Source organism: Callionymus lyra, chromosome 4 (genome assembly GCF_982586985.1).
Source record: "Callionymus lyra chromosome 4, fCalLyr1.hap1.1, whole genome shotgun sequence".
NCBI classification, from domain to species: Eukaryota; Metazoa; Chordata; class Actinopteri; order Syngnathiformes; family Callionymidae; genus Callionymus; species Callionymus lyra.
The window spans coordinates 13,976,452-14,086,313 of record NC_141821.1 but is presented as its reverse complement, the minus strand read 5'-3'; the positions used below and the strand labels follow the sequence as shown (position 1 = coordinate 14,086,313).

Genomic DNA, 109,862 nt, shown 5'->3' with positions numbered 1-109,862 from the left:
CTGGTCATACGTGTGTGTGTGTGATGCATGTCATTTTTTCACAACCCTTTAGTTTTGTCCAGACTAATTTATGAAGCGTACCGTATTGAACAGCTATGTTTGTATTGGTTTTCACCCGCTCACACTATTGGTATCGGTCTAATTCGATCAAAGCCAGAATAGAGGAAGCTTTGAACGAGCGATTTATGAATTATAACAAATGCTTGAAGGCTATTAAAAGTTGTTTATCACTTCAGCATCATGTTAATGTTGACTATAAAAACGTTAACAAGTTTGTTTGATCTCTTCTCCTTCGCAGTCAATGGCGAGGCCGGTGACTCAAGTCTGCGGCCTGCTCCTGATTCTAGGGATGCTAACATGTCAAACCCACCAAGCGAACCAGAATACAGCCCACCAGCAGGGCTAAACCCACCAGAGGCTACAGGCACATCTGCGTCTTCATCAATATCACCACCGGCAACAGATGGGGCAAAGCCCAGACAACAGGCTCCAAACTCTGGAGCAGCAGATCCTTTACCACCAGGGTAACTGGAGGATTTTAGTTAATACGTTTTATATTGTTTTGTTCCACATAGAGTATTGTAGTTTTTTTTTTTTTTAATTGTCTCATTGCCAAGGTTTTCATGGAACCTTAAAAATTCTAAATAGGAATTAAATAGAATCTAACATAAGGCCGTAATTGGTATTAACTGTCATACATCAAACTTTCAAAAGTCATACAATTCTCAATATGTGATAAGCAGGATTTCATGTTAGTTTAAACTTTAACTCTTGCCTGTCTTCAAAATTGCTCATATCTTAAAGCAATTCTTGTATTTGTTTTTCTGTGTCATCTGTCATTTGATTGCTGGCATAATATTCTGGTTATTCTGTTGTCTGTTAGGTGGGAGCAGAGGAAAGACCCACATGGAAGAACATACTATGTCGACCACAATACAAGAACTACTACATGGGAAAGACCACAGCCACTCCCTCCAGGGTGAGACAATTTTCTTTTTGGTACCCATTTTTTATGAAGTCATTTTAGTAAATTCAATCATTTTTGAAGTATTTGAAATGCTGTTTCATAATGATGTCCATGTTTGAATGGAACTCAATAAGCATCCTTTACTTTGTAGGAGCTGTATTCTCCTTTTCCAGCTAACTGACTATGTCTATGTTGCTTGTGTAAATAACACGGCACAAGGTTATTGTGTATTTAAGATATAGTGGTCGCTTGTTATTGCAAGGGGTTATTTTCTGTAACCCCCAACAAATTGAAAAGTGCATATGAGGTACCATTCCTCCTAATAATATACTATATAGCCTCTTTGGGTTTTTGTTGAAGTCTCTTGCTACAATATATTAAAATATGCTATATTGTGTGCAAATCGAAATTTTGCAAGACTCTGGACCACTGTTTATTTGGTTTTATCTTTTGGAGCATTGTATTGCATGAGAATTATCTTATTCAAACATGTTCTAGCCACCACAGGTGTTGAGAAAGGCTAAGGGAGTTGTTTGCCCAACTTGCACGTTCTCTAGACCTCCAGAACTCCAGAAAGAAGAGAGCCGGAAGGATTATGTCAGATCACTCGTGCCAAGGACAAGAACCGTTTTAACCACTATCATCAGTAAAGCGGTACAGGATCATTAAAACATGCACTTCGGACTCAAGGACATTTTTATTCCCCAATTATTTTAACACCATTTTCACCCCTAAAATACAACTGTTTTCCTGGCCAAAGAAATTATAGATTTCTTCAGGAGTTACTGAGGGTCAGATTACTGCCCCCAAACATTTTTAAAAAATCTCCTCATTCCACTGCCAATCATTGAGATGCTGTTTGAGTAAATTGGGTTGGATATTGTAGGACCGCTTCCAAAAAGTGCCAGGGTACTAGTACATCCTTGTGTTGTAGATTATGCTACAAAGTATCAAAAACCTATAGTACGAAATGATCTTGCGGCTGCACACGTTTGTTTTTATTCATGCAGGCTTTTCCCTGATTTTCTGAGAGTCTTGTGTTTGTCTCAGTGTTGTGCTTGACTTTTAAGTATATATTTTATTGAGTATTGTTTAAGCACCTTGTGACCTGGTCTGGAAAAGCACTATACAAATATAAATGACTTACTGAATCATTCAAGAAGTATCTTAAGACCTTTTTTTTGTGCAGGCTTTTTCTCAAGTTTCTTTGGGCTGCTGTGTTTGTCTCTATGTTATTTTGGCCTTTTAAAGGCCTGGACACACCGCAGGGATTGTCGGGCGTCTGGAGAGACTCGGTCAAGCTGAGCAGTCTTCCTCCATCCCTACAAAAAATGGCTCAGAACACACCAAGGAGATTTTTGGCAAAAGTGTACGTTCTGCGCATTTGCGAGACGTAATTCTCGCCCATAACAGCGAGTGCCGATGCAGCTGCGCTCATCTGTGTTGACACCACAAAGAAGTGAAAACCGAAAATGCTTTGAGACTAGTCGAGAACGCTCGGTGTTTTCACCCGTTGAACGAAAGATCGTATAAGATACGATGGATAAAAATACGATGGGTTACGACACGAATATGAAGCGACTGGCATTGTCAGTCCTTGGTCTTCTTCTTGTGGAAGAAGGACGTCGTACAAAAAAGGCATTAAGTGGGTGAAGTCCTGGTTGTCACAGCGGCAGCTCGGTGGGCTTTCCTGTATTTGTGTCGAGCAAGATATAGGGAAATAATTTTGATTATTTAGAATGATCATTAAAGTCATGTCAACAATATTGGCCTTCTGTATCATGATTAGCACAAAATGACCATTAATCAGACACGGTGATAATGTACAAATGTTGAGATAAAGGTGACTCACATGAAAGGTTGCACGTGAATAGGACAACAATTCAAGACATTAACGTATATTAGTACATGGAGCAGGAGGTGATGAGATGTGTTCTAATGTGATGATAATATCCGCTGAATGCATGTGAAAGGAGGACGAGTTTACCATGTCTAGAGTGCGCAGCATTGAGCTTCTTCATTCACATGATAATATTGGTGTGAAGTTTTTGATGCAAGTGTGATTTCATCCATGCCATCGCTGCTTATCTAATGTTTACAATAGTCACTTCAGTTTCATTGTCCTGCACTGATTCGCTAGCTAAAGCTAGCACTCGACCAATCAGTTTGACCTTTGAGTCCGACTGAGACAAGAGGACTGAACGTGTGAACCGGCCTCCTTTGTCGTCCGACTAGGACGCCAACTTCAGACTGTGTTTGATTATTAAAGCGCTTTTCAACCCTGGTCTGAGAAAGACGCTTTACAAGTAATTACTTACTTTACAAAGAGGGGTTTCCTATTTAAATCTTCTCCCAAAGACCCACGATCTAGATGTTCAGCCGCCACGCTGTCACCAAGGCTAACGATAAGGGATGTCTTCGCAGCTAATGCTGTTTTCAAACCTTCAAGCAAAGACTCATTAGCTCAGAAGGACACTTGTCTTCACTGCCAGAGCATGTTTCTAACACTTTCTGAACCTTCTTCTGGCCGTTCGTCATCGTTCCAGCTCTTGTAGGTTGTTTTTATTGTCGAGGTGAGGTTGAAAACACAACCTACTACATACCTTCCACCAGCCACGCCACTTGCTGCTTCTGATGAAGAAATTGACTCTTTTGTTGTTAAGAGGTTGCCTTCTCTTTCTGGCAGGTGGGAACGACGAGTGGATGACCGAGGCCGGATCTATTATGTGGACCACAACACCCGCACCACGACATGGCAGCGTCCCACCATGGAGTCCGTGCGGAATTTTGAGCAGTGGCAGAGCCAGCGCAGCCAGCTGCAAGGAGCTATGCACCAGTTCAACCAGAGATACCTCTACTCTGTAAGACCGTCATAGTTCTCAACCTGAATCACACAACAGACAGAATGAGCTAGATGTGTTGAAACGGTTGCCCTGTACTGTATTTTGGTGTTTAAACCGTATTGAGAAGCATCCACTTTTCATTTAGAGCAAGGGTCTCAAACTCAAATTGCCACATGGCCAAGCTAGGTAAATTCTTGTTTAGGCTGTTGGTTATCAATGTTGTTGATCCTGATTTGATTCAACATTTAATTTTTTTTACCAAATGACATTTTTCCACATTATATTTGTCTTTTTTATTTATAAACCCATTATTTTTTTTAAAACATCGATCATTTGAGCTTGGTAAAACACAGATTTTCTATTCCTTGTGTCGTTTAAATATTCATTAATTTAATTAATCTAAAAAGTTAATTTGCAGACTGATAAACAGACTAGATTACAGTATGTTCTTGTCAGTCCTAAAAGTATTCAATTAAAAATAGACTGAATATCGATAGACAATATTATTGCACAGTTATTCCCCAAATGTATTTGAATAAAATTATATATTTATTTTTTTTGTCAAACAACTAACTACTAAAACATGTTAGATTGCAAAGTTGATATCTCTTGCTTATGTTAGACTAATTTTACAGATGAGATTTATGTTATATTTAAAACCTATGACAGCTTTTGTTCCACAATAGTTATTTAATTACATTATTCAGTCCTTGTCATGCCATGTCATTCTCATACGCTAATTAAATTTCAACTAGCTTTGATGTTAGACTTTAGCCCCATTCAAACTTGCATCAGATTTAGTAGTACAGTAAATGTGGTTTTAATCAAAGAGGGAATTCTTATAGTTTTCATAAAAAGTAAAAGGTGTCAAGTTAGTATTCATCATCAATAATTGTTATGGACCTGAGTAACCAAATCAATGATGTAAACATCGACACACAAATGTGTACATGTTTATAGAGATGGACCAGAATAAAGAATAACTGCTTCTTTCAACTTCTTATCATGTTTCATTCTTCCCCTAATTTTAGGCATCCATGCTGTCTGCAGAGAATGACCCCCTTGGTCCACTACCTCCTGGTTGGGGTGAGCATTTACTTATTTCTTTTAATCACAGGGCGCGTGTGTCAATTGCTCCTGCCATAGGAAACATTCTGGATCTTAAAAGTGTGTATTTCAATGTGTACCAAGGCCTTCTGGAAGGTTTGTTCTCATGACAAAAAAAGGTGTGGCAGTACTATCTGACATTCTGTGCGAGATAAAATGAGGTTAATCCTTTTTCTGTTGGCACGACAACTTCTCACCTTCTGATTCGTCTCTCGCCTTCAGAAAGGCGCGTGGACTCCAATGACAGGGTCTACTTTGTCAACCATAATACCAAGACAACTCAGTGGGAAGACCCTCGGACACAAGGGTGAGTTTTCGGGCGAGTTTTTTTTTTTTCTTTTTTTTTTTTTACCAGAAATGGTTCTGTTTAGCTGCCTATATATATATATATATATATATATATTAAAGCAATTAAACAACTTTTTGTGGACTAAAAGACCATCTTGTCTATTAAGATTAGCCCAAAAGTCATTGGTCAGTGACCAATTAAAAGTTCTTAGTACTACTGTGATGCAACTGTAGCCAAGGCTTCTAAAAAGTTCAGGCTGAATGTTTCAACTCTGGTATTGGGGTTTAGTCTCTGGAGAATAGTAGGCTGTGACTGACGTTTTGATTAATGGATCAAGTTTTGTAATGATAATAAATAAGTCAGAATGATTTTTATCGAGTATTTTCACAGTTTTTACAGCTGGACAAATGTTAGTAGAGTAGTACTAGTAGTAGTCCAGTGTCTCACTGGTGACAGTTGCTGAGAGGAGATCACTGAACAAACTACTGTCCATCATGGATGATGACAGTCATCCTCTGAACACTGTCATCAGTGAGCAGAGAAGCAGAATGAGTGCACGAATGCTCCTACCCAGGTGCAACACTAATAGACTCAGGGACTCATTCATTCCTCGGGCTATTAAATTGTACAATTCTGAGTTCGGGGGCAGGAGTGGAGTGAGAGTATCTGGATGTTCTGTTCTATGTTAGTCTTTGTATCCTTTGCCTTTGTTGTTTTTCTTTGACCTATGTTCTTTGTCTTTATCTTTAGACTTCGATTGTGTCATCTTGTTCTTTTTCTCTTTATGTTCTTCTTCTTATTTTATTTTTATTTATTATTTTGTATTGTTTATGGAAAATTGCTGGCTGTTGGAAAAAACAATTTCCTGAAGGAGACCTCCTGAGGGATCAATAAAGTTTTACCTTACCTTACCTTACCTTAGTATACGAATAAATGGTAGAAGTATAAGAGCGATGAATATTTCTGTGCATTTTCTCCCAGGTTGCAGAATGAGGACCCCCTGCCAGAGGGGTGGGAAATCCGATACACAAGGGAAGGCGTTCGATACTTTGTGGATCACAACACCAGGACCACCACTTTCAGTGATCCCCGCACCGGGAAGTCCTCAGTGTAATGACTCAACTCTTAATTTTTCATTGTCATATGATACAAATTTCACGAGTTATTTTAGTAACCGCATGACTCATGAATCAAACAGGACATTACTTTGACCAGATGTTCTTTTCATCCATCTCGTATATAATGTAAAGGGAGCTCAATGAAGTCCAGATGAATTTCCGACTAGAGTCACGTTTCAGGATATAGTGTTGAAAGGTTTTCTGGAACCGTTGAAAGCTAAAGAAAATGGGAAAAGAATGTTTCATTACATAATGCGTAATGTAAAAAAAATAAATGCCAAGTTCTAACTGTTGGTTTCTCATCCGTTTCAGCACCAAAGGTCCTCAGATCGCGTATGAGCGTAGCTTCAGGTGGAAGCTTGCTCATTTTCGCTATTTGTGTCAGGTAAGTGTAAACAATTAGCCTCTAAGACAACATCTGTTTTCCCCAAAATCTGTGTTGAATGGATTCACTTAAACATCTGATTATTGTCCCGAGTGGTCTTCATTACAATCTAGGCTTCATGTGTTAAATTTATTTTCTTAAATTGCATTTCTTTTTTCCACAACTGCATCGTCTGCTACCACCAATGCTACTGTTTCCTTCCCTTGTTTACAGTCCAATGCTCTCCCAAGCCATGTCAAGATCACAGTTTCCCGTCATACTTTGTTTGAAGACTCCTTTGAACAGGTAAAAAGTTGGTTTGGTTGTCGTTTCTAATATGTCGAGTTATTTCTTTGCTGGAATTTCTCAATCAAACTAATGCATTTCCACATTTTGCGCTGCTGTTACTTTTTTAAGATGTGTATTTAATATTTATATGTTTTCTTCTTCCCACAGATTATGGCCCTGAAGCCTTACGACTTGAGGAGAAGGCTGTATGTCATCTTCAGAGGGGAGGAGGGCCTTGACTACGGAGGAATAGCCAGGTTTTAAAAAATTCATCAACTACGAACCGAATTCCATTCAATTATAGATAATATTTCATTCAGTGTTTGTTTTTTCTTGCAGAGAGTGGTTCTTTTTGTTGTCACATGAGGTTCTGAACCCCATGTACTGTCTGTTTGAATATGCTGGCAAGAGCAACTACTGCTTGCAGATCAACCCGGCATCTGCCATCAACCCCGACCACCTCTCCTACTTCTGTTTCATCGGCAGATTTATTGCAATGGTACAGATATTAATTTATTGAATCGTAAATCTACTGTGGATGACAACGGAATAGTTGCTAATTTTCCTTAATTTCTCTCTGCAGGCACTTTTCCACGGCAAATTCATAGACACGGGCTTCTCTCTGCCTTTCTACAAACGCATGCTGAACAAAAAGCTCATTCTAAAGGACCTGGAATCCATTGATCCAGAGTTCTACAATTCTCTCATTTGGATCCGGTAATGTTTTTTTCTTATTGTCATGTTGTCTGTCTTTATGTTTCCCAGATTACTCAGAAACTATTATAGGTTTAGTTTAAAAAAACTTACAGCTGCCTCATCTATTCTTAGAGACAACAATATCGAGGAATGTGGCCTGGAGATGTACTTTTCCGTGGACATGGAGATACTGGGGAAGATCACCTCTCACGACCTCAAACCGGATGGTGCTGACCTCCTGGTCACTGAGGAGAATAAGGAAGAGTATATCGGGTAGATCTGAGTAGCATCAAAATGAACTATCACTGTCATTCATTGTATCATAACTTAAACTTTGCTTTCTGGCTAAAAGACTGATGGCAGAGTGGAGATTCTCCAGAGGGGTGGAAGGTCAAACCAAAGCTTTTCTGGATGGCTTCAATGAAGTAGTTCCACTTCAGTGGCTGCAGTATTTTGATGAAAAAGAGCTGGAGGTGAGTAGAATATGGTGTTGTATATGTGGTGCATTTTTACCTTTTCCAATATTAGTTTTTCAAATATAATATCTGGCATTAATTCAACATAAAAATGTATAGACATGTCGGAAAGTTGACACATTTGATCATACAAACTAACATGCGTACATTTAATCATTGAGTTGTATTACAACCTTTACTTCACTGTTTTTTTTTATTATTAGTCCTCACAGTGTTTTACTTTGTGGATGTACTGCATTCTACAAACATTGCGTCCTCCGTTACAAGACGAACAGTGGATAAATATCCTGAGTTTGGTTTTTTAAAGAAATATGTTTAGATTTTTAAAATCGAATCATTTCAGTTTATTTTTCTGTTCTGGGCATGAATTTGTTTGTTTCAGCTTTAAAGCAAAAATAGAGCTCAATATTTCTTCCTTATAAAAATGTAAGAACCTTTGTTTCAACTTGTTCTCCAGCTAGTTCTCCTGTTACATAATCAGTTTGTGTGCTTCACGAAGGATACAGACGGACATAAGTTTGCTGTTATATACAGTTGTAGTTTCACAAGCCGTTAATTATCCAACTCCAAATGTTTCCACCAAAAACGAATGATTTAGTGCTGTTCAGGCCCGCAGTCCAGACTCCTTTAGGATTTACAGTTCACTTGTGTATTCCACATGCTGTTTCCCCACACATGCAGGAATAACAAATTGCAATCAGAGAGAGAATAAAATGTTGTGAGGTAGGTCAATATGATAAGAATACTTTAGCTCATCGCTTTCCCATCAGTATCTCTCTAACATGTCCAGAACTTTAAGTCGCTGATGAAGCAAACTAACATAATAGTAACATTTACACTTTTAAACAACCTTTGACTTAGAACTTTTCTCCTCAGTTTTTTCTTACTTAACAATTTGCAGCTGAACTATTGCGTCCTCGAACAGACGGACTATCAGTGGTTGAACATAATTCAATCAATCTGAGAAAATATAGGTTTGGATTTTCAAATTGGATTACTTTCAAATATTTTCCTTCCTGTGACATGGATGTTTTGTTAATGTAAAATCAATTTTCCTTTCTTGTATTAAACATTGATAACCTTTTGCACAACATGTTCTCAAGGTACTTCTCCTATTATACATTATCAGATCTTGGAGTGGGTACTAGTCAATCGTTAAAATATTGCAGCGTTTCTATGACACATTCTCCTTTATTTACTTGCGTTTGTCCAGGTTATGCTGTGTGGCATGCAGGAGGTTGACCTGCAGGACTGGCAAAGGAACACCGTGTACCGTCATTACACCAGAAACAGCAAACAGATCATGTGGTTTTGGCAGGTACACCAAAAACAAAAATCGCCTTGTATTAGTTGTTCTTTACCTCAGAAGAACTTTCTTGGTGACCCTGGTCTGGAAATAACGCTAAACAAACAAAAAATGACTTACTAACTTACTTACTCACTTGTGTCACACATTAAACTGTAGACTTTGTTCAATAAATCAGAAACTATTTGAGATAAGATTTGCTTATTCTCGGAGCGTGAGGATGGTATTTTATAGCTTATCGATGATCTGCATGTATAATTCCAGCTTGTCAAAGAGGTTGACAATGAGGTGAGACTGCGGCTCATGCAGTTTGTCACGGGAACCTGCAGACTTCCTCTTGGGGGCTTTGCTGAGCTCATGGGTGAGTGAAAGACGCACCAGTTGCTCTCCACTTTCAGACATCTTTCCTGGTGAATCAATGCTTTCCATCCTTTTTCTTACTGTAGGAAGTAACGGGCCTCAGAAGTTCTGCATCGAGAAGGTGGGGAAGGACACATGGCTTCCGAGGAGCCACACATGGTGAGATATCAGTTTCCGTAAATATTATATTGTAAAATAAGTGAAACATTTGATTTGTAAGATCTACCTTCAAAGCAGTTATTTTCTCTGCCAGAACAGAGAGAGCCATAGCTGTGTTCACGATTTCAACAGCTTGAACGCAGAAGTTGATGCTTTAAAGAGTCATAGTACTGCAGGATTTATTGATACAGTATTATCATTTTTTATTTTAAAATTTTACTGGAATGTACTAAAATAAATTTCTAGTCTTTGTGTCCTTTGCCCACAATGGCAATTAAACAAATTCCGATTCCAAATAACCTGTGAAAAACTTGGGTAGTTATCCTTTATACTTCAGATTCTATTAATTTAAAGTACCTTTACCTGTTTATCTAAATCTGTAAAAGGTTTAACAACCTTGCATTAGAGAATAAATGGCAAAAAATGCACCGGAAATAACTCCTTAACCTTTAAAATTCCATAGAGAGCTATGTTTCTGTTACATTCTGTATTGGCTCAAAAAGAATAACAAGCACTCAAAATATAATAATAAATGGAATCTGTTTTTGCAGACAGAGGAATAATGAAAGGACTGAAGTTCATATCCAGGGTTTCTTAACTTGTTCCACATGGACGCTGGATATCAGGTGGCAAGTCTGAGGTAGATGTTGAAAGGGAGAAAAAAAATAATAATAACTGATACGAATAATTTGTTAGTCCCGAGAGAATCTGTTAACTCTGGTTGGTCAGATGTATATAGTCAGAGAAATGTGTTTAAAAGATTAAAGCTACTAATTTGGGTTGTGCCGTTTTTTAACGCCAAAGATTTAACAGAAAAGTTGTCAGTCCAGCCTAACATGAGGCAAACGTGGAACAAAGAAGTCGGCATACTTTAATGATGAAACATTTTAACTGCTCAAATTGCGAAACGCGCCAGACAGATTGATAGTTTAACACCATAATGAGGCAATGTTTTAATTTGCTAGTCTGTAATTAGGAGTCAGATTAACGACCATTTAACTACATCATCTGAACATGTCGGTTGGCTGGAGAATTGGAAAGAGAAAAAAAAAAGAAAGGCAAGTGTCGTTTGGAACTGAGAACAAATTGCTTGTGAACATCAGCTGGATTCCGTCTGAAACAACAGCAGTGTGACGAGCCAACGAATGTCGCTTCTTTTCAAAACAGCTTTTATTCCAAGTTTTCTTTTTCTTTTTTTTTTGTGTTCATGTGTTCTTCCTGCTGGTTATGCTGACAAAACGCAGACTCGCATTTTCAAGAAATTGTGTGGCCCGACCGCTCGGTGACGGCGATCTACCAAGATTGTCATATCAGCAGTTTTCTATCAGGAGTTCATTGGTTTATAAGTGCGAGCACACATTGAACGGATCGATTTTTCAAAAATTCTTGGTGAGAAATACTTTTCCAGCTGCTCTGGCGAGTCTGGTTTTGGTTCATGAATCGTTTTAGATGATTGTTATCCTGTGTGTAAAGTGATTTGTGGTGATGTTTTGATTGGGGAAAAAAGAAAGTCCAACATACTTTCAGACTTTGTGTACATGGACTTGAAAATATTCTCAAATAGCTTTGATCACATGTGTCAAATATGGTTCACCCAGTGCTTTAATTTGGCTCAAGTTGATTTAAATAATTGAAACTGCACTTATGGCCTGTTTTGAGTTTTGGTTTTATTTTTCCAAATAAATGTATTTTTCTAAAATACTTTCAACTAATGTGTAGATTTAAGTGTTTTAAATAGATCTTGGACTCTATTGTACTCATCTGTATTTGTCTGTTTGTACAAAACTTTATTTTTTGTTTAAATATTTACATTAGAAAATGTGCTTAAGCCCCACCAACTTAAAACACTGTCTTCCGGAGATTGAATCTTGTTTACTATAACCACGCCCACTCTGCTGTGAATGGCTAATCAATGAGGTTTGTCACCGCGTGTCATTGATCCTGGAAGTCTTCACCTCCAATGGACTTGTTGTATAAACAAAGCGGGCTTGGTTACAGCTGGCTAGAGGAGAAGTGAAGCCATTATTACGTCATTATGGAGCCCGCTCTCGTAACCTCTCGTTCGTTAAGATTTCAGACGGGGGTGGAGAAACTTTATAAAGTAATAAGTTAAAAACGTGGTCATGATGAGAGACTTACTGCATCTTGGAGAGGAAGATTCCTCATTTGAAACATGTGAGAGAGTCAAGAGAGTTGGTTCTTCACATTAGTTGCTCTTTAAGTATTCAGAATTAATCTTGAGGTGAAGTTGATGAATTCTCTCGGCGCCAGACTTTTGATCCTTGATGTGATTTGAACCCGTTTCTTCTCCTCGTCACAGTTTCAACCGCTTGGACTTGCCGCCCTACAAGAGCTTCGAGCAGCTCAAAGAAAAACTCCTCTTCGCCATCGAGGAGACCGAGGGGTTCGGCCAGGAGTAGAGGGGGTCCGCTCCTCACCCTCGACGTCGCCGAGTCCCACATTCGACTAACGAAACAAGAATTGCACAAAATCAAACCACCAATGTATATAAGCTATTTTGAACCAAACTGGGATCTGCAGCACCATCTTGTGTCCCTGATATGTTAACCCGACGAAAATATGCAAACAGAACTGTTACTAAACAGTCTTTCCTCTCATCGCGAATGGCTTTTAAAAAATAAAAAAAAGTGTTTTATCGGAAAAGATTTCATAGTCGAAGCACGACGTTGCTCAGAGGCTCTAGTTCTATAGAGCTTGTAATAGGTGCCTGAGAACCCCTTTGAGAAAAAATTAAATTGTGTGCTTGCATGGCTGCCTCAGAGAAACACAAGACCGCTGCTACCACACGTTAATAGAACACTGTGACTCTGAATCTATCTGTCTTCACAAGCTCAACTTTCCTCTTTTTTTTTTTCTTTTCAAACAAGGATCAAAATCTGCCCTGATTCATGCTTTACTGTCACAAGAGAAATGTTACGGGTCACGAGGCCCAAGTCTTTAACCCTTGTTTAAGTTTGGGTCGTCCACTTTTTTTTTTTTAACCATTTTAAACGTTCGCCGGCCTGCAGACTTTTTTTTTTTTTTTTCTTACCCTCATATGTTCGTTACAGTCTGGTCGTGTGTAAATATCTCGCATCCTGGGCAAAACTTCAATGTAGCAAAACAACCCGGCGTGTGGGTAAAAATGCAGAACTTTTGTGCTTCCTTCTGATCCTGTAATCCAAGATAATCAACTGTGTATGTGAATATTCATTGTATAGAGCTAACGAGAGAGAAAAATTATAATTAATTGCACAGAGCCGTCGCGCCATGAAATCTGTGATGCCTTCTGTTCATATCGGACGACTGGGAGGTTTCGGGGCGACCCAACGAACAGACCTGGTCTCGGTCGCCTCAAAGCTCTCGGTGAAACGTGTAACATATCGCGTGTAGATACACACTGTACTCGCAAACTACACTGTACAGAATGCTCCTTTAACCAAGACGTGTATAGAAGATTCCTTTTTAATCTGCTTTCAGCCATTTGAAATGAAGAGATGGATTTATGAGAAACGAATAAAGAGATGAAGATCCCCCAGTGTGACTCTGGCTGACTTCTGTCTTTGAGTGGGATTGGATACAATATATTCAACTCATAATATGATTGGATACAATATATTCAACTCATGATATGATTCCATACAATATATTCAACTCATGATATGATTCCATACAATATATTCAACTCATGATATGATTCGATACAATATATTCAACTCATGATATGATTCCATACAATATATTCAACTCATGATATGATTCCATACAATATATTCAACTCATGATATGATTCCATACAATATATTCAACTCATGATATGATTCCATACAATATATTCAACTCATGATATGATTCCATACAATATATTCAACTCATGATATGATTTGATACAATATATTCAACTCACGATATGATTCCATACAATATATTCAACTCATGATATGATTCCATACAATATATTCAACTCATGATATGATTTGATACAATATATTCAACTCATGATATGATTCCATACAATATATTCAACTCATGATATGATTTGATACAATATATTCAACTCATGATATGATTCCATACAATATATTCAACTCATGATATGATTGTGATTGCACTCTTTTGTTTAATTAATAGAACTGAAAGTCAAAATATGTCCAAACATCAGCTATAAAAACAGGTGGAATCGAATGTATCCTCTCGTCCTCATTCACCGCCGAGATCTCGCAAGATTTCATGGTTCCTTTAGCTGCGTAAGATGTGATGTCGGCTGTCATCTAGTTTAATTGCAACACCAAAATTAACAAACGCTGTGAATATTAGCATGTTCATTCTCAATTGAAAAGTCTAATATAATAATATATATTGATGTATCAATTTTTTGTGACACCATTATCAGTGATCTTTGATATGTCAAAACACAGGTGTTTAGTGTCATAGTTATTATGCTAGCCTGGTTATTAAAACTTACTTACCGGTGAGAAAAGAGTCAGGTTTGAATCCAGCTTGAGGCAACGATGAGTTTAAGGGGAACCTTAACTCCGTATATTTTCCCTTTCCTGTCTGATTTTCTTGCCTTCTCACACAAATCAAAAACATACTGAGGTTTGTAAATGACAGAATTGTTTGAATGAACCTCTTTCACTGTGCTCCCCCCTTGACCAACTCTAGTGCCACCACCCTAGAACCCTGGCATGCTGGGAACAAGCGGCAGTAAATGAATGAAGGGTGAAAGTAAAAAAGAGCGTTTGTGCAAAACGGTAACTCATAGAATTAGCATCTAAAATGATCATCCAAACTAAATTGACACTATAATATACACTTAAAATAAAAAATAAAAACATTTTCTCCAATATAATGCTCACAGGAAGTTTGTTTGCGTTGGTTTTCCACAGTCAGTTTAATGTTCCTAAGGGTCTTATTTAGTTTCACTGATCAGAAATACAACCGCAGTGAAAATTCAAAGTTTGAGGCACATGTTAATGAGCCTCTCAAACTATGTCACATCATTGAGGCGGAAATACTTTTAAAACTAAAGATAATAAGGTGGACTTTTACAACAAAGTAAGGGAGGATTGTGTGGCTAAGAGCAGGCACATGGACTTTATTTACAGATAAAATTAAGACCAGAAACTGTTTTAATTTCAATCGTATAAAAAGAAAAATACAATAGTATATATAAAAAAACTAAATTTTAGCCTTAAATAAAACATTATTTATTTTTCTCACGCTTATATTGACTCATTTAATACCCATAAATATTTGTCTTTTCACCATAATAAACATTGTTCCGGTTTGCGTAAATCTAGCCAATAACAGAAGGACTGACGCAGTATTAACCAATCAGAAGCAACAAAAGGCGGGCCTATCTGTCATTACGGCGCCGCTTGTCTAACACCATTGTGTTAAGTTGGAGTTCTGGCTAAACGTTACGGTCAATTCCTCAAACGCCATTGAAAAGGAGGAAATAAACGCTCGGCTTTCAAATTAAGAGCATTGAATCAGCTGCGTCTTCCTTGTAATCCTTTACTATCACGGTCATATTGTTTGAATCCACGTTTGCTAATCCTTTTTAAATGATTGATTAGTTCATTCATCTTTTTCTATATCCATGGATTGTTTAAAAACTCATCTAGATTTTCAGCCAATTGAAAGGTCTCGGATCATTACATTTGGCAGGTTAAAGATTTCGAATACATGACTTTGAATAAATTAATAATAAAAACACAATACTTTAGCTATGACTCTTATGTCATATATCAAAGATGATGGTTTATGAAGCTACGAATCAATATTTATCCACAATCCATGACTGCCTTAGATCTAGAGGATGTAGACTAATATCCCACAACATATCACAACAAATCATTATAGACTTGTTGAGAAATGATTCATTCAATTATATATTTTTTAAACAACATATGTGTGAAAAATGCTGATGAGATATAAAATAACCAGTAACCAATTGACTAAGTGACTCTTTTGTGTTTATATACTTGTAAATCTAACACTAAAGGAGTCAGTGCCTCACCAACCATGAACCTCACCGCACGTCTCTGGAAGTGAGTGAATAGAAAGGAAGCTTTAAAAAATAACCATCACTTACTTACTAAATATCTAGCAGGCAATGTTTGTTTGTAAGTAGAGATGACTGCGATGACGAGAACACATGAGCTCCTTGCTGTGCAGAGAGAACCTCACATCTTCATGGTCGTCTGCAGCTGCGACCATCACCTCCCTCTCCTCGTGTGGAAACTTTTATGGAAGACACAAAGATCCAAGAAAAACCGCCGAGGTGACTTCACAGTTTTTCATGAGAATACTGTTGGCTGGGGCGAGGTTGTCCGTGCTGACCTCTGCTCCATGTGGAAGTCGAACGTGGCCCGTGGGATTCTGAGAAGCCCTCGCAGCTTTTGTCTTTCATCTTAACGCCCGATGACGTGACGTGGTCTGCCACAGAAAAATAACTTCAAAGTGTTGACTTGACATCTAAATTCATCAAATCCACTCCAGTGCCAACATCTGATTCTAGGTGTCTGGCACAGGAAAGAAAGTGAGTCCGGCACATCTAGGCGCCGTGAAATATACGATCAAAATTGTTTTCTAATGTTTTGAGGGATACATTGAGTGTGTTTTATTTCATAAATATCAATCCTCTCTTTCCCCCCCTGCCTGACCTTTCTTGACATTTGTCTGAAGTGTCCACCAAGACGAGATCGTCCATGTGTTTTGTTTAAATCACTGACGGCTCTATTTCATAAGTCAGTTCACAGAGGTCACGCCGTGGAGTTAAACGGTCCCCGATTTAATTAGAAACAACAAAAGCTATATTTGTTTTTGCTATTTAAACCTATAAAGTATAATTAAAAAGGACCACCCGTTTTTATGCCTGAGTAGAAACTGGAAGTCAAGGAAAATATACTCGGCGTAAAGAGTTTGGATTTTTCGGTTGTAAATGTTTAAATCTCGTGGTGGGAATTTATGGAAAGGTCAGCAGGTTATTCGTGTCTATGACTTGGATGCGAGGTTGCCAGGTTTAAGAGGTTTCTGTCCAAGTAGGTTTCTCTTTAAAGGAAAGTCGGGTTTAAAAAGTAAATCTTATTTGTGTCTTATGTATAAATACAACAAAAATAAAGGAAGGTTGTAGTAAATTAGTTTGGTTTTAACAAGCATGTTAAATGTTGATTTTTACCCTGGATCTGGCAACCCAAGATCTAAAGGAAAGCTTCAAACTACGTTTTCAATATATTTATTGTATATTTAGTTGCAAATATACATATATTTATCGATCAGTGTTTATTTTCAAAAAGCAAACAAAAACGAGAGGCATTCATTATGACAATAAGTAAACTTAGGAAAATGTTTTCACAACATGATCTGGAGCTTGTAATCCATGTGTTTGTTTCTTCTCGTCTGGACTATTGTAACAGTTTGTTTTCATGTCTTAACAAGAAGGATCTGTCTCGTCTGCAGTTGATCCAAAATCTGCAGCGAGAATTCTGACCCGCTCTAGTAGAAGAACTCACATTTCTCCGATCCTTAAAACTCTTCACTGGCTTCCAGTTTCTTTCAGGATCAACTTTAAAATTCTGGTTCTTACTTTCAGATCTATTCATGGTCAGGCTCCTCCTTACATCACTGATCTGATCCAGCCTTACACCCCAGCTCGGGCTCTGAGGTCTGTTGATCAGAATCTACTGATGGTTCCTGAACACGGTTCAGGACCAGAGGAGAGAAATCCTTCCAGACTGTTGCTCCTAAGCTTTCGAACGATCTTCCTCTCCCTCTGTGTTTGATGATCTACTGACTCCTTCAAGAAACATCTTAAGACCTTTTTATTTCTTCAGGCTTTTCCTTGATTTTCTGGAACTCCTGTTGTGTTATCAGTATTATCTTGATCTTTAAAGTATATACTTTATTGAATATTGTTTTGATTGTTCAAGCGCTTTGTGACCCTGGTCTGGAAAAGCGCTATACAAATAAAAATCACTTACTTACTTACTTACAATGTAACCTTTTTTTGTCCTCCAAATATTTTTCTTAGCGTAAATGTAGCAAGGGGACACCGTTGTCATGCAGCAGATTAAAACATTCAATGTTTCAAAGTTCTGATTCAAACACAAATCAATCTCATCACAGGCAAATCTGTTCTTGAGGTAAAATGTCCAGAGAACCTGGTGGTTATTACAGTTAGCATCACTAGCAACTTAGCCAAAAGAAAGAATGTGGTCAAATCCTGTTTAAAGGTCTTGTTTTCACTCTAAACCTGTTTTTGCTAGCATGGACTACTTCTGTTTTTCCTCTTGAATCCAACTAATAAATGTTATAATTTCTGTTTCAAAATGTATTATTTGAAAATAATATCCTTTTGGAGATATCCTGTTCTAGCGTAAATGCTTTCAAAAACAATATAAATTGCTGTTATTTTATGATTTGTCAAGTGAGGAACAAAGTGTTTTTGATTAAAACAAAGATTGGCGAGACTCGAGTTCCTCGTAGGCCCGGTGACAGGATTTTTCACGATGGAACGGCGAGATCCTCATGAATCCACAGATCTGTGTGAAGCTCGGCTGCGGGAGATTGAGACCAGTTGGAGAAAACTGGTGAATGCAAGACAGCTGTAACTTGTTTGTCGTTAATGGTCCATTTATGCGGGGTTGTTTCGGTTTTAGGGCTCTTCAATTCTATCGCTTGCTCCCCGGCTGGACGTCTAATCGTAAAGACCATTGTTTAATCTGGCTTAGATCCTCCACAGGGCCTTCGGGGAGGACTTTGATGTCAGGATCCATGGTGAGGATCGGAACCCCTCGTGAGGCAGCGAGAGTGAAGAGAGTGTCAGACGGCAAATGTTTGTTGAGGTTTATTCAGTGTGCGTTTGCTTGAGTCTGGTATGAGGTCCCACGTCTTCCAGGATGGATCTCATCTTAAGTTCTTCAGCAGATCAACTGCTTCTTTGTGCACCTGCAGAAGAACAGAAGTCACACTCTGTCCAGCAGCACAAACACACAGGCTTGTGTTCAGGTACCATCTTGTCCTCGTGGGAGTTCGGGGAGAATTCTTTAGCTCGGGTCAGCCAGTGCAGCGCCTTCTCCCGGTCCTTCAGACCCAGGTACGTCTTCCCCAGCATCAGCAGGTTTTTGCTGTAGAAGTTGGGCTCAACTTTGACAAAGCAGAGGAAAAAAAGGTTTGTTGTTTAAAAATGACTCGTCAGGTGTCACCCTGACCCAGTCTTCAGTCTCGTGACTCACCTTCTTCAGCTCGCAGGAAGAAATCTAAAGCCTGGAAGAGAGAGAGAGAGAAGGACGTGATGTAGGACTTGCAGTATGCAGAGGTGAATGAACTTCTAACTAGAAGCAAGTACAAGAACAGAAGCAAGAACGAGTACCTCTTCGTAGGTCGACTCTGGGGGAGTGGCGAAAATGACGCTGGCCACTTTGCGTTGATACCACGGCAGCTCGGCGAAGGCAAAACACCTGTTGGATTGAGACGAGTGAGGTTCAATCTAACACGAAAGAATGTTGCAGCTGAAACCTTCAGGTCCTGTTTGTGTCACTTATTAAAAACAATAAACTCTCATAAATAAACCAACAAAAACACAACAACACATGACTATCACACTCTTGTGCACACACACATACACAGAAACAAAAACACACGATACAACACATTACTATCACACTCTTGTGCACACACACATACACAGAAACAAAAACACACGATACAACACATGACTATCACACTCTTGTGCACACAAACACACTCAGAGAAACAAAAACACACAATACCAACACATTACTATCACACTCTTGTGCACACACACACACTCAGAGAAACAAAAACACACGATACCAACACATTACTATCACATTCTCGTGCACACACATACACACAAAAAACACACCACCCCAACACATAACCATCACACTCTTGTGCATACAAACACACAACACAACAACTCACCACCCCAACACATAACCATCACACTCTTGTGCATACACACACACAACACAAAAACACACCACCCCAACACATAACCATCACACTCTTGTGCATACACACACACAACACAAAAAACACACAACCCCAACACATAACCATCACACTCTTGTGCATACACACACACACAACACAAAAACTCACCACCCCAACACATAACCATCACACTCTTGTGTATACACACACACACAACACAACAACTCACCACCCCAACACATAACCATCACACTCTTTTGAACCACCTCAACACAGAATATTATTCTCACACACTCACACCACAGAATAGAAATAAAATCAATTGCACACTTGTGCACACAACCCCAACATGGAACAATAACACACCACAACAAAACCAAATATCATTCTAACACACACAAACACACCACCTCCAACACAGAATCTTTTATTCACTCATGCATTCAAACATGAAACAAACACACACCATGAAATAACCATCCAAAAACAGAATAACACACTCCCTAACACAGGAACCAAAAGCCACTCCAACACAACACAGAAACACAAACAAACCCCTAACAAGCCACAGAAACACACATATAAACACCAACGCAGACACAGAACAAACACACATTTGGTCTCTGCTTGTTTTTTTAGACCACATGTTCATTTGATACGTTTGAGCAATGATGGGCCGATGGAGCGTCATGATGCACTTTCATTACAGCCCACTAGATGGCACCGCTCTGTATCCGTTTGCTGTGAAAAGCTTTTCTAATAACACACCAATAAATCACTGTTTGATGAAGCGTCATCGGCACATCCATTCCATTCAGAACAACTTGTCTCCTCTACAGTTCCCAGTTAAAATGTGTTGAAATAATTCAGTTGACACATCTTTTCTAAGTTCATCTAAGTGCAGCCCAGTCAAATTTGATGGGGAACACAAAATAAGGGGGTCGGGGGGGTCGTGGGGGGGGGGGTCTTTTTGTCACATGTGGTTTTCATTGAAACATCGTTAGAGCATGGAGAACACGCCGCACTATCATCACTGCCAGCTTGTCAAACGTCTTCTGCTCGGGACCACAGAACACCAATGGCACGGCCCACATCAAACCACCACCACCGCTGAGGAACATCTGAAGAAGAGCCGGCTCTGATACTTGTGAACCCACGATCACATTGTTCTCATTTAAGGTGTTCCAGCCGCGGCAGATGTGATGAATCGAGCGGTGCCGACTGAAGGAGGACGAGTGGAACTCACCAGTGGCCCAGAATGTATAGCGAAGTAGCGTCTTTAGGGTTTAGCTGAACGGCTACCTGTGAAGGAAGAGACGAGTTCAATGGGTTCCAACAGACTTGATATTAGATCCTTCCCACCTCGAGATGCTCTTTGATGATGTAGGCGTTTCCGACTTGCACTTTGACTCCTTCATATTCTCCCACGTCACTCAGACACACCCCGTACCACTGTGAGGGCGAAAAAATAGAGCTGAGCTCAAACTCTGCAAGTGTAGGTTTTTTTTCTAGGATCAATGAGTCTTTCACAAACAAAAAAATCCTGTAAATTCAAGGCTTGACATTTGTCTGCGTGACTTACTTTGTGTGCAGCGTAACACTTGTCGTCCATCTTCAGGGCCCTCTTCGCGTGCTCTAGAGACTCGTACACCAGCTCTTTCCTGCGCTTCGCCTCCGTGTCTGGGAGCAGGGCGAGGTCCCGGCACGTGCGGGCCAGCATCCACACGATCTCCACATTGTCGCTGGAGAAACACGGATGACACGGAGATATCAGGTAAGAACGAAAAGTATGGAAACCGACAGCTGTAGGTGCAGTGAAGAGAGGGGGATCCTGACCCCCCTGCATCCGTTGATGTCAGACTCTGTCGCCATCTAGTGGTCACGCACTTGTTTTCTCTTATTCCTCTATCTAAACGATGAAGTAATACTCAAGAGTATTCTTAACTGTTACCTGTCTTTGTGAAGCGAAAGCAGCTGGTAGAGTTTCTCTGTCTCAGCACAGCCGTAGAGGTATTCCGCTTGTTCCAAAACTCCTTCTTCTGCACGGTTGGAAGATTTTTTTTAAATAGAAAATATTTTTTACTTTATAAATACACAAAAAACACAGTTCTGTATTTACCTTTTTCCAAAGCATGTAGCACGGTTGAACTTTGAATTTGTTGATAAGCTCCAAAAGCAAAGCAGGAGCCAATAGGAATTCCCAGCAGCAGCGTCGCTCGTCTGCTCTGAAACACAAAAGATGTATGATTGTGAAACAAGAAAAGAAAAAATCTTTCTGATAAATAATAAATACACTTGTGGAAAAGCAACACAAGAAACAAAGACGGATATAATGTAGAGAGATTGACAATAAAAGGAACAAGCAGTACAATAACTAAGTCAACATATACATTATAATATTCAAGTACATTTTAAATTGTACATTTTGATTAAAACATGTTTCAATACATAATGATCAGAAGATAATTGTATTTTACGAGTCGACATAAAAAAATCCAAAACATTAATATGTTTAAACAAGTGAAAAAAAGAGAAATGAATATAATTTAATACGTGCATTTTTAAAATAGAGATAAATGTCTCACAGAAGTTTCGTGAGAGACAAAGAGATAGTAAAAGGGGCGGAGAGTCTCAGATGCACTTTAGTAACCTTTTGCCGGTTAGTGGGAGCCCTGAGCGTCTTGTTTAAAAAGCACCAGTTTTGCTGGATATTATCCTTCCCCTCAAATATTTATCTTTACTTTTTATGAATAAAAAATGTTGTCACATGGCAAAGAAAATGAGTGAATTAACCATGAGGATTGACACCTTCCAAGAAGTCAAAATACCAGTTGCATGGAAACACAAATGAAGGTAAAATGTTTCCATAATTGAATTGGAAAAGTCAGTTATATCAGATTAAAACCCAATTGTTTACACACCCACTGGGCAGAATAACGAAGTTATTCAGCAGTAATTATTTAATTATTTAAATTAAATAAAAACAATGTTTGCATAACAAGATGTTGTGCACATGAGTTGTTGACAGTACATTTTGCTTTATCTATTCTAACTAAAATTGTATTTACTTTATTTGAATATATCATTTCTAGGCAACCTTGTTTACATTTTTCTTTTAAACAAAAATGGGTTTCAATCGTAACTTAATTTCCCTTAATTAATATTATATGTCTTACTTTAGCCATGTCAAGTGACATGACAAACCATTCCCAGATTACACATGTTTTAATATAAAACATTTGACGCAAATAGTTTATTCCATCCAGGTCTAATATTAGTATTGAAAGCATAGAATCCTTGATATGATATTCAACTTTTCAGAAAAACCATTACCCCCTGCTTATTTGGTAGTCCAGGAAAATTGTATTGTCATTACACAGTTTTTATTTACACTACGACTCTTTATTTGGTTGTTTATTTTTCTCCCAGGTTAACATTAACCTTTTTCTCCCAGGTTAACATTGTTCTATTCATTCATTGTACTTAAAAATAAAAAATCACTAAAATTAATGAAAGTGTCAAACGCATGAATAAGAATATTAAGAATACAATTTGAAAATTGGTCTCAAACACTACAGTTAAAACACAAAATGTGCAAAGAATGCTCTCTCAAGTTCAATTATTTACATGACTGTTATTATTATTTTTCTCAGATAAACGTTAATCTAGTTGTTGCAAACCTTATACTCAATAACGTTTATATATCTATCTATCTTTGTATTTACTCTCACACTCTGTTTTCAAGATTGTTCCTTGACTTACCTGCACACAGGTAAGGAAGTGAGCAAGTAAACAAACAATGATCATGTTAGTGTATTGTTTGAAGTACATTTAATGAATCTATGTATTTATATTCACGATAAAATGCTGTCACAAGTTTGACAGCACAATGACAAATGTAGTTTGACAGCACAATGACAGATGTAGGTGACAGTTCATAGCAGGGTTCCCTTTGGTCTGCTTGAGTTAAGCTTCTCAAACATCGAGTCAATGTTGAAAACATTCTTCAAATCTGACAAACACTCTCGAGAAGGAACGCAGGAAATGAATGACACTTACTTTGTGAGCACTTCTGGTTCTGCTCACGGAGGTCCAGTAGCATCTAGTGGCCCCTTTAACTCTGACAGGTCCGGCGAGAGGCAGCGAAGCGCGGCTGATACTTCTCGTCAGAAACAGTCCCGCCATTGCGTCGAAAGGTTGATATTGCCCCTGGTTTTTGGCTTTATGAGCGCCAGAAAACAAATATTTACAACTATAAACCGCCCATTGGACGTTTTTAAATTTAGAAGAGAGGTTCTTCTTGTTGTTGTTTTAAATGCGGTTGGCAATCAACGTAAAGGTGCATTAGCGCCTCCTACTGGTATGGAGTGTGGATACTAATACATAAAGACTATGTAATAAGTGTGTAAGTAAAGGTTATTTGTAAAGCGCCTTTTCACGCCATAGTCACAAAGCTCTTTAACAATCAAAGACAATAAACTTAAAATATATACTGGAAAAGGCCAAGACACATAAGAGTTCCAGAAGATCAGGGAAAAGCCTGAACAAATAACAATGTCTTAAGATGTTTCTTGAAAGAGTCAGTAGACTCTATAAACTATATATATATATTAACCAAATGTATCTTCATCTACCTTAAATTAATGATTAATGTTTTTTCTCCTCATTTGTGACATTCGGTTAATACACATTATTTTGTTTTCTTCTCCATTCACTTCAATGTACTGTAACTGTTTCTTGTCTACAGATTATTTTTGTGTTTCTTATTTGTCCAATACGTTTTAGTATTTTTTATAGTCATCTTCATGTCCTATAATCTCCTTAACATTTTATACGATTTTCCTTTTGTTTTTATTTCTTCTCTACTATGTAGAACAATGGTGTTGACGGTACTTTTCATTGACTGATTCACTTCCCCTTAACCCTACATGCGCAGGTATCCAGAGAAATACTATTCCTAGGCTTGACACATCTTACTTTTTTTTTTCAGATTTTATTAGGATTTATTTTTTAGCTCTCTACAAATATAAATTACTTACTTACTATCCGATTGCCCATTAACCATAATTTCTCCTGTGTTTACCGACAGTTCATCAATATATCTTATGTAATCTTTAATTTTGTACCTTTGGACATTTTTGAATTTTTAATATATATATATATATATATATATATATATATATATATATATATATATATATATATATATATGTGTATATTTAAATATATTCACTATAACTATTTCTAGAAATTCTTGTAGAATTTCTGAATGTAAAATTATATATTTGTATGAGCACTTATGTCTGATCCCCAATCATTCCCATAAAATACACGTCTTGATGTCTTAAAGTTTCTTACATTTATTGGTTAATCTCTGGATATTTACCAACCATTTCTCTTCCATAATCCTAAACATGTATATAATATTGTTTCACTCTTTCCATCTTTTGACTATATAATTTCAGTTTTAGGCTACTGCCAATCATCTTGTTTTCCTTTTTAACTGAGAATTGTAACCCCCATTCAAATGACTATTTTTCTAAATTACCTATTTCCTCCAGTACCTTTGTAACAATATATTATACATTTCCTCCTCTCTTCCATATAGCTCCATTAACTACAAATAGTCAGCCCATACTGTTCTCCAAATTTAGAAAAAAACAGCATTAATCATGATATAAATAGGAGCCATTTTCCACAATAAAATCTATCGATTCTCTATTGGATTTTTCTGAACTTAATTTTTAATTAAGTATTTTACCAATTTATACATCCTGCCGTTCATTTCTGGAGATGTTTATGGTGATGCACCCTAGTCATAGAGCCGGTAAGAAACACGTGAAGCCCCTTTAGTTCCGTCGTTTAAATGACGCAAGCGGTTTCTAAATACATTATTATTTTATTTTAAAACAAACCAAAACTTAGCTTTAACTGACTTATGTATTAACTTGTAGTGGAAAAGTGTTTCTGACTTTAACACTTAACGAGTTTAATGTTAAAAAAGTTGAGTTGAACTTTTTTTTCTTCTAATTTTACATGCATTTATTTGATAGGAAATTTGATCGGTTTTCAGGTGTAAAATACCTCTAGTGTTTCACAAGGACTCCAAATAAAATAAATAAATAAAATAAAATGAAAACAATGACGTCATCAGTATGAGACCGCCCACCGGCCCGATCAGCTGCTGTTGTCAGATAAGCGCCACAGTTTAGCCCCGAAGGGAACCAGACCCAAGGTAAGTTAATTTAGTTTGTTTAGTTATTAACGTGGTACACCATTTTTTTTCTTTCTTGTAATAACCCGTTAAGGTCTTGACCTGAGGCCTATTGCACAGAAGTAGGATACGGGATTATTATTATTAATAATATTATTATTATTATTATTATATCGGGCTATCTTGGTTATCCTGGCTCAACTTATCTATGATCCCGTTGCACAAAGCGGGATAGAGGAACGTGGGATATGTTATGACATCAGTTATCATAGCGATTTATTTTGTGGCGCTACCCTGCTCAAGACCAGGCTTAGTTCCAGGATCTATATGATCTCATCCTTCATCTCAGTCAGAATCATTTATAGGTGAGGTAAGGTAAGGTAGAACTTTATTGATCCCTCAGGAGGTCTCCTTTGGGAAATAGTTTTCCAATTAGACACAGCAATACAGACGATTATTCATAAAAATAAAAATAAGAACAAGAACAAAGATAAAAAAACAAAAAAAACAAGATGACGCAATCTAAGTCTAAAGATAAAGAAGATAGCTCAAGGACAAATAACAGAAAAGGATGCAAAGATTAACATAGAATAGAATATCAAGATACTTTCACTCCACTCCTGCCCCCAAACTCAGAATTGCACAATCTAATAGCCCGAGGAATGAATGAGTCCTTGAGTCTATTAGTGTTGCATCATGGGAGGAGCATTCGTGCACTCATTCTGTTTCTCTGTTCACTGATGACAGTGTTCAGAGGATGACTGTCATCATCCATGATGGACAGTAGTTTGTTCAGTGATCTCCTCTCAGCAACTGTCACCAGTGAGTCCAGCTTCAACCACAGAACCAGCCTTTCTGATCAACCTGTCCAACCTGTTGACACTCCTCTTGGACACATTCCCACCCCAACATACCACAGCATAGAACAGGACACTGGCCACCACAGACTGGTAGACAGACTGCAGAGGAGCTTCTTGCAGATGTTAAATGATCGGAGCCTCCTCAGAAAGTACAGTCTACTCTAAACTTTCTTATATACATGGTCTGTGTTGCAGGACCAGTTTACTGTCCAGACACACACCGAGGTACTTATAGTTGTGAACTATCTCCACCTCGTCACCTCTGATGGACACTTAATACATGCATATTTGACAATAAAAAAAAAAGAACTTGGAAGTCCCCACAGATCAATCAATATTTATTACACTTCACACTCACAAACATTCAACTATTATAATTCTTCAAGGGCCACAATAAATTCTATGAATGTTGTTAGGGGCCGTCAAGCAAAAAAAAAAGGCGAGAAAATCCCTTAAAAAAAGGATTTGCATTCGTCATTAAGCCGTGACTTTTATTAAGCTAAATAAGATGCAATTTTAGTCTTGTATGTACGAGTTTTTTTCAAAACATTTCTTCAACTAACTTTAAAAAAATATTTTTAGGGATTAATATACGTATACTCAAAACATTACACACAAAAAGTAGAGAAAATGTAAATGAATAATAAATACAAAATACACTTTTTAATGCATTAGAACCATTTATACATGATCATACTTTGACATTACGAGGGCTGATAAATACAGTCAAAGGGCCCAGGTCTTAACTAGACCCTCATTATTAAAATATGTGTAATCATTAGTTTTCATCATTTTAGATAACTGATTATCTGAGATTATTTAGTCATTTACACTTTTCCACAGACTATACACAAACCATATAGATACATGAAAAGTAACGTGATGTTCCTTAATTGAATGAGGATGAACCAAAGCAAAAAAAAAGCAAACAGATTTGTGACAAACTGTTTGTAAAAAAGGGCTATACAAATACAATTCTCCTTGCTTTTCAAAACTGAAGTCCCACAGTGGCATAAGATATTAACGGATAAGGATGCAGGAGCCTCCATGTAGGCTGTATAAAATGAGTACCAACAACTTAATCAAATCAATGGAAAATAACACAAATTCATTACCAGTGCATATTTAACTTAAATTCTCAAGCATATTAACGAAAATAATTCAAAACGTACTGGTCTCTGATCAGCCGACCACTGTCATCATCCGGGAAGACGGCAGCATTGTCACTGTAGGGGGCGCTCTTCTTTCTCATGCAGGCCAAATATGAACATGGTTTGACTCAGAATTATACTAAGCAATGTTTCCTGTTTTTTTTATTATTTTGTCTTTGAGTTCTTCATAGGCTTCTAAAAGGATGTCTTGTTGCCCTGGTTGCCTCCACAATAACAACACAGCCAGATAATTATCCAACTGCACCTTTCTTGCTATTTTTGTAAATATGTGTATATAATATAGTGCAGATTTATTTTCTATTCTATTTAGATTCTTTCTTTTCTTTTTAATATTTTATTTCTGGGTGTTTTTATTTTTCTTCTGGTATATTGCTCTTGCTGTTTGTTAAAAAGAATTTCCCCTCGCGGGATAGTAAAGGGATTCTGATTCTGATTCTTGCCATAGTGCATCAGTGAATCTGTGATCGATCGCGGGGTCTAGTTGAGGAAGCTGTGTGTTGCATTTACCACCAACCAGGATTGGTTTCACCTGATGAATCTGTGTCTGCTCATCTTGGCTTGGCCTTTGTGCAAAAAATTAATCCTAGACGCTCTTGTTTTGGATTCATCGAACCCAGTTTACTTACGTATCCTGGATTCTCAATCCTACTTTTGTGCGATAGGCCTCTGCTCTAGAGGAGAATGTTTTGATACTAGTGCAAAGTTCTTTCAACTTACTTAGATCGAAGCAGAAAAACAAGTTGGGTACTTTTATTTATTGCACTCGTTTTGATCAGAATGATTTTTTGCATAAACACGTTTATCCAGTCCGGGTTTGAATTTGTATTATCCCTATCAAAGCTATCTTGATAACTGTTAAGTGAATAATTATTAATGAATTTTTAGGCAATCTGTTTAAAACGGGTATAATTTGAGTGTATTTGGTTAATTTAAGGTACAGCAATTGGAGTTTATGTAGTTTAGAAGTGGTATTAAAATTCTACGAAATATATTTTACACAAATTGCATTTATTTATGTTAGTTTTGTTTTCCTTTTGTCTTTTTTTCCATCATGCTATGCATAACATTTCAACCCCAGATTGAGCTTTGACTTCATTTTGTCTTTGCGTTGTACATTAACTTGATGTTCATGTTCATTACAAAGGAGCTGTGCATCTGTAAATAATAATGACAATACATTTTATTTAAAGATGCATTTCCAGTCACTAAACTGATTTTTGGGTGAGAGGAGAGCACAGGACAGACTCACTAATTCCTTAGGAAAATGCTGGTATGATGGTCTAGGCAGGATAGTTTTCCCTATTTGGATATTGAACCAGAGGGGGATAAGAGATACAGTCATTAAATAATTGTCTATTTGCATTCCGTCTCACTGCGTAGGATTTCTTTAGACTATACAAACATGATTCCTGTTTCCCTTATGGCTTTCTATGAATGTCTCATAGTAGATACACGTGAAATCTAACGTCAGATTTTAAAGCTTCCGGAGTTGACTGTATCCTCCTGTCCTGAGTCAACTCAGGGATCTTGCAGGATTTCATTGTTCCTGTAGCAGGGATGGATGTAATGAATGCTTCCAGCGTCCGGTAGTTTAATTGCAACACAAAAATGAAGACATAAATATTTGCATGTTAATTGTAAGTAATACAATCTAATTGTTTTATTTTAATCAAATCATTTTGAAGTTTGAACCATAAAAATAATATGAAAAAAAAGAAAAAAGAAATCCCAATATACTGGTATATCCATATGTATTTCCCACCCCTACTTGATCATACACGTTTTACTTATTTAGGTACATATGTTATTTGTAATAACCCTTAAATAAATACTAATCAAGCAGAAATATTTCCATTTATGTTAAACATGAACTAAATATGTTTCAATAAAGCCAACCCTGGCTGACAAATACGTTTGGTTGGAGAGAATAAGCATGATTTTTATTTTTCTTTATTTTCAAAAGCCCGATGATCACTGACAAAACAAAACAAAACGTTTCCTAGAAGCTGCAATGGCCTTGAGTGCTCCACCCAGGATGGCACCGACTCACCTGGCCACGAAGGTGGAACTGACGATCTCTTGCCAGAATCTCCTGGACATGGACATCCTGTCCAAGTCGGATCCACTGTGCGCGCTCTACATCAACTCCACTGGCTCTCAATGGTACGAGGTCAGTGTCTTCCGGCTCACTTTTTCCAAGTGTCATGTGCAACTGTGACTCACATCTGTGGTTTTGTTTCGAAATCAGTTTGGCCGAACAGAGATGATCCTAAACTGCTTAAATCCAAAGTTCTCCAAGAAGTTTGTCTTGGACTACTTTTTCGAAATGGTGCAGAGACTCAGGTTCTGCGTCTACGACATTGATAATGACACGCATGATCTTGGTGATGACGATTTCCTGGGTGAGCTGGAATGTACACTCGGTCAGGTGAGTTTGATTCAATGTAATGATATCAGTCCCATTTATATATCACTGTTACTTATGCAGCATTACATCCTTCTCCCTTGGTTTGTTCTCCCCTCAAAAAAACACTTTTACAATCCCATACATTAGGATTCTTTCATCACATGAATTTACTTATTGTTATTTTTTCATTATTTCTATATATTCTTTGTTTCCATCTTAGTTTAAAAGGAATAAAAGAATAAAAGAATAACTCTCAGATGTTTGTGCCCAGGTGGTCTCGAGTAAGAGGATGACTCGTTCATTGGTCTTAAAAAATGGGAGACCGGCAGGTCATGGAACGATCACCGTAAGTAATGACAGTTGACCTAAACGGTGATGTCATAGAACCTCTAAAACAACCCTTTTGTAGATATGTGCCGAAGAAATCACCGACACCAGAGTGGCGAACTTTGAGATGTCTGCCCGTCGCCTGGAAAAAATGGTATCGGACCATCTTTATAACCGAACAAACGAACATCAACCCTCTCCTCTAATCATTTCTGATGCTTGTGTCTAGTATTTGTGGTGGACTGACCCGTTTCTGGAAATCTACAAGCAAAGCGATGCAGGATGGCAGCTGGCTCACAGGACAGAGGTGATGTTTGTGACAACATTTGAAGGTCGATCATGAAATCATCATGCCGTCTGCAGGTGATCAAGAAGAACCTAAACCCCACATGGAGACCCTTCCGCGTCCCACTTCGTTCTCTCTGCGGAGGAGATGTGGAGAAGGCTATCAAGGTCAGTTCAGTTCTTCCCTCCCAATGTACAGCCTGTTCACTTTCTTTTATGTTTGAATAGGGGTTTCAATGTGATGTGATACGACCTGAAACTTTAAACATTTATCTGTTGATCCTAACCTGTTTTCTTTGAACTGAGAACAAGTGAGAAACTGATAACAAGTGAGGCTGTAGTAAAATATATATATGTATATGTAAATATAGTAATTTTATATGAAGTTGTACATTTGTTAAGTTTTCTCAGGTCATTGCAGCCGCTAGTTAAATCTGCTTGTTTTGCTTATGAAAAAATGACTGAGTTGCTCTCTGTCAACGATATGTTATTATTATATAATATGTCAGTTGTAAAAAAGAAAACCTCAATATTCTTATGATGTAATCTGAGCAATATCGTGTATGATTAATGCCTAAAATAAATCCACAGTTTGGGATATTAACCTTTTAAAAAACTATAATATCTTGGGGATGGATATATTGACGACACATGAAAAGAACATGATTCAAACTTGTGTCTCGGGGGCCAATTCCGGCCCGCCAAGTCATTTTGTGTGGCCTGCATGTGAGCATTAATGATGTCGGCATTCAGGATAAGATCAGGGACAGAGATTATTGATGTAAGCAAAAAAAAAGGAAAAATGATTTTGAAGGAAAGGAACTGTTTTGTTAAAGAGAGAATCAAGATAATTCAATTAAATTCAATTTTATTTCAAGTGTCTTATCAAAACAAAGTTATCTCAAGTACAGGAGGATACAGTGAGAGAAAAGAGGAGAGTAGAGTGGGGTAGAAGAATCCATGATAATGATGGGAAATATCAAAGTCTACATCCTGTTGAATGTAGATTTTGTTTGGCATGTGACTTGGACTGTTCATGAGATTTTGACCCCGTGTGTGATTGAGTTTGACCCCCACACTGTTGACATTGTAAAGCCATCACAGAGTGCGTAAAAATAAGCTTGTTTATGTCAACAGCCGCTCCAGCATGATGTTAAAAACATTAATCATCAGTGTTCTGTTTGTTTTGCTGCAAAAATTAACAGATTAACATGTTACTAACGATGACTCATCATTTAAAGGCATCTTCCCTCCATCTCACAATGCTGCCAAACTAAACAGCCGGACGGCTTTTTGACACGCCATGAACGATTGTGATGACATTAGCTAAAGGTGTGCATCATTTTCTTATTTCTAACCTGTTCTTTAATATTTACTATTTTTTATGTTTTAACTTAAATATTTAATTTCTTTTGTACCTAACTTGGATGTCACTTTTGTTGTAAGTAATACAGTTCATCTTCAGGTTGACTGTTTTGATTATCACGAAAATGGCTCTCACAAACACATCGGGAGTTTTCAAACCATGGTGGCTGAGCTGCAGACTGCGACCCACAGCTCCCCGGTGAGATCAGTTAAAACATCAATTTGTGTCTCACGTTTTTGTCCTATTCTTAATTTCTCTTTGGTTTTCGCCGGACTCTTTTTTTTCAGGTTGAGTTTCAGTGCATCAATCCCAAGAAGGTCAACAAGAAAGGCTATAAAAACTCTGGGATTATTTGTGTTAAGCGCTGCCAGGTACAAAACCTTTAAAAGCATCACGATCAAAGGTTTTAATTTGACCTCTTCATGAAATGTATGGTATAATTTGAAAGGCATTAACTGAGTGGTGATTAGATCTTGGTTATCGTGGTCTTTCAAATGATTAATCCTTTACATTTATGGCTTCTTTTTATTGTTTCATTGTTTGATAATTGCTTCGTAACCTTGGGTAAATGTTTAAGGCAGAAACAAGGAAAATTGTTACAGCGTAACTGCATTTGTGGATCCCTGTTGAGCTGTTGCCAAATGCCACTTGTGTATTTGTTAAAAATTTAAGATAAAGGCTCTTGTTGGTTTGGTTTCTCGTTTTATCTTCCTGGTTACTTCAAAAAGTCTCTCAGTACTTCAATGAAAACACCGATTTCACAACTCTCCAAAATGACTAAATGTTATGTACCTTCTTAAAAGTATCTGGGATTCAGAAGGCAGCGTATATAAAGTCATCTTAGAAAACTGTTTTTGTAAGAATATAAATAAAATGTCTATTCAACCTTTATTTTGCAAACAAACATGCTTTACATACATGTCTTTACATCATAGATCATGAATATAAACAGATCTTTTCTTCGATAAAATATAAATTCCCATTGAATAATTATTTTTCCATTTCAGATTGAGAAGGAGTTCACCTTCCTGGATTACATCATGGGTGGATGTCAAATGAACTTCTCCGTAAGTCTGTCTTCAATTAGATGAACTCATCTATTGGTGTTCAAGATGTAGTCTACACATGACTTCAGAGTTTAATTGATCTTAAGGCCGACCTGCGTCTCTGCACAAGAGCTACAGAATGATAAATGACTCTTACTTGAACAGTGATTCATCCCATCTTCAGTGCCCGAGGGCTCAGCTACACATTCACACGGACTAGTCTGCCAGCTCAACGATCAAGAGCAATCGGGATGTCTTTCTCTGGAACGCAACACCACAATCTCATCAGGGGGCTGGGATTAAACCCGCAACTTCTCAGGCAACAAGCCAACCACTCTACCACCTGACACCCCAGACCGATCCACTCGAGCAACTCAATGATCAAGTTCACACTGTGTTTAGTCTTCAGGGTCTTGAATCTGTTCATCATCCACACTTTTATCTTACGGTACATATTCTCCACAACCTTTTAGTCAAGAAATCAGGGATGATGATTAAACAGAGAAGCACTTTACTGACTTGAACCAATAGCAGAATAATAGATACATCTGTAAAAAAAAAGAAAATGCTATAGTGAGAGAGATTGACTGCAAGCCAGCACTGACTTAATTGAATTACCTTCCCCCACCCCCAACCCCACCACCATCTCTCCCCACAGATTGCAATAGACTTCACAGGCTCCAACTTGGATCCCAGACTGCCGCAGTCCCTCCACTACATCAACCCAGAGGGCTATAATGAGTATCTTACGGCCATCTGGGCGGTGGGCCACGTCATTCAAGACTATGACAGGTTGGATTCTATACAGTATTGCTGTGAAGCCGACATGAGGCTGTGTTGGTTTTTGTCTTCATACGGTGTTTGTTTATAATTCTGCAGAGGCCACTCCTTGAATAAACAAACACATTTTGTACAGAAGCCATGACGTGGCTCTGCTCAATGAACCCTATTTGTCAAAACACTTTTATCACAACAATCTCACACGTCTAAGGAACGATTGCACATGTGTCAAACTTGTGGGCTGGTGGCCAAATCTGCTATAAACAATAAAGACGGCAGTTTAAAAGATAAGATCAGGAACAGAGATTATTGATGTCAACAATAACTTTAAAAATGGTTTTGAAGGAATTAAAAATGCATAAGTGGACAGAAGACTTGAATTCCAAGACATTATATGTATGTGGTGCCTTTTCTTTCAGTACCAAGAAGTTTCCTGTCTTTGGATTCGGGGCACAGGTGCCACCAAGCTGGCAGGTAAGAAAGTGAAACAAGAGGTTTTGTTTCTTGACTATTGAGGCTGTATTTGCTTGGCTTTATCATCTTGTTGATTTGATCTTTTTGAAAGAATCTTGTTTTAGATTTTTTTTATCGTAGAAAAAAACTGCTTCAAACACTGAGGGACAAATCCGGTCATCCATATACATAGATATATATATATATCATCCAATTCTTACTTTTTATATTTTGGACTATGAAAAACAGAAGGATTGATACTTTGTTTGTCTTTTTTTAAGCGACTATTTGATTTTAGGATAAAGAGTATTTAGGGTTATTTATGATTAGAATATTGAAATACGTCAAATTACAAAGCAAATATTTGCCTGACCAGAGAGGGAAGGAAATGTGTTTCTTGGGAGATATCGTAATTGAGAACATAGTGTTTCTCTAAACTAGGAACAGCAATTTAATTCGGCAAGTGGTTAATGATTTAAATTTTTGTGGCTCTTGTGAAGGATTGTAAGTTAAAATATATAAAGTGAATCATCTGTATTAAGAAAATACAAGTGAGGATATTTTTTAGGTTTCTCTTGCTTTTTATTTTAAGGGACAAAATAACTGTAAAGGAGGAATGAAAAAGAAGACACACATTTCTACAAATATTCCACGTGTTCTAGAAAATGCATCCCAATACTTAAATGTAGGTGTACAAACATACTTCTGCTTAAATTTGGATTTCTCAGACCGTGTGTACATTTGAATGCAGTGTTGTTTGCTTTAGTAAATAACCGAACCTGAAATCAAATGTGAAAATGTTTGTTTTAAAAGCCCCTTGGATTAACCTTATTCATATGTTCACATCTCTATCGTATCCTCATGAAGCATTATGATTTTGATGCTCTGTTGTCTCATTTAAACTTTTACTTCATGCCTGTGTTAATTCTTCATTTACTTTTCACTCTATGTTACCTTTGGCTTAACCTTAGTAAATACAGGTGAGACTCTAACACATTTAGAATATTGTGCAAAGGTTCGTTATTCCAGCAATAAGATTTAGAGTTTAGTCTTATAACTTAAAAAGCTCAAATTAAAATTCTCATAAAATTAGAATATCACCAAAAATGAACAGAAAGTGGATTTTAAACAGCGAAATATTGACCCTTTGAAAGGTTTTAGTCTCCCATATGCACTTATTACTTGGTTTGGGCCCCTTGTGCATGAACTGCCCAAAGCGACCTGGCGTGGATGCTATCAGCCTGTGGAGCTGCTCAGGTGTTATGGGAGACCAGGATGTTTTGATAGCAGAGGCCATCAGCTCTGCTGCATTGTTGGGTCTCATGTCTCTCATCTTTCTCTTGGCAATGATCCATACATTCTCTATGGGTGTTCAGGTCTGGCACGTTTACTGGCCAATCAGGCACCGTCATCTGATGGTTTTTTAACCAGGTTTTGGTACTTTTGGCAACGTGGGCAGGTGCCGTATCCTGTTGGAAAATGAAGTCAGCATCTCCATAAACTTGTCCGCAGAAGGAACCAAGTGTTCTAAAATCTCTTGATAGTCGGCTGCGTTGACCCTTGATATCTCGTGTTTTAACCTTTGTTTGGTTCCGTTTCTCTTGTATTTATGTTGATGCTAGAACATTTTCAGCAATGACTTTAATATATTTTTCTAGAATCTTCCTTTAATGTCTGGAACTAAAAGAATAATGATGTCATGCCATGAATGTTGTTGCTTTTCCTTTTCTTTTTTTTTTTTTTATAGATTCTTTCATTCATTTATTCATTTTTTACCTCCTTATTCACAAACATTTGAGAGGCTCGTGGCGAGTAGTATTGGATACAAACTTTTTTTTTTTAAACAAACAGGTGAAAAAAGAAAGTCTAGTATTATACGTGTCTGTTGCTTTGGTGTGACACACAACTATTTTGGAACCATTCACAATGACATGACCTGTCTTAACTCTGACATAGTTTTCTGACACGGGGAAGCACAATTATTGATTAAGCAGGCAGATGTTAGCTAATGATCCCATCCCTGTCTGGTCCTCAACTACAGTCCACAACTGTACAATATAATTTTGACGTACTCCATACTGTTTTACCATATAGCAACAGTATGTTATTTTCTCTTGCTAATCCTAGTTTAAATTGCATATACATGTACTTCATTCTCACAGGTTTCTCACGAGTTCCCCATCAACTTTAATCCCTCAGACCCGTTCTGTGATGGTAAGTGTGTCTGAGACTAACGGGGGAAATGGAATCCTTTGCGTTCATGCAGGGTTTTTATGAATTTGTGTTTCAGGCATTGAGGGTGTGGTCGCTGCCTACCAGGCTTGTCTGCCTCAACTGAAGCTCTGGGGCCCGACAAACTTTGCGCCGATCATCAGGCATGTTTCCTGCTTTGCCAGACAAGCCTTGCGACAGAACATGGCCTCTGTAAGTCTTACACTCGAGTTGAACATGTACAAAAGTACACAATAAAACACTCACTCTGCTCTCCCGGCAGCAATACTACGTGCTGCTCATCCTCACCGACGGAGCCATCACCGACATGGACGAGACCCGCACGGCCATCGTGGAGGCGTCTCACCTGCCCATGTCCATCATCATCGTGGGCGTGGGCGGGGATAATTTCGACGCCATGGAGTTCCTGGATAGCGACGAACATTTGCTGCGGTCGCCGAGGGGCGACGCTGCCGCCCGAGACATCGTCCAGTTCGTGCCCTTCAGGATGTTCAACGTGAGTGAAATACACAACTTTCTTGGTCTCTGGGAGGAAACCCGAGTGCAGAGAAGCAACCCCACAAAAGCAAACAAACGCAGGAACTCTACGACTATAACTACAAACCACATTGTGGATTCTCACTTCTATTTCATACCGTTTCTGCTTCCTGTCATTGTGTGAATGCTGGGAAGCATTCACACAATGACAGGAAGCAGAAACCTATCCGCTTCTACTTTCACAAATTTCATCCGATTTGAACCGTTCAAACTTTTATCAATTCAGCTCAATCCCGTCATTCAGGCTATGTTCTAGCTCTCTTTTATCTCTTCCCCTCTTTCTTTTATTCCTCTTTTTCTACCCTTTTTTCCCCATTCATTTCAATGGGGAAACTCTTCAACTCAAGATTCAACTCCTTCCACTTCTATCACTACTTTCTACTAATAATTCCACTACTACTGCCTTATACTTATACTTATAGTTATACTTATACTTATATTTATACAAATAGTTATACTTATACTTGTACTTATACTTATACTTATACTCTTCCACTCTTCCACTCCTTCATTCCTTTACTACTTCACTCTTCCACTCTTCCATTCCTTCACTCTTCCACTCTTCCATTCCTTCACTCTTCCACTCCTTCCCTCTTCCACTCCTTCACTCTTCCATTCCTTCACTCTTCCACTCTTCCATTCCTTCACTCTTCCACTCCTTCACTCTTCCATTCCTTCACTCTTCCATTCCTTCACTCTTCCACTCTTCCATTCCTTCACTCTTCCACTCCTTCACTCTTCCACTCCTTCACTCTTCCATTCCTTCACTCTTCCACTCTTCCATTCCTTCACTCTTCCACTCCTTCCCTCTTCCACTCCTTCACTCTTCCATTAGTACGAGTACTACTAGTACTACGAGTACTACTACGAGTACTAGTACAACTACTTGTAGTACTATAGGTACTCATACTACCACGAGTACTCGTAGTAGTACAAGTACTAGAACAAAGAGTATTCCATTATAATTTAATTTAAAGTGTCTTATAACAGTAACAAGTTATCTGAAGACACTTTACAGTTGAAGTAATACTACAGTGGAGAAAGTAAAAACAGATCAATAATAAAGTACAGTGTGGATGGAGCAGGAAAAAGTTCCTTTTAGAAGAACCTGGAGCAGAAGTAAACAGTTGATGAATGAAAACAAGAGCGTCCAGATTTACTTGTTGATCAAAGACCAAGATGACACGATTGATCAGACTTCCTCAACCAGACCCTGCGATGGATCACAGATTCACTGATGCACTGAGACAACAATGTTTTTAGAACCTATGAAGAACTCAAAGACAAAATAAAAAAAACAGGAACCATTACTTAATACTGTAAAGGTATATCAAAAAAGAAATGTCTATGGTCTAGTGGTATGAACCTCGCTCTTGGTGACTGAGGTCCTGGGTTCAAAACCTGGAAGTGACATAAAACTTTAGTTTCTCTCTTCATTTAGATATGGTTTGTGTATAGTCTGTGGAAAAGTTCTCTTTTATCTCTTTTATTCCTCTTTTTCTACCCTTTTTCCCCCGTTCATTTCAATGGGGAAACTCTCTTCAACTCAACTTTCAACTCCTTCCACTGTAACCTACTACTTCTACTACTAATTCCACTACTACTTCTACTACTAATTCCACTACCACTTCTACTACTAATTCCACTACTACTACTAATTCCACTACTACTACTTCCAATTCTACCAATTCCACTACTACTTCCACTACTAATTCCACTACTACTTCTACTACTAATTCCACTACCACTTCTACTACTAATTCCACTACTACTACTAATTCCACTACTACTACTTCCAATTCTACCAATTCCACTACTACTTCCACTACTAATTCACCTACTGCCACTTCTGGTACTACCAATTGTGTGAATGCTGCTCAGCATTCACACTGCATTTTCGTCCGTAAATGCACTCTTTTCTAGTTTGGATATCATTTCTGACCCGCCAAGGACAAACAAGTCAGAGATGATACCAGTCTCAGAGTGATGAGTCAGCAGCCGAACAAGACAAGACGTCCACGAGAACGGCAGGTTCCGTGTGTACGACTCATGTACCGTCTTCTTATTGAACTTATGAAGTGGTGACAATTGAAAAACAATATTTAAAACCCTCGTTCACTACCAGAGGATGTTATGGAAGTCATTCATAATTAATTTGATTGCACTTCATAATACTGAAGAACAGTCGTGGTTCAATGTGGATTTAAAGGTTAAGGGATCCCTTAGAATCCAGGGGTGTCAAAGTGGTCCGGAAAAGGGCAGAGAGGGTGAAGGAATCAGGTGTCGGCTTAACAAGCAACACCTGACTGACAGTTAATTGATTACTGTCTTCAGACGCCTGATTGGTTCAACCATATGTGCTTGACTGGTTGGATCCAAAACCTGCAATGTCTTTGCCCTTTTTCTGGACCAGTTTGACACCACTTTAGAGTCTCACTAGCCAATGATTGAAGTTGGTGTTTAGAAAACTTGCAGTTGATTATCAAATCCAGAGCTAAACTCACTCTTTATATATTTCCCTATCTGTGGTAACGCCCATAAATGATAACATGACATACATAATCTCCATATGATGAAGATGATGTTCATATTACACATAAATGAACAAAGGACACAGATGCAGACCTAAGAGCCCCCCCTCAGATCAGTGATGTAAGGAGGAGTCTGACCCTGAATAGATCTGAAAGTAAGAACCAGAATTTTAAAGTTGATCCTGAAAGTAGAGTTTTAAGGATCAGGGAAATGGCAGTTCTTCTACTAGAGCGGGTCAGAATTCTCGCTGCAGAGTTTTGTATCAACTGCAGGCGAGACAGATCCTTCTTGTTTAGACATGAAAACAAACTGTTACAATAGTCCAGATGAGAAGAAACAAACACATGGATTACAAGCTCCAGATCATGTTGTGACCACATTGTTTGATTTCCAGCAAACAATTGACTGAGCTGTTCAGCCTCTGGGGCTCCGTTAGGAGGGAAGTGTCACATTTGACCCCGGCCCATGACACCTGCCATTGTCTTCGCAGGGGAATCACATGACCCTCACTCAGAGTGTCCTGGCCGAGCTGCCCGACCAAGTGACCTCCTTCTTCAACTCCTACAAGTTGAAGCCGCCGAAGACATTTGACACGCCGGAGCCGTCTTAGAAGGAGAACTTGTGTGAACATTCTGCCTCATCTACAACCTTTGTACTCGTCATATGGAAGCATGAATGAATGTAGCGTGTGTTCTGAGTGCTCGTGTTAATAACCTGAATGTTAAATAAATTAATATATAGAAGAAAGCTGCATGTGTAAATAAACAGTCTTAATAAATATAACTTCTCTGGATTATCTCATGTTGATCCATTTTGTCTTTGGGTTAAAGGAAGTTGAACAAAAAAAATGTCTGAAAGACGTTTTGCTTAAAAACAAGTCACTAGCGCCACCATGTGTGTAATAATAACAGTCATAAAGCAGGTTAAAATACCTGTATTTTCAGTCGAGTGATGTTGCTGCATAAGCCTAGAGGAGAGTTTAATTTTGTTTTAATGACAGATAATATATATTTATTATAATGTTTATGATTAAAATTATGAACTTAAAATCTCTATGTTTTGATGTGAAATATGAGAGCTTGTTTTTTAAATGGTAGAACTGGTTTCTAAAGGTGATAAACCTTGAACTCTCTTGACTTTCAAGACGTGTTTGGCCAAGTTTGGTGGAAACGATCTTCTGACTCACCTGGTGACATTTCTGAACGCTCTTCTCAAGTCTGACACATCTGGTTGTGGGCTGTGACAGAGAGCCACATCCTGGCGTCACAACAATAATTCGAATTGTATTTTAAACCGTTCTTTATATTCATTTCATTCACCGCCATCATTTGTATTAGAGATTATAGATTTAGAGCCTCCATTAAATCAGTGGGGCCCATCCCAGCTAGTAAGGGGAATAGGTGGTGAACACCCTGGACACTCATACCTATTTAAAAAAAGCAATTTATTTCAAAATGTAATCGCCTGAAGTGTATTTGAGTAGAGATGTTTATGGTAGGAAAATAAATTATATAGGTAAGTAATTTATATTTATAGAACGCTTTTCCAGACCAGGGTCACAAAGTGAATAAACAATCAAAACAATACTCAATAAAATAACAGCAATTTTATAATACATTTTCTATTATAAGGAAACAAAATAAAGCAGTTTTTCTATTTTTCGGATCGATTGTATGAAAGGCATTTAAAACAAGTGTATTTTTTATTTGAAAAAAAATATATATACGGAATATGAAAAGAAGAAAACAACCGGTCTAATTAAGTAAATTTAAAAAAAAAATACTATATGTGGATTTAAAGCTCTCCGACAACATCTGTTACAAATCAAGAAGGTAAACGCAACAAAAAAAAAAAAAAAAAAAAAAGAATTTTGACTTTAACAAGAAAATGTGCACCGCGCCGTCGCCCTACGCGCTACGGGTAAACGAGCGCACTCAGGCGCCGCCCACCCTTCTCTTGCGTTTCCTTCTCCACTGCGGACACGAGCGGAATCTCTTCTGGAGGGTGGGACTCAAAATAAAGTAAGAAAAGCCAGAACCCCGTTTATTGCGTCATTTTACCCTAAAGACATTTTTTAGCGATATCCACATGTCAATAAATGTCACGTCATTCTTTTTTTTTAAGCTATAAAGAACCGTTGGTTCGGAACTCGCGTTTACTTTCTACATGTTTATATCCAGGAATACACACAATTCATAATACACGTATTTTTTAAACATTAATACAACAGACGTGTGTTATTCACGGTGTTTTTTATTTTATATAGCTAGTTTATGATTTTGAGTGTGATCTGTTTTTTTAAAAAAGAAAACAATGTTTAACAAGTGACGTCACCTTAGAAGCTTGTAAAGTTTGTCTGACATGGAGTTTGTAACGTTCAAGCTTCTACTATCAGGGTGGAGTAGAGAGGGTGTGTTTTCTAACCCTCAACCCCCTCTTAAGTATCTACTCACGAGGTCTGCAGATCCATCGATTGTTTTGGATTTTAGAGGGTTTTTTTTGACTTGGTCGTCAATTGTTGATGTTAATGTTCTACTCCGAGTCTCCTGTGGACGTCAGAACGAGGTTCCGTTAAACCCCTTATTAAACAACCCGAACTGGGAGCTTTCTGCACAAATCCAGACTGTTTTAAAAGACAGTCTAGAGCTGTGTCAACTGAACATTAAATACACACACATTCCACCCTTTGTTTTTACGCAAAAATGACAGTTAAGATTGTGTTGTCATTGTGATGTAATACAAATATCGATACTTGTTGAGACTGCATTCGATTTCATTTTGGAATCTTTCAAATCATCATCTTATTTCTGTGTCTTTTATGGTTCATATTTCAATACATTGTGTGTAAAATATACAACAATAAAACATAAATAAATGACGATTAACATGAAAGTATTTGGGCCATATTTTTTATTTTTGCAAGGTAGAAGGTAGAACTTTATTGATCCCTCAGGAGGTCTCCTTCGGGAAATTGTTTTTTTTTCCAATAGCCACAGCAAATACAGCAATTTTTCATAAAAAATAAATCAAAATAAAATAAGAACAAGAACAAAGAGAAATAAAGAGAAAGAACAAGATGATACAACACAATTGTGTTGCAATTAAACATCTTGCAGCTAGACGGTAGCGGTTCTTCTCAGCTTAAGGAAAAATGATGACTGAGGATGAGAGGATACAGTAGACTCCGGCAGCTTTTTGAAGTTGATGTTGGGACGTAGGTTAAAGACGTAAATATAAACAGTTACGACTTCACGACCCCAAGAGTCATGTGGTCTGTCGGTTTCTGCAACACTCTACTCGGTACTCGGATGGTACTACAAGTATATAATTCCTCCTACGCTGTCACAATATATCGTATCGTCACCCCTGGATTGTTATACGTATCGTCACGACACTATCTGATATATTTTTGTTTCAAGTAATGTAAGTAAGTAAAGGGTATTTGTAAAGCGTCTTTCTAGACCAGGGTCACAAAGCACTTTAACAATCCAAACCGATACACGGTTAAAATATATACTTCTTGTTTAAACGATAATATGTGTTCGTTCATCAGCTCTCACCAGGGTTTTCTTCTGGCTAAGATGGCGGCGGTGGCGGCAAGTCCGGGACCACAGGTTAACCAATGTGTGACCAAGGTGTCGTTGAGTGTCTCATGTGAAAATCTACTGGACATGGATGTCTTCTCCAAGTCCGACCCGGTGTGTTTGCTTTACATGAACTCCTCAGGATCCAGCTGGTGGGAGGTCAGTGTGTCGGTCATTTACTAACCATCGCACATTCTATTTATTTATTTATTTTCAAATTAACTGTTGCGTCTCAAATGTTCGTTCCTCACAAATTATCTTTCTTAACATACTGTTTCCTTCTGATGAAGTCGCTTTTTATCCAGCCCTGTGCTGCCTCAGATAAAATCACGTGTTGAATCTTTTTTTTAAGGTCGGCCGCACGGAGATGATTAAGAACTGCCTCAGCCCCAAATTTTCCAAAACCTTTGTCATCGACTACTACTTCGAGATGGTGCAGAAGTTGAGGTTCGAACTTCACGACATCGACGACGAAGTAAGCTCAAGCATGCAGGGCGCCGACTTCTTGGGGGAACTTGAGTGCACGTTAGGACAGGTATGCGGTTTTTATTTCACATCCTTCACCACAAAATTCATAATTTCCTGTGAATAATTAAAAAAAAAAAAAACGTTGTTTCTTTTTTCCACCTCTAGATTGTATCCTCACAAAGAATCACAAAACCACTGGTCATGAAGGACAGAAGACCAGCAGGAAGAGGAACAATTACTGTAGGTCTTTTATAAGAAGGCGTAAACACACAATATAATGTTTTAAAAAAAAAAACAACTGTTATTCTCATAGTTTAAGGCATTAATTTACCATAAACCCTTCTAACTCAAATCCTTCTCCTACCAGAGATGAAATGTTCATGAGCAGTGACATTTGAATGTTGTGTTGCAGGTGAGCGCTGAGGAACAAACCGACAACAGGGTGGTTCAATTTGAGATGTTGGCGCGGAAACTGGATAAAAAGGTATTGACAACAACTCGAGTCACAAACTTGTTTTTTGGATTTTCAGTCTCACATTTACCTGGTGAAGGTATCTGGTCTTATCTCTAAGTAGTACTTCTACTAGCAAACGATCAAATCACAAAAATGTATGTGTATGTGTTACTGCGCCTTAACCTTTTATAAATAATTCATAAAACATATTTTATTTTATTGATTGCATTCTTTTTTAAAACCTTGGTGGATATATGTGCTGTTTCAGCGTTTTCTAAAGATTATTATTTAATAGCTCTTTCAACATTAGCGCAGAGAAATATCTCTTATGTGTCAAGAAGCATCTAAGGACCTTTTTATTTGCACAGGCTTTTTCTTAATTATCTTGGGGCTACTGTGTTTGTCACCGTGTTGTCTTGGCTTTGTACATTTTTTAAATTCATACATATATTTAACTGTGTTTTGTTTTGTTGCTTTACAAATATAACTTGCTTTAATAACTTACTTGCTAGCTATAGGGTGAAAGACGTTATCTATTATGATTGTTTTAAGCCATTTAAAATGCTAAAGTAATGTTTAATTATATATGAGGATTATGGGAGAGCTAATACACGTTAAATAAACAGTAAAATGTTTTTATTTAAATATATTCACAGTCACTTAGAATGTTTCCTCATTGAATGAGCTGAGTGTTGTGCGACATTCCAAGCATTAAATCAACCGTTAAGGCTAAGCAAACGTTAGAAAATCAGACAAAGGCCCATTGGATGTGTAGCCCACAGCATGGGATCATAATCTGTCGGGTCCTCGAAACTCATGTAATGCATTTTTGACTTAAACTTGCTGGGTCAACTCTGAGTCATTTCTTGTTTCTTTTTAGGACTTCTTTGGAAAGTCGGACCCTTTTCTGGAATTTTACAAGCAGACTGAAACTGGATGGAAGTTGGCCCACAGGACTGAGGTAGACACAGAAAACAATTTGATTATTTACTTAATATTTGGATTCAAGTATGTGCTGCCCTTCAATGTAGGCTTCAAACGCACTGTGAGTAACGTCGGAACCATCATCTGACTGGTTGCATGTCAGCATAAAGATGTGTTCGCATGAAGCTGGACTCACTGGTGACCGTTGCAGAGAGGAGGTCACTCGACAAACTACTGTCCATCATGGATGATGAAAGTCATCCTCTGAACTCTGTCATCAGTGAGCAGAGAAGCAGATGCGACAGATGCAACACTAATAGACTCAGGGACTCATTCATTCCTCGTGCTATTAGACTTTATAACTTTGAATTTAGGGACAAGAGCAGATAAAAAGGGATGATGTAGTTAATGTTAACCTTTGTATCCCTTTAAGATGTTTGCTTTACCTTCTAACCTCTGCTGTTTACTGGAAATCTTTTTCCCGAAGGATATCTCTAGAGTGATTAATAAAGTCAATCTAATCTAATCTAATCTAGTAAACGGAGACATTCTGTGTGAAACTAGTCGTGTTTGTAAGACAAGTGTTTTAAAAAATGTAATGATATGATTTTTCTAGCAGTTGTTGTCCTGGTCGTAATCACTATGTGATAATGTTTGAACAGGTGGTAAAATATAACCTCAATCCAGTGTGGAAGCCGTTCAAAATCCCGATCCAGGCCCTCTGTGGAGGAGATGTGGAGAAATCAATAAAGGTGGGTGTTGTATAAATAGTGTATATGTTAGTATGTTTTAATGCTAATTTACTTGGACACATTTTAAACACACTTCATCATATGTGAATTAAAGTAAGTAGCACAGTGTGTTGTAATTCTTTTTCGGATGCTTTTTTAAGATTGTGCTATTTTTCTCTTGAAAACTGATGCACCACATGTTATATATGAGATTACAACATCGTAAAAAACATTTTCTTCTAGGCCATGTTTCCTATGTATTTATTGTTTTAACTAAAAGTACTACCTTTCTATTTATGGTGGGTGTTTTTCCGGTGATAGAAATCATTTAGGAAGTTCTTAAATTTAACAATTTTGCGTCAAAATTGAAACATATATATATATATACATATATATATATTATGGGGTTGAAATAGTGTACAAATATGTGAACTATGTAACAACCCATTTTAAAATAACTACCGGCACTATTTGTGTGACTCAAAAAAAGAAAACATGTGTTTGCAATATTTTTATATTTATTTTTCTCGAACCCTGTTTGAAAGGATTCTTGTGAGGAAGACCGCGGTGCAAGTAAGTTGACAGCCATCATGTGTGTTCCTCATAGTGGAAAACTAAGGATATATAAGAACATCCTGCAAACATCTACATCTGGATTCAGGAGAAATTCTGACCTTGGACCCATATCACCCAACTTTTATTTATATAAAACAACACTATATAACATTATTTACGATTGTTTTCATTTTGACAGGCCATGATGCAGAACTAGATCATTTTAACAGTTCTCTTTTTTATGTTCCTTTTCCTGAACAACCCGCCTTAAGAGTCGGCTTAAACCGCTAAACCTGCTGGCTAGTTTTGCTTTGTTAAGTTAATCCAGCTACTATAGACAGATTAATTCAATTGATTTGTCTAAATTGTATTTACGTTGGCCCAGAAATGTTTCGATCCTTTCCTAACGGCATACAATCATGCTCATGATCGTCATCATTCTGTCCGTGTATAACATATTTAGAAGAAATTACCAGCAAATAAAACGATTAACGATCAAACACGACTATCAATATGTTACTAACTACGCTTAAAGAAATGTTTGTCTGTATATAGTTGATCAATATGAACTTTGATGCATTAATCGTATATAATGTCACTTTTCCTCAAACCAAAAAGTTTATTAAAACTTGACTTGATTAATGAAAATACTTCCTGGTGGATGTAGATGTTTTTTTGTTTTTTTTAGCAATGATGGTAGTGACTTGCAGTTTCATATTAGTCAAATTGTCTGCTCCACCCATTCTCTTCTCTACTGCTGCTTAGAATGTGTATACAAAACAAAGACTGTGTCCAGATTCTGAGCAGCGCGTGTGTCCGACTAGTTTCATTAGCTCCACTTCCAAAGCATGTTTTTGTGTGTCCCGCTATTAGACGTAACACTCGAGTGTGTCCTCATCAAAGATGGTGTGTTTGCAGGTGGATTGTTATGACTACAACAACAGCGGCTCTCATGAAATCATCGGAAGCTTTCAAGCTACACTCTGTCAAATCCAACAGGCGTGCACGACGTATGCAGTGAGTTACACTTTCTTTTTTTTTAATTGTTAGTTTCAAAGTTTTGAGGGTTGAATTTCTGCCTGCGATGATATCTAGTTTATTTTTTGTGGAAGTGATTGTAAAATAATTAAATGATTAAGTTCAATATCTCATTTTATTTTCACAATACCGCATCAATATTCAACAGTACTGAATAGAAAAACTATTCTTTACTTATTTATGTATTCATTTGGATTTTTTTTTGCCTTCAAAATTATAATTACAATTATTTAATTTCATTATTTACAATTAACATGCAAATACCTATTGAGGATGTTGGTTTGCAATGACTGGGGACGAGAGGATACAGTCAACTCCAGCATCCTCTAAAGCAGATGTTTGTGCTGTATTTAGGTTTAACAAATAAAAGCATTTACGACTTCATCAAGAGTCTGTAAATATTACTACACCAGAGTCAAGTTCTCGGACAATACTACAAATATATCATTGTTTCTACGGTATCACAATATAATCGCCATATATCGCAAATTCGCCCCTGTATCGTGACACGTGTCATATCGTTAACACCACTAATCTGCACTGAAATATTTATAATTTACAATTTTGTAATGATTTAAAAACATTTTTTTAAAACAACTTTCGCTTTATTATTGTATTACGGTATAATTGAGAATACATTGACATTTTATTTAAAAAAAAAAGTCAAATGTGTGTTTTGATCTGGCAGAACCCTCCCCCCCTAAAAAATCCACAAAATGTGTGAGTGTGATCTTGTCTATTCTTTCCATCACAGGCGGAGTTTGAATGCATCAACAGTAAGAAGAAACAAAAGAAGAAAGGATACAAGAACTCTGGAGTTATCACTGTTAAACAGTGTCAGGTATAAATCCAGTTTATCTTTCAATGTTGTTTCTGGGCCAGCATTGTAATTTAGTTGCTGTTATTTTGTAATGAGCAACTACTTAAGAATGAATCTCAGTCTCACATCAATTATTTAACTTTTTTTCATTCCTTTACCTACGACAGATTGTGAAAGAGTACACCTTCCTGGATTACATATTCGGTGGCTGTCAGATCAACTTCACCGTGAGTGTCAAGATTTCCCTTCCCTTCATTAATATAAACACTGACCGGATGTTATCTGGGGAACAGATCGCTATTGACTTCACAGGCTCCAACGGCAACCCCAGCAGCCCCCAGTCCCTCCACTACATCAACCCTCATGGATTCAACGAGTACCTGTCGGCTATCTGGGCAGTGGGAAATGTTATCCAGGACTACGACAGGTGTGGAGCTACAAATAATGGGTTAATCCTGTTCTTTTTGTCAGCTTTGATTTCATTTCTGCAGCGACAAGATGTTTCCAGTGTTTGGATTTGGAGCCCAGATCCCTCCGACATGGCATGTAGGAACCCATTACTCTTTTCATCAGCTGATCAACGAACATTTAAGTTGATGCTAATTTCTTTATGTTTTAATTTTAGGTCAGTCATGAGTTTCCTGTCAACTTCAACCCTGCAAATCCGTTCTGTGCAGGTAGATACGAACATTCTGTTATTCTGTTGTGTACTAAGATTCATAAAAAAATAAAAAAATAAAAAACTGAATAGCTGCTTGTATCAAAACAGTAATTACCATGATTCAATAAATGCGGAAACACAGTTGGAGTGTCAAACTTAATTACCGGCCAAAATATTTTCACAGATTTAGTTGCGGGACGAAAAAAAAAGAAGAAAATTCCAAAACAGTTCTGCTATGTTTGGGTTACATTGTTGACATAAAATATGGGTTCCGTGTCTTATCTTAAACACTGGCATTTCTGCAGGTCATAATATCAACATGAACATGAATATCCTTTGATTTAAGGCAACCAACCAGCGGGCCACATGAAGTGGGCGATGAGTTTGACGCGTGTCTGTTGAGGGCAGAGCATGCATGAAGTAGAATAGGTCAAGTTCAAGTTTCAAAATGAAAGTTCAAATTACTTCCCTTTTCCTTCTACAGTTGCAGGTCTTATGTCCACATCTATCAATCTCACTGTCTCTCTTCCTCTCTCTTCCTTTTTTTTTGCATCTATTTAAACCGTTCAACCATCATGTCCAACGTTTCCCTCAACCTATCATATGACAAGAAGAAAAAAGAAATCCTTATTTACAAGATTTAGACACGATTTAAGAAATATTCCAATTATGAACTTCAACTCAAGACCTGCCTGGTCATTTTATTTTTGGCTTAAATCAAAGTAGTTTCATGTTGATGTTGTGAATTGTAAAGGATGTCAGTGTTTAAGATAAGGTAAGGAACAGAGATGATGGATGTCAGCAATTTTACAACTCCAATCAAAGGAAAACAGATGTTGAAGCAAAGGAATTTGTGTTTTTTTAAGGGGAAAGAAACACGGAGATACTATATTTTGTTCTGCCCGCAACTTAGACAGCTGAAAGATTGTACTCATTTTACCCATTTTTGATAAAGACACGCCTGAATTATAATAGATGAATTATTCTAAACAATCAAAAAGACAATAGTATTTGTCACAACAGTGATGTTATAATGAGAGAAACAAACATCACAGCAAAACAACAAAGAAACGGCTGAAGGCTACTAGGTGAGTCACGATGCTTCATGCCCAAGAAATGTAGGCACATTCACGTGGAAACATTAATGTCACACAAGCTTTTATTGACAACATCATAAGTCAATGCAACACTGAACGTTTCTTCCTGTGTTTGTGTGAAACATTTCTCAATATGGTGTTGAACTAGGAGCTTTTATTTTGAAGTTCTTAAAGAGATAACCTTTCAGTTCAGGTTAAAACTATCCTACACAAGCGGTTTAAGTGGATGTGTGTTTGTTTCAGGCATTGAGGGAGTCGTCAAAGCCTACCAGAGCTGTCTGCCTCAGATCAAGCTCTATGGTCCAACCAACTTCTCTCCCATCATCAATCACGTCTCCCAGTTTGGCAGACAAGCCCTGCAGCAGCAGAACGCCGCCGTGAGTCCCGGATGATTGACGTTTACGGATCTGGCTTTTTTTCCCTCGACTTGAAATACTTGCTTGACTTTCTACAGCAATATTTTGTGCTGCTCATCATCACCGACGGGGTGATCACAGACATGGATCAGACTCGCAACGCCATCGTCGGCGCCTCAAGTCTGCCCATGTCCATCATCATCGTCGGCGTGGGCGCAGCTGACTTCAGCGCCATGGAGTTCCTGGACGCAGACGACGGCCTGCTCCGCTCAGCGACCGGGGTGCCTGCCATGCGGGACATTGTGCAGTTTGTGCCGTTCAGACAGTTCCAAAATGTAAGTGACGCGAAGAGAAGAAGCGTTTCTTGTTTTCGGTTTAGTCTACATTCTTGAGGTCATTTTTATTCATACTTTCCAAAGGCAACACCCAATTTTCCGGTTTTGACAGCTCAAATTTAGCAGGTCAACAAACACAAATTTTAAGGGGGAATCGTCATAAAACACAGAATCTAATGAAAGCATTATTAAGTTAAGTTTTTTTGAGAATAACTTATTATTAATCTGCTCAGGGAAAGGATTTATAAAAGTCATTAAGATCATCAGAAAGTCATTTCACAGCAGCTAAATCAAGCCACCTTTAATATCAAGAATAAAATCTCAGTTTAACTGTTAATATCTGCCAATCTAATTTCAGGCACCCTCCGCAGCCCTTGCCCAAAGTGTACTGGCCGAGTTGCCCGACCAAGTGTCGTCTTTCTTCAATTTATTTGGCCTGAAGCCCCCGAGTGACTCAACTCCGTCTTAGAAATGTAGGAACATTCACGTTGAATCCTCCTCCTTTCCTTGTCATTCGACATAACATCCCGCCGTCACTGTTGTTCATCCTTCTATGACTAAACCTAATTATTATCCCCCTTTTCCGCCCAAAAATAGTGGTTTATTCGTGAAAAGATGGAGTTAGCTAAAGTCCAGATGTTTTACACTTCATTTCCCAAAGGTGTGATCGACAGTCTTGGCCAAATGTTCAGGAACACGACCACAAACTGTGGATTTCCCTCATGTGCAACCAGAACTTTATTTTTTCACTCACTACATTCGGGGCAACTGTAACTGTAGCGAGGAGGCAAGAAGATAAATGAAAGATTTAAGTAAATAGCCCATTAGAAAGGAAATAAAGCCAAAGTAAATGCTGTAAGTAAAGTCACTACAAAGCTAGAGTAGTAATGCTGCTGATTATTATTTCATTTTATATACATTTAAATTTAAACACACAGTAAATCAATTGTGTCAAAACCCGAAAAATAAAAGTGTGAATTGTCGTGAAAGAGTAACATTTTCTTGCTTATTTAAACTTGTTTGGACTAAATTATAGGCAAATTCCGCCTCTATTAAAATTAATTAAGACTGACAACACATTCTGTTGGAAATTGTATTGACGGTTCGAGACGGTTCAACGTGTATAATTAAATATATTCTAAATTAATATAATATTTGTTTATTGTATAAAAAAATGCCTTGCCTGATTAACTTTGATGAACTGCGGTAAATCGTAAAGTAACGATGAACATTAATAGGATTTTAAGTGTTTTATTTAAAAATATTTATTTCAATTTTACCATTTTCTACAAGAAACATTCAGAAAAAACGTCAACTGAAAAAGTCTTTAGTCTTAAATATATAAAGAAATATAAATATATAAAGAAAGACTATATATATATATATATATATATATATACGTGTATATTGTGTTCCAGGAACAGGGTGTAGTCTTTCTTATATAATATATATATATATTGTCAAGTCAAGACTCAATTACATATATATATAAATATATATATATAATTCTCAGCTGGCTATACATGTAAACTACTCTTTTGAATGTTTGCTCATACACACCTGCTACTTCCCTTCTGTCGCTCGACCTGTCCTTTCACCCTCTCTAGTCACTGAACCACCTCTGCTGTGTTCTTCCTCATTGCAGGGTCCTCAGGAGCTGCTCGCTCAGAGTGTGTTGGCTGAAGTTCCAGGTCAGCTGGTGAGCTTCTTTAACATGAAGGGTTTGAAGCCGCCGGGGGCCGAAGCACCTGTCGCCGACATACCTTCAGCACCAGTCGCTCCTTTATGATCAAACTTCTTCTGCGCAGAACTGACTGACAAATGAAATTGCCTTGCTTTATTGTTTTTTTTACACAACAGTTGTGTATGTGCATGTTCATTTGTACATGGAAGAAAACATGAATACAAAGCCATTGCTAACCGCACACACTCGGTGAATAATGCCTTATTATTACTTACTATACTAGCATGACATGCATTTATAATATTAACTTGTACTTTTGGTATTATTTTATGACTTGTAACCCGGAATTGTATTTCAAAACATGACACTTTTGATATATTTCTACTCAATTTTTATGTTTTTATTGGACTAAATGACTGTTTACACAGATTAACCTTCAACATGTCTTATAAGTAGATGGAGATATTTAGACTTTTCTTATAATATAAATATATTTGACTGTTTTGCTGCAACTCTCTATTCAGTTAGAGTTTATCTGTGTTTAATGTAAATAAAATAAAGTTAGTTTTATGCAGGAAAATTCAATGTGCCAGCAGTAATTAACAGTGTAAGATGACTGGAATGACATTTTTGTTACTTCTGCTTTTCTGTTCTGACATGATACAATTTAATATATATGTACGTAGAGTTATACTTAACTTTAATTGTGATCACGTGTTAAAAGATGTAACAATAAATGATTTTGAAAGCAGTGTTTTTTTTTGTTTTTATACTGAAGAATAGTAAAAACAGTTCTTTAAATGTCTTCTCAAGGCGATTTGTTGGACGGATCTCTGTGATTGTCGGCAGAAGTTGAAAGAGGAGCCTGGATTATCTTCCCTGCAGGGAAAACTAATCTAGGCTACGTTGTCTCTTGCGTTCCAGGAGCAGTTCTGATATTAATGGAAACTATTTAACCTCAAAAACGAAATATGCTAAATACAGCATATAATAACTAAAATGGACACTTCAACGGTTACTTATTGAACAAGTATGAGTGACGAGTGATTATTGATTAGTTGTATTGAAATAGAAAAATATTATGTTTTTTGAAGCATTGTATTTTCTTTTAAAAAACAAAATTAAGTAATTTCTATATCAGAATCAGAAACTTTTATTTCCAGAACATAGGATTTTTTTTGTGGTGGCAGTACAGAATAAAATAACTAAATAAGATGACACACTAAATAAGCAATAGAAAAACAGAATAAAGTAAGTAAGTAAGTAAGTAATTTTTATTTATATAGCGCCTTTCCAGCCCAGGGTCACAAAACGCTTAACAATAAAAACAATATTCAATAAAGTATATACTTGTAAAGACATTATGCAGCACCTATTGATGTATTTACTGTATATTGAAAGGTTAAATTTTTGAATAGAAAAATAATTTAATTTTTTTTACACATAGATTTTGATATTCTCATTCCAATAATTAAAACATATATATATATATTTTTTAATAAATTATGTATTTATTTTGCAGCCTTAATGTGTCACCAAACAATATTGGATAATATAAAAGGGTAGGAAATTAAAAAAAAACAAAAAACTTTTTTTTAAATTGGATAATAATAAAACTAAAAAACGCAATCGTTGTTATACAGCAAACATGTATTTAATTGATTTTTTTTATTTAACAATTTATTGCATAAAAATGTTATTGTGGATGACGGTTGCCATGGCGACAGTCGGGCCTGGGGGCGGGGTTACGACATGGGCGGGAACAAATCTGGTTAAACGCTTTATGGCAAATTCAACTCAGTTGACAAGTCGCGCTTCTATCATTGCTGCTGGACTAACTCGCAAACTAACATCTCAACCCTTTTATTTCTCTCGACAAGAGTTTTCGCAACTAACCGGTAAGTGAACTCACTTATATTTTAAGCAAGTTTTTTTTATGTTTTTATTTACAGTGTCCAACAATACTACGATTAGCATACGGTTGCTAAGCTAGCTTATTCCTGGCTGTCGAAAAATACTTTCCACTTTCGCTTCCGAGCCGTATAGTGTCAGAAGTCTTGTCATATTTTCCAGCGTTTCTTCTCGTACCACACCCTCCGGGGCTCCAGCGTGTATGCGGAGATAACGTCACAACAACAGCTAGCATGAAGCTAGTCACTGGGTTGTTCACAGCAAGATCTAAAAATTAAAGTAAACATAGAAAAAAAACAATATGTCCTTTCAATTCCGAGCTTTTATTATTTTTTATATACGTATTGTTGTTTATAAACGTTTCATCTTAATCTATGGAACATGTTTTCATCATGTACTATTATTTAATCTGTCAGAATGTATAAACATTTTGGACGATAATTATTTTATTTACTTTCCTGAATCAAAAACGTAAAAGATACACTTCTCTACTACACTACTAATAATCATTTCAAACCAACTTAAAGTGTGGTGAACCCTACTTTAGTCTAGTGCAGTGGCCAGTACCCAGACAAACTCGGGGTGGGTCAAAGGTCATTCTAAACCATTCCGATTCTCTTTTCAATGAAGCGGTCTTGGGGCTCCATATGGAAAACATCATATACAGTTTCGATCCTTTGCCTTTACTGAGGTATTTGTAAACCAGGGCGTCAATTTGCCTAAAAAAAAAGGGGTGAAAATGATGTAATAAAATACGAGTGTATTCTTATTTTCATTAATAACTTGCATGGTAACACAAATATACTTCCATATTATGAGATATCACAAACAAACCAGGCTCATTTATCGACAACATCTATCGAATATGTTGTGTTGATCCATATCATATTATAAATTGCAGTGCTGAGAAGATACTAATTCTCATAATATTCTCATTTTGTTATAGTTGTTTAGTTCATGAAGGTAATTTAGGAAAAAAAATTAAACATTGTTCTGATATTTACCGGCTGAAACCTCTTCAATTTCATTCATTTTGTTGTCAAAGCTTCTCACTACACGTGTAGTTTATTCTCTCTGTGCTCATAGGCCATCATGGCAGCTCAGTGTGTGACCAAGGTGGAGCTGACCGTGTCCTGTGACAATCTTCTGGACCGGGATATCGGTTCCAAGTCGGATCCTCTATGTGTTCTGTTGATGAGCAGCTCAGACTCCAAGTGGTACGAGGTGAGAGGAGAACTATGAAATTAAAGTTTTATAGGATTATTTTAAATTTGATTTTTAATTTCAATGATTTATGTAAAATCATGTTCATTTTTGCTCATAAAAAGTAATAAAGTGTATCATTTCAAGTTGTACAAAACTCTCAAAAGATGAATGTCACATATGTTATGGTTCAGACATGTAGCGTTATACTGTTATTACATAGTTCTTACTATTATAATATTTAAAAAACAAAATCTCTAACATTTTCTCAAAGTTTTGTTTGTACTGCATCTTGATGACAGATAAATGCCATGATCGCAGCAGCTCTGAACACAGCATAAAGATTGTTATGTAGCAGTCGACGAACACGTTTTGTGAAAAGAAACTTGGTGACGTCTTTATTTCCAGGTGTGATTTTGTGTCACTGTTTCCAGAGCCCACTAAAACAAGTGTCAATAATTAACTCGCTGATGTAAAGTTGCCTAATCTGCGTGTGTGTTGAATTTACTTGTTAGATTGTTAGATACTTAGATACTTGATTGTTAGAATCATAAAAATGTGCTTTATTAGTAACTATCTAAACCATCAGGTGTGTTATTTGCCAGGTAATTGATTAACCAAAGTCCAGGTTAAATCCATTCGCTACTCTGACCTATTAAAGTAATGCATTGCTGTTATGATGGAACTCTGGGTGAGCTGACATTTGACCTCTTCCTGTAGGTCGGACGCACAGAGAAAGTACAGAATTGCCTCGCACCAAAGTTTGCCAAGAAGTTCGTCATTGATTACTACTTTGAAATTGTGCAAAAGCTTAAGTTTGGAATTTACGACATCGACAACCAGACGGTTGATCTGAGTGATGACGACTTCCTCGGGGAACTGGAGACTACACTTGGCCAGGTACTTTTTTTTTTTTTTTTTAAATGTTAAAAGAGATTCTTTAACCAAATAATATTCAAAGGTATACAAAGAACACTTGACTTGAAAAACCAAAGCAAGGGAAACCTGAGTGCCTGCTTGTTCTGAAACTTTACATACGTACATACATTACTCACATTTGTGTCGACAGCAGCCAACGTTCCCTTCTGTGCTCTGTCTCAGGTTGTGTCTTCTAAGAAACTGACCCGACCACTTGTCCTGAAGAACAAAAAACCAGCAGGGAAAGGAACCATCACCGTAAGTGTTAAACAGTTTTTAAATTATATCACAAATAAATACATGTCTTTTTCTAATATTGTGTAGGTAAGCGCTGAAGAAATAAAGGACAACAGGGTTGCCAACTTTGAAGTGGAGGCTAGAAAACTTGATAACAAGGTACGGTGATCACTGATTGGCAAAAGCATTGATTATTGTTGGAATTTTGAGGATTAAATGGATGTTTCTTCTCCAGGATTTCTTTGGCAAGTCTGATCCATTTCTGGAGTTTTACAAGCAGACAGCAACTGGATGGCAGTTGGCTCACCGGACAGAGGTGAGACCGGTTGACAGAATCGGCAGCTGCACTCACACTAAACAGCAACCTGGTGATCATTTGTAATTATTGCTGTAGGACATGTTGACCATGAGGAACTTGATGAGACCCTCAACAGATATGTGCTGTTAGTTCTTATGATGTCACAGGAAGACTGATTCAAATATGAAGGAACCAAAGATTTGTATAAACAAATGAATAAAAATAGTTACTTTACATGCAATGCATTTTCCTTTTAAGTTTTCATCATTTAATTGGAGAAGAGGAACTGTGTTCAGGATGTGTTGGAGCAATACTTTTGCATCACTACATCTGTTGGCGTAACCTCAGGCCGACCTCATCCACTGACTAATACTATTGCTTACAGCAGTGTCAACAGCAGATGCCCTTGGTGCCACTCCTCGTGAGCGACACGTTGCTCAGCGGACATTAATAATGCTGATGTGTAATTGCACAAATGATATCATGTTGGATGTGACGACGTGTCCGTGTCACTTGAAAGGACACATAAGTGGAACAGAACTTGGGAGTTTTGAAAGAGAAGAAAGTAGTCAAACAAGCAGGAGCTTCTAACAACTGAAAGAGTTTTGATAAATATGACATTGTTTTCAGGTGGTGAAGAACAACTTGAATCCAACATGGAGACCCTTCAGAATCCCCCTGCAGTCTCTGTGTGGAGGCGACCTGGACCAACCCATCAAGGTAAGCGCTTTTTTCTTCCTCCTTCAACATCCATCACTTGTTTGAGTGACATTAATCTTATACTGATATGGCTGCAAGTTTGTGATTATTATGTGTTCCTTATTTAGGGATTTTTGCGACATTTTAACCATGAAATTAACCTTTATCAATAGTAATTTTAAATAAATATAATAAATATGTTTTAGTCTTTCTGATTCAAGTTTTCCCCCTTTGGAAATCAAGAGGTCCTTAAGGTCTTTCCTCCATATGCAGTCCATCCAGACCCATTCAATTTGACCTTGACAGAAAAAGTGTTTGTGTTTATTCCAGTGATGGTTATTTATTTATTTAACCCTTGTATTGATATTTATTTTAAATGTCAAATTATAGCAGAGTTACCTGAAGACACTTTACAGTTTAAATTACATTTTATAAATATTGAAAAAAAAACCCAATGAAAAACGATGAAAGTGGCGGAAAATAACTGACCAATAGTAGCGGAGTATGTGATGACGGTGTCCATCAGAGTGGCTGATGGGTAACTTTTACACTAGGATGCATGACGTATAAAACAACTTTTGAATAGCTGTGAACTGTAGTTGTGCATTAAAAAGGTTAAAATGTAAAAAAAATGGCTGATCCACTTCTTGAATAAATGGTGGAACAATGCATGTCCATATGACTGATGGTCCTAAAGACTCTTCCACGTTGAGTAAACCTCCACCTGCTGCTCATTATTTGAAAAAAAAAGTGACTTGTTGAACCATTTACCTGTAGAAGATGGATTAAGGTTTGAAGCTGTGTAAAACATAGAGGATCTTCTGTAAGACGAGACATCCTTAGTAAAAAGAACAATTCCAATTATCTTCCTCTGGAACACATGGTTGATGTGAGACAAATGATGTGTTCAGAAACATTAAGTTCCCCATCAGAGTCTTTTCAAGTTTAGTGGTTTCTATTGTTCTAGCTCCCGAATCAGGCAGGATGAAAAAGCTGTTTCCAACCTGGAATGTGAGTCCCCCGGAACCTCAGTGTTTCTTATTGGTCATTTCACATCTCTTTCGGATTTCAAAGAAGGCGTTGAACAGAGTTCCATCTTCGCAGTGTTTCAGAACCTTCTACACTCAGATATTCACTTTTGCACCACGTTTTTTTTTTCGGTTTATTTCTTCATCTACTTCTGTTTTTTTCTGCATGAGTGTTTGTATTCTCAATGTTGGTTCACTCACTTTGGACAAATACAATTCCAAGAGAATCAGCAGGATAAGGGAAATATTTTGAGTGAACCCAATACTTTGGGATTGACGTGTTTTTTATCTCCACATGACATGGAAATCTCACCGTCTTCTCTCCCATTCCCAGGTGGAATGTTACGACTACGACAACGACGGATCACATGATCTGATTGGGATCTTTGAGGCGACGATGACCCGTCTGCAGGAGGCGTCGCGCACTTCTCCGGTATGAAAAGTCTTTTCATGACTTCGGTTGATATGGCGTGCACGTGCAGCCACGGGTACTGTAGGGGAGGTCTGGGGGTTTAGATCAGGAAAACGATACGATATTTCCCTTTTGTTTTTTTTGCTTTGGTGCCGACATGATCGTAGAAAAATATCACTTATAACGCTCAGTTTCGCGAGAATTGCATCAATTTCCCACGAAACTGAGCGAGACCAGGGAGGAGCCGCTGGCGCGTCTCGATCTCACCAAATCAATAATAAAATCCACCTCCTTGTACAAGCTCACAGTTTATAAATGACCTGAGGCTAAAAACATAGCTCATTAGCATACTCCCAAGACAGACAGGTTTACACTTGTTTGGAAGTTCTGAAATCTTGTAAAAAAAACAACTGAGACGACATGAAAAGTACTGACAATATGTTGCTTTAGCAAAGGGGGTTGAAAGAGATGAGTGACTGGATCACTAGTGTTAAAGTAGCTCATAAGTTAGTCTTACTTCCGTGTATATACTGAGCCGATCTAAGTCAGCGAGCTGGCAAGATGCGTCACCATAGCAACCGAGCCTAGCAAGCTGCGCCGCACAGCTCACAGACAGACGGAGACGTAAACGACAACGAGACATAGAAGTACAAATTGACAACTTTACAGAACGTGACACTGATTAGTCGAAGTGCGCATTTAAGAAATGCTTGATTTATACAATGAAAAATGATAAATTATCGCACATTTTTTGATATGAATATTGCATGTGCCAATATGTGCCTGCTGAGAAGACTGAGGGATGAAGTGTTTCCTTCAACTGAGAAAAATCTCTAAACTTAGGAAAATGTTGTCACAACATGATCTGGAGCTTGTAATCCATGCGTTTGTTTCTTCTCGTCTGGACTATTGTAACAGTTTGTTTTCATGTCTTAACAAGAAGGATCTGTCTCGTCTGCAGTTGATTCAGAACTCTGCAGCGAGAATTCTAACCCGCTCAAATAGAAGAATTCACATTTCTCCGATCCTTAAAACTCTTCACTGGCTTCCAGTTTCTTTCAGGATCAACTTTAAAATTCTGGTTCTTACTTTAAGAGCTATTCATGGTCAGGCTCCTCCTTACATCACTGATCTGATCCAGCCTTACACCCCAGCTCGGGCTCTGAGGTCTGTGGATCAGAATCTACTTATGGTTCCACGCACACGGTTCAGGACCAGAGGAGAGAAATCTTTTCAGGCTGTTGCTCCTAAGCTTTGGAACGATCTTCCTCTCTCTTTGCGCTTGAAGGAGTCTACTGACTCCTTTAAGAAACATCTTAAGACGTTTCTATTTGTTCAGGCTTTTCCTTGAATTTCCTGGAACTCCTGTGTTGTTCTCAGTATTATCTTGATCTTTAAAGTATATACTTTTTTGAGTATTGTTTTGATTGTTAAAGCGCTTTGTGACCCTGGTCTGGAAAAGCGCTATATAAATAAATATTACTTACTTACTTACTTACAATATTGCGATATCAATATTTTTTAGATATATCGTGGAGCCCTACCGTGGATCCTTAAAATGTCTTAAAATACACAACATTAACCTCAAAACAAGGCTGTGTCTTCTAAAAAAAAATCTCAATTTCAAAAGTCTAAAAAATGTGAATACACTATGAGCAAGATTTTATGCTCGATTAAAATCTCTGAATTTTTGGTAAACTTAAAAAAAAAAAATCCAGATTGTGGCACAATCACAACAGCGGATTTAACGAAACAGTGGAATGATTGCAGCCGGGACTCTTTGAGTAGATGCACGTTTTGTTCTACTTCAAGACGGTTAATGTAGCAACTTCTGAAAGAGACGTTTGTTTTGTGCAACACTTGAAGGTGTAAGTTAAGAGAGAATTGGCTGTCGTACAGCATTTTTCCCTCATGGCTGAATGTGTACCAGGCAATGTTATAGAGGCAAAGTGTATTTTGGACAGGATTTTGGGACAATGGGATTTTTTTCCATGCAATAAAAAAAATCATCTTTACTTTATTTTAAAATAAACATTTTAAAACATTAAATTATTCATAAAGCTATGTAATTAATCAGCAATTTTTTTCATTTTTAATTTTGGTCGATTTTGCAGTTAATTTTCAAATGGTATTAAAAGTATTTAATTAATCTCGCCTTTATCTGTATGAACCTTATAACTTAAAGATCTTGTGTTGGCTCCTCAGGCAGAATTTGATTGCATCAACAGCAAAAAGAAACAGAAGAAAAAAGGCTACAAGAACTCTGGAGTCATCAGTGTGAAAATGTGCCAGGTATCTTAAACCACTTTGACTTTTATCCATCCTCTGACCTGATCGTCCAATGACCTCTGACCTCTCTTCCTGCAGGTGGTGAAGGAGTACACCTTTCTGGATTATATCATGGGAGGCTGTCAGCTTAATTTCACCGTCAGTTTGCTCAGACAAAATATGTTTGTGACGCCTGTTAGCATCTCTTTATGATGATTCCCTCTTGGTTATACCTTCTGTAGGTCGCTGTTGACTTCACAGGCTCCAACGGGGACCCCAGGACTCCCTCGTCTCTACATTACATCAGTCCTCAGGGTGTAAATGAGTACCTGTCTGCCATTTGGTCTGTGGGGAACGTCATCCAGGATTATGACAGGCAAGTATTAGTGGAGAACGCAAACAATTTCCCAAAGGAGACCTCCTGAGGGATCAATAAAGTTTTACCTTACCTTACCTATCACGAAGATGTTGTTGGATGTCGTATAAACCATGATGTAGCGTCATGACCTACCTGTTTCTGCTTTACTTAACAGTGACAAGATGTTTCCTGCTTTTGGATTTGGAGCTCAGATCCCTCCATCATGGCAGGTAATCCTAATTTTAACACTTTAAATATTGATTAAACTCCTTTATTTATATCCAACTATTCATGTTTGACAGGTGTCTCATGAGTTTCCCCTGAATTTCAACCCCTCAAATCCATTCTGTGCTGGTGAGTGCGATCCTTCACACATGATGCATTTCTAAATGATATCATAACGTGTTTATTTATTTGGATACACGCAGGTGTTGAAGGGATCGTTGAGGCCTACCGTGTTTGTTTACCTCAAGTCAAACTCTACGGTCCGACCAACTTCTCCCCGATCATCAATCATGTGGCTTGTTTTGCGAAGCAGGCCCTGCAGCAGACCACGGCTTCAGTGAGTTCTACTGCACAGCACAGAGGGTCCAGGACATTTGACCGTGGATCAAAATGTAGTTTCTATTCACAGCAGAGCAAACTGTAAAAAAAAAGTTTCATTTGAAGATGGAAGCCATTATTGTTATAATCATCATTATTGTTTTAGTGTGACTTTGACGACATGGGTCACAACACTCCCCAGCTTGACTTGACAACTACAGTAAAGTAATTGTGTTTATTATCTTAGATAATAACCCCCCCCCCCTTAGCCTTTTAACACAGCTTTTATATTAGTAAAAAAAACATCCTTAATCAAATAATAATTATTTATTGAGGTGGATTTGTCTTTTATTATTCAATCAAAATAATTTGAAGCAACTATTTTTTTATTGAAAACTTTGTTGCTTCAATAAAATTATTTTATTCTTTTTGCTGAAATTCTTTTTGATGGACCCTACTTTAAAAAAGTTTTTTTATTGAAGAAAATAAAAGTATATATATTTTCAATAAAAAGAAAAGCTTTAATTAAAAAAGTAAGCTTCAAAAAACATTTTCAATATAAACAGAAATACTTTTTGGGGTCAAATAATTAAGAAACAAATCCATTACATTGCCCGAAAAACAGCAATGGAAACATTTGTTTTAACCCACTGGACAAAAAAAATTTGGGGGGGATTATGGCAGTTCTTTTTTTTATTTTGATTTTTAAAAACTTTTTTTTTATCAACTTTATTAAATTGAATGATTAAGAAACAAATCTTCCTCCACAGTTCTGGGATAATAAAAAAATAATGAATACATATAAATAGATGATCATTCCTTTTACCAGAGAAGTGTTTTCTTTTCTTTTGTTTTTGGATGAGTTTAATAACAATGAAGGCAGATACTGTAATATTTGAGGAAATGTCTTGATTATACTTTCATGTCGTCCTCCAGCAATACTTCGTCCTGCTGATCATCACTGACGGCGTCATCACAGACATGGACGACACTCGCAGCGCCATCGTCAACGCCTCACGTCTGCCCATGTCCGTCATCATCTGCGGGGTCGGCGGAGCGGACTTCACCGCCATGGAGTTCCTTGACGGCGACGATGGCCGCCTTCGCTCGCAGACCGGAGAGGCTGCCATGAGAGACATCGTTCAGTTCGTGCCGTTCAGGGATTTCCAAAACGTACGATTTTCATTGTTGCTTCAAACGGGTTGAATGCGAATGAAACTTTTTTTTAACGCTAAACAAATTCATCGCTTGATTATCTGCATGAAATCTGCAAGTTTTAAAGAAGCTTATGAGAAGCGTTGAAGACTTTGCTGGTGTGTGTACATAACTCTGGCTCAACAGTCTTGCTATATGCAAGTCTGATACATCAGGGACTGCAGCAACTCAAAGCCCCCCCTCCCGAGACCTCATTTAGCTTAAACGTGTGCCGTGTGTATTTATGTCTCCGCAGGCACCGAGCCAGGCCCTTGCACAAAGTGTTTTGGCCGAGTTACCGCAACAAGTGGCCTCCTTCTTCACTTTATTCAAACTGAAGCCTCCCCACGACCCCAATGCAACATAGAAGAGCCCCCCCGAAAGAGTCAGTCCTAAAACCAGAGCAAACCCCAGACGCTTGCTTTCACCCAATCACTGCATGACCTGCCTGCTCCCTCCAGCTCTGTGTCGCCGTCATTAACTGTTTCTCACTTCACTGCCATCAACTTCACCATCTTTTTCATTCATGTGTCCGTACAACAGTTGTAGTTCAAATAAGTAAAATGTTGTATGTGTAGTAATAATACAGAGTCCCTCTGAGTTATAGTACGAGGAGTAGTACTACACAGTCTCTCTGAGTTATAGTACGAGGAGTAATACTACACAGTCCCTCAGAGTTATAGTACGAGGAGTAATACTACACAGTCCCTCAGAGTTATAGTACGAGGAGAAATAATACACAGTCCCTCTGAGTTATAGTACGAGGAGTAGTACTACACAGTCCCTCTGAGTTATAGTAAGAGGAGTAATACTACAGAGTCCCTCTGAGTTATAGTATGAGTAGTAGTACTACACAGGCACTCTGAGTTATAGTACGAGGAGTAATACTACACAGTCCCTCTGAGTTATAGTAAGAGGAGTAGTACTACACAGTCCCTCTGAGTTATAGTACGAGTAGTAGTACTACACAGGCCCTCTGAGTTATAGTAGGAGGAGTAATACTACACAGTCCCTCTGAGTTAAAGTACAGAGAGTAATACTACACAGTCCCTCTGAGTCTAACTTGGAGGGACTGCGTAGTATTTCTCCTCGTACTTAAGTATGGGGAGTAGTACTACACAGTCTCTCTGAGTTATAGTACGAGGAGTAATACTACACAGTCTCTCTGTGTTATAGTACGAGGAGTAATACTACACAGTCTCTCTGTGTTATAGTACGAGGAGTAATACTACACAGTCTCTCTGTGTTATAGTACGAGTAGTAATACTACACAGTCTCTCTGAGTTATAGTACGAGTAGTAATACTACACAGTCTCTCTGAGTTATAGTACGAGTAATAATACTACAGTCTCTCTGAGTTATAGTACGAGGAGTAATACTACAGAGTCTCTCTGAGTTATAGTATGAGGAGTAATACTACACAGCCTTGCAGAGGTTTTGAGTGCTCTCTACAACATAAAAGCGAGGTGAGCAAGAACACCCAGAATTAACATACAAGGCACTCTGGATTATAAAGCGTACTGCCGATTATTGAGAACAGTGAAGGATTGTATGTGCGATTTATGGATTAATTTAACTTTACTCACCTCTAACCTCCCCTTTTTTAATTAATTCATTTTATTTCCAGTTGGAAAACATATCTTATTGAGGTTGTGAGTAATGTACCTTCTGTTACCATCATAAAAACTAATTTAGTGAGAACCCGTCTGCTTTAGACCTTGGTTCCTGAAAAGGTTTGAGTGGTTTCACTTAAGAAAACGGTGTCTTTGTAATAGCCAAAGTTTTGTAAAATGAGTCATAAGTTTTGGTTTTAAAATGTCCAAATTTTAACTTGTTATTACACCAGATCATCGGTTCAAGATGTAATGGTTTCTTACAGCGGAAATCATGAACTCATGCAAGCCGACACAATCGTCCTCTCCTGATGCGAGCGCCTCAGACGTCTGCTTAGTAACGACATCAATCACTTCACAAACACCTCGTCTCCACCAGACTGCTGACCGTGTTATGAGTTGTTGCACACTCCACACAAAGTGTAGCAGCTACAACTGATCCGATGAGTGAAACCGCTCAAGTACTTCTTCACCATGTAGTCATGTGAACCTGCATGAGCTCCTCATCTTCATCCTCTTCCACCCTCTTCCTCCTTCCGTGGTTCAGGGACGTTCGTTTCAAACTCTTCTTTCCGCTCCACAGTCTCCGAAAGAAGCGCTGGCGAAGAGCGTGTTGGCCGAAGTTCCGGGTCAGCTGATGGAGTTCTGCAACACAATGAAGCTAAAACCGCCGAGCTCTAAACCTGCAGCAGCCGTTTGACTCGAGCGCATGTAAGGTTTGTGACAGCAGAGCAGGTGTGTTTACAAAAATACACAATTAAAGTGCATGATCACACTTACAAGTACAATGACAGATTATTAATCACTTTTAATGATGAAAAAAATGATCCTTCAAATCTAGAAGTTTACCACTTTATTCAAGTGTTTTACCAAGCATTCCTAATTTAACGTGGAAAAGCTGATCTCACTTATTTCTCTTTGTTCCTTTGAAAGGCAAAACCGTGAGATAAATATTACGTAACAAATGTACTGTTTAGTAAATGTCCAGCTGTTCTTAATTTGCCAAATGTTTTGCCTAGAGTATTTACAGTAGTATTTACAGCCACTTATTTTTTTATCTGCAATTTCCAAAACCCTCATATTTTACTCAGAATATTGCCAAACGTGTATGTCATGTACATCTACCATAAAGTATGAAAATGTTTATTGTATCAGTTTTAATGTCGTACCATGCCGTCGTTTTATTGCAGTTCCATGTTCAAATGTTTTGATCTACACATGTACCTGTTCTCAAGTTTGGTTGATGAGCCGTTTATCATTGTCAAGATAAAAGTTGTATTTTTCTAATGTACTGCAAATCAAGGTTCCTAAGTTAAATCTCAAATAAATCTGCCATGTCGACATTACCAACGACTCAAGTTTTCTAAGTTCAATAAATGTTTGGTTCATCGCGAGTTGCTACATTTTTATATTTACATGTGATCGACGTGAAGTTACTATACAGCTAATATTTATGTTCCTGCCTGTAATCCTCTGTCTTGACTACACACAACTAAAGCTCACACACACCCTCACGGAAAGATTTAGCATTAGCCAGCAGAAGGTCAACCATTAACCATTAACATTAACCAAGTAGGCCATGTGTTGCTCAATGGCAAGAGGATGTTGTTTCAGGGCAGGCGCTTCAAAGAATCACACAAGGGGCTAAAATCTTCAGTTGCAATCACGGGACAAACAAAAAAAATGTCTGATTACCGTCTGAAATGTATCTTATTCTAAAGTAGGTCCAGGTTTACTCTGAAGAAACATTTACTCTGCGAGTCATGAAATTGTTTATATCAAGTTAATTAAAAGAATAAACATGTAAAGTAGTTACTTATAGTAGGAGGAGTTATAGTACACAGTCCCTCTGAGTTAAAGTACGAGGAGTAATACTACACAGTCCATCTGAGTTATAGTACGAGGATTAGTACTAAAGAAGGTCCAGGTTTACTCTGAAGAAACATTTACTCTGCGAGTCATGAAATTGTTTATATCAACTTAATTAAAAGAATAAATATGTAAACTAGTTACTTATAGTAGGAGGAGTTATAGTACACAGTCCCTCTGAGTTAAAGTACGAGGAGTAATACTAAACAGTCCCTCTGAGTTATAGTACGAGGATTAGTACTAAAGAAGGTCCAGGTTTACTCTGAAGAAACATTTACTCTGCGAGTCATGAAATTGTTTATATCAAGTTAATTAAAAGAATAAACATGTAAACTAGTTACTTATAGTAGGAGGAGTTATAGTACACAGTCCCTCTGAGTTAAAGTACGAGGAGTAATACTAAACAGTCCCTCTGAGTTATAGTACGAGGATTAGTACTAAAGAAGGTCCAGGTTTACTCTGAAGAAACATTTACTCTGCGAGTCATGAAATTGTTTATATCAAGTTAATTAAAAGAATAAACACGTAAACTAGTTACTTATAGTAGGAGGATTTATAGTACACAGTCCCTCTGAGTTAAAGTACGAGGAGTAATACTACACAGTCCATCTGAGTTATAGTACGAGGATTAGTACTAAAGAAGGTCCAGGTTTACTCTGAAGAAACATTTACTCTGCGAGTCATGAAATTGTTTGTATCAAGTTAATTAAACAATAAAGATGTAAACTAGTTACTTATAGTAGGAGGAGTTATAGTACACAGTCCCTCTGAGTTAAAGTACGAGGAGTAATACTACACAGTCCCTCTAAAGTTATAGTACGAGGATTAGTACTAAACAAGGTCCAGGTTTACTCTGAAGGAACATTTACTCTGCGAGTCATGAAATTGTTTATATCAACTTAATTAAAAGAATAAATATGTAAACTAGTTACTTATAGTAGGAGGAGTTATAGTACAGAGTCCCTCTGAGTTAAAGTACGAGGAGTAATACTACACAGTCCATCTGAGTTATAGTACAAGGATTAGTACTAAAGAAGGTCCAGGTTTACTCTGAAGAAACATTTACTCTGCGAGTCATGAAATTGTTTATATCAAGTTAATTAAAAGAATAAACATGTAAAGTAGTTACTTATAGTAGGAGGAGTTATAGTACACAGTCCCTCTGAGTTAAAGTACGAGGAGTAATACTACACAGTCCATCTGAGTTATAGTACGAGGATTAGTACTAAAGAAGGTCCAGGTTTACTCTGAAGAAACATTTACTCTGCGAGTCATGAAATTGTTTATATCAACTTAATTAAAAGAATAAATATGTAAACTAGTTACTTATAGTAGGAGTTATAGTACACAGTCCCTCTGAGTTAAAGTACGAGGAGTAATACTACACAGTCACACTGAGTTATAGTACGAGGATTAGTACTAAACAGTCCCTCTGAGTTATAGTACGAGGAGTAATACTAAACAGTCCCTCTGAGTTATAGTACGAGGATTAGTACTAAAGAAGGTCCAGGTTTACTCTGAAGAAACATTTACTCTGCGAGTCATGAAATTGTTTATATCAAGTTTATTAAAAGAATAAACATGTAAACTAGTTACTTATAGTAGGAGTAATAGTACACAGTCCCTCTGAGTTAAAGTAACAGAAATCAAAAACTCGATATTAAATGTGTTGCACAGAAACCAACCAGAGCTCCTGCTGATTGAGATGCATCTTAACGTTGTTTTAGTTGCAGGTCATGCCATTTTATTTTTGCCGTTAAAACAAGTTCAACATTTTCTGAAGGTTTAAGTTTTTCTTCTGCAATTATCGCTAGTGATGGTCTGATGAAGCTCCATGAAGCAGTGTCATTATCTTCAGAGTCCACTAGAGGGCGGTATCTGCACTATTGTTGTTTTGAGCAACTGTTCTAATGTAACATCACATCATTTTTTAAACTGATGGCGCCACCTACTGACCTTTAGTCAACATGACACTGCTTCATCAGCCCATCACTAGTTGACGCACATGTTTTTAGGAGTGTGTTATAAAAAAAAACGGAAGCACTGCATTAACAAGTATGAGGCCACAATGAACGATCCCATTATTTATAGCATTGCTTCATTTATTTATTCATTTTCTACTACAAAATATGTCCTGTAGGGTCGTCAGTCCATCGTTCGCCACACAAAAGACAACTCGCATTCACATGACAGACAACTTATTGTGACACTATCATTCTGAAACATTATTCATGAAGCCAGGTGGGATCAGGCACTTGATTCGTGTGTAAAATAATCCGTGGACAAGATGAGAAATTGAAACTGAATGTGACAGTTCCGCTAACTTTACAGTGAGGTCTAGCTTGTACACGGGTGTTAAATGTATCTGGGCTACTTGAATTAAAAAGGGGGATTCAGTCCTACATCCGATGGATCTTGTCATGATCCATGAACTGTTTCAGGTTCTGCAGGTTGTCCCACCACTGAAAGAGGAACGTCTCCGCGATGAGACTGAACCAGGGAGTGATCTTGAGCTCCTGTCGTTTGCCTTTCTCCAGCATCTCTCGCAGCTCCTCCTTGGTCACGTAGCAGTGGCTTTTGATCTCGTTGGGGTCTGGACTCAAGTCCACATCCTGAGTGGAAAAAAATAAAACATGCACACGTCAGTCACCGTCATGGGGATGGAAAATAGACTTTATAAATAAACATGTTTAAATTGGCTACTATTATAGTAAGTATAGTATAGTAAGTGCAGTTTGCTTTATTTTGTATATATATATAACCGATTAAAGAATGCCTGAATAAAGGCAATTTCGTTTAATTGAATTGAATTTAAAAGGCTCAGAGTTAAAAGGATTACATTTAGAAAATGTATCTTTTAATAAGAATATCAATCCATACATATTAATAAATCGTTGATATTGAACATATCTACTTTTTCAATTATTATTTCTAAGAACAAATTACAAATTCAACATTTAAATAATCTCTTGTATTTTTCACCCTTGACACAGAGTCCACACAAGGTATACCTCAAACTTTTTGTTTTTAGGCCTACGGGTCACTATGACCCACAGACCGCACAAGGGATATACAATTATAGATAATTTTTAATTAAATGATTCAATTATATATTTTTAAAAAAAGCCTCTCAATATAGAAATGATTCAATTAAATGATTGAATCAAAAACTATTTAACGTTTCAATGTAGAAATGATTTAATTCAATCATTAAAAAATAATAATTAAATGCTTAAAAAACACTTCAATAATAAATGTTAAGTCTCAACATGTTCAATATTCTGACGGCCCTGATACACTTCCATTGTTAACAAGGCAGCTGCTGGAGTTTCATGACACAGAGATGCTTCAATGATAAGTTTTCATTGAGCTGAGAGCGCCATCTCATGGTCTTTCCAAAGAAAGACGCCATCACATGAAACCTCGTCAACGCATCAGACGCCAGAATGTGTCGTTTGACCGACAAATGAAAGTACCTTCTGCATGAAGATGATGTAGTCGATCTCATGTTCTCCCCAGATGCCGTCCGACTGTGCTTTGTAGTGGATTCTCGTCAGGTACGTCATCTCGTCGGGAGTCACCTGCAGGGTCAGATTACGTCGCAGACTTAATAATAATCCTTCTTGTGCACGAGCCTCAGCAACATACCTGAGACATGGGGATCCCCAGTTCGGCCTCTAGTCTCCTCTGAGCCGCCCGTCTCACTCCGATCACATCCTTCTCCTCGAGCTCACTCTCCGTGTGCAGTGGGTGACTGCAGCACGTGTTCGTGAAACAACCTGCCACACTTGTCGCGTCACTTTTCTGACTCATTTTTAATATAAAATACAACTTTTTCCTAACCTGGGAATGTGATTTTGGCGTCAGACCTCTGCTGCAGGAGCAGCTTCTCCTCGCTGTTGAAGATGAAGACGCTGAACGCTCTGTGCAACAAACCTGTGGCGACGAACAAGATGTAAAAACACATCCACGATAACCCGTGGGCCTCGAAAACCTGCACCTTTGTCGATGTTGGAGTTGAGATGGCAGTTTTTCTTGGTGTCCGCTCCGATCTTCTGGTCCTCCTCGTCGATGAGGATGCACATCTCCGCCAGGAGCTGGACCTGCTTCTCGTCCAGGTGTTCCGTGGTGACTTCCGGCATCCTGGCCGCGGTGTGTGGAGACTGGACGTGACTGTGACGCACAGGAAACGTCACACACCTTTCTAGACCAGGGTCACAAAGGGCTTTCTCGCCTGCAGTGAAAACAAAACTCTGCAGCGAGAATTCTAACCCGCTCAAGTAGAAGAACTCACATTTCTCCGATCCTTAAAACTCTTCACTGGCTTCCAGTTTCTTTCAGGATCAACTTTAAAATTCTGGTTCTTACTTTCAGATCTATTCATGTTCAGGCTCCTCCTTCCATCAGTGATCTGATCCAGCCTTACACCCCAGCTCGGGCTCTGAGGTCTATGGATCAGAATCTACTGATGGTTCCACGCACACTGTTCAGGACCAGAGGAGAGAAATCTTTTCAGGCTTTTGCTCCTGAGCTTTGGAACGATCTTCCTCTCTCTTTGCGCTTGATGGATCTACTGACTCCTTTAAGAAACATCTTAAGACGTTTCTATTTGTTCAGGCTTTTCCTTGACTATCTGGAACTCCTGTTGTGTTATCAGTTTTATCTTGATCTTTAAAGTATATACTTTATTGAATATTGTTTTGATTGTTTAAGCGCTTTGTGACCCTGGTGTGGAAAAGCGCTATATAAATACAAATTACTTACTTACTTACAACGTCACACACAACGTCAGTCTTATTATTATTATTATTATTAAGCCTGCATGTTTACAAGCTGTGACGTGTTAGCACCCAAGTTGAAGCTGAAGCTCATGGAATATACACGTGTGAGAAAGAACACTGTTTTATTGCAATAACAACGCGTCTCGCAGCTTAAAGAAGATTTTCGCAGCTTTACGTGTCGCGTTTCGATGACGAGCGCGTGCAGCAGACTCACCTGGAGAGGTACCTGTGGCGGGGAGCAGCCGGTGATCGATAAGACGCGGTTGAGAATCGCCTGAACCCCAGGTTTGGTGGAGTCAACTGTGAGGTCACCAGCCGAAGCCCCGCCCACACCGCCCGTACCATCGCCTGACAGCAGAGGGAACCCAATCACAGGGCCTGAGGCCGCGGAGGGGGTAAAACCTGGAGAGGATCGACGATCAACACTGATGTTTATGAAGTTCATTTTTAAAACACCGAATTCGAGATGACATTTATTTAAAATGTTAAAATAAATAATAACTTATGCTCCACCAGCATTTTCACATATTACCTTGTAACACATGTTGTGGTTTTACAAAAAAAGTTTATTTAAGTGACATCCCAGACGACACATTCTATCAGACAAACATTTGTTGTTGTCATTGTATTCATTAGGAATGAAGGGAAATTTGTATTTGATATTTATCATTATTTTATATATATACTGTATATATATTTTTTTAATTTATTTGTTATTTTTTAACATGAGAACTGTATATTTATTCTGTTTTGAGAACTTTCTGCTGGGATATTTAAAAGTGAATGAAGAATAAAGGAATATAAATAGATAAATAGTTAGATAGATTGATGGATAAAAAGATAGATGTATAGATAGATGTATAGATGTATAGATAGATAGATGGATAGATAGATGTATAGATAGATGTATAGATGTATAGATGTATAGATAGATGTATAGATGTATAGATAGATGTATAGATGTATAGATAGATGTATAGATAGATGTATAGATGTATAGATAGATGTATAGATAGATGTATAGATGTATAGATAGATGTATAGATAGATGTATAGATGTATAGATAGATAGATGTATAGATAGATGTATAGATAGATGTATAGATAGATGTATAGATGTATAGATAGATGTATAGATGTATAGATAGATGTATAGATAGATGTATAGATGTATAGATAGATGTATAGATAGATGTATAGATAGATGTATAGATGTATAGATAGATAGATAGATAGATAGATAGATAGATAGATAGATAGATAGATAGATAGATGGATAAATAGTTAGATAGATGGATAAATAGATAGATTCATGGATAAAAAGATAGATAGATAGATAGATTTTATGAATCCCTCTTCACTTATCCACACTTCATTTATTTTGTAGATAAGCATAACAATCCTGTAAACCTCCAAAGTCTTGATTTCTAAAATCTAATTTAGGAAATGACAGGAAAACTAAATATTTTATAATAACTATACATTAAAAAAAGGGATAACGACAATGTGAGTTAAACTTTTACAAAAGCCTTAACTGGTCTAAATGCGTACGTTTTATGAGGATCTTTTGCAGGGAAAGAATGAACCATCTTGCTTTTTTTTTTTTTTTTACAACATCCCCGCTCTACGCCACTCCAGTCCAGCAAATCCACTTCACGATTAGCGAGCAACAGTCCTCGTCAACACGCCATCGGACGACCAGCTCAGCTCGGCCCGCACCTCCCAGGCCTCTCGACCAGCTACAAGTACGGTTCACTCGCTTTACCTTCAGCCGCACGAACGCCGTGAAAATCACTCGCGCTCTTACCCACGAGGTGGTTCCCAGCGTTTCAGAGCGAGATTCTGTTTCGTTCTGGGCCGCCGTGGTTCTTCCGCGACGACACCTTTTAGGCGTAAATGCACATCCACGACGGGCTAAAGTCAGCCGGAGCGCATGACGACACGGCATTTGATTGGTCGCCGAGTCGGCGACGTGGCGTGTGATTGGTTAGACGAGCACAAACACACGTACGTAGGCGGAAGAAGAAAAGCCATCACAATACACGAAGGTGTCAAAATGACCCGAGAAGACTCACGATAGTGTTAAAGCTTCATTTAATAAATAATATTGACTCTGAACTATGACATACATGCTTCAAGTGGAATAAACGTGGTTTACGTCGTGCTATGAAGGTTACGTTAGCTACTGTCTCGAATGACAGCGAACCTACCGGAGCTTCCTTCTGTCGGTTCCGCTCGATATTTTATTAAATATACAAATCATTTCAACGTCATTTCGGTCCATTATCATTTAATATTTTTCCACAATTATAAGTGCGACATACCGTGCAATATTTAGTGTACGTGTCAGTCTGAAATACGAGCAATAATACTGGATTTAAAACTGCAATTCTAATTGTAATTCAAGGGCATTGTTACAGTTTCTGATGTTAAAAACATTGTGAAACTAACGATACACACACACGCACACACACTGTGGTGCTAAATGTATCTTAGTTACGTATCTAAATCCACATTGGTTTTTAAGGCCAAATGTTGTGATTAATACATTCTTGTTTTAGTTCTTGGATTTTCACGTGTATTACAATCCACAATGAAACACAGAGAGACTACTACTCACTCACATGTCACACTCTTTGTTTATTATATATTTTTGGAAGGAAACCGACCAAGCTCGTGAAAGACTTGTTGTATAAATCTATCAAATTGTAACCAAACCTTAACCCAATATCCCAAAGTAAGTAAGTAAGAAAAGGTTATTTGTAAAGCGCCTTCATAGACCAGGGTCACAAATCGCTTAAACAAACAAAAACAATACTCAGTTAAAATGAATTTAAAAGGTCAAGACACATAAGACAAACACAGGAGTCCCAGAAAATAAGGGAAATGTCTGCACAAATAAAAGTGTCCTAAGATGTTTCTTGAAGGAGTCAGTAGATCCATCAAACACAGAGGGAGAGGAAGATCGTTCCAAAGTTTAGGAGCAACAGCCTGGAAGGATTTCTCTTCTCTGGTCCGGGACCATCAGTAGATTCTGATCCATAGACCTCAGAGCCCGAGCTGGGGTGTAAGGCTGGATCAGATCAGTGATGTAAGGAGGAGCCTGACCATGAATATATCTGAAAGTAAGAACCAGAATTTAAAAGTTGATCCTGAAAGATACTGTTAGCCAGTGAAGAGTTTTAAGGATCTGGGAAATGTGAGTTCTTCTACTAGAGCGGGTCAGAATTCTGGCTGCAGAGTTTTGTTTTAACTGCAGGGGAGACAGCTCCTTCTTGTTTAGACACGAAAATAAACTGTTACAATAGTCTAAACTACAAGACACAAACGCATGGTTCCAGATCGTGTTGTGACATAATTTTCCTAAGTTTAGAATTTTTTATCAGTTGAAGGAAACAGTTTCTGGTCAATTTTCTGCAGTGTTGAACTAGTGACATACCCAGGGGAATCATGTACAGCAAAAACAATAAAGGACAGAACAGAACCTTGAGGGACTCCACACAACAGATCCGCTGATTCAGACCTTATTTGATTGGCAGATGCACTGAAACTGCGCCCAGAGATCTCCAGAGGGATTAATAAAGTCTATCTTTCTATGCAAATCTTCCCAAAGAGTTTACTTACTACATCATCAGTAAAACGTTTACATTTTCTGCTAAAACGATCTGGCCATAAAGTCAACCCTCAAGACGCAGACTTTTTTCCCTTAAGACAGAAAAACTGTGAGATGGAAAAAATGTACAATCCAGGAAACTGAGATGTTCTGTTCTGTACGTGATCCATACTTTTAGAACGACCGTTAAATTTGACTGAGCATACAGATGTTATAGATATACACATGTTAAATGCAGACTAGTTATAATTAAATGGACATTTTCGTGTCGTAGACTGAAACAAACACCAACAATTCACATCTAAAGTGGCTCAAATATGCCATATGTTAAGTCCTAGTATGAAAAAAAAAACTCCCAATGTTTTTTGTCAGCTTTTCATGTGTCAACAAGTATATATTGACTCGTCATAGTCTTATGTTTGTGACTTGTAAACTCTGATGACCTTATTATTTACAAGGAACCGCCTGTCGTGTAAATAACACTGCACAATTTCTCAAACCTGCTTCATTTTGTGAATAAATAAAAAAGCAACCATTTTTTCCACAAATTGATAGCCGGACACAGAACGCTTTATATCTCGCCCGCATGTGGTGATGTTTCATAAGAATAACCATCTCCCCTTTTTCTCCAGGTAGGAGGTGAGTTGGGGGGGTGGGCAGGGCCACCCAGGACAAAGGCGGGATGCCTGTGGAGGGTGGGAGCAGCAGCGGCTCGGCTTCAGCCGCTCGACATCCCAAACAGAAGCGCAAGGCTCACAGTTTGTCCATCAGACGCACCAACAGCACGGAGGAGAGGCCGCAGGGCCTCGGGAGAGGAGACATGCTGGATGGACAGGTGAGGGATCTTGAATTCCAATGTGGCGGCGGATCATTTTTACCAAGCATGTTGCTTTGTGGGTAAAGCGCTTGAAGTTTTCTTATCTTGATCGGATTACTTTTGAGGATATATAGTCTTGTGAGTTTAGTACCTGCCGGTTTAGCAGCATTTATTTTGTCCTGGTGTTGCAGCATTCTTTTTAAGAGATGGTATTTTTGCCCCCCAGTGAAAATGTGACTGATCAGTTTTTTCGTAAAAGTCAGTGCAGAGAGTCGTGAGATCCTCACAAAAACCTGAGTAGCTGAAGAAATGTGCCTTCCGTCGTTGCTGCTGCGGAACACTACGGGAGTGTTAGTAAGTGTAAAGTAAACCTCATTTTATTGATATTTTGGTAAATGACATTCATTTTGTGTCGTTGATGAAGTGGTGACGGTAGACAAGTTAACTTGTGTAGGTTTCACGTTATAGTATTCAGAATCAGGAAGGATCGATCGCTTTTCACGAAAGATAAATGGACGTTAAAGTTGATTCATTTTGAGTTTAGCTTCTAGTAGTGACGAACCGTGTTGACAGGTGAGGCTGACTTGTTGACTTCATAATTGTTTTGGTGTATTCATATCTGAATGAGAGTGGCAGAAAAGAAAAAGTGTGTGAAAATGGCTTAAATCCACTCTCCATATAGTAGTTTGGTATTTGGTTGTTGTGTTTGTCGATTAGGTGGTATTTTGACTTACGATTTGTCGAATAATCCGAGGTTACGACACAGAGTTAAAAAGAATGTTAACATAAAATAGCTCTTATAACCTTTATAAGCGATCAGAAATAAACACACATGCACCACTTAAAGTATTTATGGAGATTTTCTATCTATCACTTTGTGGTCGTTGTCTCAAATACTTTGGTACACTGGTTTGCAGTTAACTTTACTTTCCATTATCAATTTTAAGTCTTAACGGACTTCTAACATTTATATAATTACATTTTTTATCCTGTACTTCTACCACAAATAATCCCTAGTTTGTTTACCACACCACAACTCTTGTCTAATGTATATCCATGTACAATGACATAAAACGACCGATTATTTTATTTTTTACATTTGTGTAATTTATGGAAAGTGAAGACTTTTAAAAGAGAAATGTATTTTATATGTGGAAACACTACACCAAAGCGTTTTATATATATATATATATATATATATATATATATATATATATATATATATATATTTTCAATGATGATAAAAACGATCTATCCATCCATTATTGTTCTTTTTAACTTGTGTCATTTATGAAAGGCTAATACAACCGGAGCTGCGCCGTTCATCAAGTTTTAATACGGCCCTCTTGTCCAGGTCTGATTAGTCTTTTCACTTCAACCTTTTTATGAACTGCCAAGACACACTGGCTCTTTGAACGTTACCGCTCCGCTGCCCCTCTCGGCTCTCGCAGCTTTATAAAAACAACAAGAGTGTTTTCTTCTGCGGCTTCGTTACGAGGTGAGCACGCCGGAGCCTTTTTCATGGCCAAAACTAAGCCGCTTTAGGTGCACAATGGCTGCCTGTTGATTTCTGGTACAATTTTCCTTCCTCGTAGCGATGACAAAACGCTTTGGCAGCGGCGACACGGTCGATCTTTTAAGGACAAATGACACACGAGCGTCGAGTTTCCTCGACTGTCAGAGAAAGTAACGCCGGCCTTTTGTAGACGAGCTGTCAAACGCAGCCTTTTTGAACCTTTTGTGTGTTTCCTCGCATGCTGGTCTGGTGGTCAGCTGATAGTACTGGTCAGCCTCTGGGAGCAGGATGGAGGTAAGGTGATTTAGAAGTTGTCGGTTGGACCGCAGAAGTGTTTGTTATAATGTAGAGATGTGTGTTTGCACACGTGCTGCTAGAGCCCGTGACACGCAGTGTTTGATAATAGTCGTGTTCTTTACATTTGTTTATGACCATGACTTTTTACATGTGAGCTTTACATAGCCATGTAGTATGAAAGTGTCAGTTCTGCCATGGATTAGTTGACTTTAACATTAAATGTTATTTGTTTTTTTGTTTTTCAAGCAGATAATATTTAAAAATATATAATTGAATGCGATCATTTATATATAGAAAGGCTGCCAAATTATTTCTTATTGAATAATTTCGTTCTATAATCTCAATATTGAAAAAATGTTGTATTTTTTAAAAGCAAGTTTCTTGATCGTCCACTTCTCCTTCATCACATGATCGTCTTTGCATCGCATGATTGGCTGAAAGTGCAAGTGTATTGTCTAATGGCATTTTTTTTACCAATATTTTATACTAAATTTAAAAGGCTAAAAATACAAAATATTTGATTTTTCAGAATAATTTAATTAGAAAAACACAAATTCTACCTTCCAATATAGAAGATATTGAATTAAATAATTAAAACCAAGAATCAAATGCTTAAGAAAACAAAACAACGGTTTAATTAAAAACAAAAATATCAACTCAAAAATGTCTAATGTTAATTTTAACCATTCAATATTCTGGTGGCACTGATACTTTCATGATGTAGACACTGTAGTTTTGCCACATGAACTGTATTTTCGTACATATTATTGAGCGGGAAATGAGTTGATAACTCTTGTTTTGATTCCTAATCCAGGACTCCAAGCTGCCGCTCTCTTTACGGAGTAATCTGCTGGATCTTTTCGGCCAGATTGAGCGCGAGTTTGAAAACCTCTACATTGAAAACATTGAACGTGAGTAAAAAAAAAAATAGACTCCTGATATGGTGTTTCGCAAGAGCCAACGTTTGATGTCAGGAATGTGTTTTATTGATGAGTAGGTGTAGGTCGACTAACCAGACAGATTTATCTGCTCTGGCTGTTTGTCTTTGGAAAACCCTGACACTGTGCTAACATTACAGTGCGCCGGGAGATCGACTCTCTTAATGAACGACTAACTGGGGATGGACAGAATATTGAAGGAGGAGACCCCAGCAAGGGCGCTATGAAAACAAAAGGTAAAGTACTGTAATATTATGCTTGTATGTGTATATATATATATAATGTATGTAAATGTATGTATAAATGTTGGACCAGGTTTATCCTGTTTGAGGCACTGAATCATGAAAAACAGGACGAGGTGTAAAACTTCACCTCTTTCAAAACTATTACACTATTTGCTGATATCAGTTTTACATTTATTAGTGATGATATATATTTGATTAGGATGTTTTTTTTAAGTTCTCTTTGGTGAATGTTATATAATAACAATTTTGTTGGTTACCATTTATAAATAAATCTCTTGCGTTCTAACATGACTGGCAATAATTGCAATTCTTATATTCGTAAGGATGAGTCGCAAAAGTATATGTTTTAATTCTTTTTTTTAATTAACCTTTATTTATACAGTTAACATCTCATGAGGCTCAGAGTCACATTTACAAGAGAGAGCAGGCGACTCTTGTCACTTGTTTTGAAAGCAAAATATGACCAAACATTGGCTTTAAAATTTGCTGGAGTCGACTGTATCATCTAGTCCTCAGTCATGGCTTTGATTTCGCAGGACTAGTTCTTTCATTTAGCTGAGGAGGTTCTAGTGACGGCTGTCGTTTGTCGGCCGGAAGCAGCCGGATAATTATTTGCAACACAAAAGTGAACATTATTTTGCAGTTTTAAATGTTAAAATAGACTTTTATAATTTCATTATATATATAAATTAGTAATAACTATTATAAAAATGAAATATGATGACAGAAAGATAATAAAAGCAATAAAATAATAATAAATATTTTAAAAAATAGTAATAATGCTGTTGATTATTAATCGGTATCGTGGAAACAAATGTAAAAGCGTTCACAGCACCTTTCGTGTCCGTGCTTGTGGTGACAGCTCAGCAACATGGTTTTTAATTGTTTGTTGTCTGTGTGATGCAGCGAGCCACAGCACGAGTCAGCTCTCGCAGAAGCTGAAGACGACCTACAAGGCCTCCACCAGCAAGGTACCAGACTCACAACACACCACCTGACTCTTCAGTTACATCTGCTGGTTCAGGCCTGAGAAACAAGCCAAAGGGATCAAGGCCGATCAGAGTATTTAGTGGAAATTAACTTTCTTTAAAAAAATATTTTTGTACAATTTTTTTAACTTTTAAATCTCTTGCTGACGTAGAGATTAATCCACAACAAAATAGGTGGACCCCGATGCTTCAGTGTGGCAACGGTGTTGGCAGGAGATTCATGGGTAAATTGCTGAACCATCTTTTTGTGGCTTAGCTGAGTTTTTTTTTTTTTTTTTTTTTTATTCACCGAAGTCTTACCTTGACTCCTCAGCTCTGGTCAGGATGTCAGCTCGTATGTTGCAGTTTATTTATATATATATTATAACGTCTGTTGTGTCAATTTTCAGAATTTACAACCCTAGTATGATTTATTATCAGTTAAAGTAGTTGAACGTAATTGAATAATTGATGAGAAGTATGAGCTAGAAAAGTTCACAAAGGGGTTCAAGGGAGGACTTCAGGGTTAACCTGCGGATTAGCTTCTGTACTATTAACAGCTAACCTGTTTCCTGCTCTGAAGTCCCTAAAGAGTCACAGTGGGATAGTTATAAGACAACTACATCTTTTTTTATTAGTAATAATGTGACTTGCTAGCATGGCTTCTATGGTTTCTATTTTCCTGTTTGAGGCAATGGATAGATGTCTCAACCGGTGGAGTGTATGAAGGATTTCATTGTTGTCTTTTTAAAGATGTTTAACACTTGTGTTACCTCAGGGTCAAGGTGACCTGAAGGCCTGAGATAAATGTAAAACATTTCTTACTTGTGAGAAATTATATATATAAAAATATAGAGAGAGAAAATGTATATATTTTAACATTCACTCCCAATGTGTGTCAGTGCGCCCTCTAAAGGAGTTTCGGTGCAATGACAAGGCGAGTGCTTTTAGCATGAATGGAAAGAATTATTGATAAACAAGAATGACTTGAAGAACTGCCTCTGTCACTTAGGATGCCCACAGGGTCAAGCTGTGAAACTAACAGGCGTTTTTCAAACATCCACCAGTAACCAAGACCTGTCAAGCGCTCGCCAATATATTAGATTAAAAAAAATGACATCCACGTCTGGGACTTCATAGAGTTGTTATATTAAACCATTTAATATTCGATTCCCTGACAGAACTCCATAGAAACCTCAACATTCAAACATCCCACTGTGACCATCTAGAGGCTTTGTTTCGTGATGTCAGGAAAAAGTATCTTAAACTAATGCAGTTTTCGACTAGAATGGGGAAACTTTTCATGCTTTTCTTCAATGTTTTAAAAATTAAAAAAATAACGGTATAACAATGGCTGTCTGAGATCCTGGCGAAATGTTCTTTGCTGTTGCATCTAACAACTACTCATAACTGCTGACCGGTGTTGGCTTGCAGCAGCATGAGTGACGTTGGCTGTGGTTGAACTGTGGAAATGAAAGGTAGCACCTGTAATTACCTGCAAGGTACATGTTACAGTTACTTTAATGTACATGTTTAGCTGTTTATTTACTTGTCAACATCAGCATGAACATGAATTTGGAACAGAGAGTCTGTAAAACTACAATGACAGCACAAATCACTAAAGTCACTTTAGGGCCATGAGGTCAGTGTTGTTAACCTTTTGATGCAAGAAATCTAACCGGGTAGACTAGTTTTACATAGTTTCCTTTTTTCCCCAATCAAAATGATGTCTTAAATGCGTTATTATGCTTGTTATCCGACGTGAAATTTATAAAAACATAAACTCAGAATGACTTCAGTTAGATATGTTTAACTAGCTTACCTAGGAAATTTACAATAACTTAAGTTGATCTGCTATGGGTTACAAGTTGGTTATATGAAGGACGATTATTAACAACGTAGTTAATAAATAGATTTATTAATGTATAAACACATTACGACGTTTGGAATGTCAAGCCAGTTTGCTTACAGTCAGCAACATGTTGAATCTAGAAAATATAAATTTAATAAAAGCAAAATGTATGAATACTTGAATAAATAAAGGTTGAAATAACAAACAATAAACAATTAAATATACCAATAAATATAAGTTGAAAGAATAAATAAATACATGTATGTATTTACATGTATATACTGTGTATTTATATATATATACTGTATATATATTTATAAATACACAGAAATGGTTCTTTGACAAAAAAATTATATGCATTTATTTATTTGACATTTTTATATTTCTTCATACATTCATTAGACATTTAGTTATAATTATATAATATATTTATTTATTTAGCCGAATTTTCATCAGGGAAAAACAATAATTAGTTCATTTAAAATAATAAATTTGTCCTTCATATCGTTTAGGCTTTATGGTTCCTTTACTTTGTAAAAGCTTGAACATTAGATCGATGGATATTACATTATTAATCTTATAGGAGGACTGTGGTGCAAATCTTTATTTATAAAAAATAAAAACTATGCATAAAAAATAAATCGTTTAAAAAATAAATTCAAATTTAGGGAAACTATCTAGTCATTTAAAACCAATTAAAAGGACACATTTCCAAATTTAAGTCAATAAATTTAGAAATACAATAACACCAAAACAAGTATTATGTCATTAACAACAGAGTTTTGATCCTATTAAATACATTTTAACACTTTTCTCCATGTTTGAGAGCTCGTGAAATGACTGGACCCAGTTTAACACACTTTACATGTGTTTTCTCAGCCATGTGTATTCCTTAGATCCAAAAACAATTTAGGAAAACTCTGGGTGTGAAGTTAAAGAATGACGGTAATCCTTGTCTCTCCCTCTTAAGATTGTTTCTAGCTTTAAAGCCACCGCGGGCTCCAGGGCTCTGTGCCAGCTGCTGAAAGAGTATGTGGGTCACAGAGACGGGATTTGGGACCTGAGCATCACCCGGACTCAGCCTGTGGTTCTGGGAACCGCCTCTGCAGGTACAATTCCTGACATGGACTTCTCAAAGCTCCTCGGCTTTCAACTTGAAATCTGTGCTTTTGTTAGATCACTCGGCTCTCCTGTGGAGCATCGAGACGGGGAAGTGTCTGCTGAGATACGCGGGTCATGCCGGATCAGGTACTCTTTCCATGCAGCGGCTGGAAACCTAAAACCAGCGACGCTCGATCAATCTTGTTATGCTGCTGTCAACACTGGACTTATTAGCCTCTGACACATTAACAATGCTCTTTGCTTATTCCCGCTCTTCTCTCCTCGTTGACCTGTCAACAGTCAACTCCATCAAGTTCCATCCCACCGAGCAGATGGGCCTCACAGGTAAATATTGTTTTTCAAGATACTGTATCAATATTCAACATCACTGTTTCGATATTGTTTTATTTTATTTGCTATTAATTATATAGTAATAAGTGGCAGAAAATGAATGAATAAATATTTTAGTATTACATTTTTTTTTACTATAACTATTTCACTTCTTTACAATAACCATTAAAATATTCAGTGATTGTTCATTATTGTTGCAATTAAACTTCTGGCCGCTAGATGGCAGCAGTTGTTACATCCTACAGCTAAAGGCCAGGACACACCAAAAAAAGGAACAATTAAATCCCGCGGGATCTCAGCGATGGCCGAGTATGAGAGGATACAGTCGATTTCAGCAACTTTTAAGGCTGATATTTGTTCATATTTTTGTTTCAAAACAAACGAAAGCAGTTACGACTTTATCAAGAGTCATGTGGTCTGTAAATTCTGCAACACCAGAGTCAAGCACTCAAGGTGTACTTTCTTACTAAAGTATTGTAATATATCTTATTGTTGCCCCTGCATCGTGATATGTATTTTATCGATGTAGATTCTCCTCAATACACAGCTCTGCTCATGAGTGATTTCAATGATATAACTGGCATTTATCACGACTCTAGTGTCCGACAGTGAATTCTCAGTACATTTGACTCTTCTTTTCATTTCTTCCAGCCTCCGGGGACCAGACAGCCCACATCTGGCGCTACATGGTGCAGCTGCCTGCCCCTCAGCCTCCACCAGATGTCAGTGTAAGAGTCTTTTAGTCTGCTCCTCTATAGCCTGAATATCCTGAAGACGCTTCACTTCCTTTCGTCTGCAAGGCTGGAAGAATCACTTTCTCGTTAAACTGGCACAGCTGGAATCCTCAACTTGTTTCCTTTCAGGCTCCGTGTGACGATGACCAGGACTCATCGGACCGGGAGGAAGGCGAGGTGGACTGCGATGGCCCCTGCGAGGTCCCCACCGTCCGGGTCGCCACGGCGACTCTCAAGAGCCACCAGGGCGTCGTTATCGCGGCCGACTGGTTGGTCGGCGGGCGACAAGTGGTGACGGCCTCGTGGGATCGTGCCGCCAACCTGTACGAGGTGGAGACGTCAGAACTGGTGCACACGCTCACGGGTACGAGAAGCTCACGTGACAGTGATGGTCTCCTGGAAACCACCAGAATATTTACTTATATAAATGTTGAAACATCCAATTTTATTGTTGAAAACTTTATACTTTTTTTGTAATATCGAATTCTATTTTTTTTTAACAATTTATTTATATAATAAAATATTGTTTTTTTTAATTATTTAAGACTTGAATTAAAAGAAAACGTATAATAAAAATACAAGGTTTCTGTTCTTTTAAAATGGAATATTTTTATTGTTTTAAATTCATTATTTATTTATACTCCCCTTTTTAATTTAATATAAAAACTGTGGTTGAGTACTGAGCTATTTTTATCATTGTGGCATTATTATAACATTAATATACTGAATTTTAAATGCTATGGATTTAAAAATCTGAAATTTTGTAAGTGTATTTTTTCAATTAATGGAATTACAATATCAAACTCTTTTAAAAAAAATGTGTTGAAATATTAGATTAAGAATATTATATATATTTAAATAGAAAAACAAACCTTTTTAATATAGACATATTTAATCAAATAAATTCAAATAAACTAATTTAACCTTTCAATATAGAAATTATTGAATTCATTCATTTAAATAAATATGTTAATGCTTAAAACCTGCATATCAATGATTAATGACTATTGAAATGTTTAATTCAATCAATATTATGTAAATGTAAATTCTGATAGCGTTAACATACTTCCATGAAGTCTTTGGCTTTCAGCAGCTGTATCCAAGAGTCCTAAATGATGAAGTGATTCGACACTATCTTGTGTCTTCAGTGTGACTTTTATCTGTTGCGTGTACAATTATTATGACATATCAACATGATTTCCCCCGTTTTTTTTGCAGGACATGACCAGGAGTTGACCCACTGCTGCACGCACCCCACACAGCGCCTCGTGGTGACCTCGTCCAGAGATACAACCTTCCGTTTATGGGACTTCAGAGATCCGTCCATCCACTCAGTCAACGTCTTTCAAGGTCACACGGAGTGAGTCCGACGACTTGTCTTTTTCTTGCCAAGGACACGCATGAGAAAATAGACTCAGGCTTAGAAACAGAAGTGACAAACATAACCTGGTGTGTTCGATGATATGAAGAGGAAGTTAATGCTACACTTAAGGTCCATGATTAGGTTGAAAAGACATGCAACCATCTACACTAAGCCAGTAGAGGGCGATACACTTATATCTAATTCATAACTAAACACCTTCTTGCCATTGCAATGATCCACCACGCGGTGGTGCTGTGTAGGCACTTTGCTTTTTCTGCTTATTTTCCATTTGTTTTTCCACATTCCTTCTATACTGAATCCACCTGTCTCTCATTCATAGATTTACACCTCCCTCCCTCCCTCCCTCCCTCCCCCTCTCCTCACTTATCCATCACTTTTCACATTAATCCAGCACTCTGAGTTACCTGCCACTCTCGCCGTTAAATTACCGACTCTTTATTTAGGTTGACTGTCGTTCGTCTGTATCTTTGAACAGCAGCACTCGGCAGAGCGGCGACAGGCTTTAATGCGCACTCACGTGCACGTCCACTTTGATTCGCTCGCACTTTTCTCGCAACCCTTGACTGTGACTCGAGGGAGGATTATGTGACGATCATGACGTCCGTCCTCAACAAGTGGATCCTTCGTTCTCTCCCGTAGACGACTGTAGTGATGAGATTAAGCCCTTTGTTTCTCAGTTTCTTTTTTTAATTGTCTTAGCTGTTTAAATATTCTCCCTTAATGACCCATTCTTTGCTTGTAGTATCAACTCGATATTAAACTGTGACAATCATCAGTGCCAACAGTATATTGAAGAATTTAAATTTTCAAATTTTGATTTCAGTTTATTGACTCTTTTTGATCATTTGATTTAATTATTCATATATTGAATGGTTAAATAAGTTGTTTTGTCACTTGACTATTATAAAAATGAATGATTTAAAAAAAAAAAACATAGTCTTGTTCAATGTTGTATAACAGTGCTACCATTATTGGCTAAAAGTTTGATCAAGTACCTCGTCACTCTTTTGGTCATTTCTGGTGGCACTATTATATATATTATAATAAATATAATAGTTATATGAAATTTAAATATTTAGGAATAAAATAAATATATTTTTGAATGATTAATGTTTAAATAACCAACTATGTGTAAATTCTACAAAAAAAATGTAGTCTTGTTTTTAGTACATTTATTAGCAAGTTCATCCTTTCATTATAAAATTATTCAGAAAAATCATTAAATGCTTTAAAAAATCCTCAACAACATTTCAATAAAAAATTCAACATTTTAAATCAATGTTCTGATCTTATATAGTGCCATGTTTTTTTTAACAACATGCCATGAACTCTTGTGTTGAAGTTAATTTAATTAAAGTTTGAAGACGTAACTGTCCAGGGGTCGCTCCAGAGCCAGTAGATATTTATTGTAAATAATCGATAGTCTTTAATCAACAATCTCTACTGAACTCTACTGGACACCATGAGGTCCAGAGCCTTCAGTCGCCCCCGAACTTCCTAACACTGGACATCGTAATACGAATATAAATATAAATGTTTTCCTCAGAACTTGCTGTTCAGGATTACTTCGCTGTAATTCGCTTTGTTTGGGTTTAGAAATATCTTGTTAAATTTTAAGTATCAGTTTTACTGTGGTTGTTAATCCGTGCCCAGATATATAACGTATTGTTTTTGATATCGTACTTACGGACTGGTGCTCTTGGAGCGTCAGACGTGTAAGTATCTTAGTATGTGCAGGATAGTGGCAGCTTCAGGGTTCAACCTCTTCAACAGCAATTAGAGCAAACTCTCCCTGACAGCCAGCCGGGGCGGCAAAAAGTACACGAATCATCTTTTCCCTTTTCCACGCCGCTATAATTGCAGAGTAATGACAAGTGCGAGTGAGCTAACCAAACAGCCGCGAGCAAATGAGAAGTGTCAGTGGACAAGCTCTACACATGCAGGCGTCGCGTCACCTTTGTCTCTTCTGCCAACAGCAGCTTTTGAAGACGTTTGATTCCCGTTGATAGAAGTGGATGCACCTGAGAGGCGGGAGGTTATTTCTTTTCTTGGTCTTTGCACCTGAAAACTGACTACAGATGTTTTGAAAAAAGTCACATTTACGCAGGTATATCAGTTTTTAATCAGATATAAATGGTTGAATTTAGCATTTCAAAAGTATTAAGAGTTATTTTCTAAACAATTTAATTCCATTACATATATTGACAGGTTGAATTTGTTCTTATTGAACATTTAATTCAATAAATTGTAAATTAACAAAGAAAATTGAATATTATCAAAAATCTTTGTAAATTTATTTTGGGGATATTTTTATTGCAATAAATAAAAATAGGAAATCTGGATTAAATTCTATTTTATTGTAGCATTTAAAATTCAACATAAACTATTAGTAGATGTCTGATGGCTGTTGATATTGAATTTAACTGATACGAATAAAAAATATATAGATGTTCGATAATTTATTTTTGAATTCCCTGGAATTTTAATATCAAACTCAATGTGAAAAAAAAAATTGGAAAAATGATTTGTATTTTAAACTCGATGTTTACCAAAAACAAATTCCATATTTGAATATACAAACTGTTCAATTAAATAAGTAAATAAAAACAAATATTATATTTAAATATACAAATGGTTGAATTTAATTGAATAAAAAAACAAAAAACAACAAGGTTTCAATATAATTCAATGTTTGAACATTTTAATTGTTAATATTCTCATGTCACTGATATCGTTCCATACACATGACATATATATATATAATATATAGGTGCATATTAGTCTGTTTTACTGAGACTTATCAAATCCTGGGTAAGTTATGAATACATTTGATATACGTGGTTTAAACAAGTTTGGAACGAAGCATTTTGCAATTTAATTTACTAAAGATTTATTATATTTTCAGCTTAACATGTGACTTTTGCCGGTTCCTTGCTAGTTAGCTGGTAATAAACGCTCCCTGGATGTCCACTTCAGAGTCTCCTGTGTCACTGGACGAGCTCCGCTGCCAGTGAAGTTGTTAAAGACAACTACTAAGTAGTACTTAAACACCTCTTAGTCTCCTCCTCGGTGTCCCCAGGTGTTCGGCTCTCTGCAAAGTCAAAGGGTGCCGGTTCTGATACAGTAGTTTCCTCTGCCGCTCTAATAGGACAAAGTTTCACGGCCTAATTAGAACTTAATGCTGTGTCAATTTGAATTAAGAAGAGAGAGCGCACGTGTGTGTGTGGCCGGCGACTGGTCTTAATGAGGAATTAGAGCTGCTTTAGTGGGTGATGGAGGGGAAGAAAAGTAGCGCTGATCGTGTAAAGAGAGTTAAAATGTAAAACTGCACCGTAAAAAAAAACAATTTCCCAAAGGAGACCTCCTGAGGGATCAATAAAGTTTTACCTTACCTAATGAAGCAAAATCTTGACCCTGACCTTTTGTCGGTTGAAGGATGTTCTGTGTGTATTTACATATTTTTAAACAATTTATAACCACGGGTTACTGTGACTGTAAAATACTGGGGTTGTTATCAAGTCTTTCAACTATTTAAAACGGTTTAAGCCGAACTCCTTAAGGTGTAACTAATGTGTTGATTTAAGTGTGTCTAAAATAGTTGTTGGACTCAATTGTATTCACCAGTATGTGTCTGTTTGTACAAAATTCTCTTTTCATTGAAATATTTACATTAGAAAATGTGCTTAAGCCCCGCCTTCTGATATCTTTTTTTTTTACTATAACCACACCCACTCTGTTGTGATTGGTCAAGCATCAAAGTTGTGTCACCACACGTCATCAATCCTGGCTCCACCTCCAAGTGACTCGTTGTATAAACAAAGCGGGTGTTATTACAGCTGGCTTGAGGAGGAGTGAAGCCATTATTACATCATAATGGACTCTGAAAATTCGGCGAACGAGAGGTTACAAGAGCAGCTTTAAAACATTTATTTTCAGATTGTAAGTCTAGCTGGTTGACATTCTCGTTCCTTCTTTTTATTTGTACATTTTGCGACTGTTGTTTTTTTCGTAAATACAACTTGGAAAAACCTTTATGATTTTTGTGGTGATAAATAATTAAACATTTAAACAATTAAAAACCCTTTTTCAATGTTGGTTCTAATCCGAGTCCCTCCCAGATGACTGAGTTTCTCACCCAATCCTCGACGAGCCAATAGAAAAAGCTCTGTATAGTTTGAGTTCTTGAATGTCATTTTTATATCCGTGAGTCGTTGACCTGAAAGGTTGCTTACAAGGGGCCATAAGTGGCCCCCGAGCCTTCAGTCCCCATCGACTCTTTACCATATTTTAGAAAGTGTGTTACATGTTACATGTCACTGATCAAAGTGTCCATGTGCGTCCATATGCAGCACGGTGACGTCGGCCGTGTTCACGGTGGGCGACAACGTCGTGTCTGGAAGTGACGATCGAACGGTTAAGGTGTGGGACCTGAAGAACATGAGGTCGCCCATAGCAACCATCCGGACCGACTCGGCAGTGAACAGGTGAGAGGGTGAGAGCATGAGAGAGTGAGAGGATGAGAGGATGAGAGCATGAGAGGATGAGAGGATGAGAGGATGAGAGCGTGAGAGCGTGAGAGGGTGAGAGCGTGAGAGGATGAGAGGATGAGAGGGTGAGAGGATGAGAGCATGAGAGCATGAGAGGATGAGAGGGTGAGAGGATGAGAGGATGAGAGTGTGAGAGGGTGAGAGGATGAGAGGGTGAGAGGATGAGAGGATGAGAGGGTGAGAGCATGAGAGGATGAGAGGGTGAGAGGATGAGAGGGTGAGAGCATGAGAGGATGAGAGCATGAGAGGATGAGAGGGTGAGAGGATGAGAGCATGAGAGGATGAGAGGGTGAGAGGGTGAGAGGGTGAGAGGATGAGAGGATGAGAGCATGAGAGGATGAGAGGGTGAGAGCATGAGAGGATGAGAGGGTGAGAGGATGAGAGGATGAGAGGGTGAGAGGATGAGAGGGTGAGAGGATGAGAGGATGAGAGCATGAGAGGGTGAGAGGGTGAGAGGATGAGAGGGTGAGAGGATGAGAGCATGAGAGGATGAGAGGGTGAGAGGATGAGAGGGTGAGAGCATGAGAGGATGAGAGGGTGAGAGCATGAGAGGATGAGAGCATGAGAGGGTGAGAGGGTGAGAGGATGAGAGGGTGAGAGGGTGAGAGGATGAGAGTGTGAGAGGATGAGAGGGTGAGAGCATGAGAGGATGAGAGGGTGAGAGGGTGAGAGGATGAGAGGATGAGAGGGTGAGAGGGTGAGAGGATGAGAGGATGAGAGGGTGAGAGCATGAGAGCATGAGAGGATGAGAGGGTGAGAGGGTGAGAGCATGAGAGGGTGAGAGGATGAGAGGATGAGAGGATGAGAGGGTGAGAGGGTGAGAGGACAAGAGGATGGCAGCAGTAGCAGCACCAAAGCTACACGAGGCTCAAACCCAATATAGGATAATATTGATCACACTAATGACAGTGAATATGCTACACATAAAGTCATGCACTGAACTTGGATTTGAATCTTCAGGATCAGCGTCTCCGCCAACCAGAGGATCATCGCTCTGCCGCACGACAATCGTCAGGTCCGACTGTTCGACATGAACGGAGTGCGACTGGCCAGACTGCCGCGCAGCAACAGAATGGTGAGGGAGACGTGCTGACCTGAAGCAGCACTACCTGACATTTAGTTCTCGCTTTCTGATATAATATGATCTATTTCACACAGTTCTTCTCAGTGTTATCTTGGCCTTTTAAGCATATATTGTTTTGATTGTTTAAGCGCTTTGTGACCCTGGTCTGGAAAAGCGCTCTTTAAATATAAATTACTTACTTACTTACAATCATGACTCATGCAGCACAACTTGTTTTAAAGAAACTCGGCTGAAACGACCACCTAACTTCTTCATGACTGTAGGAGAGTGGAGACGGCAGTTGCATTTGTTTTCATTGGGGCTGAAGTAATGACATGTTTTTTTTTTAAGTTCTAGGCATAGAGCACAAGAGGTTTTTAACATGCAAACTTGATTTTTCAAAAGAATGCAGTAGAGCGAAACAAAAATGTTCTATATCTTAATCTTCGTAGACTTTACCAAATGAAACAGCTGATGATGTATCATGACACAATTTCTTTTTTTTTTAAAGGTCATTCTAAGTTTGACAATACTCCAGGTTTCATAGACTCAGTAGATCAGACCTACACATTTAAGAGATTAAAGAAGATTACGAGGGACCTTTCAAAATAAAGACACTGTATCAGAATCAGAAAACCTTTATTAGTCCCGCGAGGGGAAATTCGGTTTAACAGCAGCAAGAGAAATAAAAACACCCAGAAATAAAAACGAGAAATAGAATAAAAGATAAATCTGCGCTATATAATATATACACAATCATATTTACATAAATAACAAGAGGTGCAGTTAAATAGTTATCATAACAAATGATCAGCTGTTTCATGAAGCCTCGCTCACCCATCACTACTGACTGAAAAAAACACAACATGAAGTTTAACTAGAAGTAATTAAGTAAGTTATTTATATTTATAGAGCTTTTCCAGACCAGGGTCACAAAGCGCTTAAACAATCAAAAACAATACTCGATAAAATATATACTTAAAAGGTCAAGATAACACCGAGACGAACACAAGAGTCTCAGAAAATCAAGGAAAAGCCTGAACAAATAAAAATGTCTTAAATAAATCAGTCTTGAAAATGAAAGATAAGGATGAAAGGGAGACAAAATGCCTTACAAACAAAATCAAATTTTAGCAACATGATGTTTTGGTTTTTAATTAAACCTTGTTTTTGGTGGCATGAGCTTAAATTCTTTGTAAAACCTCATTAGCTCGTCGCTAACCATCACTTGCTAATAGTTTCCAAATACATTTTACGCTCGAAGTTCTGCGAAGCTGTCGTGTTGTGTCTCCGTTGTTCTGCGATGATCGACAACACATGCCTTTTTTTTGCGTTCAGGGCCACCGTCGCATGGTGTGCTGCACCACCTGGAACGAAGAGAACGCCTCTTGCAACCTCTTCACCTGCGGCTTCGACCGGCAGGCCATCGGCTGGAACATCAACATCCCGGCGCTGCTGCAGGAGAAGTGACTCCTCTGACACACACATACACACACACACACACACACACACACACACACACACACACAGTGCAATCTGTAGCCTCGCACTAGGCCGCATGTGTTTATCCTGTGAAGTGTTTTAGTCGTATTATATTTCACGGCTGTCGAGCAAACGCAGTGGAAGGTGTGAAACGTGGTTAATTAACATCAGCTGGAAACACTGATCGACTTCAGTGTGAACTGAGCCACAGACACACACGTGTGTAGTGATTTGTTCCGCATGGTGATCGTCATATCAAATACATGTATATTTATATATATATCTATATATATATAGATATATATATATGTCTGCTGTCCACCTCACTGCTGTTACTCGCGTGTAGATAAACCTGTTTGTGTGAACCTTAACTGTAGAATCCGCTCTGAAGACAAAACCCTAGAACGTCGTGGCCTCTTTCTTTGACCTGTTTCTGTGCAGGTTGTGGATTTAAGTGTCTTAAAGAAGGAGGTGGACTTGATCTGCTGTCATATCTGTTCTCTAAATCTACTTTTAAAGCCAACTTAAATAAATACACGAGCCGTTTAACCGAGACCTATAGAAGGAGGAGTCAAATCTATTTTTAATACATGACTGAAATCATCCTCTTCTTCCACACATGAGAAAAAGTAGAAACAAATCCATTGAGTTCTTTTGGGGAAAAAGTGGAAATAAAAACGTTTATCTGTTAAATATTATTGAACAATAGACACAGAGATCAGTCAGTTTTCTGGATAAATAAAGTTTCTTTGGTCTTCCTGCAACTCTTTGGAAGAAACTGTTGCGTTGTTACCTGGTTTGTCAGCGTGAAAAACAATATTCTGTCATTATTTCTGCCTTCCTGTCCCGATGCCAAGTGTCAGCAGCAATAACATCACTATTAGACAAAGAGTTGTCGCCATAATCTGTCCTCAGACTTTTCACAAGTACATTTCTGTATCTTTTTGTTTTGTATCCCGGGGGGGTGGGATGTGTCCACACGTCCGTGTTTTGATTCTCAAGTGCCTCTTTATTTTTTTTTGCATTTTCACTCCTGGATTCTTCCATTAAATTCAAAATAATCGACCTTTTATTTTGTTTTTGTCTTGCCAAACTCAACCAATTTTGAATCAAAACCTGTTCGTGTGGACGTAGCCGCGATGTTCTGTCCGTCAACGGGAGCGATCTGATTCTTTATCCACACATCTGGTGCTCATGATCTTCTTGGGTGAGAAAACTTGAAAAGTACTTGAAGAAATATTTATCTCCGGCTGTAAATCCCAAAGTAGAAAAAAAAAAATCTAGCTGTAACTTAGCTGTAGTTTGTAAATATATATATATATTGAAAAAAAGGTAGAAGAAAGTTTAGTGTTGTTGCTGTTCATAATAGAAGTTTTGAAGTAGCAGATCAAGTCGTAATCCAAATGCCTTATTACATTTAAATTTACTTTTCATCCGAGCATTAACGCACTATTTTAACCGCCTGTGATGTGACGGAGTTGTACAGCACAGATGGGATTCTTTTTTTTTTTTTTTTACTCCTGCTTAAGACCCAGAACTCCGAGATATCAACGTCATTTCAATCTGAAAGGAGGAGGATGAGTCTATTGTCGCCGTCGGCAGGGAATCGTCGCTCGCAGGAAATGTGATGGTGGATTGATACGCTCGATTATTGTGTGCCAGATTTAAGGGTGGAAAAAGAATTCTCTCTCGGTTCATTTTGTCGGATCGTATTCACCCCCGAAACTTCATTATGTGAACGACTTTGAATATTTGATTGTGGAGGAACATGAACTTTGACTCTGTCCAATAAAGTCTGTGAAATTTGTTCACGCTTCTGTTTTTTTTTTACCCTTCAGGTGTCTTAATTGTGTGTGTGGAGAAATGTGTGTTCTATCCCAGTGTCATCAGGCGAGAGGGGGGGGGACACCCTGGACAGGACGCCAGTCTGTCGCAGGACACACAAAGACACATAACCATTAACACACACACTCATACCTATGGTAAATTTCCCCATGTTCCCAATCAACCTCTGTATGTTTTTGGAATGTGGGAGGAAACCGGAGTACCCGGAGTAAACCCACGCAACACAGGGAGAACATACAAACTACACATAGAAAGGTTGAAAGTTGGCTCCCTCCGGACCTGTTCCTTGTGTTGTCTCTGGGTCAAGGGATACCACAAACACATTTGTTTTCGGGCCTTTGGGTCACCTTGATCTAGCGTGCTTACTTCATATTTAGCTGCAGTGCTAACCTAATAAAAGATAAGAGTTCAGGTAGTTAATGGACTGACCCGCTCTAGTAGAAGAACTCACATTTCCCCGATCCTCAAAACTCTTCACTGGCTTCCAGTTTCTATCAGGATCAATTTTAGATCCTCTTTGTTTTGAACAACCGTTCTAATGAAACGTCACATCATTTTTAAACGGATGGCACCACCTACTGACCTCTAAACATGACACTGCTTCCTGAAGCTTCACCAAACCATCACTAATTTCCACCATACTCCTGATATATAATCTATATATATACATATACAGTGGTATGGAAAAGTTTGGGCACCCCTGTACATGTTCATGATTTTCCTTTATAAAAGTTGATGGATAAAAAAATCAAGTTAAATATATCTTATAGGAGACAAACACAGTGATATTTGAAAAGTGAAATAAAGTTTATATGATTTACAGAAAGTGTGCAAGAATTATTTAAACAAAATTAGGCATGTGCATAAATTTAGGCACCCTTATATCTTATTGATTTTAATACCTTTAGCACTAATTATTATTAAAATTGGTTTGGTAACCTCAGTGACCCTTGACCTCCATACACAGGTGAGTCCAATCATGAGGGTATTTAAGGAGGCCAATTGTAAGTGTTTCTCCTCTTTGCATCTTCTCTTTAGAGTGGCAACATGGGAGCCTCAAAACAACTCTCAAATGACCCGAAAACAATGATTGTTCAACATCATGGTTTAAGGGAAGGATATAGAAAGCTATCTAAGAGATATAAGCTCTCAGTTTCAACTGTGAGGAACATTGTGAGGAAATGGAAGACCACAGGCACAGTTCTAGTTAAGGCCCCGAGTGGCAGACCGAGGAAAATCTCAGATAAACAGAGGCGCAGGATGGTGAGAACAGTCACAGTCAACCCACAGACCAGCTCCAAAGACCTGCAACATCAACTTGCTGCAGATGGTGTCACTGTGCATCGTTCAACTATTCAGCGCACTTTACACAAGGAGACGCTTTATGGAAGAGTAATGCAGAAAAAGCCTTTTCTCTGCACATGCCACATACGGGGTCGCTTGAGATATGCTAAAGCACATTTGGACAAGCAAGCTTCATTTTGGAATAAGGTGCTGTGGACTGATGAAACTAAAATAGTTATTTGGGCATAACCAGGGGCGTAATGCATGGCGGAAAAAGAACACAGCATTACAAGAAAAGAACTTTCTGCCTACAGTAAAATTTGGTGGTGGTTCCATCATGCTGTGGGGCTGTGTGGCCAGTGCAGGGACGTGGAATCTTGTTAAATTTGAGGGGCGCATGGATTCATCTCAATATCAGCAGATTCTGGAGAACAATGTCCAGGAAAGTTGAAGTTGCGCCGGGGCTGGATCTTTCAACATGACAATGATCCTAAACACTGCTCAAAATCTACTAAGGCGTTCATGCAGAGGACCAAGTATAACGTTCTGGAATGGCCATCTCAGTCCCCAGACCTGAATATTATTGAAAATTGATGGTGTGATTGTAAAGCGGGCGGTCCATGCTCGGAAACCATCAAACCTGACTGAACTGGAGAGGATCTGTAAAGAAGAATGGTCCAAAATACCTTCCACCAGAATCCAGACCCTAATTGGAAGCTATAGGAAGCGTTTAGAGCAGATATGGGCAAACTACGGCCCGCGGGCCACATACGGCCCGTTAGGTTTTTTAATCCGGCCCGCCGAATTTGTCCAAATTATAGTAAAAACCTTCATGTTCCCCTTTCCCTGCAATGCCCACGTTCCCCAATAGATGGCGCCATGGCACCAGGACCTACTTTACCACTCTCGCGTCCGCTGGTTAAGTTTGGGGAAAGTGTTTCAACGAGTCTGGGAGCTCAAAGAGGAGATTCGCTCATTTTTGGAGTTAATGGGGAAATCCGACGAATTCCCCGAGCTGAGCGACACAAACTGGCTTTGTGACGTTGCGTTTGCTGTGGACATATTTTCACACATGAATGAGCTGAACGTGAAGCTACAGGGGAAAGATCAGTTTGTGCACGACATGTACACAAATGTGAGAGCCTTCAAATCCAAGCTGGTTTTATTCTCCAGGCAAATGTCAAACAAATCTTTCGAACATTTTCCCACACTAGCCGTGCAGAAAGAGGCCGCCCGAAATGCGAAGAAATACTGCAAATCACTGGACGACCTGCACAGAGAATTTTGCCGTCGGTTCTGTGATTTTGAAAAAATTGACAAGTCACTTCAACTGGTGTCCTGTCCCCTGTCACAAGACCCCGAATCAGCACCGCAGGAGATGCAATTGGAACTGATCGATCTTCAGTCTGATTCCGTCTCAAAGGAGAAGTTCAAGTCTCTTAAACTGAATGACTTTTATGCTTCACTTAACGAGACCACGTTTCCAAACCTCCGGAGGACGGCACAGAAGATGCTGGTGTTGTTTGGCTCGACCTACATGTGTGAGCAGACGTTTAGCGTCATGAAAATCAACAAAGCCAACCACAGATCCAAGTTAACAGACCAACACCTCAGATCTGTCCTGAGAATTGCCACAACAAAACTCACTCCAGACTTTGATGCACTGGCAAAAAAGGGAGACCAACAACACTGTTCCCACTGAAATTGGTGAGTTTTTGTGCTGTGTTATAAAAAAATGCATATGGAAAGTTTGGAAGTGCATCTTTTAATTAAGAATAATGCGCTTTTACGCACAGCAGCGGTACAGTAGCTGAATTAACACGCCGCACATCGCTCTTAATTTCAACTATCAGCTGCAGGTAGGATATTTAATACAGCCTATGTCTGTGTGCTTGGCAAAGATACACGTGTACTGTTTGCGCGTGAAGGTGAGGGCGTCCGTGGCGAGTTTGTAGAGCGCGCGGTCAGTGTGTTGTCTTCGGTCAAGCTTCAATAAGAAGACGAGGCGTGATACCTGGTTTGTTAATAGAAACCTGATTCTTTATTAACCTGTAACCATTCACGTTCTACCTGCATGGCTATCCACCACAGACCAGCAGGCGGGGCTTCCAGCATGCACCTCACTGCTGTGGCATGCTGGGTAATGGAGTTCACATGTTATTATGCTCATAGCATCACATCTTTCCCCCTATAAAATAAATGATATATACCTCTTAAAACAAAGCCATGCTTTTTTCTTACCTTGGTATTTATCATTATTTTCAATCTTTATCGTAACTTTACTTATAAACAACTTTTCTATTTAAACACTTTTTCTGCAATAGAAAAATAATAAAGTGCAAACTCTCTAAGCATCATAACACACCTAGAATCATTTCAACATTTTTTTTTTTTTTTTTTAATATGAACACTTCTTTGAACTTAAACGTCTATGTTGCTTCTTGGTCTAGCAACTCTCGATCAGCCTCTTAGGTGGCTGAACATGTCTTACAGGTCTGGACAGTCTTTCAACAGCTGGCGACGTAGACTCTGCTGTCAGACTACAGTCAGTGTGGTCAGTCCCACTGTTAGTTGACTCTGTAGATTCCGCCGTGTCCTGTTGAACCATCTCCTGAGCTGTAGTGTCCTTTTCAGTCAGTTGTAGTTGAAGATCAGTGCGGTTTCTTCTCAGAGACAATCCACTCTCTGTCTGGATCCTGTAGGAGCGTGGGGCAACTTCCTCCTCCACCCGTCCTTTTTGTCTCCATGCACCTGTAGGGATGTCTCTGAGTCGCACTACGTCTCCTTGCTTCAGCATAGGCAGGTGTTTAGCCGTTCTGTCATACAGCTGTTTTTGTTTCACTTTTTGTTCCTCCCTTGCGTTTTTTGTGCGCATTTTTCGGCTTCAGCAGGTCTTCATTTACTGGTAGGTTGGAGCGAATGCGCCTACCCATCAGCATTTGGGCTGGTGACAGTCCATTCTGTAGAGGTGTACTCCGGTAAATCAGTAAACTTGTCTGAAAGTCATCTCTGTCCTCTGCTTTTTTCATCATTGTTTTTACTGTCTTTACAGAGCTTTCTGCCAAGCCGTTCGACTTTGGATAGGTTGGACTCGATGTAAAGTGTTGAAACCCCAATTCTTTGGCAAAGGCAGCAAACTTGCAGCTAGAAAACTGGGGCCCATTATCCGAGAACAGTTCACATGGGACACCATGTCTAGCGAAGACAGTCTTGAGGTAGCTGATGACTGCTTTGCTTGATGTTGACTGCAGCGCTCCAACTTCAGGATAGTTTGAGAAATAGTCGGTGACCACTATGTAACTCTTACCATCACAGTCAAACAGGTCAGTGCCAACCTTATAGTATGGTCTGTGGGGCACTGGATGCATCATCAGCGGCTCAGCTTGTTGTCTTGGCCTGTGGATGCGACAAAGTTCAAATGACGCTGTCGTCTGGCTTATATCTAAATTGATTCTTGGCCAGTACATCACTTCTCTAGCTCTGCGTTTACACTTGGCTTCTCCAAGGTGGCCTTCGTGAATCTTTTGGAGCATTTGTTTACGTAATGAAGATGGAATAACGTATTTGCTCCCTTTCAACACCATGTCATCCACCACTGTGAGCTCTGCCCTACAGTTCCAGTAGTCTTGTATTTGCACAGGGCAATCCTTTTTGTTTTCAGGTCAGCCTTTCTGTACTGTGCTCTTGAGTTCTTTCATTGTTTCATCTGCATTAGTCTCTCTTCGTATTTGTTCCGTTCTGTCTGCAGTTACTGGCAGAGACGTCACAATCATGTCCACATATGCCTGTATGTCTGCACTGTTCTCACAGTCTGCACGTTCCTCTTTATCTACTGCTCTAGACAAGGTGTCGGCGGTGAACGTGTATTTTCCTTGTGTGTATTTCATGTGCACGTCGTACTTCTGCAGCCTGATCAGCATGCGCTGTATCCGTACAGGACAGTCATTTAGAGGTTTGGCCATGATGGACACTAAAGGTTTATGGTCAGTTTCTACCTCAAAAGATTGACCATACACATATTGATGAAAACGCTCACATGCATACAAACTCGCTACCAGTTCTTTTTCAATTTGAGCGTACCTGGACTCGGCACTTGTCAAGGCTCTGGATGCATAAGCGACTGGTTGCCACTGCTCGCCGTGTTGCTGCAGCAGCACTGCTCCCAGGCCGTACTGTGACGCGTCTGCTGAGATCCTAGTACTCTTCTTTGGGTCATAGAACTTTAGCACAGGTTCCTGTGTGAGAGTCTCTTTCAGTTTCACAAAACATTGTTCCTGCTCATGGGACCAGATCCATTCATTCTTTTGTTCGAGAAGACTCCTGAGAGGTGCCGACCGTGTTGACAACTGTGGGACAAACTTGGCGAGATAGGTGACCATCCCTAAAAACCGTCTGACCTCTTCTTTATTGTTTGGTCTTTCCATGTTGTTGATCGCTGATGTTTTTCTCGGGTCAGGCTTCACCCCCTCTTCACTGAGAACATCTCCCACAAAGGTAAGTGTTTTTACACCGAACTCACATTTCTCTTTGTTAAGTTTCAGATTAACTTCTCTTGTCTTGTCTAGCACTTGTCTCAGTCTTTCGTCGTGTTCTTCTCGAGTAGACCCCCAGACAATAACATCGTCCATCATCGTGTCTACTCCTGGAATGTGCTCAAAAATCATGTGAATAGTCTTATGGTATACTTCAGGCGCTGACAAGATACCGTACGGCAGACGAAGAAACCTGTACCTGCCCTCCGGCGTGTTGAACGTACACAGTCTCGAACTCTGCTCGTCTAACTTCAGTTGCCAGAAACCTGGCGAAGCATCTAGTTTACTGAACCATTTAGCTCCAGCAAACTGTGCCATGATTTCTTCTCTGGTTGGTAACTTAAAGTGTACTCTTCTGATTGCTCGGTTTAAATCCCTAGGATCCAAACAAATCCTCAGAGCACCTGTTTTCTTTTGCACAATAACCAGCGAGCTGACCCATTCCGTTGGTTCATCTATTTTCTTGATGACCTCTAATTTTTCCATGTGCGCTAGTTCCTCTTTCAGTTTTTCTCGCAGCGCAAACGGGACTTTCCTGCAGGGATGCACAACAGGAGACACATTTTCATCCACACGTATCTTATGTTTTCCAGGTAAACATCCAAGTCCTTCGAAACAGTCTTTATACTCCTCCATGAGTGAGTCATGATCATTTGCAGTTCCTGGTGATGTCACAACAAACACTCTTTTGACCAGGCTGAGCTTTGTACATGCACTGAGTCCCAGGATTGGTTGTACACTCATATCCACGATCAGAAGCTGTGCTCTTATCTGCCGACCCTTGTGTTTGAAGGTTGCGATGCATCCGCCTTTAATAGGAACACGTTCTCCGGTGTATCCAGTGACTTTAGTTTTTAAAGGATGAATTTTGCTCTTTACTGTCAGTCTTTTGTAGTCTTCCAATGACAGCAGGTTTACATGAGCACCCGTGTCCAACTTGAATGGTATTATTGTTTTATTAACCTCAATAGGCACAATCCATTCCTCTTTTTCAGTTGTACAAGCTTGCACCACATCCACAATAAACTCATCATACTCCTCTTCTCCCTCATCGACTGTGTGAACTTTTTGTTTTAGAGCTGCTTTGCAACATTTAGCATAGTGATTGCTCCTTCCACAGTTGTTACAGGATTTTCCATATGCAGGACAAGATCTTGGCTTGTGGCTGCCTCCACATTTACCACATTTGAACTCAGCAGATTTCTCTTTTTGGTCTCTCTGTTTGGTAAATTTTTTCTTTTTCCATTGTTCTTTATTTATTGAATGCACAGTTGTCTCACCTCTCCGAAGCTCTTTAGCTTGTGCTCGAGTGGTTTCAGCTGCTCTTCACATACTGACACACTTGTCCAGAGTCAGTCCTGTCTCTCGGAGCATCCTTTCTCTGAGTGCATTATCCACTGTTCCACAAACGACCCTGTCTCTCACTAATGAGTCTCTTAAGGTGCCGAATTCACATGTCTTGCTTAGCGTGTGAAGCTCTGCTAAGTACTGGTCAAATAGTACTCCTTGCTTTTGGTCATGGGTGAAAAACTTGTACCTCTCAAACGTCACGTTCTGTCTAGGCACAAAGTATTCTTCAAACTTTGGCATTAGCTCTGTCAAAGTCAGATTAGCTTCATTCAGCTGAAAGCTATTATATACACTACCGTTCAAAAGTTTGGGGTCACTTAGAAATTTCCTTATTTTTGAAAGAAAAGCACTGTTTTTTTAAACGGTGCTTTAAACGAATCTAAGTTTAAACTAATCTATACATTGCTAATGTGGTAAATGACTATTCTAGCTGCAAATGTCTGTTTTTTGGTGCAATATCTACATCGGTGTATAGAGGCCCATTTCCAGCAACTATCACTCCAGTGTTCTAATGGTACAATGTGTTTGCTCATTGGGTCAGAAGGCTAATGGATGATTAGAAAACCCTTGTGCAATTATGTTAGCACAGCTGAAAACAGTTTAGCTGGTTAGAGAAGCTATAAAACTGACCTTCCTTTGAGCTAGTTGAGTATCTGGAGCATCACATTTGTGGGGACGATTAAACGCTCAAAATGGCCAGAAAAAGAGGACTTTCATGTGAAACTCGAAAATGCATCTTCTCCTATAACATGCAAAAGAATGTGAGCTTTCAGTCTTTCATCATCACCCCCAGCTCCACTTGCTGCTAGATATATATTGAATCGTTGCTTGAAACGCTTCCAGTTATCAGCAAGGTTCCCAGTCATTTGCATGGAAGTTGGTGGACTTAGCTTATCCATGACCGCATGTCGGGGTATCGGGACTTACGCAGCCCTCTCCTGGTGCTGGTTATCCTCCAATATAGGTACGAGATCCTCTTCCGCTTATTCGATCCGTCCTCCTCGCTTAACTTTCTCTGCCACTCGTAGCCATTTCACTCCGCAGCAAACTTTGTTAGCATGAAACTTTTATTAGCCTGTAGCACTCACGCGACCGAAAACTTTTTCTTCCTTTTTTTCGTGGCAAATCTAATGTGTTACTATAGTTCCTTTATGGTTTATCATTCAATAATGTGTGTTTAAAATAATCTAAAACATTTTTTAATTACATTTATTTACAATTAACATGCAAGTATTCACACATTTTTGGGTTGAAATTAAACTTCCGGCCGCTAGATGGCAGCAGTCATTACTTCCTTCACAGCCTAATGAAAATTGAAATCCCACGACATCTCCTCTATGACTGAGGACGAGAGGATACAGTCGACTCCAACAGATTTTGAAGTTGAATTATGGACACATTTTGGTTTCAAAACAAATGAAAGAAGTTACGACTTCATCAATAGTCATGTGGTCTGTAAATTCTGCAACACCAGAGTCAAGTACTCGACAATACTTCAAATATATTCTTGTTCCAACAGTATCCCAATATTGGTTCCCCTGTATTGTAATGCGTATCGTATCGCCAGATTCTTGACAATACACACCCCTAGCAGCGACCGATCAACAGTCACTAAATAAAAGCAGTTTGTAGAAAGGCATCATAAAAGTTCACTGTGTTTTTGGCACAGTAAGTAAGGTGGGTGTGATTGGTGCCTCCCTCTGAGTTCTGTGGTTATTTAGTTAAAAAATGTCAGAAACTTTACAGTTCCTGTCTGTAGCGTGATAGAATATACTGTATTTAGATATGTAGTACTGTGTGCAAAAGAAAAATCTGCGAAACAACAATATGGCGAGAAACGACTGTATTGAAGATATAGTTTATAGTAATATCAAAGTGGGGTCAAGTATATCATCTATCTATCTATCCATCCATCCATTTATACTATCATTCGTACACTATATATACTATCTTTCTACTAACTATCTTGTAAGTTAAGGCTGAGTTAGTATATATAGTATTCACGATCGTGTGTCTTTCAGCTCAAAGCTTGTGACCCTCAGTGAGAGCAGAGGTTCTCCCTCTCAGCTCAGCTCACGAGCATGTTACCAACTCTCTATTTCGGGGAATAACACGGAACATTTTGGTCAACAATCTTTAACCCTTTACGTCAAAAGCCTCATCAGTTATTTCTCGAACAGTTGTTCTGATAAATCCAAAAATGAGATGCTGGTAAACTTGAATTGAGATGGACCAACTGCTCTTCTTCACAAGCTGCTGGAGCTGATTTGGAAAAAAGCTGGAATGACTCCAGTTGGAAGGCGAACACATGCTCAGGTTTTTCTGTCAGGAAAGGTTGGAGATCAGCGACTTTCTTTCATCCTCTTCCAAGTTCACAGCCCGTGATGGGTGACGACGGATCTGATCATGTCGAGATGAAACTACTGCGGTAGCCGAGCAGACACCGCGAGGCCGAACACGAATATCTGCTCAGATAACTGTGGAATCTGTTCGTGAGCTGAAGGCGACAGTCACAAGTTTTTAAACACATTTAGATCACAATTACAGCTTAGATCTCAGGTTCTTATCACCATATCAGTTTCAGTGTTGTTGAACCTTTATTTAGGAACGATGAGGAAGCAAATATTGTGATTCCCAGGCAACAACAAACAAGACAAAGTTATAAATACCAGCTATAAACTAAATAGTGGTAAAGATACATTCATGTTTATATGACAAATGACACCTGTGTCACAATAAAAACACACAATTGTACATTATTTATATACTTATCAATGAATTTTATGTATACAATATAAATAATGTATCTTTTTTTATTGTGAGGCAGCTCTCATTATTCATATAAACATGAATGTATCTTTACCTCTATATAAATACACACACACACACACACACACACACACACACACACACACAATATAAGCCACACTGTATTTTATTTTTAATGTGTTGAATATAAAGGATTTTACTTTAAGTCCATCAATAATCCAAAATAAGATGTCACCTACTAGTATGTACAGTTTTTGTCGTATGTACTATTAAACTACAAATACTTAAGATATATTAGAAGTGTTTTTATTATGTAATTAAACAACTGATTTTATGTTTCTTTCCAGCGACAATGGGGGCTTTTAATTTCTGCTGTGCTACTGTAAATTTAGTTCAACATTTTATGATCCTACTTTGAATGTCAAGTGCTCTTTATTTAACTCTGGCAGTTTGTTATGATTATGTAAAGCCCTGTTTGTGGGTGCCCTGTTACCTTTTGGCATTTTTATTCCCTCCAACCACACGCCCCTAAAACGGCAGATTGTTTTAGACGTGCGGGCCAAGAGATCAACAGCGAGTGAGTGAAGTGTGGGAGGTCAAAACAAAACCCTGTAAATGATATTCGGGAGTCAGTGAGACCATATTAAGAAGAAGAGAAAGGGGAGTAAAACTCACAGCTCTTTCCCACTTAGATGAAGATAAGAGGATTAATATGATGCTTTAACGGTGAAAAATGTCTTCTTGGAGAAACACCTCCTGGTCTGAAGAACAGAAAAAGCACTCTTGAGGTATTTAGTGTAGGAAGAGACTACTTTTACTTTTACTGTACTACTGTCTATAAATACTAATTCTGACCTTGATATAGACTGAGGTGCATTCATTCATTGACCTTCATAAATAAGTTAATAAATAATGTAATATTGTTTTTTAACACCTCTGTAATGTAAACAATTCATTTGATACATAAAGCATAGATTTATTTTCGAATATTGTCATAAAATGTCCTCAATACATTATTACAATTTAGAAGTTCATTATTAAATGGGAGAATTAAGGTTTTTTTTATGGCTATTTTCACCTCAGAATGACAACTGTAACCGCTTCACTTCAGCAGAATGAGTGCACGAATGCTCCTTCCCAGGTGCAAAACAAATAGACTCAAGGACTCATTCATTCCTCGGGCTATTAAATTGTACAATTCTGAGTTCAGGGGCAGGAGTGGAGTGAGAGTATCTGGAAGTTCTGTTCTATGTTAGTCTTTGTATCCGTTGTCTTTTATTTTTATTTTTATATTTTTATATGTATTTTTCTTTGATCTATGTTCTTTATCTTTAGACTTAGATTGTACCATCTTGTCCTTTCTCTTTATTTCTCTTTGTTCTTGCTCTTATTTTATTTTTGATTTATTTTTTATGAAAAATTGCTGTATTTGCTGTGGCTATTGGAAAAAAAACAATTTCCCAAAGGAGACCTTCTGAGGAATCAATAAAATTTACCTTATCTTACCTTACCTTACTTCCCATTACTGTTGAATTTTGTCATTTTAAAAACACTTTCAGTTACAACAGATCACAACTTGTCAACTTGGCATCTGCAAGTGTTGCACAGTGTGTTTGTAAAAAAGACATGTGAATGTTTAAAACTTCAGGTCTGAAATAAACCTTCATTATTACGAACCACTGGCTTATCAAGACTTAATAGCATTGTATTACATTTGTTTTACAATTTTGTAACAATATTTACAATGACAGAAATTCACATTATACACGTTTTGATCCTTTAAAAATACTTTTAAACTCAATTGAATAAGCTTAAAAAAATAAACTGGACAAGGGTTTTCATAGAAGGACCATTGTACCTATTTATAAACGTATTTATTAGATTGTTGACGAGATAAAAGAAGAAGTTGAAAGACATTTATCAGTTTATCTGAGGTGTGCCGCCTAAAAAACAACATCCCCATCACCTTTTGAGGTCCTTCCCTTCTCACTTTTTAAGTTCAAAAACGTATTAAAAGATAATTCTATAAGTTTGTTTTAAAATACTGGGGTGTTTAACTAAAGGGAAAACAAGTCTGATGTTTCTAGGAGGTCTCTGAACGTCTCAGGGTGAAGGTTCGCCATCTTAATCTTTTACAGCGTGGACCTCCTCCTGCTCCAGCTGCTGCTCTGTCGGTGCAGGAGGTTCTTCAGTCTCTTCACGCCCGGACACAAGCATGGCTGTACGGACGCTCGTCTCTGCTCTCGCCGGACTCCTGGTCCTCCTGCTCGCCCGGGGAGGTGAGTCACAACCAGCCGCTGCATGAAACTTTTGACGCCACATCTTTTTTTGTCCAAACTTTAGATTTTTCATTCCATAGTTTAGCAGATTCTTTTTTTTTTCCCCGAAAACATTTTTTTATTAGAACAGCAACTGTTATCAATAGAATAATAAATAAAATTGATTTTATGGATCCGTTTTGTTGTTTATTAAACTAAGTGTTTTTTTATGATGCAGAACTAAAATGAAAGTTTAAGTTCAAAACACAAGAACTGATGCAAACTTTCATTCAACGAGAGCCTGGGACACCCTGGAAAGGCATTTATTATTGAATAATTATTTAAGGAAATGTTTAAAACTTTAAACAGAGTAAGAAAAAAACAAACACATTTTGAGTAGATGTTTTAAAAAAAACAACATTATTTTTACGGTGAGGCGGGCACTAGGACCTGCGCGGATTTATCTCACCCATCAGGGTAGTGTGTTCGGGTTCAGTTTGGTTTTGCTGAGTGAAGAATAAAGTTGTGTTTTACATCATCCCTTGCTTCTTCACTCTTAGTGTGTGGTGACCCCGTTTTTGAGCATGTTTGGTGACGAAGACCACGGAGTTTCCTCCTCGGACATGTCTCGCTCACCTGCGCAGCCTGCCATGACCATGAAGAGCTGCTGTTCATCAAAGATTCAGTTCCATCAGTTCCATTCAGTTAAGTTTCCATCGCTTACTAAACCTGCTTTTTCGGCTGCAGTGGCCCGCCATGGTGTGGAACATTATATCCCAACAGTTGGTCCTCCAGTGTTTGCACGTGCATGTCGTCTTGATTCCGCCAAAGAAGAGTTTGCCATCATGGAACATTTATGCATAGTCAGCACTGTGTCCATTTTGTTTTTGAAAGTTACAATTAAGATGCAAATATTCAACGTGTTTTTCATCTTGTATTGCTATCTAACTTTGACTGATGACTGAGGACAAGAGGATACAGTCTGTCTCCAGCAGCTTTTAAAGCTGATGTTTGGACATATTTGGTTTCAGAACGAATGAAAGCAGTTACGACTTCGTCAGGAGTCATTCCACAACGCCAGTGAAAGTACTCGGACAGTACTATAAATATATATTTTTTCTACACACAGTATATCGCAATATACGGTGTCGTTTCCCCCTGTATCATAGTGGCTGAAACCAAAGCAGGATCGTTTTCTGCCTTTTATTAAACAGTCTCCTCCACACTGACATAAACTTTATTTTTATCCGGCCTGCTACATTTCCTAAGATTCTCTTGAGGACGATCGATGTTTATTCACTTTTGTTTTTTCACAACACACCCCCCGACCTCTAAATAGAACTCTGTACACACTGCAGCCTGTTATGGTCCCTGGTCTAAACTTCTGTCCCTGTTATGAAACCACTTCAGCGCTGAACGTCCAGAAATCCTTATTTATAATCTATAGTCATGTTTATTTATCTTATTATACTTTCCCACGGATGTTTTTAACCCTGGAAAACTCACCCTCACGCTCGAGGTCACATGATATTCACTGTATTGTTAGTCATGCTATGACTAGTTTTAGTGTTTTTACTAACATCCAACAATAGCCGTGTTTCCCTTTTTTATCCTTATTTATTTAATAGATGCCTTTCTGCGTTTGTGTTGACTTGTCGTTTTCTCTAAACACACCAATTATTCTCGATTGACAGATTAAAAGTCAAAATAACTTTTCCAAAAATAGATTCAATACGAAAAATGTGCCGAAAACTACCCACATTAATTTACCAATTGTTTAAATTAAAATGTGTTAATGACTTCATTATAACTTGCAAACTCAAGATTGTATATGAGGTGCCGTCACTCTTAACAAGCTTCTCAGTAACGGTGACCTGAACGCCTCCCGTAATGCTTTGCCGCCCAGCCAACCAAACACAGCCGTCGATCACTTTTGACGTGGCAACATTCGGTATAGTAGCGACCAGCCGCCACTAAATAGAGCAGTGTGTATGTAGAAAGGCATCATGGGAGTTCACTGTTTTGTTGGCACTATAAGTAAGGGGGGGGGGGTGTGATCAGTGCGTCCCACTTATGCTATGGTTGTGTTTTGTGGCGAAATATTTAATTGATAATCTGAAGTTAACGGTGATATATGGGGGGGCGAGTGTTCTAGGGTTAAACAACAAGGTTTATTTAATAAATATACTCACTTTTTATGCATACAAATGTATTTAATCTGTTTAAAAAAAAAATAGCTTAATCTGACTAGAATCTTCAATTATTCAAGTGGATTGAATGAAAACGAGGTTAAGTCGAGGTCGAAAGAGGGAGATGGATGTCCGTGACACCCATAGATGCTAAAGTGTATGATCTGTGCTGCGGTTATAAACCATGACACGTGTTAAAAACTGTAAAGAATGACTTGAACAGTTTCTCCTGTGTGTGTGCGTGTTTGTGCGCGCGCGCGTGAACATGTGTGCGCTTGTATTTATATGCATATTTTGCCAAAGGCGTTGAAACCATTTGGCCATAAAATATTCTTTTCTCTTGCAGTATCTGTCTCTCTGCGTCTGCTTCTGCCGGACACACCAGCCTTTTGTAATCACAGAGACACTAAAACTCTGACATGGGAAACCCGTGGAGTAACATAATGTTAATACTTGCTTTACTTTCTCTTCTTTTTTGTGTTGCATTATTGAGCTTCTTTTTTTTAAACCAATGTCTAGTTAGATGTTGATGTGATTT

The 109,862-nt window shown here is 38.1% G+C and overlaps 8 protein-coding genes and 1 long non-coding RNA gene across 15 annotated transcripts in view; 7 read left to right on the top strand and 2 right to left on the bottom strand.

Moving 5' to 3' along the window:
• Positions 1 to 13,510, top strand: part of wwp1 (WW domain containing E3 ubiquitin protein ligase 1) — a 21,496-nt gene extending 7,986 nt beyond the window's left edge. The window contains exons 10-26 of the mRNA XM_087788843.1: positions 299 to 524; positions 884 to 979; positions 3,654 to 3,828; positions 4,842 to 4,896; positions 5,140 to 5,224; positions 6,188 to 6,316; positions 6,637 to 6,709; positions 6,923 to 6,994; positions 7,145 to 7,233; positions 7,316 to 7,475; positions 7,560 to 7,693; positions 7,805 to 7,945; positions 8,025 to 8,145; positions 9,362 to 9,466; positions 9,719 to 9,815; positions 9,901 to 9,973; positions 12,294 to 13,510. Coding sequence (XP_087644969.1) covers positions 299 to 524; positions 884 to 979; positions 3,654 to 3,828; positions 4,842 to 4,896; positions 5,140 to 5,224; positions 6,188 to 6,316; positions 6,637 to 6,709; positions 6,923 to 6,994; positions 7,145 to 7,233; positions 7,316 to 7,475; positions 7,560 to 7,693; positions 7,805 to 7,945; positions 8,025 to 8,145; positions 9,362 to 9,466; positions 9,719 to 9,815; positions 9,901 to 9,973; positions 12,294 to 12,393 — 1,931 coding nt within the window. The 3' untranslated portion in view covers positions 12,394 to 13,510. The remainder of the gene's footprint in view (positions 1 to 298; positions 525 to 883; positions 980 to 3,653; positions 3,829 to 4,841; positions 4,897 to 5,139; positions 5,225 to 6,187; positions 6,317 to 6,636; positions 6,710 to 6,922; positions 6,995 to 7,144; positions 7,234 to 7,315; positions 7,476 to 7,559; positions 7,694 to 7,804; positions 7,946 to 8,024; positions 8,146 to 9,361; positions 9,467 to 9,718; positions 9,816 to 9,900; positions 9,974 to 12,293) is intronic.
• A 5,302-nt stretch (positions 13,511 to 18,812) lies between these two features.
• On the bottom strand, positions 18,813 to 24,266 carry rmdn1 (regulator of microtubule dynamics 1). The gene is made up of 10 exons (XM_087788842.1): positions 23,999 to 24,266; positions 22,059 to 22,164; positions 21,891 to 21,978; positions 21,522 to 21,681; positions 21,302 to 21,391; positions 21,186 to 21,241; positions 19,353 to 19,440; positions 19,216 to 19,246; positions 18,993 to 19,126; positions 18,813 to 18,928 (listed from the first exon to the last, which is right to left on the bottom strand). The coding sequence occupies exons 1-10, from the start codon at positions 24,122 to 24,124 to the stop codon at positions 18,887 to 18,889; spliced, it is 921 nt and encodes a 306-aa protein (XP_087644968.1). The 5' UTR covers positions 24,125 to 24,266; the 3' UTR covers positions 18,813 to 18,886.
• A 1,845-nt stretch (positions 24,267 to 26,111) lies between these two features.
• LOC148081792 (copine-3-like) lies at positions 26,112 to 40,946 on the top strand. 2 transcript variants are annotated; one of them, XM_087788830.1, is made up of 16 exons: positions 26,112 to 26,174; positions 30,189 to 30,355; positions 30,434 to 30,613; positions 30,864 to 30,938; positions 31,002 to 31,073; positions 31,149 to 31,226; positions 31,283 to 31,372; positions 32,670 to 32,768; positions 32,858 to 32,941; positions 33,578 to 33,637; positions 34,275 to 34,408; positions 34,816 to 34,870; positions 37,012 to 37,063; positions 37,140 to 37,273; positions 37,344 to 37,577; positions 40,641 to 40,946. In XM_087788830.1, exons 2-16 carry the CDS (start codon positions 30,197 to 30,199, stop codon positions 40,758 to 40,760), a joined length of 1,626 nt encoding a protein of 541 aa, XP_087644956.1. In that variant the 5' UTR covers positions 26,112 to 26,174; positions 30,189 to 30,196; the 3' UTR covers positions 40,761 to 40,946. The 2 variants fall into 2 exon arrangements, with proteins under 2 accessions (XP_087644956.1, XP_087644957.1); XM_087788831.1 differs by lacking the exon at positions 26,112 to 26,174 and having other exon boundaries at positions 30,137 to 30,355.
• An 809-nt stretch (positions 40,947 to 41,755) lies between these two features.
• LOC148081791 (copine-3-like) lies at positions 41,756 to 53,596 on the top strand. 3 transcript variants are annotated; one of them, XM_087788823.1, is made up of 17 exons: positions 41,758 to 42,171; positions 43,704 to 43,893; positions 44,087 to 44,269; positions 44,368 to 44,442; positions 44,615 to 44,686; positions 45,537 to 45,617; positions 46,243 to 46,332; positions 47,785 to 47,883; positions 48,659 to 48,745; positions 48,892 to 48,951; positions 49,018 to 49,151; positions 49,216 to 49,270; positions 49,350 to 49,401; positions 50,726 to 50,859; positions 50,937 to 51,173; positions 51,532 to 51,646; positions 52,819 to 52,957. In XM_087788823.1, the coding sequence occupies exons 1-16, from the start codon at positions 42,038 to 42,040 to the stop codon at positions 51,640 to 51,642; spliced, it is 1,794 nt and encodes a 597-aa protein (XP_087644949.1). In that variant the 5' UTR covers positions 41,758 to 42,037; the 3' UTR covers positions 51,643 to 51,646; positions 52,819 to 52,957. The 3 variants fall into 3 exon arrangements, with proteins under 3 accessions (XP_087644948.1, XP_087644949.1, XP_087644950.1); XM_087788822.1 differs by lacking the exon at positions 51,532 to 51,646 and having other exon boundaries at positions 41,756 to 42,171; positions 52,819 to 53,596; XM_087788824.1 differs by lacking the exon at positions 51,532 to 51,646 and having other exon boundaries at positions 42,141 to 42,171; positions 43,732 to 43,893; positions 52,819 to 53,596.
• Positions 53,597 to 54,636: 1,040 nt separating this feature from the next.
• LOC148081790 (copine-3-like) lies at positions 54,637 to 66,885 on the top strand. Of its 2 annotated transcripts, XM_087788833.1 has the most exons (17): positions 54,637 to 54,755; positions 55,855 to 55,992; positions 56,692 to 56,871; positions 57,073 to 57,147; positions 57,214 to 57,285; positions 57,362 to 57,442; positions 58,055 to 58,144; positions 59,486 to 59,584; positions 61,769 to 61,855; positions 61,931 to 61,990; positions 62,074 to 62,207; positions 62,365 to 62,419; positions 62,492 to 62,543; positions 62,618 to 62,751; positions 63,669 to 63,905; positions 64,183 to 64,311; positions 66,123 to 66,885. In XM_087788833.1, the coding sequence occupies exons 2-16, from the start codon at positions 55,861 to 55,863 to the stop codon at positions 64,291 to 64,293; spliced, it is 1,599 nt and encodes a 532-aa protein (XP_087644959.1). In that variant the 5' UTR covers positions 54,637 to 54,755; positions 55,855 to 55,860; the 3' UTR covers positions 64,294 to 64,311; positions 66,123 to 66,885. The 2 variants fall into 2 exon arrangements, with proteins under 2 accessions (XP_087644959.1, XP_087644958.1); XM_087788832.1 differs by lacking the exon at positions 64,183 to 64,311.
• Positions 66,886 to 69,489: 2,604 nt separating this feature from the next.
• Positions 69,490 to 74,121, bottom strand: idi1 (isopentenyl-diphosphate delta isomerase 1). Its single transcript, XM_087788839.1, has 7 exons — positions 73,997 to 74,121; positions 72,404 to 72,591; positions 71,409 to 71,581; positions 71,252 to 71,344; positions 71,057 to 71,187; positions 70,885 to 70,989; positions 69,490 to 70,020 (listed from the first exon to the last, which is right to left on the bottom strand). Exons 2-7 carry the CDS (start codon positions 72,532 to 72,534, stop codon positions 69,808 to 69,810), a joined length of 846 nt encoding a protein of 281 aa, XP_087644965.1. The 5' UTR covers positions 72,535 to 72,591; positions 73,997 to 74,121; the 3' UTR covers positions 69,490 to 69,807.
• On the top strand, positions 73,837 to 94,904 carry LOC148081788 (WD repeat-containing protein 37-like). 2 transcript variants are annotated; one of them, XM_087788834.1, is made up of 14 exons: positions 73,837 to 73,934; positions 76,435 to 76,637; positions 79,247 to 79,343; positions 79,511 to 79,606; positions 80,522 to 80,586; positions 83,406 to 83,544; positions 83,612 to 83,683; positions 83,837 to 83,881; positions 84,539 to 84,615; positions 84,751 to 84,985; positions 85,840 to 85,981; positions 90,355 to 90,489; positions 91,513 to 91,627; positions 92,954 to 94,904. In XM_087788834.1, the coding sequence occupies exons 2-14, from the start codon at positions 76,485 to 76,487 to the stop codon at positions 93,083 to 93,085; spliced, it is 1,503 nt and encodes a 500-aa protein (XP_087644960.1). In that variant the 5' UTR covers positions 73,837 to 73,934; positions 76,435 to 76,484; the 3' UTR covers positions 93,086 to 94,904. The 2 variants fall into 2 exon arrangements, with proteins under 2 accessions (XP_087644960.1, XP_087644961.1); XM_087788835.1 differs by having other exon boundaries at positions 73,844 to 73,934; positions 76,439 to 76,637; positions 92,954 to 94,901.
• A 2,193-nt stretch (positions 94,905 to 97,097) lies between these two features.
• On the top strand, positions 97,098 to 97,928 carry LOC148081787 (general transcription factor II-I repeat domain-containing protein 2A-like). The gene has a single exon (XM_087788357.1). The coding sequence runs from the start codon at positions 97,098 to 97,100 to the stop codon at positions 97,926 to 97,928; it is 831 nt and encodes a 276-aa protein (XP_087644483.1).
• Positions 97,929 to 107,080: 9,152 nt separating this feature from the next.
• LOC148081786 (uncharacterized) overlaps positions 107,081 to 109,862 on the top strand; it is a 6,018-nt gene continuing 3,236 nt past the window's right edge. Inside the window, exons 1-2 of one of the 2 annotated variants that reach the window (XR_015710825.1) lie at positions 107,081 to 107,156; positions 109,671 to 109,862. The exon at positions 109,671 to 109,862 is cut by the window's right edge and continues 365 nt beyond it. This is a non-coding gene — a long non-coding RNA (uncharacterized LOC148081786). Of the gene's footprint in view, positions 107,157 to 109,610 lie in introns of those variants that run through there. The other variant, XR_015710824.1, reaches the window with a different exon arrangement.

What these genes read in the sequence shown, in the direction of transcription:
- rmdn1 (XM_087788842.1), bottom strand. Translation starts at nt 24,124, where the DNA reads ATGGCGGGACTGTTTCTGACGAGAAGTATCAGCCGCGCTTCGCTGCCT. An exon ending in CTATACATTCTGGGCCACTG is followed by an intron (nt 19,441 to 21,185) that starts GTGAGTTCCACT and finishes TCAATCCAACAG; the next exon opens with GTGTTTTGCCTTCGCCGAGC. An exon ending in CTTCCTGCGAGCTGAAGAAG is followed by an intron (nt 19,127 to 19,215) that starts GTGAGTCACGAG and finishes GCTTTGTCAAAG; the next exon opens with TTGAGCCCAACTTCTACAGC.
- LOC148081792 (XM_087788830.1), top strand. Translation starts at nt 30,197, where the DNA reads ATGGCCTTGAGTGCTCCACCCAGGATGGCACCGACTCACCTGGCCACG. An exon ending in GATGTCAAATGAACTTCTCC is followed by an intron (nt 33,638 to 34,274) that starts GTAAGTCTGTCT and finishes CTCTCCCCACAG; the next exon opens with ATTGCAATAGACTTCACAGG. An exon ending in CTCAGACCCGTTCTGTGATG is followed by an intron (nt 37,064 to 37,139) that starts GTAAGTGTGTCT and finishes TTTGTGTTTCAG; the next exon opens with GCATTGAGGGTGTGGTCGCT.
- LOC148081791 (XM_087788822.1), top strand. Translation starts at nt 42,038, where the DNA reads ATGTGCACCGCGCCGTCGCCCTACGCGCTACGGGTAAACGAGCGCACT. An exon ending in CGCGGAAACTGGATAAAAAG is followed by an intron (nt 44,687 to 45,536) that starts GTATTGACAACA and finishes GTTTCTTTTTAG; the next exon opens with GACTTCTTTGGAAAGTCGGA. An exon ending in CGTTCAGACAGTTCCAAAAT is followed by an intron (nt 51,174 to 52,818) that starts GTAAGTGACGCG and finishes TCCTCATTGCAG; the next exon opens with GGTCCTCAGGAGCTGCTCGC.
- LOC148081790 (XM_087788832.1), top strand. Translation starts at nt 55,861, where the DNA reads ATGGCAGCTCAGTGTGTGACCAAGGTGGAGCTGACCGTGTCCTGTGAC. An exon ending in CAGACTCCAAGTGGTACGAG is followed by an intron (nt 55,993 to 56,691) that starts GTGAGAGGAGAA and finishes CTCTTCCTGTAG; the next exon opens with GTCGGACGCACAGAGAAAGT. An exon ending in TGGAGACTACACTTGGCCAG is followed by an intron (nt 56,872 to 57,072) that starts GTACTTTTTTTT and finishes GCTCTGTCTCAG; the next exon opens with GTTGTGTCTTCTAAGAAACT.
- idi1 (XM_087788839.1), bottom strand. Translation starts at nt 72,534, where the DNA reads ATGGTACGGGCGGTGTGGGCGGGGCTTCGGCTGGTGACCTCACAGTTG. An exon ending in CGCCACAGGTACCTCTCCAG is followed by an intron (nt 71,582 to 72,403) that starts GTGAGTCTGCTG and finishes TGTGCGTCACAG; the next exon opens with TCACGTCCAGTCTCCACACA. An exon ending in CGCCAAAATCACATTCCCAG is followed by an intron (nt 71,188 to 71,251) that starts GTTAGGAAAAAG and finishes CAAGTGTGGCAG; the next exon opens with GTTGTTTCACGAACACGTGC.
- LOC148081788 (XM_087788834.1), top strand. Translation starts at nt 76,485, where the DNA reads ATGCCTGTGGAGGGTGGGAGCAGCAGCGGCTCGGCTTCAGCCGCTCGA. An exon ending in CTACATTGAAAACATTGAAC is followed by an intron (nt 79,344 to 79,510) that starts GTGAGTAAAAAA and finishes CTAACATTACAG; the next exon opens with TGCGCCGGGAGATCGACTCT. An exon ending in AGCCTCCACCAGATGTCAGT is followed by an intron (nt 84,616 to 84,750) that starts GTAAGAGTCTTT and finishes GTTTCCTTTCAG; the next exon opens with GCTCCGTGTGACGATGACCA.
- LOC148081787 (XM_087788357.1), top strand. Translation starts at nt 97,098, where the DNA reads ATGGCGCCATGGCACCAGGACCTACTTTACCACTCTCGCGTCCGCTGG.